At 35.3% G+C, this 128315-nt stretch overlaps 5 protein-coding genes across 13 annotated transcripts; 4 read left to right on the top strand and 1 right to left on the bottom strand.

The window, feature by feature from the left end:
- Window positions 1–27374: 27374 nt before the first annotated feature.
- KIN3 (Protein kinase superfamily protein) lies at window positions 27375–30437 on the top strand. The gene is made up of 7 exons (XM_022048106.2): window positions 27375–27766; window positions 27870–28009; window positions 28379–28710; window positions 28936–29071; window positions 29208–29350; window positions 29466–29589; window positions 29749–30437. Exons 2-7 carry the CDS (start codon window positions 27940–27942, stop codon window positions 30198–30200), a joined length of 1257 nt encoding a protein of 418 aa, XP_021903798.2. The 5' UTR covers window positions 27375–27766; window positions 27870–27939; the 3' UTR covers window positions 30201–30437.
- Window positions 30438–31435: 998 nt separating this feature from the next.
- GAUT3 (galacturonosyltransferase 3) lies at window positions 31436–37744 on the top strand. Of its 6 annotated transcripts, none has more exons than XM_022048007.2 (9): window positions 31436–31637; window positions 32317–32390; window positions 32566–32626; window positions 34233–34265; window positions 34333–34470; window positions 34822–34965; window positions 35049–35383; window positions 35466–36411; window positions 36997–37744. In XM_022048007.2, the coding sequence occupies exons 1-9, from the start codon at window positions 31578–31580 to the stop codon at window positions 37270–37272; spliced, it is 2067 nt and encodes a 688-aa protein (XP_021903699.1). In that variant the 5' UTR covers window positions 31436–31577; the 3' UTR covers window positions 37273–37744. The 6 variants fall into 6 exon arrangements, with proteins under 6 accessions (XP_021903699.1, XP_021903698.1, XP_021903701.1 ...); XM_022048006.2 differs by having other exon boundaries at window positions 34227–34265; XM_022048009.2 differs by having other exon boundaries at window positions 31437–31637; window positions 32338–32390.
- Window positions 37745–38934: 1190 nt separating this feature from the next.
- LOC110818927 (Patched family protein) lies at window positions 38935–110552 on the top strand. Its single transcript, XM_088222020.1, has 39 exons — window positions 38935–39091; window positions 39599–39675; window positions 40248–40347; window positions 40482–40589; window positions 52760–52876; window positions 60185–60335; window positions 60565–60812; window positions 60913–61104; window positions 61795–61874; window positions 61948–62065; window positions 62918–63001; window positions 63858–63953; window positions 64073–64174; window positions 64386–64454; window positions 67103–67198; window positions 67268–67375; window positions 68131–68244; window positions 68406–68489; window positions 69042–69170; window positions 84892–85090; window positions 85188–85331; window positions 85412–85455; window positions 85625–85708; window positions 85847–85915; window positions 85995–86071; window positions 86664–86733; window positions 86941–87090; window positions 87256–87321; window positions 87490–87634; window positions 87762–87826; window positions 87925–87990; window positions 88180–88273; window positions 105391–105427; window positions 106385–106442; window positions 106552–106662; window positions 108615–108682; window positions 109455–109521; window positions 109609–109677; window positions 110353–110552. Exons 1-39 carry the CDS (start codon window positions 39047–39049, stop codon window positions 110440–110442), a joined length of 3891 nt encoding a protein of 1296 aa, XP_088078146.1. The 5' UTR covers window positions 38935–39046; the 3' UTR covers window positions 110443–110552.
- A 1444-nt stretch (window positions 110553–111996) lies between these two features.
- LOC110818983 (Pentatricopeptide repeat (PPR) superfamily protein) lies at window positions 111997–116336 on the top strand. Of its 2 annotated transcripts, XM_022048051.2 has the most exons (4): window positions 111997–114609; window positions 115146–115349; window positions 115710–116015; window positions 116104–116336. In XM_022048051.2, exons 1-2 carry the CDS (start codon window positions 112115–112117, stop codon window positions 115273–115275), a joined length of 2625 nt encoding a protein of 874 aa, XP_021903743.1. In that variant the 5' UTR covers window positions 111997–112114; the 3' UTR covers window positions 115276–115349; window positions 115710–116015; window positions 116104–116336. The 2 variants fall into 2 exon arrangements, with proteins under 2 accessions (XP_021903743.1, XP_021903742.1); XM_022048050.2 differs by having other exon boundaries at window positions 115710–116336.
- Window positions 116337–119845: 3509 nt separating this feature from the next.
- LOC110818957 (Plant regulator RWP-RK family protein) lies at window positions 119846–125754 on the bottom strand. Of its 3 annotated transcripts, none has more exons than XM_088222465.1 (5): window positions 125315–125754; window positions 123709–124795; window positions 123001–123048; window positions 121892–122909; window positions 119846–121104 (listed from the first exon to the last, which is right to left on the bottom strand). In XM_088222465.1, the coding sequence occupies exons 2-5, from the start codon at window positions 124600–124602 to the stop codon at window positions 120215–120217; spliced, it is 2850 nt and encodes a 949-aa protein (XP_088078591.1). In that variant the 5' UTR covers window positions 124603–124795; window positions 125315–125754; the 3' UTR covers window positions 119846–120214. The 3 variants fall into 3 exon arrangements, with proteins under 3 accessions (XP_088078591.1, XP_088078590.1, XP_088078592.1); XM_088222464.1 differs by having other exon boundaries at window positions 123709–124629; XM_088222466.1 differs by lacking the exon at window positions 125315–125754 and adding an exon at window positions 125048–125287.
- Between the last annotated feature and the right edge of the window lie 2561 nt (window positions 125755–128315).

Genomic DNA, 128315 nt, shown 5'->3' with positions numbered 1-128315 from the left:
TGGAGCCATTTTTTTTATTAGGTAAATTCATTTAATTTAAAAACATAAGTTTCATACTCACCTTTTGAGTTTTCAAATTTGACTTGTGAAGGCAATAACTAAAAAAACAATTCATTATATATTCTAAGAAATAATAATAGTCAAAATTTACCTTTTTACCTACTTACTAGTATCTCTAATAGTACATAGAGGTTTTCTCTACACGTAGATCCAATATCCAATTTATTAATTAACTAGTCGTCCCCATACCACGTCCGATAATGGACGCCAAATGTACTACTGCCTTAATACTATGTTCGATACGAAGGTGAACAAATACTTCCCAACCCCTTCCGGTATGGGACTTCTCAGTCCCGTTTAACTGAGGTAATGTTCATAGTAGGGTTTGTCCTATGTACCGAGTCTATACACCCTTTTTCATGATACCTACTATGCCTTTTACATACACGTTCATATCGTCAACCAACCACCAAGTACACAAACCATCTCATTTCATATTTACAAAACAATAGAGTGACAATTAAACAGATAATATAAATTGATACTTAAACAACTAAGAAAAACGTGATCAGGGCATTTGTTCCAAATTAATTAATAGACAGGGATAAAATGGTTATGTAAAGCAATAAATGGAAAAACAATTAAAACCATGAATTAAAATGCATCAAGTACGCAAACAATGACAGTCTAGCAATGTATAAGCAGTATAGATAAAATAAGCAATTCTGTACTGACTAGTTACTGGCAAGTTGTATTTAATTAATTAAGGGTTTCTAATATTCACAAATTGGACCATTGTTATTTATTAAACTTTAATTAATCATAACAGGGGAAAAGGGTGAGAGATTCTTACTCCGGATTGGTGTTCGAAACACTACATTTTCCATTGCACTTCTTGGTAGTTCCTGGATTTCTTGAATTTTTTCTATGAAAAATGAAACATGTGTCACATATATCGAAATACCCAAAAAAAAGCCAAAATAAGGGTTTTGAAATTTTTTAACCGGTTTAAGGTTCCAGCAAGGCAGCGTCGCCATGCTCCTGTGCTGGCTTCACCGTCTACGATGGTGTCTCCTCTCAATCTGGCCAGTTTTTTTGTGTGAAAACCTGTAAAAGACGAGGTTAGGTGGCCTTTGTTGGCTAAAAAAAGAGAAAAATGGAGCCTTTCTAGCGAGGTAGTTTTTTGGTGCGGCGGCTCCGCCGTTCTTCTCTCGCGGCCGAGGATTTTCCTTGTTGGACCTGTACCAGAAAAGGGTTAGGGACACAATGGTCAGAAAATTGAAGGAAATGGGAAGCAGGATCGGGCCCACTGGAGTGATTTTGGGTTGCAAGTACGACGACTCGATCGAGCTCCACTCTTGATTTTTGGCTTCCCTTTTATTTTTTCGGCGCCGATATGGGCTTGGGAGTTCTTAGAAATGAATTTTGAAGCAAAATAGGGAAAAAACTCACATCCCTGGTGTTGGTGGCGATTTTGGTGCGGCGACGATGGTGGTCAACTTTCTTTCCAGCCGCTCTTCTTTTTTTTATCTGGCAGGGTCAGATGTGGCTAGGGTTTGGGTTTTCTAGGAAGTGATGTTTAAATTCCCTCTCTGTGTCAATCTGGGCTATTCGTGCACGAACACGTGATCCATTCCCAACCGTCAGATTGCTCTTATTTGGAGAACAAATTTGGACTGCATGATCGGTTTAAATCTGATCGCTCAATTGTACCCGAGAAGAAAACAGATCTGGGTCGTCTGTGCGTTCGGGAGGATATCTAGGTCTTTAGATTTGTTAGCACGCAGATCGCCTGCGTGACTTCCCGTGTGGACGCATGTCCGTTTGTATGCCACGCGGCACACACCGATCGGCTGCGCTGCTGACATGGCGGTCCATGTGACCAAATTTATGTTATTTTCACTTTTATCCTAGTTTTTCAGATTTTTTTTTTCAAATAGACCATCTCTTATTTCTTCTATATCTCTAATTTTTAAAATATTTTTAAATATACCAAAAACATAATTTTCTTCAAAATTTTAAATAAAAATTGGAAAATAAATTTTTTTTAATTTATTTATTATTAAAATTGATTACCTCGGGTCTAAATTCCGGACCCCAAGGTTTGTTATTGAATATGTAAGATTTAATTTATTTAATATATTAAACTATCTTTATTTTTATTTATTTTTTAAAATCATAGTCTGTATATTTATTTATTTTAAAAAATATAATTTTAAATTTATCTTTATATAATTAACACAGTTAACCTGTATATAACTTTTTAACATAATTAATAATTATTGAAATTGATGTTAAGTAATTAAACCAGGGATATGGTAATTTTTTTTTCATTTGATTAGGAGGATCGCCATGGATCACGATATTTGACGAAATGAGTTTTACTTTTTCAAATTATATTAATTAATTTTAAATAAAGCACTTACTACCTTAATTAAAATTTTAATAATTAACTTATATCTAATTCAATTCTTTCAAATATTACTAGTCAATCTCAACATTATATTTGTATTTTAAACACTTATAATTCTATCTTGATATCATATATATTTTTAATTCACGATTAAACATCATTAAAATTCTAAAATTTGAGTATATAAAAACTTAAAATTTATCTTTATATAATAAATATTTAATTTAAGTCTTACAATTTTAAAGTAGAAATATAGCCAAAAATGTCATAAATATAAAGAACATTAAACAAAACCAACACGTATGTAAGTACTTGAAGAGCGGCATACAAGACAAATATGCAAATTTTAGCTTGAATATATTAAGCATAAGTTAATACACAAACATTTACATGTATTTATATATATATACATATATACTTTAAAAGAATAAACAAAATCTCTCCTCTCAATTTTATCTTCCTTGACCATCACCATCAACATGCGATTCATGTTCGTGACAAACGTGTTGCGTGTCTTGGGTCATGTTTAATGGTACAATGTTCTGCTTTTTGTTTTTTCGTGTGGCAGTTGTATAATTTAGCAAAAGCAAAGAGCAGGCTCAAGAAATTTGATAAAGGACATGAAAAGTTGGAAAATCAACTTTTTCACATGCCCACTTTATTACTTTAAATTCTTGTCAATAAATTTTAAAATCACATAAGAACATATATATTTACCAATTTAATTTGAATTTTGCTCAATATTTTTACAACAATCAAAATTCAAGTATATATTTGTTTCTTTTTTTATGAATGGGAATTAAGCTTCTAATTATAACATTATAATTTATTCGTAATGATCTAAAAAACAGGATTATATATTATCCGTGACAATTGTGTAGGATTTTGTTATTTAACATGTTGGTAAATGTAACGCGCCGTTTTTTTTTTCCAGCAGCGTAATCTCAAATAGATTAGTATATAGATCATTCGTATCTCATTTAAAATCAATCACACACATAAAGGAAAATACCGCAACCAATTGCTCAATTTCTAATAGAAATTCTCAACCGTAATCGCATCAATACAGTAGAGTATGAATTTCATAAATCCTTGTTTTACATGCGATTTACATTACTGCCAATCATGTAAGTATCCAATTATACCAATAGTAAACCCTACCCCGTTTTCTCTATATACTAGATTCAGAAACCGGTAACTCCGATCCAGACTTCAGTCCTATTTCATCTGTAAATAATAGAGAATGAGTATATATAACTCAGTACAGTAAATTTAAATCACTAGTATAGTATAGAAACTCAATTAAAATCTCATTCTTATATGTTTTCTCTTCTCGTTACCTTGGTCATGCTTTCTTCCTAACCACTACCCCTACTACTACTCCTCTAACTCTACGGTACTACCACATCTCCTCAGTAATCAATTGTCAATAATACTAGGTGTGGTCACCCCTTCACATCACCCCTTTGGCCCTGACTCCGCCACTCACACACACTGTTAACCCCATTCGTCACTAGTATCAGCGACCATTCTTTACCTTTCCCCCACTTGACCCCTAGCTGGCCACCCACACACACTATTACTGCCTTCTTCTGTCACCAACATCAGCGACTCAACAAGTTACCAATCTGGAACCCCTTAAGAATCACCACTATCGGCGATCGACTTACCCTTTGTAGGTAACGACAACCAATATCAGCGTCCCCAACTCAACCACCTCTAAGGCAACCTCACCCCGTCCCTACTCAATATGCCCCGTATACTCGCATACCTAACTCATACGTCAGGTATTCCAACATTAATTATTACCAAACCATCAACGTTGTCCTGCAATTCTCAAATTTACAAATATATTTACAGAATATACACCAATACACCTCCATACAACACACATCCGCACACAACACATTTACACAAATACACATCTACACTAAAGACTCACACACACAACCCTTACATGCCCACACTCACTGTTCCCTAACCTTCATAATACTCACACATGCAATTCGTAAATTTACAAACATATTTACAGAATATACACCAATACAGACCCACACAACACACATCCACATACAGTACATTTACAAAAATACACATCTATACCAAATACTCACACACCTAACCCTTACATGCCTACACTCACTGCTTCCTGACCATCATAATACTCATACATAACCCCTACATGCCTACACTCACTGTTTTCAACCATTCCACTCTCCATCCCTCTCTTCCTTTCTCCTTGTTTTTCTCAGCTTCTAGCACTCTTCTTCCTATCATTATCACTCTCTCACAGCCCTTCGCCTCTTATTCTCCCATACTCGTTCTACTTCCAATTGTTCCACTCTCAGTCTCTCTCTTTCTTCCTCTTTGTTTTTCTCGGCTTCCAGAACTCTTCTCCCTATCATTATCAATCCCTCACAGCCCTTCGTTTCTCCCTCTCTCTCTCATTCAGCATTTTGCCTCCCATTCTCCTGTGCTCGTTTTACTTCTCCAGGGTCACTCAAACTCACCTCGCCTCCCCACGGACTCTCTTATGTCTTTTCACTCAGCATTTTCCTTCCTCTAACGGTAACCGAAACTTACCTTCCTCTAACCGTAACTAAAACTTACCTTCACTCTCTCACCCCTCACTTCTTCTACTTCTTTTCTTAATTCCTTCCACTGTCTAGAAACCTCACTGTACCTATCGATCTCTACTCCCATGACTTCCTCTATTTCTTTTCACTCATAACTCCAACCAACTATTCCGCCACTCACAGTCTCTTTTCGCTCTCCTATTCCAAAAATCACTATTTCCTAATTCCATTTCCTTAGCTACTTAGACATTCCTTCAACATTTGTAGCCATAATTCCACATTTCATCATCATCCTACACTAGAAATTTAAATTTACCATACCTCTGGTCTCCATCATTTTTCGTACCTCTGTAGCTCACACCGTCGTCTTCCTCCTTCTCCTACTCTCTCTTCTCGTTCCTTCCCTCTCCGACTTCTCTCTCTTTCTCTAATCTTCTATCACTGGCCTCTTTCTTCCCTTTCTCGTTCTCCCCTTTTTTTTCCTTCTCTGTTTTTCCTTTTTCTTTTCTCTTTTTTTTTCTTCCTCCTATTTATACTCCACCTACTACTCATCCTGGCCGTCCATCCCATCAGACCATCTACACTCATCCTAGTCGTCCATTCCCTCTCACAAACTCCACCTATCCTAGTCGTCCATCTCATTCTCCAAATGACACCGTTCACTCCTCTCCCTCTCCCAAATGTATATATATATATATGTATATATTATTATTGTTATAATTATTACCACATATATATATACAATTTTTTTTCCTCTATCCAAATCTAAGTTATTACAATAAAATATGTACAAAATATTGTTGAGCGAGTTTAGTGAATTCACTCATTTATAATGAATATTTAAATATTTAATTAGGTGTCAAATACACATGATTAATGAGATCGTTTAAATTTTAATCAATTATGCATTATATGTATCAATCTATCAAGCTTCCTTTTGAGAATCATAAGTTAAACTTTCTTACAAAATATGTGAACTAATTATCATTATTATGATTTATAGTCTTAATATATTTTCATATATTTGTTTAAATAAAATATAATATATAATAATTTTGTTGATGTGACTTGAATTTCAGTTTTATTAATATTATGTATATTTTCGTCATATTAAATATTTTGACTATTTTTGTCATATTAAATTAGTTTGGTTTGATTTGGAAAAATCCTAGTATTTTAAGTATATTAAGTTTTTCAACTTAATTGGTGTTTATACTCTTGATTATCATCATAGTGAAAAAATTTATTCTCTATATTACTTGTGAATGTAAACATCTCTATCAAACTATGTAAATCTTGTATTTTTAATTCGTTTGCTTTTTTGCTTTATGTGATTGTGTACATGATTGAGATTTAATTTTCACAACAAAATGGTATCAAAAGCTAGGAAAGGGATAAAAAAGAGTGTTGTTAAAAAAAGGCAAGTGGAGATAGTTTTTCAATTGGCGCCTAGGGTTTCTTTTTCCTTTTTTTTTTTAATTTGGAACTTCCTAACTGACCAAGAGAGAGAAAGAGAAAACAAACCGATTGTGAGGGAAATTCAACCACCACTAATTGGCACTAGGATTTTTTTCGAGTAGTGGTACAACCAAAAAACGGATGTCAGGTGCACAACGAATCGACATAGTATTCTTGCATGCAGGGTGGCCTTGCATTTCAAAGTAAATGCGATGTTGGTTTTTTTCCCTATACACATTGTGGCCATGTGTTTCATAGCAAGTGAGACAGTACTTTTTGCTCATATGCACATGGATGTGGTGTTTGTGCTCGATAGTTTTTTCTTTTCATGTGGTGGTGTTTACAGTTTGTGGTATTCTTGCACACGATGACGGTCCTTGTACGTGATGGTTGCTTCTCTGCACACAATTGTGTTCTTGTGCGCAACAATGGTTTTTGTGCACAACGGTGTTTTTTACACATGATGGTTTTCTCCTTTATTCTAGCTTTACGTACAAACTATAGTTTTTAGATGATATATTTGTCTTCTGTAAAGTATGAAGTAGAAAAGTTTGATGGTAGAATGAGATGCAATATATAGAAGATTGGAATAAAATCATCTATGATTTTACGAGGCTTATAAAAGAGAGTTGAGGAGAAATTTTCAGAGGGTAGGAAAGAGACTGACAAGTCAAACTTGAAAGAGAGAGCTTTGAGTACGATTTTCATAAGTATAACTGATAATGTTCTGCTTAAAATTATTGGAGAACTTTCGACGTATGCAAAATGGAAGAAATTAGTAGAGTTGAGAAAATGTTAAATAATTTCAGAATAAGTGAAAGTACACGTATCAAGTAATAATATAGATATTATGATTAATTATAAGATTTAGACTTTAATTATATTGTCTTTGTTGTTATCCTCTTAGGAGACTTTTATTGATACTTTGTTGTATGAGAATGATAATATTTTATTGGATGATGTTAGTAATACACTAAAATTAAAATAGTTGGAAAAAAAACTTTTAAAAAAATAAAACAAAAGGGAAGAGTTTGGTGAGTAGGGGAAGAACATCTTCCCCTTATTTTTGTTTCTTATTTCTCCATTAAGTGAATTAGAAAGACATAATATAACCATGTAATTATATTTTTCCTAGGCATGAACATTTAGTGAATTTGTTAAAGGTTTAGATAAAGAACCATCAATAGAGCAATTTTTTTTCCACATAGAGCATTAATAATAGCTCTTTCTTAGGTGAGATATTATCTCCACTTAGAGAATTTGAAACAAAATGGCTATTGGATCATAAGAGTATAAAAAAAGGTTTCAACTAGAGTAGGAGTTGAATATTTGAGAGTTATTTCTATTGTTATTGTTGGAAATTTCAGTGAAAGAGTTTCTGTTAGAATTTTTTTTAGCTATGTCAATTAGGTGTCAGTAAAAACATAAAAAATTAAGATTGATACTCTAATACTACATAAAAATTATATCATCTCATCTACTTTATTAATTTGATATAAATATTTACACACAAACTACAAAAAAACACATCAAAGAAATGATGCATTCTTCATACGATTAGTCCTTTCATGGCGCTTTTGGCAAACTTTTGATGCCTTTTCAACATAATTAATCCATGACCAACAAGCTAAAGCAAATTGTCATTTTATTGTTTTTTAAATATATTTTTTGATTTTTATATCTCATTAAACCCACATATAAACAAAAAAGGTAAAAAAAAATATAAAAATTAATTCCTGATAGTTTTTAAATAATAAGTAAAGAAGATTACAAAAATAATCATATTTTACCTATTTTAATAAAAACAACAACTCGGCATATGATTATCAAAGAATCCTATAGATAATAAAGATACATGGTATATGAGCATTTAAATATTAATAACAAAATAAAATAGAGAAAATAAAAAAACATCACCATGAGAATAATATCAAACTTCATTATGCAAAACGAAAAAGAACTAATGCATTTCTTAATCCCACCAACCATCATCATGATACATGTAATAATTGAGCCCAGAAAACGACATGAGATAAATTTTTTATTCTTTAAACATTAATTTAAAATAATTGATTAATTTATTTTATTTTTATTTAAGTAAAATTTTGAGAAAAAATAAATTCAGGACGAAATTGAAAATAATTGTGAAAAAAAGGGTTTGGGTTATTGAGGTATTTTTGAAAGAAAAATTGAAAACATTGGGTCAAAGTACAAATAGAGAAAGTTCGACAATATAAGATCACTCAGTTAGCAGCCTCAATGAACTAGAGCGCGCAGTGTGGCAAGACGCGCTGATGTCGATGCCACGTGGGAGGCCACGCTGGCAATCCGCATGCCCCGATATCAGACGGCCCAGGATCGATCCCGCATACGTGGACGACCTAGATCGATTTCTCCTTTAGATGCAATCGGACGGTTGAGATTAATCGTGATGACTGGTCCAAATTCGTTTCTTCTTTAGGCGCGATCGAATTGACGAGATTGATTGTGATGGACGGCCCTGATCACTGCGGGATGATTATAAATACTTCGCCCCATATTTATAAATATCGTTCTCTTATGCGTGAAAGTAAACAGTGATATATATATGAGTTTTCATAAGTTATCTTTAAAAAAATCGTTATAGTAAGTATTAAATAAATATCTTAAAGTTTTAAATATATTTAAAAAGTAATGGCTCAATTCGTTGTTTTTGTGATTTTTTACAAATCTTCGGTTTTTCGTATCTGTAATTAGTGTGATATTCTTACTGGGCTAGTGTAGCACACCCTTTCATTAACTCCTTCAGATCAAAAGAATAAAGATTTAAATCCCAATCAGCAAGAAGATTGTGAGTAGTACACTATCTAGACTCCCTTCAGGTGCTAGTGAAGGTTGTCCTAGAATGTTTAATTATTTATTTTTTATTCTATTTTTTTAATTTTTGTTTTTCTATTAGAGGGGACATTCCCGTAGCCTTATTGAGCATTCAAAATTATTGCGTAAAAAATGTAAAGCCAAACTCTATTAATTGCTTTCACATTAAATTTATGAATTTATTTTCTTTTAAGTTTAGAACATCTATAATTGGTATCAGAGATGCGTTTCTCGGAACTATTACTTGCATAAAGACTTAAAAAATCCAACTACAAACTATCACTCAACATTTCCTTGTGAAATATAGCTACAAGAAAATAAGGAGAAGATGACCCCCATTAAATCAAGCAGTCCCGGATGACTCACTTCGAGAGCATATTGACTGACTCTTTGAAATGCTGGAGAGACTCATCTCTGCCCAAACGGCCCGAAAGGAAAGAAGAGAGCTGCCTAGCCCTCCTCCGTTGCTACAATTTGAGCAACCCTTACAGCGAGAATATCTAGAGCCACCCCAGTACAACCCTGCTCTTCCACCGTACCATCCGACACCACCACAGTATAATTCGGTGCCTCTACCTCATTATCCGATGTCGCCATAATGCAACCTAGTGCCTTCACCGTATCATCTGGCACCATCACAGGGCCAGCTAGTCCGTCCCCAGCATAATCCAGTTCCTCTTCCACGGGACCCAGTTCCACCCATGATGGACCCAAGCTACATTGAAAGGTACAAAGGATTAAACCCATCTACTTTTACAGGTGCATCCTCTTTTGAAGAGATCGAGTATTGTTTAGTTGAGATAGAGAAGGCTTTGGTGACTTTTGGGTTGGTTCTCGAACAAAAGGTTGTACTTGCCACCTACATGTTTTTGGAAGAGGTGGGCCGCTGGTGGCAGCTTAAGCAGGCCACCTTGCCCGGTCCAGTCACTTGGGAACAATTCCTAATGGCCTTTAATATAGAGTACCTTCTAGAGTACCACTGATATTTGAAAGAGATTGAGTTCGAACACCTAGTCTAGAGTGAGATGACTGTGTCGGAGTATGCCTGAAGGTTCCAAGAGTTGGGTCGATATTCTCCTGAGAGCATGATGGATGAGGATAGGAAGACAAGAAAGTTCAAGTTGGGCCTCTGCCTTGACATCAGACAGCAGCTTTACATATTTGACCTTAGTACTTTCTTAACCGTTCTGGCCAAGGCACAACTAGTGGAGAGGAACCTTTGCATATTTCCTCAAGCAGTGGAGAATCCCATACCTCCGATTTCACACAGTAGCCTAGCAACCACTGCACTGGTTCAGCATAACAAGAGGTCTAGGCCAGTGTCTCAAGCTCTCCCTCAGGTTCCAATTACAGGATACGGTAGGACTTACCAGCATTGTGGTAAAGATCATAGGGACCAACCCTGCTATCGACTCAATAATACATGCTGCATATGTAGGAGTACCCAACACTACGCGAGAGAGTGCCCACAGAATCAGAACCAGGCCAAACCTCCTATCTAGGGAAGAACTTACAAACTCACCCACTAGGATGTTAGAGCTAACTCGAACGTGATATAGGGTAAACCTAAGAAAAAAGTTTTCATTCAAGAGATCTCGGTAGTCCGAGACTTCTCAAATGTGTAACAAACTACCCAAATTTTTGATGGATAGAAAAGTTGAGTTCACCATAGATCTTCAGCTTGACACCGAGCCTATCTCAGTGGTCCCTTACCACATGAGTTCTATTGAGATGGAAGAGCTAAGGAAATAGATTAATGAATTGCAAAATAGTGAGTTCATCCGACATAGCGTACCTCCTTGGGGTGCTGGAGTCACATTTGTTACAAAAGGATATTGGACATTACAATTGTGTATCGATTACAGAGGATTGAACTGGGTTAGGATCAAGAACAAGTACCCTCTCCCCAAAATTAATGACATTTTTAACAAGTTGCAGAGTACCTAGGTCTTCTCTAAAATAGATTTACGTTCGAGTTATCACTAAATAAAGATCAGGGCACAGGACACTCCTAAGATAGCTTTCAGAACTAGGTACAGACCTTATGAGTTCGTAGTCATGCCCTTTAGATTAATCAACACACTAGCTATTTTTATGGACTTGATGAACATGATTTTCAGAAAATTCTTGGATCAGTTCATTATTGTATTTATCGATGATATCCTAATTTATTCAAAGAATAGAGAGGAACACACTCACCACTTAACTCAGGTTTTCCAGGTTCTTAGGGAGATAAAGTTGCATACAAAATTAAACTAGTGTGAGTTCTCACTCGAGTATACTACCTTTTTAGGACACATCATATCAAGGGATGAAGTATCACTGAACACCAAAAAAATTAAAATAGTGCTTAGATGGGAGAAATTGACCTCTGATAAGGATATTCATAACTTTCTGGGAATGACAACTTATTACAGCAAGTTTGTAGAAAGATTTTTTAGCTAAACTGCTCTTTTGACCCAGCTCACAAAGAAAAACATTAAGTTTGAATGGAACGTGGACTGCGAATGGAGCTTTACAGAACTTAAGAAGTGGTTGACTATTGCACCTATATTGACCTTATTGAGTGGGACAAGTGGATATACAGTGTACAGTGATGCTTCCTACCTGGGGTTGGGTTGTATTCTAATACAGCATGGCAAGACCATAACCTATGGGTCCAGACAGTTGAAGAGTCAAGAGAAAAATTACCCCACCAACGACTTGAAACTTATTGCCATTATCCACAACTTGAAGACCTGACGCCACTACTTGTATGAGGAGACTTTTGAGATTTTTACTGATCATAAGAGCTTGAAGTACATATTCACTCAAAAGAATCTAAATATGCGTCAAAGGCATTAGATAAAGCTTCTCAATGATTATGATTATAATATCTTCTATCACCTGGGCAAGGGCAATGTAATAGCTGATGTGCTCAGTAAAAAAAGTGCAGATATATTAGCTCACATTATTATTTCTGAATGCAGTGTAATAGGGGCCGCACAACAAATTCGACTTAAAGACTTAAAAGAGAGTTGCATGCTTGGCTCACTTGGTTGTCCAACCCAAATTGATTTAGAGAATAAGAGAAGCCCAATTAATCGATTTTACCATAGCTGCCCTCAAGAAAGATGCAGAACAGGGAGTACGTCAAGAATTTTGAGTCTCTACCGATAGATTGCTCAGGTTTCAGGATAGGGTGTGTGTCCTAGATGATAGTGAACTAAAAAGGGACATCATGACAGAGGCTCACAGCTTCAAGTTTGCCATACATCCCGAAAGTACTAAAATATATCAAAGTATGTGACCCTAGTTTTAATGCAATGAGATGAAAAAAGTGATAGGCAACTTTATTTTTAAGTGTCTAATATGCCAACAGGTTAAGGCAGAGCATCAATGCCCATGCGGGTTACTTCAACCATTACTGATCCCATAGTGGAAGTAGGAATATATTACGTTGAATTTCGTAACAAGGTTGCCTAAGGCATGCTCAAGATATGATGTCATTTGGATAATTATCGTCTGGCTCACCAAATCTTCTTACTTCTTGGCTATCAAGATTACTGATCCCTTGGACAATGTAGTAAGAATGTATATCCAAAAGATAGTCAGATTACATGGAGTTCTAGTGTCAATGGTATCTGATAGAGATCTCATGTTTACTTCTCGATTTTGGTCTAGTTTTCAACAACTCATGGGAATGAAACTGTCCTTTAGAACCGCATTCTGTTTTCAAACTTATGAACAATTAGAGAGAACAATTCACACACTGAAGGATATGCTCCGAACTTGTATTCTAGACTTCGGGGGCCATTAAGATGATCACCTACCTCTAATAGAGTTCACCTACAATAACAGCTAACAGAAAAGTATCGACATGACTCCGTACGAGACATTATATAGCCGCCCATGCAGATCGTCGATCTGTTGGGGAGAGGTGGGAGATAGAAAATTATTTGGCCCAGATCTTATGGAGGAGACTACAACCAAGATAGTTAAGATCAGGAAGAACATCCAAACAGCTCAAAACAGACAAAAAAATTATGTGGACTTCCAGAGAAGGGATATGTAATTTAAGAAAGGTGACCGAGCATTTCTTAAGGTCACTCACTTTAAAGGGATCAATAGGTTTTGCAAGAGGAAAGAATTAAAATCCTCAGTCAATCGGACCATTTGAGATCTTAGACCGAGTTGATATGACTACATACAGACTAGCATTACCTCCAAAGCGATCTAGAGTTCATAATGTGTTTTCCGTATCTATGCTATGCAAGTATAACTCGGACCCCTCATATATCTTGTCCCACTAATCCCTTTTACTTAAAAGGGATCTATCCTATGAGGAGGTACCAGAGGGTATTATAGACCGGAAATATAGAGTACTCTGCAACCAAAAAATTTTATTCATCAAGGTCCTACAGTAGAACCATATACAGGAAGAGGCCATTTAAGAACTGAAATCAAGCTTCAGGGCCCAGTACCCACAGCTATTTGATTGAGTAAAAGAGTAACCAATTTAAGCGAACAAATTCTCTTAAACAGGGAAGAGCTGTAATACCCGAGCCCAGAAAACGACCCGAGATAAATTTTTTATTCTTTAATTAATACTTAAAAATAATCTATTAATTTAATTTATTTTTATTTAAGTTAAATTTTGAGAAAAATGAATTAGGGATGAAATTTAAAATAATTTTGGGAAAATTTGTGAAAATTTGAGTTTTGGGAGTGTTTTTGAAAGAAAAATTAGAAACAGGGGGTCAAAGTACAAATAGAGAAAGTTCAGCCACGTAAGACCATTCAGTCAGTAGCCTCGAAGAACTAGAGTGCGCCGCGTGGCAAGGCGTGTTGACATCGACGCCACGCGAGAATCGACACTGGCGATCCACATGCCCCTTGATCGGATGGTCAGATTAATTGTGATGAATGGTTAAGATTTATTTCCTTCTTAGGTGTGATCAGATGGATGAGATTAACGTGATGAACGATCCAGATTAATGCAAGACAAATATAAATATTTCGTATCACACTGAACCCAAAACTTAGCCACCAGCCTCCCATCGGAGAAAAAGAACCATTCGGCAGGGAAGGGGGCCGACCGCCGCCGCACTAGAGCCACATTTGATCGATAAAAAAGATAAATATTCTCCTACCTGCTCAGAATTTGATTATGAGCACTCCCATGGCCAAATCAGAGCAAAAGGAATGGCAGGAGAGCTAAAAACAGCATGCAAAGCCTGCGGCGCTACCGCTGGCAAAACTCGCAAGCTTCTCTGACGAGCCCCTTCCTGTTTCCCGTTTCGTGATATTTTTCTACCGTTGTGTTCACTGTTCTATTTTCTACAGGTTGACCGAAGAAAAACATCCAGCCGCGAACATGAGCTGGCGGAGCCACTGCACCGAAAAATCTCACTACCGATAAGTTTTCATTTTTTTTGCTAACCGATGCCCTCTAATGTGTTGTTTTGAAGGGATGGGAATAAAACCACTGAAACTGGCTGAAATTGGCCCAAAAAGGATTCTTAACACCGATTTTAGTTTTTGGGGATTCTTAGGTACATGAATCGTATTTTAATCTCCTCATAAAATTCAAGAAAATTAGAGACCATAAGTAGGCGCAGTAGAAAATTTAGTGTTTCGGACAGCGATTTGGGTAAGAATCTCTCACATTATTCTCTATTATAGATATGGATCTTAATAATTGATAATATGGTATTTATGTAATTTAAAAAATTTTGAGAATAATTACAGGTTACTAATGAAGCTGGAACATGTTAGTTATATTTGTTTGTCCTGTGTAACTGATTGTTTGCTTTTACAGCTTCAAATACATGAAAATATAATAGAATGGTTAAATGATTCAGTTGTGCTTCCTTGATGTATATTTATTGATTTTCTTGTGTGATTTACGGTTAATTTATGAAATTAAAAATTAATATGCAAATGAAAAATTACTTAGTTATGTGAATTAATGAATGACAGTCTTATTCGATATCCTGAGAGATAGTGGACAAACTGGATACATAGGGAAGCCTACCGTAAATATTGCCTCATACAAGACGAGGTATCGAGGAATGGTATTTTTCACGCTCATACCGGACGGGAGTATGGGGATGGTCCGATTCACCCTCATACCGAACAAGGTATTGAGAGATGATATTTTTGGCGCTCATATCGGACGGGGTATGGGGATGACCAGTTAGTTTACAATGTTATATATTAGTTTACGCGTAGTGTGACATCCCTATAAACTCTAAAGGATATCAGTAAGCAAATAAAAAGAGAAAGTTGTTATTCTTACTCACTTGAATATGAGATTACAATATTATTTGAGTTATTGTCTCTATAGGTCGATTTTTGAAATCTCACAACGGTAAATATATGAAATAAATGGTTTTCCTTGTGATAAATGAATTTACTTAAATAAAAAACTCTATTGGTTGTTTTCATCATTTTTATCAATCTTCAGTTTCTGTATCAGTTAGTAGTGTGATATTCTTACTGGGCTAGTGTAGCTCACTTTTTAATTAACTGTTTCAGATCAAGAGTACTAAGACCCAGATCTCGATCAATAAGAGGGTTGTGAATAGTTCACCACTTGAACTCCCATCAAAAGCTAGTGAAAGTCATCCTAAAACGCTTAGTATATTGTCTTTTGTTTAGTTCTTTTATTTTCGTTTATTCTTTTAGAAGGGACATTCCTGCAACTCTACTGGGCATTCTAAATTATTGTGTAAGGAATGTAAACCTTAAACTCTATTATTTTTCTTCCCCATTTAATTTATGACTTTATTTCCTTTTAAGTTCCGGATCTTTACAGTTGGTATCAGAGCCATATTCCTCAGAACCATTTCTTACACAAAGACCTAAGGCAACACCAAAAAAATGAATTATCACTCAACCATTTCTTGTTAAATGCAGGTACAGATAGATGAGGAGAGGAAGACCCCATTAAACCGAGTAGTCTAGGAGGGTTCACTTTGAGAGGATTTTAACCGACTATTTGAAATGCTGGAGAGACTCATCGTTGTCCAGTAGCTCAGGAGGAAATGAGGGCGCTACCTGATCCTCCCCCACTGCCACTATTTGAGCCACTCCTACATCGAGATGATACTGAGTCACCCCGGTACAATCCTGCTCCTCCACAATACCATCCGGCACCACCATAGTATAGTCTGATGCCTCAACTGCATCACCCGGTACAACCACAGTACAATATGGTGCGTCTATTGTATCATCCAGTACCACCATAGGGTCATCTGGTCCCTCCCCAGCACAATCCAAACCTGTTCCACGGGACTTAGTTCCACCCATGATGGACCCAAGCTACATTGAGAGGTATAAAAGACTAAACTCATCGACTTTTATAGGAGTATCCTCTTTTAAAGAGGCTGAGTACTAATTAATTGAGATAGAAAAGGCTTTCATGACTTTTAGAGTGGTTCCCGAACAGAAAGTTATACACATCATCTATATGCTGGTGGGAGAGGCACGTCGCTGGTGGAAACTCAAACAAGCCACTCTACCCATTTCAGTTATTTGGGAACAATTTATGAAAACTTTCAATGTAGAGTACCTCTTAGAGCATCTCCGACATATGAGAAAAATAGAGTTTGCACACCTAGTCCAAGATAATATGACTGTGTCAGAATACGCCCAAAAAATTCTAGAGTTGGGCCGGTATTCCCCTAAGAGCATGATGGATGAAGGCAGAAAGGTAAAGAAGTTCGAGTGGGGCCACCGTCCTGAGATTAGACAGCAGCTGTATGTGTTCGAGCTTAGTATTTACTCAGCTATTCTAGCCAAGGCACAGTTAATAGAGAGGAACATTCACATTTTTCCTCCAACAAGGGGGAACCTCAAGCCTCCGATTTCACACCGCAGACCAGTACCCACTCAATCTGTTCAGCAAAACAAGAGGCCTAGGTCAGTGACTTAGGCTTCTCCTCCAATTCCGACAATAGGATGCGGTAAGACTTGCATGCACTGTAGCAAGGATCATGGGCATCGACCCTACTATCGCCTCAAAAATACTTACCGTATATGTGGGAGTGCCAAGCATTACGCGAGAGAGTGCCCGTGGAACTAGAATCAGGATAGACCTCCTATCTAGGGCAAACCTTACAACCTCACTCAGTAAGATGCAGAAGCCAACCCAGACATGATATAAGGTACGTACATTATCTATAATCATCTTGCATATATTTTGATTAATACTAGTGCCTCACATTTATTTGTCGCACATGGTTTTACACCAAACTTGAATGTATTACCAGAATGACTTGATTCTGTATTGTTTGTGTCTACTCCTAGGAGTAGTATACTACTAGAAGAGGTTATACACAGAGCCTGTATCACAGATATAACATATAAAAAATTGAGTGTAGACCTAACATAAATTAACAAGGGGACTTTAATATAATATTAGGAATGAACTTACTAGCAGTGTATCACGCCACCGTAAATTATTTTCATAATAAATTTTTATTCAACCCTCCTAATGAAGAGTCATTTACAAATTAATAAAATTCTTCAAACATTCTTCCCTCATGGCAATTTTCTATTTCCAAGTGCTTTAACTCGGCTATTTTCTCTAACTAGGTAAACCTAATAAAAAAATTTGTATTCCAGATATTCTGGTAGTATGAGACTTTCCGGATGTGTTTCCTGATGAACTACTCAGACTACCAATGAAAAGAGAAGTTGAATTTACCATAGACCTTTGGTCAAGCACTCAACCTATCTTAGTTGCCCCTTACCGCATGAGTCATGTTGAGATGAAAGAGTTGAGAAAACATATCAATGAATTACAAGATAATGTACTCATCCGACATAGTGTACCCCCTTGGGGTACTGGAGTCACATTTGCAAGTAAGGGTAATAGGAAGTTAAGGTTATGTATTGATTACAGTGAATTAAACAGGGTCACAATTAAGAACAAATACCCCCTCCCTAAGATCGATGACCTTTTTGATCAATTGCAGGGTGCCAAGATCTTTTCTAAAATATACCTGCGTTCGGGTTACCATTAGGTAAAAATCAAGGTCGAAGACATTAGCAAAATAGCTTTTTGACCAGGTACGGACACTAAGAGTTCCTGGTCATGCCTTTTGGACTAATAAACGCACCAGCCATCTTTATGGATTTGATTAACAGGGTTTTCAGACAATTCATATATCAGTTCGTCATTGTATTTAACGATGATATCCTGGTCTATTATAAAAGAAGAGAGGAACTCGCTCACCATCTCACTCAGGTTTTGCAGGTTCTTATAGAAAAAAAGTTGTATGCAAAGTCGAGTAAGTGTGGATTATAACTCGAGTAAATTACCTTCATAGGGTACATCATATTAAGGGATGAAGTGTCAATGAACCCCAAAAAAGTTGAGGCAGTGCTTGGTTGAGAGAAATTGACCTTGGTCAAGGAGATTTGTAGCTTTTTAAGGATGACAAGTTATTACTGCAGGTTTGTGGAAGGATTTTCTAGCCTAACTGCTCCTTTGACTCGGCTCATAAAGAAGAACGTCAAGTTTGAGTGGAATGAGAACTGTAAAAGGAGTTTTTCAGAACTAAAGATGCGATTGACTACTGCACCCGTGTTGGTATTGCCGAGTGGGATATGTGGATATATAGTTTATAGTGCACCTCCTACATGGGTTTGGGTTGTGTTCTGATGTAGCATAGGAATGTCATAGCCTATGGATTTAGGCAGTTGAACAGTTATGTGAAAAACTACGCCACCCACGACTTAAAACTTGTCGCGATTACTCACACCTAGAAGATTTGGCGCCATTACTTGTATAGAGAAACGTTTCAGATCTATACCGACCATAAGAGTGTGAAAGACATATTCACTAAAAAAGATCTCAACATGCATCAGAGACGATGGATTGAACTCTTTAAGGACTACGATTGTAACATTTTGTATCACCCGAGGGCAACAAGGTAGCTAACGCATTCAGTAGAAAAAGTGCAGGTATATTAGTTCACTAAATGGTTTCAGAATGCAGGGTAATAAGGGCCGCACAACATGTATGACTTCAGGACCTGAAGAGAGTTACATGCTTGATCCGCCTGATTGTTCAACCTGAGTTGATTCAGAGAATAAAGAAAGCCCAATCCGCCGATTTCACCTAGTAGCCCTTAGGAAAGATGTAAAACAGGGAGTAAATTCAGAATTTCAAATCTCTGCCGATGGGTTGCTTAAATTTCAAGACAGGGTGTGAGTTCTATGTGACAGTGAGATGAAAAATAACATCATTACAGAGACTCATATATCAAAGTTTGTCATGCATCCCGGAAGCACTAAAATGTATCAAAGTATGCAACCTCGATTTTGGTAAAATGGGATGCAAATAGAGGTAGCCAACTTTGTTTCCAAGTGTCTAGTGTGTTAAGAGATCAAGGCAAAGCATCAGTGCTCAGGTGGCCTACCATTATCGATTCCGGAGTGGAAGTGGGAACACATCACAATGAATTTCGTGACAAGATTATCTAGTGAACGCTCGGGACATAATACCATTTAGGTAATTGTTCACCGGCTCACCAAGTCTTCTCATTTCTTGGCCATCAAGATGACTGACCCCTTGGGAAAACTAGTAAGAATATATATCCGGGAGATAGTTAGGTTACATAGAGTGCTGGTGATAATTGTATCCAATAGGGACCCCAAGTTCACTTCTCGGTTCTGGTCTAGTTTTCAGCAAGTCAAGAGAATGAAACTATCTCTTAGTACTGCGTTCCACCGTCATACCAATAGATAATAAAAAAGGACGATCCGCACACTAGAGAATATACTCCGAACTTGTATTCTTAACTTCGGGGGCCATTGGGGTGCTCATTTACTCTTAATAGAGTTTTCTTACAATAACATCTATTAAGCAAGTATCAACATGGCTGCGTACGAGGCGTTATACGACCACCCGTGCAGATTGCTGATCTGTTAGGAAGAGGTGGGTGATAGAAAATTATTCAACCGAGATCTTGTGGAGGAGACTACGACCAAAATAGTTAAGATAAGGAAGAATATTCAAACGGCTTAGAGCAAGTCAAAGAGTTATGCAGACACCAAGAGGAGGGATTTGGAATTTGAGAAAGGTGATCGAGTGTTCCTTAAGGTCACTCATTTCAAGGGAATCAGTAGGTTTGGCAAAAGAGGCAAACTAAATCCCCGGTTTATTCGGTCATTTGAGATGTTAGACATAACTGGTATTGCCGCCTACAGACTGGCACTACCTCCAGAACTATCCAAAATCTATAATGTATTTCATGTTTCCATGTTACGCAAGTACAACTCGGACCCCTATCAAATTTTGGCCCACGAGCCCCTTTCACTCCATGAAAATTTGTTCTATGAGGAGGCATCGGTGGACATTGTAGACTGAAAGAATAGAGTACTCTGCAACTGAGAAATTCTATTCATTAAGGTCCTATGTCAGAATCACACACAAAGAGAGGACATATGGAAGCTAGAATCAGACTTTAGATTCCAGTATCCCCAACTCTTTGATTGAGTGAGAGGAAAATAAATTTGAGAGATCAAATTTCTTTCAAGCGTGGTAGAGTTGTAGTACCAAGGCTCAGAATTTAGTCTGGGATTAATTTTAACATTAAAAATTTATAAAAATCTATTTTTGAAATTAATAAATTTTAATTTAAGGTGAAATTGTGAAAAAAAATAGGTTGAAATGAAATTAAAAATAATTTTTGAAAAAAATGGGTGAAAATTTAGGTTCGAATAGTATTTTTTTTTAAAAAATCAGAAACTAGGGATAAGAACATAATTAATGAAAATTTTTCCATATAGGACCCCTTAGTCAACAGCCTCGATAAACCAGAGCGTGCCACTAGGCAAGGCACGCTAACTCGGTGCCATGCGGGAGGCCACGCTGGCGATCTGCGTGCCATGCGATCGGACGATCCAGAAGTGTTCACGCTTACATGGACGGTCCGGATCCATTTCTTCCTCAGGCGCGATCGGACGGTCGCGATCAAACGTAACAAACAGCCCAGATTCGTTCCCTCTTTAAGTGCAATTGGATGGTTGAGATCAAATTACGATGAACGGTGCAGATTTATTTTTTCTTCAAACGCAATTGGATGATCAAGATCAAATGCAATGAACGGTCCAGATTAAAGCGAGCTGGGTACAAATATTTCGCATCACACTAAACCCAAACCCTAGTCGTCAACCTCCTGCCGGAGAAGAAGAACCAATTGCTGAAGAAGGGAGCCGATTGTCAACCGTCGTCGCACTAGAGCCACATTCTATTGCCAAAGAATGTAAAGATTCTCCTATCTGCTCAGAATTTAATTTTGAGCACCCCCATGGCCAAATCAGAGAAAAAAAAGCTAGTGAGCCGAAAACTGCGAGTAAAGTCCGGCGGCACCGCCACGGGCAAAATCTGCAACCTCCTCCATGAGCGCCTTTTCGTTTTCCATTTGATGCGATTTTTCCGCCGTTGTGTTCACCATTTTATTTTCTACAAGTTGACTGAAGAAAAACGCTCAGCTGTGGAGGTGAGTCGGCGGAGCCACCGCATCGAAAAATCCCACCACTAGTAGGTTTTCATTTTTTTTTATATTTTTTGGCCAAGAAAGACCCCTTAACGTGTTTTCTCGCAGATGTATGTATAAAATTGGCCAAAACCAGCCAAAACTGGTCGAAAACGGCAAGGTCGAGGCAAATCGCCCCGCGGGTGTCAGCGCTATCGCTGGAGCACAGCGGCGTCGCTGTGTTGGAACCCCGAAATTGGCTGGAAAAGGATTTTTAACACTGATTTATAGTTTTTAAGGTATTTTTAGGTACGTGAAGCGTGTTTTAATCTCCGCAAAAAAATTCAAGAAACTTGGGGATGGCTAGTAGGTGCAGTGGAAAGTTCAGTATTTCGGACACCGATTCAGGTAATAATCCCTCACCTTATTCTCTATTATGGAATTGAAACTTAATAATTGATAATATGGTATTTGTGTAACTTAAAATATTTTGAGAATAATTACAGGTTGCTAATAGAGTCGGAATTGGTTAGTTATTTATTTGTTTGTCCTGTGTAACTGATTATTTGCTTTTACAGGTTCAAATACATGAGAATATACTGGAATGGTTAAAGAATTCAGTTGTGCTTTCTTGATGTATATTTATTGATTGTCTTGCGTAATTTACGGTTAATTTATAAAATTTAAAATTAATATACAAATGAAAAATTACTTGGTTATGTGAATTAATGAATGGTCGTCTTACTGAATATCCTGTGAGATAGTGAACGGACCAGGTACATAAAGAACTCTACCGTGAACGTTGCCTCATAGTGGACGAGGTATCGACGAATGGTATTTTTGGTGCTTATACTTGACGGAATATGAGGACGGCCCGGTTCACCCTCATACCGGACGAAGTATTGAGAGATGGTATTTTCGGCGCAAATACTGGATAGGGTATGAGGACGGTCGGTTAGTTGACAATGTTGGATATTGGTTCACGTATATTGGGACATCCCTATGGACATCCCTATATCTTGTCCGGTTTGCCTTGACTTGGCCGTTTTTTGTTGGTTTTGGCTGGTTTCGGCCGCCTTTATACATATCCCTGCGAAAAAATATGTTAGGGGACTTCAGTTGACCAAAAAAATTAGAAAATGGAAACCTATTGATGGTGGGATTTTTCGAGTGCGGTGGCTCTGCCAACTCACCTTCGGGGCTGAGTTTTTATTTGTCAACTTGTAGAAAATAGAATGGTAAACACAACAGTTTAAAAATTACACAAAATGGATAATGGGAACGAGCTCATTGGAGGAGGTTGCGAGTTTTGTTCGCAGTTTTCGGCTCACCCATCATTTGTTTTTCTCCGATATGGCAACATGGGTGCTCGTAATCGAATTTTGAGTGGGTAGAAGGATTTTTAGCTTTTTTTGGTGTCAGAGGTGGCTTCGATGCAGCAGCGATCAAAGGTGGCTCCAGTGCGGCGGCGGTAAGCTTCCTTCTCTAGCGACTGGTTCTTCTTCTCCGGTGGGAGATTGGCTGCTAGGGTTTAGATTCAGTGTGATGCAAAATATTTATACCATCTCAAGTTGATTTAGGCCGTTCATCACGTTTGATATCGACCGTCCGATCGCGTGTAAGAAGAAAATGAATTTGGTCCATTCATCGCGATTTGATCTCAATCGTCCGATCGCATTTAAAGGGAGAACAAATCCGGACCGTCCATGCGCGATGGATCGATTTCGGACCATTCGATCGCGGGGTACATGGATGGGCCACGTGGCATCCCAGATGGCACTGATGTCAATATGCCTTCCCACGCCGCGTGCTCCCGTTCATCGAGGTTGCTGACTGGGCGGTTCTACGTGACAAAAATTTTCTTATTTGCACTATAACCCGCAATTTCTGATTTTTCTTTCAAAAACACCAATCGAACCCAAATTTTCACCTTTTTTTCTAAAATTATTTTCAATTTCATTCCTAACCTATTTTTTTCCATAAATTCAATCAAAATTAAAATAAATTAATTTAAAAATAAATTTTTTATATATTTAAAATTTTAAAATTAATCCCGGATCAAATTTCGGGTCCGAGTATTATATTTTATATCCTTTTTTTATGCTTGAGTATCAATAATAAACTTTGAATGACTTTTGAAATTGTCATCTCTTCTCTTTATTTTCCTCATTTTATATTTTGTTTTCATTTTTCCTTATCGACTCGAGCTGAATTTGATGGTAAAACTTGCCTCCCATCCATTCGGCTTGTTACCTTCAACATATTTTCTTGTTGCCCCATACATTTGAGGATAAATTTGTTTACGATTCATTCTTGGGTCATATTATCACAACTGATAGAACATTTATGGTAAGATTACTTTTTATTTATAATTATTTTGTACCTCTGCCAAAAAAAAATGAAGTTAGTGACAGTAAGTAAATATTTTGGCTTTAGTTGTTACCAAAAATATTTTTTATTTTATTTGTTTAGTTATAAAAGTGTTTTTGAAATAAAAAAGTCGCTACTAGAACATGTGTAAAACGGTGTAATAGTCCAGAATTTAAAAGGAAATAAAGTCAAGAATTAAATACGGAAGCAAAACAATAGAGTTTAGGGTTTACATTTCTTACACAATAATTTAGAATGCCCAATAAGGTAATGGGAATGACCCTCCTAAAAGAACAAACAAAATTAAAGAAATAAATAAAAGACAATATGCTGAGCATTATAAGACGACATTTACTAGCTTCTGAAGGGAGTTCGGGTGATGAACTATTCACAACCCTCTTGTTGATCAGGATCTGGGTCTTGATCCTCTTGATATGAAATAATTAATGAAAGGGTGAGCTACACTAGCTTAGTAAAAATATCACATTACTCACCGATACAAAAACTAAAGGTTGGTAAAAATTATAAAAATAATTAATGGAGCTCATGATTTAAGTAAATTAATTTATCATATGGAAAAATCATTTATTGCATATATTTAATGTTGTGAGATTTTCAAAATTGACATATAGATATATAATAATTCAAATAACATTCTAATCTCACTTTCAAGTGAGTAATATCAACTATTTTTTCTTTTTATTTGCCTACTGGTATCCCTGGGAGCCCATAGGGATGTCTCACTACACGTGAACTCATATTCAATATTGTCAACTAATCGACTATCCCATACTCCATTCGGTATGAGTGCCAAAAATATTATCCCTCAATACCCCGCCTGGTATGAGAGTGAGGCAAGCCATCCCTATACCCCTTCCGATATGAGCGCAAAAAATGCTATCCCTCAATACCTCGTCCGGTATGAGGGTGAATCGGGTCGTCATCATACCATGTACGGTATGAGTGCTAAAAATATCAATCCTCTATACCTCGTCCGGTATGAGATAACGTTCATAGTAGGGTTCCCTATGTACTCGGTTCGTCCACCATCTCCTAAGATATTTAATAAGGCTATCTTTCATTAATTCACATGACCAATCAATTTTCCGTTTGCATATACTAGTTTCACAAATTAACTGTAAATCACGTAAGACAAGTAATATGCATATCAAGGAAGCACAATTAAATTAATTAATCATTACAGTATATCATCATGTATTTAAAGCTGTAAATTTAACTATCAGTTAAATAGGATAATAAATAAATGACTAACCGGTTTCCAGCTCCATTGGTAATCTGTAATTATTCTCAAAATCTTCTAAATTATACAAAATACCATATTATCGATTATTAAATTTCAATTTTATAACAGGGAATAATGTGAGAGATTCTTACCCAAATCGGTGTTTGAAATACTAAACTTTTAGCTGCGCCTACTGGCGGTCCCCGGGTTTTTTAAATTTTTCTGCAGAGATTAAAACACACTTCATGTACCTCAAAATACCCTAATAAATCTAAAATTGGTGTTAAAAACTCCTTTCAGCCAATTTCAAAATTTTGACACAGCGGCACCACCGTGCTCTGGCAATGGCATTGCCGCCTGCGGCGGCAGTTTGCCTCGACCTAGCCATTTTTGATCAATTTTGGCCGGTTTCGGTCAGTTTTATACCCATCTCTGTGAGAAAAGACGTTAGGGGGTCTCGATTGGCCAAAAAAGTCAAAAAATAGAACGGTGAACACAATGGTGAAAAAATCGTATGAAACAAGAAAGGAGAAATGGCTCATCGGATGCAGTTTTGAGTTTTGCCCGCGACGGCGGTGCCGAGCTTTGCCTACAATTTTCGGCTCATCCATCGTTCATTTTGAGTGAGAAAATCGTACGAAACAAGAAAGGAGAAATGGCTTATCGGATGTAGTTTTGAGTTTTGCCTGCGGCTGCGCCACCGGGCTTTGCCAGCAGTTTTTGGCTCATCCGTCGTTCATTTTGCTTTGATTTAGCCATGGGGGTGTTTAGAATTAAATTCTGAATGGATAAGAGAATTTTTACCTTTTTTGGCAGTCGGAGGTGGCTCCGGCACGGCAACGTGCAATGGTTAACTCCCTTTTCCGGCGACTGATTCTTTTTCTCTGGCGGGAGGCTGGTGGCTGGAGTTTGGGTTCGGTGTGATGTGAGATATTTATACCCGTCTCCCTTAAATCTGGACCGTTCATCGCATTTGATTTCGACCGTCTGATCATGTTTAAAGAGAAAATGAATATGGATCATTCATCGTGATTTGATCTCGACCGTACGATCACGTTTAAAGAAGAAACGAATCCGGACCGTTCATCGTATTTAATCACGACCGTTCGATCACGCATGAGGAGGGAACAGATCTGAGCCGTCTACGCACGTGGGAACGCATCCGAATCGTTCGATCGCAGACACGTGGTTTGCCAGCGTGGCCTCTCGTGTGGGACCGAGTCAGCGTGCCTTACCACGCAGCGTGCTCCGGTTTGTTGGAGCTGCTGACTGGGCAGTCCTACATGACACATTTTTTTTAATTGTGTTTTGATCTCTTAGTTTTCGATTTTTCTTTCAAAAATACTATCCGAACCCAAAATTTTACCACTTTTTTCTAAAATTATTTTCAGTTTCATCATCAACCTATTTTTTTCCTAATTTCACATTAAATAAAAATTTATTAATTTTAAAATTATATTTTTATATTTTTTTAAATTTTAAAATTAATCCCGGTCCAAATTTTAGGTCCGGGTATTACAAACAGACTTTTGTGTTATAAATTAAATTATAATAAAAATATTATAAATTAAATTGTAACAATCAACAAATTTTAAAAATTAATATTATAATTTACCTCAAATATATTATTAAAATTCTAAATAAAATTTTATGTGGACAACTTTTATGCCTAAAAATTTGTATTTTCTTGGATTAAAAAATCCAAAGGTTCTCGAATTTCTAAATTTATTATACATATTAAAACAATAATAGCATTATAAAAAAAGTTTTATGATATTATCCTATAAAAATATATAATATTGAAACCGCATTGTGTCATCATACAAGAAACTGATGTAGCTGGTACCTTAATCAAATAGCGTGGAAATGATGAATTAAATAAATCACTTTTTTTTCTTTTTTCTTAAAAAAACTAAATCATTTGATATCTTTACTTTGACTACAAATAACAATACAACGCGGCCGTTGACTTGGAAAAAGGATTCCGGTCTGAATTTCCCGCGAAGAGCCAGCCCCTTCCCTTCTCTGACTCTATCTCTTCTGTCCCTGTGTTTCTCTGTCTCTCTTTCTTTCTCAATCCTTTTTGGATTTTGCTTCTCACTTTTTTTTTTCTTTTTTTGTTTGGTTATGGTGATTTGCTTGCCCTCTGCCTCTTTGATTTTTACTGCCAACACATTCAACAAATTTGCTTACGTTAAAAAAGTAGTCTTGGGGAGGAAAAATTCAAGCTAACTCATTTTTTAAAAGCACCTCTCTGTTTTATTACTTTTTTTTTCAAGGTTAGTGGAACGAGAAAGATGGGATTCCAATGTAAAAGGAAAGAAAATAAAAATCAATAACAACTCATTTTGGTGGTTTGAATAAACAAGGAGTGAAGGTCAGAAAAAGTAGTCTTGGGTCTTGATTATATTTTCTTCTTCTTCTTATTTTGCTGCTGCTGCTGCAACTAGATCTTTTTTTTTTCTTCAATCATTTTCCAGGAAATCTGGGTGCAAGAAATATACGCTTGCTTTTAGTGGAAAGAGAACAGAGAATCAAAAGGCTGTTCTAATGGGAATTTGCTGGGGTTCTCCAGCTCGTAATCCAATAACCCCTGGCACTACTGGTACTCTCAGTACAGGTACTAGCGCTCTTAATCTCTTACTCTTTTCCTTCTTTCTTCTCATGTGGGTTTGCTTTTTATTTTTGTTTAACGTCCAATTTAAGTTGAAAGTTATTCGAATTAGTTTCATGATTTGGCATGTTCTTTCCCAAAAACCCAGTCTTCTATATGAATTTCATTGTTTCAAATATCATATCGTGTCTTAATCTGTCACTGCTTATTACCATGGTAATATTGTTATATTCTTGATTTCTCATGTGGGTTTTCATGAATTTCTTTGGGGTTAAAATCTTCGAGTTTGGATTCAGTAACGATAGAAATTTGTCTTGGTTTCCTTATCAAAACCTTATATCTTGACTTATAGACTTTAATTCTTCGACCAAACAGGGATATCTCAGACAACAAGCCACACAGCATCTTCAAGAACTTCTAGAGGTAGCAACATCTCTAGGGACAGCCGGTTCTCTGTGAGCAGCAGCGATGAGACCTTTCCGAATGGGCAGATTTTGCCCACTCCCAACTTGAGGATATTCAGTTTTTCAGAACTTAGAGCTGCAACAAAGCATTTTAGGTCTGATACAGTGCTTGGGGAAGGAGGGTTTGGAAAGGTGTTTAAAGGCTGGCTTGATGAGAAGACTCCGGGAAAACATGGGAGTGGGACTGTGATTGCTGTCAAAAAATTGAATTCTGAGAGCTTGCAAGGTTTTGAGGAATGGCAGGTGATTCATCTTTCCTTGAGGCTTACTTAGCTAATTGACCGACTCATTGTCATGTTTCTCGTAGGATATTCATGCATTAAAACTTAGTTTATATGTGGGTTATATTCTTGGCTTTCATTTTTTTATTTTGGGTTGATAAATAGTAGGCAACTCACCCAGAAGCTTAAGCTAATAAGAAATAACACTCGTATAAATTCTCATTTCCTCGTGTATTATTTTTTGCAGTCAGAGATACATTTCTTGGGAAGGCTTTCTCATCCTAACCTCGTAAAGCTACTGGGATACTGCTGGGAGGATAAAGACCTTCTCCTTGTTTATGAATTCATGCAGAAGGGCAGCTTGGAAAACCATCTATTTCGAAGTAAGAAGTTATAAAAGGATCAAATAAATGTTATCAGAGATTATTTTCTTGTGCAATCAGTCTTTTTATTTATTTTTTTTTTGCATAAAATGGGTTCATTTGCTTCATCATTCTCTACTTGTTTTCGCCTGTCCAGAGGGCTCTTTTGCTCAGCCACTCCCATGGGATATCAGGCTCAAGATTGTGATAGGAGCAGCTAAAGGCCTAGCTTTCTTGCACACTTCTGAAAAGCAAGTAATTTACAGGGATTTCAAAGCCTCAAATATCCTACTTGATGGGGTAAATCTTCCCTAAAACTCACAACAATTCTTTGTAGATTTTACTATTTTTTGTTATTTAATCTTGTGATATGAAGATACTTTACAATAGTTCTGGTCACTGGTATTAATTGCAGGACTACAATGCCAAGATTTCAGACTTTGGACTGGCAAAATTAGGTCCTTCAGCTAGTCAGTCACATGTAACAACACGAGTTATGGGCACACATGGTTACGCTGCTCCTGAATATGTAGCCACAGGTAATCAATCACCTGTAGCTTTTCAAAATCTTGAGTTCTTTTTAAGATTATAAATGATTGTCTGCGTTTTGCCTCCTGCATTTGACATTGTTTTGAAGGCAGTTGAATTAAAGCCTTATTGAAATATTTGGATGAAATTGAAAATTGCTCATTGAATAGGACACTTGTATGTGAAGAGCGACGTCTATGGTTTTGGTGTTGTTTTGGTTGAGATATTAACGGGCTTACGAGCACTTGATCAGAATCGTCCTAGTGGGCAACAAAATTTGGTAGAATGGATCAAGCCACATTTAGCTGAGAGGAGAAAGTTAACGAAGATAATGGATTCTCGTTTAGAGGGAAAATATCCCTCAAAATCTGTATTTCGAATAGCTCAACTTGCTCTAAAATGTATTGGACTTGAACCCAAACAACGTCCTTCAATGAAAGAAGTTGTGGAGACACTAGAACGCATTGAAGCTGCCAAGGAAAGACCGATGGAGACAAGAACTCGTTCCAACCACTCTACATCTCACCGACATCGCCAACAATCATTTCAACATCAATCTCCTCATCACCTGAGAAACGACGGGAGTCAAGCTCATCACTCTCCACAAAGAAGACAGCATTGATGCAATTGCTTCCATTGAGTGCAAATGGCTGCATTTGGATTGGTAATCTTTTATTAAACATGTCCCGATTGCTTCATTAATGTGATTTCATTTCATTTCTTTTTCAAGCATACGATGAAGTCAAACTTATGACTTATGGAAGATATATGACTATATAAGTATTATATATGTAAGATTGTAATTACATGTGGTTGTGGTTATTTTAACAGAGTAGTGTTATATACCATATTTCTTTCATTTTATTATAGTAAAAGTTTTGATAATGGAGAAAAACATATTGTGAGCCTTAGATCAAGCACAATTGTAGAACTCTACCTTGTCTTGTGCTAAAATCAACTAATGTAAAGAAGATAATAGTCATAATTTAACTATTAGATCTTTAATTATAATGCTTAATTAATAGAATCAAACTATGCGGATGTTTGTGACAATTAGTACTATGAGTTTTAAATGTTGTTAAAATAATTATTTATTAAAATTTTTTTAGTAATAATTTATTTAATATTTAATATAATAATTATAAAAATATTATTATTTTAAATAAAAAAAATAAAAATATTATGTAAATACATAATTTTTTTTCTTTTATAAAAGATAACCATTTATTTACTTCAAAAAAAATCTTTAAACAACTCTCTCAATATTTTAATATCCAATTTAATTGAAATGAATTAATATCAGTCGTTCATCATTTATGATAAATTATTTTATAACTATTCTTCAACTAAGTAGAGTAGATACGATTCACTTATAAGTATTACAGTGATAAATATAAGTATTACTTAAATTTTTACTGTTTAAAATATGAATTAACTTTTTTATCATATATTATAAATAGTATTATTATAATATATAACATTCTTATTTATTTATAAAAATATCTATTCAAATAATAAAAAATATATATTTGAAATAATTTTGAAGATATATTTTACTATTTTCAGTGTAATTGTTTTAAATACATATCTTAATTTTTATATCATAAAACTTATTCAAAAAATTTCTTAAATGTTCTTTAAAGTTCAATGCAATAGTAATAAACTACAAAGAATGACGGACATGTTGCGTTGATCGTTAGAGCAAAATTTGTTATAATTATAAAATTATAAGATTCAAATCTAAAGGCAAAAAAAAAAAAAAAAAAAAAAAGAAAAAAGAAAAGGAAAACACATGGTTTCCCATCGTTTGTTCTCCTATTTAACGTTTTTATCCCGCGCATCCCTAGCGCATTGTAGAAACGCGTATCAGATTAAATGAATAAATAAATAAATAAAAGAAAACAATGGAAATGGAGAGACTTACGTAAATCGGTTCTTCAAATTCCCGCTGAAACAAATCCATAGAATCGACTTCTCTTCTCTCGTTCTCTTCATTTCCATGGAATTCTATAGAAAGTTATGGAGCTTCGATTCCCTGCTTCTCATCTGTATCTCACTGGTATGCACTCACTGTCTCTTTGACATTTTACTTCAATTTTCTTTCCGATGACTTTACTCGATCGTATTTCTCTGTTGGATCTCAGGGGCTTGGTTCTCTGTTTAGATCAAACAGTAAGAGAAGTGAAACTGTATTGTCAAACAATGCTTTCCATCACTTTTTTCTCTGCTTTATATGATCGTGTTTGGAAAAGTATCAGTAAACTGCTCTCGTATTTTTGTTACTTCCTACTTTTTTGAACTTTTATTACTCTGTTCATTGTTTGGATCTGTGTCTTGTACCCAGTTCTCTGATATTTTTTTTTTTTTATAATTCTGATGTATTTTTTATTAGACAAATTATGATGATGTATGGGTAGTTTTGCTGAATTTTATTTGGAATCATATAGAGCACAGGTTTAATTACTCATCTGATGGATAATGGATATTTAGTCCAGATTCTTAAACCCACTTAATGTCTCAAAGAGTTCTTTTGTGATAAGATTATCATTAATTTTATTAAGAAGTGCCTTGAATGGTTTTTCAATGACTTAATGGTATTAATACCGTGAGTAGATTGGCGTAGTTACAATACCGCTTTTGCCTCGATTATTAAATCAGTTTTTTTTTTTCTTTTTCTTTGGGTACGTTGGATGAGTTTTCTAATTTCATAGTTGTGTGTAAAACATAAAGCCGCTCAGTTTTGGTGGTGGTTTGCACAGGTTATGCTCCATATTGTGCATGTCAACGCGGATATTTCATGGGGTAGAACAATGTAAGATCTCCTGCTTATATTTCTATCGTTGAGAAATTAAATTTAAATTATAATTTTGCTTGTGGGAATTTCCTCTGTACAATTTAGATGCGGAATCTACTTATGGAACTTCTATTTGATTGACGGCCTAATGTTTTGCTTAGGTTTGGTCATGCTTTACGCTTTTTCTTTTCAGAGGAGGAGAACATAGAGCAGACTGGCAACTGTATGATTGTGATGGATGTGGTAACCGAGAGGTAAAATTCTTGAAGTTTCTACTAAGAACTGTTTTCACTCAGCTGATAGCACCCACATGGTTTGAGCCAGAGGGGCAAGATGACCATTTTGCTCACAAGTGTGTGGCCACTATGCAGTGGAGTTTCCTGATTTTTGATGACCTAATATCTGAGTGATATCAACTTAAGTGTTATTTGCTTTGTGCAGCTTGTATGAAGGATGTTTGTTATTTTTAACATTTTGTTTTCTGCTATATCTATTTCTGATGTTTCGTTGGCTAGATATACGTTTATAGGCCTAATTAAGTAATCTGTTGTACTTCTCTGTCCTGGTATACCTGGAAGACTATGCCCTCGTTGTGATTGGAAGACTATTTATTTCTGGTGAGGATGGAAGAGTAACAATGAGTCGTATAACTGGAGGGTGCTTAATTGGAAAGTTAAACGATGATCATATTAAATACTGAAAACCATAATTTCTTGTTTTAACATTAAAAGAGCTCAAGCTAGGTAAATATCTTTTGCTTACCCTTGTAGTAGAGGGAATTCTATTTTCCATTTGTCTTAGTTCTACTTGAGCTGAAAATACAAATATGTTGTAAGGCAAATAATTTAGTCCCTGAACTATATATCATTTTTCATTAGCATTTAGTCCTTAAATTTATAAAATTACTTCGATTCTAAGATTGTTATATAATTTTGATAATTTTGACAGAAAATGACATAATTGTTTTTGTTTTTCTATATTTTGTTTTTAGTAAAGCTTGAATATAATAAATAAAGATTGATCTTAATAGAAGTAATTAATTAATTTATTTAAGCAATGCAGATGATGATAACAAATATTAAGGAAGAAGAGAGACCTGCAATAAAAAACTTTTTAAACTTTTTTTTAAATAATAGTCCTAAAGAAGAATATTATCTTTTTTAAGTCATATTTTTATGTTACTACAAGAAGAATTTTTGCTATTTCAGTAAAAAATCACATTTTGAAATAGTTTTGTAAGTTAAGAGACTAAAATTGTAAGAGAAAATAAATTAGAACTGAATTGTAACATAGTTCATAGTAGATACTAAATTGGTAATTTGTCTTATGTTGTAGGAAGTTAGTTTTATATCCTTGCTAGGAAAAATGACAATACCAACCGAATAGTTTTGCTCATATTTTGGTGATAACTCGAGAGAGATTTTTAAAATATAGGTGCCAGTCTCTAAATAAATTGATGTAGTAAAACACAGAATTTTCAACTTATGGTGCTGATGAGTGGATGAGGAAGTCTTTATCAGTAGAAGTTGGAGAAAACTAGTTTAGCTTGAAATAAAGGAGCAGGTTTTGGAAGCAATAGTTTTGTGCATGTACCGATTGTTACTTTAACCTTGTGATGGCCAAATTCGTTCAGATATTTTATTGTCTCAATGGGGTTTGAGTCTGATAACTTCGACCTCTGATCCCAGCCAGAGTACAAGCGGTGCTTTCTTTGATTCTTAGAAACTCCTCTATTTTTTCTTTTCAAAGTTTCACCTGTAGGCATAATATTTTTATTATAAACAGTTTGTTTTTGTTATTATGATGGAAAATATTTTCATAAATGATCTAATATGGTTAAATACTGACTGCAAGGATCAGGAATCTCGAATCAGATATAATCCAAGTGAAAAGGTAAGGAGTAGAGTTTGTCCACTTTGTTGTTGATATCACTGCTTCTTATATTTACTTTTTACTGCAGGATATTGATATACTTGCAACATATAGTGATCATTCTGGCACTGTTAGAATTGGTAAGGTGAAAATGGGGGACCTTTCTGCTTCATGGATCTTGGAAAACCCTGTCGATGGGAATCGTGACGAGGCTGAAGGTTCCCAGGTATTGTTATTTGCTTTTCAGCAACTGAATGTATGTTGAATGTTTTCACAAAGAATGTGGTCAAAATCTCTTACTGGGAAGCACAATTCTCTTACTTTGTAGCATTGAACATGTAGTTAGGATTCACGTGGTTCCAGTGGCCTAAAATCTTGTAAATAAGCATTAGTAATCACACTGACATATTTATCTAGTAATTTTGTTAGAAGACATGTAGTTTTAACTCCCATATAAAGCCTGTATATATGAACAGTTATGAGAGTTAAGAGACAGAAGAATGCCATTTGTTTTCTTGGCAACAATCTCTATTCTCTTAATGTCAAGTGGCTGAAATGTTGATTTGATCCGTCCCAGGTAGTGATTCTGAAAGACCCATCTCAAGCTGATACTTTGGTGGGACAGAATGGTATTGATTCCATGGATGATCATCAGTCAGGAGAAAGTCAAAATCAGCACCCTCATTTGACGACAATGAGCCCAATCAAGCTTAAGCGCAGGGTAAACTCCCAAGACACTTGTACGTATCTTCAGTTTACATTTTCTGGAGTTGACTTGGATTTGTGACAATTCTAGTCCTTCAGATGTTGCGGCAGAATAGGAGGAAACTACGAACTTCAGAGCTAATTCAACGAGATAAAGACATGGATGAGCAGATGCAAGAAGCAGCAATTGGACGATCTAGAACCCTGGACAACTTGTCCCAAGGGAAGTACAGCATATGGAGGAGAGATTATGAGAGTCCAAATTCTGATTCTACTTTGAAGCTTATGCGTGACCAGATTATCATGGCCAAAGCATATGCAAATATTGCAAAGTCTAATAATGAAAGTACCATTTATGATTCTCTTATGAAGCATTCTAGAGAAAGTCAACATGTTATTGAAGAAGCGAACTCTGATGCTGAGCTTCCACAAAGGTCCACTCCCTGTTTTCTGTTTTTGCTGTTTAGGCATACGTGATTATATCTATTTTGGGTTCATATTCTGTTCCTTTTACAGAGCACTTGACCAAGCAAAGGCAATGGGTCATGTTCTCTCAGTAGCCAAAAACCAGTTATATGACTGCCATACAGTTGGAAGGAAATTTAGAGCCATGCTTCAGTCAACTGAAGATAATGTAAATGCAATGAAGAAAAAGAGTGCATTCTTGATTCAGCTAGCTGCAAAAACAGTTCCAAAACCATTACATTGCTTACCCTTGCAGCTAGCAGCAGATTACTTCTTGCACGGGCTCCAAAACAAAAAGGATGTTAATAAAGAAAAGCTTGAGGATCGTTCGCTGTACCATTATGCCATATTTTCTGATAATGTACTGGCGACATCTGTTGTCATTAATTCCACTGTGCTCAATGCAGAGGAACCTGAGAAACACGTCTTTCATATAGTAACTGATAAACTGAACTTTGCTGCAATGAAAATGTGGTTTCTTGCCAATGCACCTGCAAAAGCAACAGTTGCAGTTGAGAACATAGATGATTTCAAGTGGTTGAACTCATCTTACTGTTCTGTTCTGCGCCAGCTTGAATCTGCCAGACTTAAAGAATATTATTTCAAGGCAAACCACCCTTCTTCCCTCTCTGCTGGATCTGACAATCTAAAATATAGGAATCCAAAATATTTGTCAATGCTGAATCATCTTAGATTTTACCTTCCGGAAGTTTACCCAAAGCTGGACAAGATCCTATTTTTGGATGATGATATTGTAGTTCAGAAGGACTTGACACCTCTTTGGTCCATTGATCTGCAAGGGAATGTGAATGGTGCTGTCGAGACCTGCAAGGAGAGCTTCCATAGATTTGATAAATATCTAAATTTTTCTAATCCAACTATTTCTGAGAATTTTGATCCAAATGCTTGTGGTTGGGCATTTGGCATGAACATTTTCGACTTAAAGGAATGGAGAAAGCGAAATATCACGGGGATATATCACCGCTGGCAAGATATGGTAAGTTCAGTCTCCTCTGTTAACTCATCTTGTCATGAATGTCTTTCTTTCTTTTTTTTTTTCCCAATCCCAGTATGCATGAACTGACTTTCAATCAAACATGCATGCATCCACACATGCACATACTTATCCTCTCAAGGAAGAGATTCTTATACTTTCTTTTGCTTCTTTAATAACTGCCACCCATCAGTCTCTTCTCCCTACAAGCTATTCTCACATTTTCCATGGAGAGTACACTCCTTTGAGGGCTTCCGTTTAAGTTAAGCATTCTCTTAAACAAACACCGTATGTTATCCACCCGAATTTTTTTTTTATTTGTACTCTTCAAGTCAAACTACAGTATAAAGTACCAATTACATCAATAAACTGACATGCATTAACCCACACAAATAATATCTAGTCCCACATTTGGGATGTAGTTTTGCCTCCCGTTTTAAATTCTAATAAGCAACTAACAGTTACGGAATAGTGTATCCAATAATTTCACTTTATTAACCTGAAAAAAAGTATCTATCTGCAAGTCTACCGAGTTATTTAGTATTCTCCTTGCTCAAACTAGCGAGTGACATGGACACTTTTTTGCAGAATGAGGATCGAACTCTTTGGAAGCTGGGCTCCTTGCCACCAGGGCTGATCACTTTTTACAACCTCACTTTCCCGTTGAAAAGAAGCTGGCATGTGCTAGGACTTGGTTATGACCCAGCACTTAACCAGACTGAGATAGAGAACGCAGCCGTAATTCATTATAACGGTAACTACAAGCCATGGTTGGATTTGGCTGTCTCGAAGTACAAGACATATTGGTCTAAGTATGTGATGTTTGACAACCCTTACCTTCAACGCTGCAACATTAACGAATAATAAGGTGAAGATAAGGATGACTTAGAGAGAATATAGCAGAAATCAGTGTGGATAGACTGAGTAGTTAGTAGTATAGTCTAGCAAACACAACTAAGTAGACGAGTGATCCCACAAGAAGACATATTTGTGATTAGTCTTGAGGGCTCTTCTTTTTCTTTTTTCCATAAAAGAAGTTGTGAAATGTCCCTTCTAGAGAGCCTTGTCGTTGGTTTTAAAGATTTTATTAGATTTTTTTAGTAACAAAATTTGCTGGAGTCGTATGTCATTTCACATCGTGTGATAGTTTGCCCTTTACTTTTAACTTTGCTTATTTGGATCTGTAAAGCAATCCAAAAAAACAAAATATCATGCTTCTTCATGTTTTCGCTTCTAACTCTGCATAAGCAACAACCATTTTGGCTTGGGGTCAATGGTAAGAAAGCTGTTGCTATATTTTGACAAATGTTAAATATACATATGGCAAGTTCTTTCACTTTATTGGAAATGCATGTTCCCTGCAATATACCAGGCTCAAAGCTCCTTACATGGAGCCTAATGATCAGGCAGTCTTTATCTGCTGAGAAATGGCGGCAAGTGCTACCCAGCTTCGTGAGATGCACAGAGCTGGGACTCAGCTCAGCAGTCAGCACCCCACGCTATACCCTTCTGTACTCGAACAATGAGGAAAGCTCAGACATGATGACGAATTCCAAACCTCAAAGTCCAAGTAAGTTTCTGGGCATTTTCTTAGCTCAAATCTCTTTATTAAGTCTGTATGCAGTGGTTGACATGAAAGTGTTTGAGGAAATGCTTATCAAAGATGCATATCGTGGTGTGATGATCGGTACCATGTGCAAATTGGGGAAGCTCGGTATAGGTTGAAGTTATTTCCAAGGATGTTAGTTGAGATTGGTGTTAGAATTGACCTTATAACTGTAGGAAGTATTATCAAAATTTGCAAGATATTCATGAGAAGATCATTACGAGGACTTATAATCGGTGGAAGCTTCAAAGATAATAAATCCAGAGCCAATTTGTGCTTGTCATTTAGATTTGAATTTCGTGAAGAAGTAAATTCTGATCCAAATATTATATTAAAAATTTTACAATTTTTCAATGGGACAAGAAATAACGAGAATCCCTTTTAATTTTGTTAAGAATAACTGTTATTGGTAAAAATTAATTTAGTGTAAAAATTGATGTAAAGATAATTTAATGATTAAATTTTTGCAAAATCTGAAATTATGGTAAAATTTTCAAAAAATTTAAAAGCAAGAAATTTGTCGAGAGAGCGTAAGTGTGGGATGTAAAACTGGTTACAGTTGTCAGTAATTTTAAAAGTTCTTAAAATTTGAAACAATGAAGTAAAAAAAATATGAGTTTGTTAAATTGATAAAATAAAATTTTTTAAATTTTAATTTTACCAAGTTTGTCTAAAGATTAACGAACTATTTGTTTTCTTTCTCAATTATTTTTTCAAACTAATAATTCCTAATTGTCTGTATATATTTTTATTGAAATTATAAAAAATGTTAAGAGGAGCCAATTTTGGAAATCGAATTTACAATTAAACAATCTAACGGAGTCAAATAATTACACCTGACGAACTCTTCTGACTAAGTTGTACCCGGGACCGACCCGACTTTGATCTCGGACTTTGGAGTTCCTTCCTAGTCGTAATTCGTAAACTACAAGAAACATACTAAACAAACCGAAAAACTACAAATATCTAAACTACTACTACTAAATTCTTCATTTCTCTCTTCCTTCTCCAATTTTCTTCTCAATATCGAAAATGGTTTCCGCTTCAGAGTTTCTCTCTGCTCTTTCTCTGTTTACGGTACTACTGGACCTTCTTTTCTGTGTTTTTTCTATAAATTTTCTTGCTATTTTCAGGTGGTGATTGATCATAGCTTTGCGAGACTATAAATTGGGAGTTTATGACTTTTAATTTAATTGTTGTAATAGTTAGGGTGGATTCGAGGTTTTGCTTGGTTGCTTGATCGTTGTTGACTAACAACTTTTATTTTCCTTATGTATCATCATCATTGAAGTTTTGCTTGGTTTAGTAATTAGTTGTAGATGGGCAATCAAAGTGCGTGCGGAGTTAAATTGAACTTTTACTAGTTCTAGGTTGGTTTTGAATTAAAATTGCAGATAAACTGAGACGCATTCTGTGCTGAGATCATGATGCATCGTTATTCCGTTGGGGGAAATGTTTTAGTTTCTGTTAAAATTTTTCGAATGCCCCAGATTAATTTATCCTTTTTCACGTAGTGCATAGAATACAGTAGCTGAATATTTTGCATTTTTTTGCTGTTACTGAACTGGGTACTCTTTACTGCAGGTGATATTTTTGGCATCTTTGGTTAGTGCAGGGAAAGCTGATGTACAGGATCTTTTAGATACAGATTCTACGTTTGGGTAAACCACTAAAGACCTTGGCTTAATTTGTGTAAGATGGCTGTATTCTTATGAAGTGGTAATAATATATCGTTCTTTTCTTTAATTTGTTTTGGCATCATAAGGTTCCTCTTAATTGGATAGTTGTGGATATAAAATCTTCTTTCTTGAAAGGGTCAGTTTCTACTATATGCCTTTTCACATATTGTTATTCCTCGGTGTAGTAGTATTATTAGAGTGTTCTATATGTGTTCCCCATATGATGGGTCTTCATCGTCTTGTTGTGACATTAAAAGTGCTGAGTAAGCTCCTTGACATTTGTATTTTCATTTTTCTGGCTGCAACCTTTATCAATTACTTTTTTACCAAATATAGTAAAATTTTAAAAGAGTATAATGCCTTCTCAGTTTCAAAATTTTAAATCATTTTGAATCCTTGATGCTTTTGAGATATCTCCTGTTTTGCCCGGCTGCAGTAGTTGGGTCAAACTACTTGCAAAAATGACTGTTAATTGCATTTACTCCTGAAATTGCTTATGGAGTTTTAAGTTCCTTCTTTCATCTTATCATAGTTCTATCTGGTTCACTGATCAGGAAAAGGCATTCAAAGGGATACTGTGCGATGTATGACATATGTGGAGAACGTAGTGATGGGAAAGTCCTCAATTGCCCTTATAGTTCCCCAGCTGTGAAGGTATAAAATGTCTTGCTAATCCAAATGCTATCTACTAATCTAAGGCTATATGTTTCTGTTGTTTAATTCTCTGATTTGAAGTTTTCAACATTTTTCATGTCATGAAGGGTTGTAACTCTTCTATGCTTTTGTAGCCTGATGATTTGTTCTCTGCTAAAATCCAAAGCTTGTGTCCAACAATAAGTGGAAATGTTTGCTGCACAGAGGGTCAATTTGATACATTGCGAACACAGGTTCAACAGGTAAAGTCCTCCATTTTTGTCCCCATGACAAACTTACACATACAAAATCAAATCAAATCAAATTGTTGGACATTATGTATGCAATTTGTATTACTAATAACTGACTCTTTTTGGACAATTACTACCTTCTTTCTCTATAAAAAATTGAAAAAACCTACTCTACTATGACATCTAATCCTTGTGTGAGGAGTGATGTTACAAAAACTTGGTACTGCAAAGTTAGATATGACATTCTATCTAAAACTGAACTCATTTTAAAGTTTTCTTTTTGTGAAATTTTCATTCTCCTAAAGTAATACTATTAGCATCCCCTCTCTCTCTAAAAATTCTCTCTCTAAAATTCTCTCTACTTTCTCAATCTTTCTTATCCTTCGACTCTCTACCATCTCCTCTCTTGCTACCTTACAAACCCTTCTTAACTCGCTCTTGTCGACCTCCAACCGTGTCCTGGTTGACCGTTTCCTTTTTCTCCCCTCAATGCTCCCCGTAAACAGTAAACGCTTCGTCTTTATCGGGAAAAAATATTTCGACATTGTTTACGAAAACAGAAGAGGAAACAAAATTTCTATCACTCTCAACAAAAAAGAAGTTGAATGGATAATTGAAGACCTAAAGGACTTCTATTGGAACAGAGACAAAGATTCATGGGGCAGAAACATTAAAGGGCAGCATCGTCATCTCTTCCTAGCTTTGGTTTGGAACAGACGGGGCATAAATTTTATATTATTGGAAGAAAGAGAAGGTTCTGTTAAAAGAATTTTTATCCCTGATGGTTTTGAGGCTGGGGGATGGTGGCACACTATGAAAACTATTTTTGAATTCACTGAAACGCCTCTGAAGAACCCATTTCGGGAACACTCAGATCGTATCCCTTATGTCTGCTGCTCTCATCAGGTACAATTTGTATCCTCTCACATACCATTATGCTGCACGAACTGCAAGCGCATCTATCGCTTCATCTTCCAGATGGAAGAGAAGAAATCATACGCAAAAGCTCTGAAACTCCACAACACTAACCCTAAGGTCTTGTTTGGATGATAGTTCAATAATGATGGTATGGTTTTTTCATGGTTTTTAATTGTTTGTTTGCATTTGTAAACACATGGTATAGTTTTTTTGTGGTTGAGTCGTGGTTCTCAAAATCATGATTTTCTTTATTTTTTTAAACCACCGATTCGATAGTTTTATGAAGGTTTGATAATTTTTTTCCTTTAAACTGTTAATATTTTTTATTATTTATAACATTTCCCTTCTCTTTAATTTCTTCTACCCAACACTTCTTCTAATATTCTTCTTCTTCTTTTCAAAATATTGTGTATTTATATATAAGTATGTATTTATATATTCAATTAAATTCATGTATTTATGTTTTTAATTATATATACTGTATATAATATATTTAATTATATCAATTTTATATATACGTATTTAATTATATATATTTTATTACATATATATATAAATTTATATATGTATATATGTGTTTATATATTTAATTATATATAAATACATGTATATAATATATTTAGATATATATATATATATTTTATCATATATATATATTTATGTTTTTACTTATATATTATACATGTATATAATATTTAATTATATATATGTATATAATATATTTAATTGTATATATATCTTTAGTTATATATATGTATATATTTAATTATATATATTTACATATATTTATATTTAATATTGTATATTTTTTTAATTTTTTCTCTTTTTATTTTTCATTTATTACTATATACAATAAAGTAGGGGGAAAATAGAAAATTTGCTTAAATATACAACTATACTATCTTGTTAATCCAAACAAAAATAGCTGCCACTATTAGATATTAATAAACCATCATCTAAATATGGTTAAATTTAAACATTAATAAACCTTATACATACCAGACTGTACCTGATATTAATGAACTCTCGTATAAGTCATCGATACCTTAAGCGGGTGATGATGATTGTACCCGACCCGAATAGAAACCCAAAAAATCTAGTTTTTGAAATCCAAAAATCCGGTTTTTAAAATTCAAAAATTGAAAAGCAAAAGTGGGCAAAAGCCACAAAAGAGGGTCACTCCAATCCAGAAGATGATTCACCATCTTAAGAAGCACAGATTCACTTGGGCTGAAAAGGAGAAATGGATAAATGAGGCAGATCCAATTAAAATGAACAAATTGAAGGCTAGCTCGACCAAAATGCATCAAAAAGTTAAGTGAGCTTGGAGAGAAAAGAAAAAGGATCCGCATTCAAACCCAAAACTAATTTCGATCATTTTATTAGAACCTCAAACGAAAAATGAGAATACGGTCATGCAAAACCTGAGCTCTAAAATTCCCTGTTGAGACATGGCAGCTAATGTCTTTTGCTCAAACTCCTAATTTGGTGCTCAACAAATCTCATGTAACCTAACTGTGAGTCTTGAAGATGAACTACTCTTTGGTACGGGCTATGAATTTGTGGTGTATCAGTTCGATAATGAATGCCTAACTAGCTAGTTCGAAGATTCAGGTAGCAAGAGTTCTGGCTGATGTTATCAAGTCCATCGTTGCTCTTCTGAAAGATAAGCACAGGTATGACCCTTAGCTATTCTCTGATTGGATTACTCAGAATATTTTTTGTATCAACAAACATCTTGGGCTTCTTTTTTCGGCTATGAAATGGAGGCTAAAAGCTTATTCATTGAGTTGGAGAAAAAGCTAGAAATTTGCAAAAAGAAGCCTACACTCTTGCAATTCATAAAAAAGAAACATATGGAGAGCGGATCTAGAGAACTAAAATGTTTTGCGGACGTCAATTAATTATGAGGGTCGTAACAAAAAGTCCAAAGAATCCGAGACCGTTTTCTTTCAACCAAAATGATTGACAAATTATCTCCTGGAACATTAGAGGTATTAATGATCATAAAAATAGGGTTATAATAAGAGGATGTCTAAATAGATGGAAGCCTACCATCATTTGCCTTCAGGAAATAAAACTGGAGGTAATATTTGAAAAAAATATTCACAGTCTATGGAAATGACCGACATTGGTTGGCATTTTCTTCTGTTATAGGCTCTACTGGTGGTATCTTAATTATGTGGAGTACGAATGTAGTTCAATGTCAGAATGTCATTACAAATGAAGTAACTCTTTCTTGTCTGTTTTCTAACAACAATAGCAATTTTTGGTATTGCTTTGCGGTGTATTGCAGGGGTAACTTTTTGGAATGTTTTCTACTTGAAGAGGAATTACTTAATATCAAAAATACCTGGGGGGTCAAGGGTTTAGTTGGCTGTGATTTCAACATGATATTGAGGAGCTCTGAAAGATCTGGCTGCAACTACTCCAATATTGATATCGATGATTTCAGGGCCTTGCTTGACAAACTTAATTTAAACCATTTACCTCTTAAGGGTGGAAGATGGACTTGGAGTAATTAAAGAAGCCAACCATCTTTATCTAGAATAGACAGATTCCTTATATCATTACAGCTGTTTTTGGAATTATCTGGTGTCAGTCAAAATGTTCTCTCAAGATCCACTTCTGATCATTTTTCAATCTCTCTAACCATGGACAGCATTAAATGGGGCCCTGTTCCGTTTAGACTTGACAACAAATGGCTAGGTCTTGAAAGCTTTAAAGATTTAATCACTAACACATGGAAAAACACTCATGTTCAGGGTTCCATTTGTTACAGAATTGCTGTCAAGCTAAAATCCCTAAAGTAGGAAATTAAAAGATGGGCCAGAGACATGGCAGAAACGAAGAAGAAAGCATAACTGATCTTATTTCTGAAATCGATGTCCTGGATAGGAAAGAAAAAAATGGTATTGTGAATTTTCTGGAAAGAGAGGAAATGTCATTTGAAAGCTGATTTAGTCAAGAAACTACAAATGAAAGCTACCTCTTGGAAACCAAAATTAAGAGAAAAGTGGCTCAAACTTAAGAGTGAACTACATTGAAGAACTCAATATTGATAACAAACGCATCAAGGGTAATGAGGCTTTTAGAGAGGGGGCAAAAGAGCATTTTCAGAAACTGTATAAAGAGAGCACCAATTACAGGCCCAAACTTGACAATCTCTTTTTCAACAGTTTTGATGAGGCTCAAAAAATTCTACTGGAGGAGGAATTTTTCGAGGAAGAGATCTGGTCTTGTTTGAAAAATTGTGACGAGGATAAAGCCTCGGGTTCGGAATGATTCAACATCAAATTTTTACGAACTTTTTGGGAGGTCATTAAGCCCGATATTCTTGATTTCTTTAAGGATTTTCATGCTCATGGTAAATTTGTTCTCTCTCTCAATTCAACCTTTCTTGTTATGATCCCAAAAAAAGCTCATCTCAAGAGTTTCAATGATTATTGTCCTATTAGTCTCATTGGTTGCATTTACAAACTGTTATCGGAAGTGTTGACTAATAGACTTACAAGTGTGCTAAAATATATAATCAGTACTTCTCAACACGCATTTGTTAATGGCAGACAGATTACTGATTCCATCTTTATTGCTAACGAGCTTGTGGATGAGACCTTTCGACATAATAAGAAAGGTATCTTATGCAAACTGGACATGAAAAAGGTTTTTGATCGTATTAACTGGAATTTCCTAGATTATTTGCTGCAGAGAATGGATTTTGGCGATAAATGGAGAAATTGGATTAAATCTTGTGTCACTATAAGTAGTCTTGCTGTATTAGTGAACGGTCGACCTTCCTCTTTCTTCACGTCTTTTAGAGGGTTGAGATAAAAGGATCTGTTGTCATTGCTTTTATTTATTATTGTTATGGAGGCTTTGCATCAACTATTAGAGAGAGCTAAAAACATTCAGCTTATTAAGGGGATATCAATGAGAAACAACATAAGACAGATTGAAATTTCCTACATTTTTTTTGCGGATGACACTCTCATATTCTGTCAACCTAACACAAGTCATTTAATATTTCTCAAATGCATTCTGATTTGCTTCCAGGCTGCGTCAGGATTAAAAATTAATCTTCACAAATCAGAATTAATTGACCTGAGCTGTTGCAATACTGGAAATACATTCTGTGATATCCTTGGCTGCAAAAAATCGACATTTCCCATTACCTACCTGGATGTACCTTTGGGAACCAAGAAAAATGACAAAAGGTTCTGGGAACCGGTGATTGAAACATTCAACAACAGATTAGCCTCTTGGAAGAGGAAATTTTTGTCTAAAGGAGATAGATTAACACTCACAAAGAGCACTCTCTCCAATATGCCTATCTATTACCTATCTGTTATCAATATTCTCATAAATGTTGCCAAAAAATTGGAAGCCATCCAATGCAATTTTCTAGGGGGTGACGATGAAAACAATAAGAAATATCATCTGGTTAAGTGGTCGGAAGTTAAAAAACCTTTGAACGAAGGTGGCTTGGGGCTGAGATCCCTGACTAAATTAAACAAGGCTTGCTTGGTAAATGGATTTGGAAATTTTGGAACGACAACAATAGTTTATGGAAATTGGTTATCAACTTCAAATGGTTTAAAGACAATCCTCATGATCTTTCTCACATTCAGAACAACAACTATGGTATTAGCATGTGGAAGAACGTAATTAATATGAATGATGTTGTTTTTCTTTGTTCTAAGTGGTCTATTGGGAATGGTCAAAAAATCCGTTTTTGGGATGATATTTGGTGCGGAACTGAAAAATTCAAAGAAATATTTTCTGATACTTACGCTATCGCTAAGAACAAGCATGCATCTATTTGGGAAGCTGCTGGGTCGGCCGATTGTGAGAAACCTTAACGATTGGGAGCTGGAGGATTATGAATCTATGCTTCTTATTTTGGCCAGCGTTAGTCTCATTAATAGGGATGATAGATTAACTTGGAACCTCAATAAGAATGGACTATTTTTTGTCAACTTGCTATATTGCTTCCTGGATGGTCAAAAACAGATAGTCCAAGAACTTTTCCTTCCAAGATTATTTGGAAATCTGGTGCTCCTCCAAGGATATCATTCTTTGCTTGGGAGGCTGCAAAGGAGAAGATACTCTTGATAATTTGATGAAAAGAGGTCACACAATTGTTAATAGATATTTTTTATACAAGGAAAACTTGTAATTACATCCTTTTAAATTGCCTCACTACCAGGAATCTCTGGAACATGATGCATGGGTTGTTGGGGGTCTCTTAGGTATTCTCTGGGAATGTCAACTCGGAATTGATGGCTTGGGAGGGACTTGATAGCAGCAATAAATTCATCAGACTCATTTGTCTTACTATATTTTGGGTCATCTGGAAGGAAAGAAACAAATGGGCTTTCGATGGTGTCGAATATGATTTTAACATCATCAAGGATTACTGCTTTAGCTATTTTGGCTCTTATATTTTAGGGCATAATCTCGATTGTTTTGACGATTTAGGTATTATTGTAAATATGCTAATCGATATGTAAATTCTGTAAATTGGGGATGCTCCCTTAGCACCTTTTTAATATTAATACTACTCTTACTTTTATTTAAAAAAACTGAACTCATTCTAGTGCTTAATTATATTACTTAGAGCTTGTTTAGCTGGTGCTTGACCTTTGAGTGATTAGAAGAAATAGGAAACTGATTTTTAGTGCTTTTAAGATGAAAGCAATAGAATATTGGTAACTTGTTGTAGGAAGAGCTTTCAATTTAAAATATAATGTTATATTTGATTAATTATGTCCCAAAATTAGTACTAAATGTTTATGATTGAAAAATGCATAGTAATAACGAAAAAACTGTTACAAATAATGTACATAAAATTATGAATTTTTTCTTCAAATTTCTCCCATGATGCGGTTATTTTTAAAGTATTTATTTTAGTTTAAATGGTTTGTTGATTGTTTTCAATATAAATATTAATCTTACTCTATCAATATTTGGTTTTTTAAAAATAAAATTATTTAAATAATTTAAGCTAAATATTAAATTATTGATAATAAATTACAATTATATATATATTTTTTAAATATCAACTTAATAAATCAGTGAAATGTAGGACTAGTAAATGTAGTCATTAAGGTATTATTTATCTTCTACTGTATAAACCATATCCTAGAAGATTCTGTCTTCAGTTTTTGATATCACTTTTATTTGAATTAAAAAATGACTTATGCTTTTTAACTAAACGTGCTTCTGTTTTAGGCATTTGACCAAGTTCTTTCTTTTTCACAACAAAAGCACAAATCAAAAGTTTGACCAAGTTCTTTCTTTTTCACAACAAAAGCACAAATCAAAAGTCTAGCTAAACATATACGAAGTTAGCTGGTATTTTTTTTTAAAAATAATTTTTATGTAGAGCCCTAATTGCTTTTTGCTTATTAGTTTTTACGTAAAGGAATAGGAAAAAAATGTTTTAAGTACCTGTATTTTCCCTCTTCACTTCTTTGGGACGTCATGACCTTTTCGTCATTTCTTTGGGCTAAGGAGCATAGGCATATAGGGTTATCTCTTTAGCTATATTTCATAGAGATTGGCTTATGCTTTTTGCGGAGGAAAGTTGTACTTCTTTTCATGACTAATAACATAAGGTTACACATATATATAGTCACCTAAATACATAACAGGAAACTTAATTATTTTGGAATCCCATGATTTATGGGATATTCTACTGAAATAGACATCTAACTAAATAGGCCTAATTTTAAGGGTATAATTTGATACAGAAAGAGAAAAAATGTATCACCAACTTATTTACTTTTCTTACACCCCCTCAAGCTGGTGAATAGGTGCTTTCCATTCTCAGCTTGACAACAATATTCTGAAACACTAGACAACTCACTGCTTTGGTAAGTACATCAGTAATTGGCCATGTATAGGAATATGAGGTGTACAAAATCAATATGCTCTCAAGTTTTTCTATGATGAAGTGTCTGTCAACTTTCGAGGTACTTTGTTTGATTGTGTTGTAGTGGATTATGGATTATGCTGATTGTAGATTTATTATTACGATTGGATCTTATTTATAACAGATAATTTTTGGATAAATTGCTAAATTAGTTCTTGGAGTTTGACGTGTGTCACAATTTGGTTCTTAATATTTTTTTCGTTACAATTTGATCCATATTGTTTTTCATTTGTTTCAAACACTCAATTTCTTTCTATTTGCAAATAGAAAAAGCTGAAAGTTGTTAAGCATGTTCGGCACTTTAAAAACAATTTGTAAAACGATTTTAACTGATAATTAAATTAATAAATTATTAATTCCATTAAATTTTAATTTATTATTATTAATTTAATTAATTAGTCAAAATTATTCTTTTGAATTGTTATTTGAAATGTCCAAAATGGTTTAGCCAGTTTTAACTTTTCTTCATTAAAAAATAGAATAAAACTGAACATTTTAAATAAATAAAAAATATAGGTGACAAAATTATAACGAAAAAGCTATTAGAGACTAAATTGTACAAATGCTAAATTAGTCTTTGAAAGGACAAGAAATGCGAGAGAGGGTTACACTTTGTAGTCTCTTTGCTGACAGCAATGGGAAGTTCCTGTTCATTATTACTTACGTGAAATTCAGTTTTATCTTACAATGAAGAATTAGAGATTGTTACCTCATTCTTAGTATTCAGGTTAGAATTGGGGAGTTGTACAGATTCCGGAGCTGTAATCAATGCTTTAAATATCCCACTTGAGGAGTAAGTCACAAGAATGGAACTTAGAGGAATTGATAGGAGCCTGCACGAGTGCGGGGCATGTGGTTTAATTTCAATGCAAAGTGAAGAACTCTACTGAAGCTTGACATGCCACGAATCCTCTTGAATTTGAGGAGTGCCTCCGGGGATGCATGATTGTCATCAGCTTGTGCCATAAGGTGTTAGGTTAAGTCCTGCAACAAGCACAACCCTCATGTTTAGTTGCCACTGTTGAGTTAAGAACCCTAAGCAGATTTTCGGTGATAAGCTGGAAGGAGATGATAATGAGTCCTCAACACCTTAACTTTGCTAAATCTTACATTCTCATGGGCACGATATGCTATCTCGTCTTGTGAAGTGTCAGGTACTAGTTCAGGATTTCAGACACGGAGTATGGCTTAGAGGAATAAGGTAAGAACTATTGATTATACACAGGTTGTGCTGGTAAGTTAAATACAAGATTCTTATCTTCACTTACTGAATTCTCATTCCGAAGATAAGGGGAGGGAAGTAGGACTCATACTCATAGAACATGACATCCATCACGATATAGAACCTTTTAAAGGGAGGAAAGTACAAATTATACCTTTTCTAAGTTGATGAGGAACCTACAAAGATACACGGTAATGCACTTGGACAAATGATAGACACCCGAATATCCTGGGGACAAGATGGTTTGTTGTGTATAGGTTAGGGTAGAATGTGGAGAGAATGTCTGTTGGGCTCTTGAATCCCAAAACTCTAAAAGGTAACTAGCTTATGAGGTGTGTGGCTGCAGGTACATTTTTCCGCTAAAATGATTTAGGTACTTTTTTGAAGTAGAAATATTGATCTGGTTTCAAGAAGATGACCATTTTTTCTTTCTGTGATTTCGTTGTATTGTGGAGGTAGACCCAAGAGGACATGTGTTATTCATTCCTTCTTCAAAAATAGGTCTAGGTTTTGATTGAAATAATCTCGAGTATTGTTCTTCCTCGATCTTTTGATTGTGAACCTAAATTAGTTTCTAAACATTGAGTAAGAGTTTGGAAGGAGCTCGGACTTGTATTTGAGCAAAAAAGTCCATGTGATGCGAGTATAGTTGTCAATAAAATGACAAGAACCATCTTGGCCATAGATATCAAGAGTAGTAAAAGGTCCTCAAATATCATTATGAATTAGATAAAAAGCAATAGAACTTCTTCTATTATTAACTGGAAAGGGTACATGTTTATGTTTAAATAGTTTGGGTACTTCGCAGTGAAAATATTCAACATCTAGGACTTTTAGATAAAGAAGGAAACAAACTTTTAAGATTTGTAAATTATAGATGTCCAAGTTGGTCTTTATTGGATGAAAAAGACTCTGAAATAAAGGAATGAAGAAATTTGCCCTTGAGAATACTTGATTGATGTGTGGTTCAAGGTAGTAGAACCCATTCTATTCTCTAGCATGTCCAATCATCTTCCTTACATCCTTTTCTTAGATACAATATAATTGTGATGAAAATACAACATTACAATATAGATCTTGAGTGAGCTTTTAATATAGATAAGGTTTGTGGACAGTAAGAAACATAAATGACATTGTTTGGAGTCAGAGATTAGTTTATTTTGACATCTCCTTTTCCTTTTAGAATGGTTAAAGAGTCATCAGCCATGGCTATTTCTTGTACATGGAGAATAGGTGGAAAGAATATTTGATGACTGGGTCATGTGGTTCGTAGCTTATGAGCCTTTAATCCAAGAGTTTGGCTAAAGTTGTACTGTAGAAATTTAATCAAAGGAGAAATGAAAACTTAGCTTGAATATGCTCAAACTTGAAGGTTTGTACAGCTTGCTAATAAGTAATCTCACTCTCCCAATCTCTTCATTGTTCTATCCTCCTTTCGCTTGTTGTTTTATATCCTCTTGCTGGGTCACAGTAAAATGGGCTTGTCCATTGTTTCTTTGTTGTTCACCCTTCTGTCCCTACTCTCGGCTTGGAGGTTTTCTTGTAGCTTTTCATATCATTCTCAAGTGTGGTGCTTTCTTTCAGGAGATGCACCACAGGCTATCATGATTTTGAATTTTTGTTTGACCAAGTTTTCTATTGTCTTAGATAGGTGGTTTTTCAGTTGCATTCTTGCTGCTGATAGCCACCAGAGTTAAGCTGTCTGTGTTATGGGGTTCAAGCATCATGCCTCTTCCACTTTCCTTGCATTGAATCAGTGCCACCACCTTGTTAAAACACAGGACTTCAGGCTTAACAACAATTTGAATTCTTACTTGGTCAAGTTCTGGATTAAGTCCAACAAGAATGTTATAAACATCGTCTTGTTCGTTGAATTCCTTGAGAACTGTCGGAACATATAATTTCTTTCACCCTATAATGGTCAAGTTCTTGCAATAAGGAGTTCAATTGGTTGGCATATTCTGAAACTATTTTATTTTCATGTTTCACAACCATCATCTTTACTTTAACCTCATATATTTGAGCCACGTCTCTAGCTTTCGAGTAGGTTGGTTGGAGTACGTCCCAAATATCACTTGGAGTAGTCAAGAACATACATGTTGGCACTGATCTCGGGTATCGTAGAGTTCTATAACCATGCTATAATCATAGAGTCTTCTTCGTTCCATGCTTCAAACCGAGGATCTCCTGATTTTGGTCCTGTACATGTGAAAGGGCTGATCTTCCTTTTCCCTTTAACATAGTACAAACAAGTTGGGACCATTTAAAATAGTTCTTTCCAACCAGTCTATATGCTGCCTGGATGTTTTGTTATTCTCCAGGCTGCTGGGATGGAAAAGTCTCTTCCAATTGGAGAATCGTTTGATTATGTAATTTCCTACATCTTGTAAGTCATTTTTGTGAGCTTAAAAGTATGAATGGTGAAGGCTGATCCTGGGTGATGTACCAGAAATCAACAAGGTCCTGCACAGCAGAGCACAGTACAGCAGGTGCGGCTGCAGAAGAAGTGGAATAGCTGGAGCAGAATGGGGCACGGCAGAGCAGACTGCAGAGAGGGAGAGAATGCATGGCAGAGCTGGCTTTGGTCAGAGGCAGATCACAAGTCTGCAGCAGAGGCAGGCGCGCAGCTGTTGCGACTGGAGTGTGGCTGGCAGGTGGCAGGCGGGTCGATTATTGGGAGGGGTATTGACTATGAAGGCTGGTTTTAGGTTCGGATTTTTCTTCTTGTAGTCCTCGAAATAAAGGCTGATTTAGATTTTGTATAGATGGTCGGATTGTTTTCCTATAGCTCTGATATCATATGGAGAGAGAAATTGTATTTCTAATTCATGAATAATTACATAAGCTTACAATATATATATATATATATTAAAAAAGAATGAACTGGAAATAGATAAAATCTGGTTGGTCATGAGAAAATATTAGATGATTTTATGGTTACTAATTGCAGCTTTTAGTAGTCACGTAAAGAGTTGTTACCTTATATATATATTTCTAATAGAGGTTTTTTTTTGGGTTGCTCTCAACCCTTTTGGTTGTGTTAATATTTCGCTTTATTTTTCCTTTCTAATGATGCGGCATTTGCGCTCTTTAACCATGATTTTGCAGGCAATACCTTTCCTCGTAGGTTGTCCAGCATGCTTGAGGAACTTCTTAAATCTTTTCTGTGAGCTGTCATGTTCTCCAGATCAAAGTCTTTTTATCAATGTTACTTCTATCTCTGAGGTTAGCCTCCTAGTTAGTTCTGTTTGGAGATTTTTGCATTTAGTTGAACTACTTCTATGATGAAAATCAATAGCTTTTAAATGAATTACTGGAGATAAATTTAGGTTATAATTTAAGAATGATTCATGCTTATATTACACTATCAAATGTTGGGGATACAAAGCTTTATTTGGATTATTTTATCAGTTTTTGGATCATCTTTGTCCATTATGGTTCTTCCATGTTGCTTAAAGTGCAGAAAGTCTCTGCTTTTTGTTCAAGACTATCTTGAACTTGTCAACTATATAGGATGGGTGCTTCCTTGAGTGTATATATTATAACCATAAAGAACATCCTTCATTAAGTTGGAGGAAATGTAGAATTTTTAGAGCTAACATCTTTTATTAAGTTGGAGGGAAATGTTAAAATCTTTAAGAAAAAGTATCATTCATTTGATGAGATTTGGGAGACCAATGGTGGAGGACTTTTGTTAGAACCCAACTTTAACATGTACTTCACCAGAACCGTGAGGCAGTTATTAAAACAGATGAGAGAAAAAGTTTCGTAGAGAGAGACCGAGAGAAAGAAAGATTAATAGAGAGAGATCAGAAGAGAAAAGTGACAAAGAGAGAGAAATAAAGGGATCAGGAGTGAGAAAGTAATAGAGAGAGAAACCGAGATTTTAGAGAGAGAAAGAGACTGACAAAGGAGAACACTGAGATAGAGAGAGAGGATAGAATATTTGAGATTAATCTTTAACAAAACACTTTGATGATTCAAGCTTACAAATGGAAAACTTAAATACAAAAATAGTGCATGAATATTTCATTCAAATCACCAAACGTTGCCATGGAACGATGCGGAAGCCGTTGGTCAGAAGGGATGCATCTTGTTGGGTTCGCGGCATGGAGAAGGAAGATGAAGGGATGGTTCAGTTCACCAAAGGAAGAAGAAATGGTTCAGTGGTTCAGAAAACAGTTTGGCGCCTGGGGTTTTAAATAGCCCTTCTTCGATTGTGACACGTATCTCTCTAGATCTCCTCAGATGCTGCCACGTGGCCCGAGTTAATTTTGTGCGGGAGACTGTGCTGCAGATCTTTGAAAACCCTTATGGGTTTTGCTTCCCTGCGGATGGTTGCATTTTTTTGTCCTCTACTCACCTGCGGATTCTCTACTTCTCTGCTTATTTTCTTACTTGTTGCAATTGGGTTCTCAACAACATAACTTATCCATGTTACAAAGGAATTGGGTTGCTATCTTATATTTTTTATAGAGAGGAAGTAACTTCTACAGTAGAGGACTAGTTGCCTTTCCAACAAAAACAAAAAGAAAATAGAGAAAATAAAAGAGATAAACAGGCAATACTCAATAAAGAATGGTCCACCAATCTCTGTGCAAAATAGGAAAAGAAAAAATCCTTAAAGTGCGTGTGTGCCTTGACAAAGAGAAGTGCCAAAAGGTCATCTTATCCTAAAGGGAAAGAGAGGCAAGAATGATCCTTAATGATCCTAACATTTCTTTCCAACCCGACTGACCCATAACTTAGTAAATAAAGCCCTTCCCATGATACTTTATCCTCCTTCCTTGTACCAACATCTCACAGAGAATAAGAAACAAACCCTTCAAGATCTAAAGGAGAAAACTTGGAAACACTGAAAGTGTAAAATAAGCGACTCCAAATTCTCCAAGCTATATCACAATGCAGAAGAAAAGGGGACTATGGGACTCAGTAGCTCTGAAGTATATCATGAACCTGTAGGAACAAAGTATTTTTGGGCCTACTAGTTGGAGCATTGATATCTATCATAACTCAAGCGCAAAGAGAGAAAGATGACAGCTGGAGCCGGTTATCCAAGCCCTTTTTGGGCCTCCTAGTTGGGGCACAGATACCTATCACAACCCAAGCGCAAAGAGAGAAAGATGGCAGATGGAGCTGGGTGGCCAAGCCCTTAGTTGTATACAAGCATTGAGCTAGGGTAATATAACATGGTAGGTGGTCAAGGCCTGAGGTTAACAACACTAGAATTTAGTTATTTCATTCCCTTCCTATTACAGCTGTTTTTGTTACAATTCCATTAGGGCTTGTTTAAAAAATTTTGGGTAGTAGCAGACAAAGGAAATTATAACCTGATTCTCAGGTGTGATGAAGGTATTTAGAATTAGATCTATCTTTATTTAGCAATTCCTTGTGTATCTGCTGAATTTCTCTCTTCTATTCTTCTTTATTTTCTAATTCTTCCTTTTGTTCTTCTCTCTTATTTATTCTAACTCATCGCATCTAAGACTTATAATCCTTTCATCTGCCACATTACTGGATACATGTCAAAGGCTCCTAACAATTGATATTAGAACCCTTTGATGCCAACGAACTACTAGCAGATATTGTTACAATCGCTTAGAACAGGGGTAAGGAAATGGTGAACGAGCAATAGAAATTGCATCAATTGGATGGCAATATCAAAGAGGTCGACCAGAAACTCTTCGATTTTATGAGAAAGATGTAAAAAGCTCAGTGCTAGACCAAGGCACACATTAACCAACATTTTAAACAATTGAGATGTTGCAGGTAAAACCAAGACCTGGAGAATGGACTATACGGTAAGTCATTCTACCCTTATCAAACTCATGAGTAGAGTATTCTCGGAACCCTGAAGCCACTTGAAGTGGGGGTAGTAGTAAACAGGTCCCAAGGAATAGTCCTGTGGGTGCCCCCATGCCAAAGTTAGAAATTTCAATCAATCAAAGGCAAAAATCCGTGCACTTAGATTAGATGGTGCTTGAAATATTTTCAAGTATATGGTATAATTGAAGAACTTCAAGTAGAAACCATCATTCTATACCTAGGCGATAAGGCACAAGTGTGGTTTCATGGGTTGACTAATGCCAATGGGCTGATGGAACGGGATATATTTGTGGAAGAGTTATGTAGGAGGTTTGGTGGATTAGCAGGAATCTGTATGGTGGAGAAGTTTAACAAATTAGTGAAAGAGGATCAGATGCTCATATATCAGGAGAAATTTAAAGAAACGAGGTCATTGATGCTTATGGAGAATCCAAGGCTGGCAGGGAGATACTTTATCTCCAGCTACGTTAGTGGGTTGAAGGAGGAGCTACAATCCACACTGAGAATGCACGAGCCCCTCACTCTCAACCACGCCTTCGAACTAGTCTTACAGCCCAAAAGTTCATTATTCACCACTCAGTCCGCACCAGATTAGTCCCAGAAACTCTCCATATCACTAGCAATCTACTCCTCAAAAAACCCACAAACGTAGGACTATCCGAATCTCACACCCAACTCTCCATATCACTAGCAACCTGCTTTGTTTTGCCCCTGGTTCCTCTCCAGCCAACTGCTTCTCACCTCCGTTTTGCCCCTGTTTCTGCTCCAGCCACTGCTACTCTGTTCTGCTTTGGTTTTGGCACCAACTATTCTTTTCTTATCCATTTCTGGCGCCAGCTGCTTTGTTCTGTTCTGTTTCCTTTTCTGCTCTATTTCCTGCTTTGTTGCATGCAATGCTACCTGCTGTGAACCACACTTTTTGCCACTGCCCTGCCAAGCACAGCTGTTGCTAGCTGCACCTCGACGTACCCAGCCCTCTGCCACGTACATCTGGTCAGTTCCAGGCCCTTTTCTGGTTATTACAAAGTTTTGCTTCTAATTTCTTGCATCACCAGCCTTTATAGTCAGCCACCCCCCCTAGCATATAAATTATGGAGTATGGCGTATAGGTTATTGGGCACCAGTTGGACAACGACGGCTAATGTTAGAGAGGAGATATATGCATGGAAGGGTGTTACTGGTAGGAAAAAATATTTGGGTCTTATTCCTCTTAGTATCTTTTGGATGATGTGGAAAAAGAAAGGAATAGAAGAGCTTTTGAAGGGATGAAAGAGGATTTTGATAAGTTTAAAGTTAGATGGTATTAAAACTTGGGTTTTTCTTTATCCTCCTACACTGCTCCTGAACTATTTGTTGCCATGTTGAAAATAATTTCAGTGTCTGTTGAGCAATTTAGTTAGAATGAGATTGAGAGGCTAAAAAATCTCATTGTAACTTTAGAAGAATCCTCAAGTACCAATTCATTGGCACATTTAGGTAAATTTCTTTTCCACAAGATAGTTTCTTCAGATAAAGTAGTAGGATTAGACATGGTGTTTAAGTTCATTAGGGAACTTTTCTGAGATGGTGAATATTTTTCAAAAAGTGCAAAATTTGAGAATGAATATGGTGAGGTTTTAGCATATTCCCTAGTTCTTTTCCGAATTGCAATGGTACGTTAATATCAAATGACGTGAAATTAACCTTCGTTTGAGAATTTGAGCTTGTTACCTCATTTCCAGAACCTGAATCTGCTGCTTGGACTTCTCTTCAGGATCAAGTTTCTTTTTCTAAAAGTACACCTGAGAAAACCTTGGGTCATGTTATGACTTTTGAGGTAATTCAGGCTAGTTTTCTGGAGTTTGAGGTGAGTGAAGAGATATAGTTGTTGGTGATGGAAAAGGTAAGTGTAGATCAAGAAGAAATGAGTCTGTGTCTTTATCTTTTACTTCATGCTCCCTTGAAGTCAAAGATGATTAAAGTAGGACTTAGATTCAACAAATATAACATCGATTGAGAGATAGAAGAACTTTTAGTGGGTGGACGATAACATTTGTATCCATTTTCCACAAAAATACACTTGAAAGTTTTTGGGTCTAGTTTCTCCCTGTGTTGTTGATATATATGAACGAATGAAACACAACTGAATATTCTGAGGACAAGGCTATTCGCGGTACTGACCTCCGGGTAGATTTTGGAAAGGACTTCCTTGGGGCTTGAGAGAAGGTAGGTAGGTAATCCAGCTGCTTTCAAGAAGTATAACTTTTTCCTCACTTTAACATGTCAAATTATTATCCTTGTGTTCTAGTCCTGAAATACACAGTGATAAAGGAAGAAAGTCATTTTAAATAGAAATCATGAGACTGTTTAATTACCGATACAAGATTAGTGCAGAGCCTTGGGACACGAAGTAGATTCATAAAAGTAAAAGTGAGACTAATCTTGACATTACTAACTCCTGATTACAGTTGTTAATGAACCATCTATATTGGTTGTTGCAATGTCGAGCTTTCCTAATTTACTACTAATTAAAACCATATAAAATTGTAAGCTTTCCCTCCAAGATAACATATCTATATCTTATACCCATCTTGCATACAAGTAAATAAAAAAATCTCCCACATAAACCTTTGGAAAACTCATTAGGCACTTGATTTCTTGGTTTTAAATCATCATTGCTCAAATACTAATGGCTAAATTTTCCTTTGCAAAAAAGATCATTCTTAACAGACGTAATGCTATCATGCTGAACTGGATTATTAAGCAATACTAATGACAATTTTGTTGTCACAATATAGGACAAACACATCTCTTGCTTAAGTTTTTCAAGCCATAGGTCTTCACAAGCCCCTTGTACCATTGTTCAGTACTTTGCTTCAGCACTCTTGTAAAGATTCTTTGATTTTTGTTTTCAAGTAACAAGTGTCTGTCAACAAACATACAATATCCTGAAGTAAATTTCCTGTCATTTGGTGATCAGCCCAGTGAATATCCTTTTATCTTAAGATGACCATCGTTGGAGAAAAATAAACCCTTGGGTAGCTTTCAAGTACTGCAGAATAGGAAAACCTACATCTAGATGTGTGTTTTGATCGCTAACTAACCTTGCTACATACTTTTAATATGGGAACGCGTGTGGGAGGCAAAATAAGCCTCCAACTAGTTGCTGCTGTTAAGCAAATAAACTGTTTCTCCAATCTATCTTGTTAGTTTGTGATTGGCCTAAATAGGAGAATCATTAGGTTTACACCTGAACATAATAGTTTCTTCAAGGAAATCAAGTACATGCCAGAAGGATCTACTAGTTAGCCCAAGTCCTTACTAAATGTTTTTAGGTAGAACTTCAAGTTAATCATCTCTTCTTGATTGTATCCTATCACGACTATGTTATCAACATATACAATTAGGATAATGATCTTACCGTTGTGGTGTTTGAGGAACTTGGTGTGATCTACATTGGTTTGCTGGTAACCAAAGGCTGCTATGGTTTTACTGAATCTATTGAACCAAGCTCTGCTTTCTTCAACCAACGAACATTCTGTTTCTAACAAGCAAATTCTGGTGGAATTTCCATAAATCTTTCTCTAATTCTCCGTGTAGGTATACATTTTTGTATAATTCCTAACCAAGATTAGTAGCAAATGATAATAAGACTTGGATAGAGTTTATTTTTGCAATTGATGCAAATGTTCCTTGATAGTCTATTACATAAATTTGAAACAAATCCTTTTTACCAACCAAGCTTTAAGTCTGTCAATGGACCATTGGCCTTATGTTTAATAGTAGACACCTATATATGTCCTACTGGTTTCTTATTATATCAAATGGTGGTAAGCTAAGGTTTCCATTTTGGCTAAGGTTTTCATCTCCTCAACCTTGGCTTTGTCCATTTAGGATCATTAACTGTTTCTTTCCATCTTATGGAGTAGAGAGAAAAGGTTGTGGACAACAAAAAAACTCTATAGGAAGAAGATTGATAATCATATGAAACAAGAAGGTAGATAAGCACAGCCTAACTCCTTTCCTAACATCAGTCGGAAGTGTTAGAAGTCAGGAATGCAAGACAAGGTACCAGACTTATTACATGGTTCCAAAGAAGTTGAGTTCAAGATTGGCACTTGGATGTGTAGTGTTGATGGCTATATCCACCTTTTTGCAATCATATCTCAAAAGATCTGGCTTGTCAAATTTTTTCACTCTCTCATCATCATGCAGATCCTCTGTTCTCCCTAGATTTGATAACATGAAGATTTGTAAATCGGAGTGCTTGCTGAAATTGGTTGTAGGATTTTTTTACACCCCTTAGGCTATATTTATTATAATAACAATAATAATGTTTTACTAAGAAGTACATAAATTGCCCGTGAATAGTCAATCCTGGATACGGTAATTTAGCTCCTAATTATTGCCATATTCTACTGTCCTAATTAGCTGCTAATATAGTGCTATAAAAGGTCTTCTTATATACTAATCCTGTGATGGGTTTAGGGTTTAAATAGAGCATGTGACAATTTCCAATCTCAGATCCCTCCAAAGTTAATCCTGTAACAGTGTTAACTATGTACAATACTATGCAAATAGAGAGTTTGATCAGCATTTTACAGTCAGAATGTTCATCTTAAATGATGATATTATTTTTCATATGTGACCATCTTCGGTTTGATTTGAACCGAGTGCATACACTATTGCTTCTACATCATATGATGAAAAATTTTCTTAATCTTCCAGGTAAATGGAAATCTGACTGTGGATGGTATCGACTTTTATGTAACTGATACTTTTGGAGAATGGCTTTATAACTCCTGTAAAGATGTGAAGTTTGGGACTATGAATACACGGGCTATAGAGTTTATTGGTGCAGGCGCTAAAAATTTCAAAGGTGATTTACAATCATGTTCACAAACTTATTGACATTCCTCGCAAGCAGCTTAACTGGAAAAGAGTATTTAATAAGAAATGTATAGGAGAGTAGCTAGGATTATCAGTTAATAACAATTCTCAGAAGATGTGACTATAGTGTTTGTTGGGCTGATATTCTTATGCTGGTTCCAAGCTTCTTCTTGCATGTGCTAGACTTCTTATGTTTCTGCTTATTACAATTCTTCCAGAGTGGTTTGCATTTATCGGTCAGAAAGCGCCCCTTGGATTTCCTGGTTCACCCTATACCATTGATTTTAAGTTAAGCATTCCCGAGTCATCCAGAATGGAACTTATGAATGTGTCTGTTTATTCATGTGCTGACACTTCACTCGGCTGCTCCTGTGGTGATTGCCCTTCATCACCTGCGTGTTCTAATCCTGAACCACCAACTCCACATAAAAAGGATTATTGCTCAATTAAAATTGGCCATCTTAAGGTAAATTGATCCTCCTTTCTCTGCCCCTCTCCCTTTTCTGCCAGGTGGTTGCTATATAGATGATGCCACACCACTTATGCTGATGAATTGTTCTTTTCAGGTCAAATGCTTTGAATTTATATTAGCAATCGTGTATATTCTGTTGGTTGCTCTACTTGTTGGATGGGCTTTGTTTACTCGAACAGGAGAAATGAAGGAGCAAACATCTAGCATGGAGCCATTGTTGAATTCAGTGGGTGAAGATGGAACTAATTCTGGTCATGTATTAAAGGATAAGAAGCGTGTTCAAAAGGTAGAAGTGTATTGATGTTTTCAATGTTTTGTTTCTTTTTCAGTCTTTAATGCAGTTAGCTTTTGTTTTTTGATAGATAGATTGAAGTTGGCTGCTTTCTTAGGATGTTCACAACTTTTTGGGTCTTGACCTTCTTCTTCTGGACTGAGATAGTTTTCAAATCTCTATATTGCAATCATATTGTATCATCTTTTTACTATTTCCACTATTATTCTGATCCATTCATTTTAACCATCAATTGGCCTTGGTCCTAGTTATTTGGAATTCATTTGAATCATCAATTACCACTTATGCTAAAGCACATGCAAGGCATTTCACATGCGTCCTCTAGAAAATGTTCTTGTGGTGTGTATCATGTTTTTCTTTAAGTTACTCTTCGTTCATAGTCTCAAACCACACAAATCATGAATACTTGGTGCTTCCGTGAAAACTCTTGGACTTAAATACTGGGTGTTTCATAGGTTTTTTGGTTTCTGATCTGTTTGTCTCCTTGCGGATATTAGTGAAGATGGTGCAAGCAGGGAAAGGTCTGTTTGCATTTGTGTATATAGCTGCTGCCATATATTGAGCTACCCTGTTATAATTTTTGAATAAGTTAAATCATTTCAATTGTTTTTTTTTTCTTTTTTGTTTTACTCAAGTTGAAAGTGGATGATTAATTGAGTTCTCTGTCTATTTTGTTACAAATAGCAGGTTCTTCCAATTTTTCACCAAGTGGAAAATGGGGTCCAGCTCTCTGTTGTTCAGGGATACATGTCAAGATTTTACAGGTTAATAGTATATATATGCTCTTAGTAATTGATTATACATATGCTGAATATTCCTAAACATTTTATTTTTCAGAACTTATGGTGCATGGGTTGTAAAACATCCAGCTCTTGTGCTGTGCTCATCAGTTGCAATTGTTCTTGTATTATGCTTGGGTCTAGTTCATTTCAAGGTTGAGACACGACCAGAAAAGGTATCAAATGTTGCTGCTTTATAGTGATTTTTCATGACTTGCCAGAGAATCAAGACAATCAAAAATAATCCTTACCTTCATTGTACAAGCTTGCCATGACAAAACTGTCTCTCAGTAACCGGACACTGATTTCTGGATGTGCATATTTTCTCTTTTGATTTGGTTGTCCTAACTCCTGACAGTAATTCTTTCTGTTTAATTGGCAAAAGCATTTGATTGTTTGTTCATTTTTTTGTTGATTGTTTCCAATTTTACTTGCCAGCTCTTGTTATGCCCCTAATGCTCCTGGTTTTTCAACATGGATTATTTTCTGTATGAAGATAATATTGTATGTGGCTCACAGAAGAGTTCCTTTTCCTTTTACAAAGTTGTTGTATTTTGATGTGCTTTTCCCCCTTCTTCTTAGTAAGTTGGACAACATCTTAAAATTTCTAGATAATGACAATATAAAATTTATATGTCATGATATCATATTGAAGCCAAATTAATGAGCTTGGGATATTTTCATTTCCATCAGTGCCAATATTACTTGTTTGAGAATTCCATCAATGTCTAAGGTTTTGTGATAGTTTGTGATATCAAAGGATACCTCTCATCCTATTCTTTAGCTGCATTTTTGTTTAAAATTGGACTCTTTAGTCATCAAACCTTAATGGAGAATAAGGTCAATTGTATTTTTCCACTTTGAGTCATGATGGATAGAAGAAACTAGGCTTATGTCTAGTTTTTGATACTTTAGTAACTAATTGTCTGTTTGCAGAAGCTGGAGAGAATTGTTCCTTGTTATTTCGTTGCTTTTAAATTGTAAGATATTTGAATACTGATCAAGGCTTGACACCTGTGATTACATAGTTATGGGTAGGTCCAGGGAGTAAGGCTGCGGAAGAGAAACAATTTTTTGATAGTCACCTTGCCCCTTTCTACAGAATTGAACAGGTACTCCGATTTACTAAGTTTCAGTATCTTACTATTTCATCCTGTTTTTAATGAATAATGTTATAAAAGTGTCAGTAAACTCTACTCAATGTTTGCTGCTTACTTAGATACACCTGATCAAGAAGTAAATGCCTATCTTTTTGGGGGGGACATTGAAAAAGATCCCTTAAATTTGATGTTAAACATTTGACCTGTGTTTTTGAAAAATAAAGTAGCCCTTTCCATTGTGGGAATATTCCTTGTTCTGTTTATATTTGATGGAATTAAAACTAATGTGTTAAGTTGGTTTAAATTGAATTAATGTACTAATAAATTAAGTATAAGTTAAAGATTAACTTAAGATGAATGAATTAATTAAAAGACACAATATACTGAAAAACATGGTTAAGTTATGAGATGAAGTTATAAATTAACATATTTAATTTAAATATGTTCTATTAATAGCCCTGTCAGAAGTTAGCTTTGTTTGCTGATGGTGTAGCATGCTTAAATTGATGAATTTTCTCTACGGATGGTTTTGGCTTTAAGGCTGGCTCATGAACCTCTTCATGGCCCTAGCTATCATGTCTGTAAGATGACAAGGAAAAATCACACTTCCTGCTAACCATCAGAGTGATCTGGACATAAATTTGAAGGAACTTTTTTTTTTTGGTTACAGTATGTATAAAACTCAATTGGTTGACATCCAACTACTTCTATGGCCATCTTCCTTAGTAGAGTATCAAAATAACTGTCATATAATTGTTATCTTTCTTCTTATGATCTTCTTGCTCTTGTTTTCATTATGTGGTATGGCATTACCATGGTGTCACTTTATGCAAGCAATTGAATGATATTTGGTATATATTTGTTTTAGCTTATCCTGGCAACCATACCTGATACAAAGCATGGCAAAGCACCCAGCATTGTTACAGAGGAAAACATCCTGTTACTATTTGAAATACAAAAGAAGGTCTTCTTTGTTCCTAATGCTTTATTCCAAATGAATCTTTTTGCTTTTCTTTTTCCTTTTGGTTATTGTATAAATCATATGTAATATATACACTTTCTTATATCCTCAAATGTTGACAGGTTGATGGACTTCGTGCAAATTATTCTGGCTTGACAGTATCTCTGACTGACATTTGCTTGAAGCCTCTTGGAGATGATTGTGCGACTCAGAGTGTTCTGCAGGTTTTCTTTCATTTTCCTGCATTTTTTTTTAGTTTGATTCAGATGTATCTCACCTATGCACGAGTCTAAGGATTTACTTTTGTCAGCCCTTTCTTTCTTCCCTTATTTAAATTTAGAGTGTGGAAATATATTTTCTTATTTCCCTCCAAATCAAGCAAATTCAAGGCCCTTGTACTATATTCTACTCTTAATCCTTCATCTTTCTTGACAGTATTACAAGATGAACCGTGAAAATTTTGATGATTATGGGGGAGTTGAACATGCCCAGTATTGTTTTCAGGTAAAGAACATAATCTTTTTTCGATAAGAGGTAAACAACATAATGTTCTTTATTATTTTCCATTAAAAGAGCTTTTTATTGTGAACTTGTAATTAGATTCAGGTTTTGTGGTATTTATGAACTTAACATTCTCTGAAGGTAGTTGACGTTCTTTTTCAACACTGAAATATTTACTAAAGTGGCTTATGGCTTTTGCTGCACATGAAGCAATAATTTTTTTCCAATGCATTGCCAGAATAAGATATTATAAGGAAAAGAAGCAAAAAAAAGTCTCTTTAAGCTTATTATTTGTAATCATGGAATCGCCTGAGTAACTGTGAAGAGTAACAATGTGTTTTCTACATACTGACCGTACTATCCTCCCGGTGCTTAGGGACATAGCATTGGTTAAGCTCGTAGGACTGTCTTACTAAACCAAGAAATTAGTTTTCCTAATGGTATATTTCCGGCCCGTCCTGTGAGATGGAGGAAATTTCAACACGACTTGCTGGGAAATTCACAACCTTCCACAGAATTATGAGATTACTGAATGATTCCCATCATGTCTCTGTTTCTTTTTAGTGAGAGAGAAAATACATTCCAAGCATCAAGGGGTTGCCAAAGTCCTTATATTGATATTAAGAGGATGACCTTAAACAAAAAGTACAGTCTTCAACAAAATGTCCTTACATCACAATTGGATGAAGCATATTTAATGAAGTTGAGTGTACCCCATTGTAGGAAACCCCCTTCCCCGTTTAGCGAGCCTTCTCTCAAAATAGGTCACCATCTGATCTCATAATACCTGCACAAAACTCTATACCAAGCCCTTCCTGAAAGGAATCAATTCAAACTTAGCCAAATTCATATTTGACCCTTGCATAGCATGGTAATAGAACAGAATATTTATGATGTTAAGTACATACTAAGAGGATGGCCCTTAAACAAAAAATGCAGTCTTCAATGAAAGGTCCTTACGTCAGAACTTTGTAAAGTATATTTAATGAGGTTGAGCATACCCCACTAGAGGAAACCCCCCTTCCTAACCAGTGAGCCTTAACCCCCTTGCTGACCAGCGAGCCTTAAACCCACTTCCTGACTGGAGAGCCTTCTCTTGAATTGGGCTACCATCAGATCCCATAATACCTGCGCAGAACTCTACACCAAACCTTCCCCAAGAGGAACCAATTCAAACTTAGCCAAATTCATCTTTAACCCCAGTGTAGCATGGTAACAAAGAATAGAATACTTATGATACTAAGTATGGCTTTTTCATTAGTTCTTAAAAAAAAAAAGAGTATTGTACAAAAGGTAAGTGAGACATCCCTTGACCTCTTGGCCATCACCAAAAACCAAACCGTAAATCAACAAAAGCCCTTTGTTCCAGGCAAATGGCACGTTAAGGATGTCCATAAGAATAATAAAGAGAAGAGGAAGAGAGAATTCTTTTTTTCTGAGGTCTCCATAGGCTGTAAAGAATTTATAGACCACCATCGACAATGGTTTACGAAAGAGACAGTAGAGATGCAGGTTGCTGTCAGGTACACTATCTTTGCCAAATTTGTTTTTCCTCGGCATATAAAGCAAGAAATGGCGCAGGGTCATAAGTTTTTTTTTCTCAAGATTGAACATTAAATCCTTTAAAATCCCCTCCCCACGCCCCCACCCTGCACCCAATTTACAATTAATGCAAACCGGGAATCTCTCTCCCTTCGCAGGACACACACTACTAGCTTTTCATTTTTGATAGGAGTAGGTTCTGGTTCTGTCGGTGCTTGAAACAATTTTGTCTTCTCCATATTACTATATCTCTAGAGTCAATAATTTTATATGAGGAACTACTGAACTCAATCACTTGCTGCAAACCAGGAATCTCTCTCCCTCCACAGGACACACACTACCAGCTTTTAATTTTTGATTGGAGTAGGTGCTTTCTCTCTACTAAACGAGTCTCCACTGCAGCCCTTATCTTTAATCTTGAGTGAAGTCAAGTCATATCAATGAAGTGAACAGCCCAACCTCTTTTTGAAGCTTTTCTAGGAAGCTTCTACTTGTTGAAGCTTTTCTTTCCCTAATTCCAGAGCATGAGAAAAAGACTTGCAACTATAGTGTAGGACAAAGCTTCTCTTTGATAGCAGTCATTTTGGAGCGCTGGGGAAGCGGGGGACTTACCAAGCCTTTTAGCGAGCATTTTGTATAAGAGAATAGCGATGCAACCCACGAAGCTGACAGGGCTAAAGTTTGTGCACTCTCCACTTTAGGAATTAGCACGAGAAACACATTTGAGGTTGGATATAAAGGTCCGTTTATCGTTAAATAGTTAATTATGCCCTTATACATTGAACATGTACTTGGCAATTTGGCTTCATTACCTTTCACTTTTGAGAACTTTGTTGTTTTTTTTTTTCTCTGAAGGTATTTAGAAAAAAAAGAAAGATAAGAAGAGTTCCTGAAACTTCGGATTTTGTATATGCATTTTTGGAGTAACAAACTATATGTGATCATTGTTTTTTATTTTTTACAGATGGTAGGTTGTGTTTAGTGTCACTAATTGCTTGTTTTGCTCATCTGGGGCCTGTTTAATGGTTATTCTGGTTTTATGATGGTTATCCTCAATGGACTGCGGGATTACAACTAACTTTCTTTACATTATGTCTTCCCATCTTAAGCATTACACTTCTACGGAGACATGTTTGAGCGCTTTTCAGGCCCCTGTTGATCCAAGCACAGCCTTAGGAGGATTTTCTAAGAATAATTTTTCTGAGGTAAAAATTTCATCCCCTGCTTAGAAATATTTCTGTTTCCTGATCTTTTTATGTTGTTTCAACTTTCAGGCTTCTGCATTTGTTGTAACCTACCCAGTTAATAATGCAATTGATGAATCAAGTGATGAGAGTGGGAAGGCTGTAGCTTGGGAGAAGGCTTTCATTCAATTAGTGAAGGTTGAGCCCCTGCATTTTCTGCACAGCTTGCTCATATTTTCTTGAATTTTCTTTTTCTATGTGAGGATAATCCTGATTCTTGTATAATTCAGTAACCTTTTGTTTTCTTTTTCAGTATTCCAGAGACTTAAGGTGTGTTACACAACATTTTCTAAAAGGGTTCCCAAGAAGACAGATAATTAATAACAATCACTTATGGCTATTAGAAAATAGAAAATTCAGTTTTGGAAACAAGTTTTCCAATAAAACAAAATAGAAAACTAAAATATTTGTTTTCTTTTCTTTTTCACTTGACTGAGATTAAGTTACAATTTTATAAGAATTCTCTCTCTCTCTCTCTCTCTCTCTCAGATTTTCTTGTGGTTCCATCTATCTTTTTTCTCTAAATTACTTTTTGCTTTTTGTCTCCTAAATATTTCTATTTTCTCAATTACAATAGTTAAATACATTTTTCTATTTTCTTTTCGACACAACTTTTTTTCCATATCTACTGCCGTTAATAATAGGTTATGCAATCTTGTTGCTGTTGAAGTGTTTCGCAACTTAGAATCCAATTTTTGGAGTTAATGCAGCAATATCTTTGGCATTAGGTTTGTCCTCTTATCTAGGATCGGTATGTTTCTGTTTTAGGAGAGAATTTCTGCACAAATGTTCACAATATAGGGCTAAGTTTTTCAAGCTTGCTGTAATACGTGTCAAATGAAATGGAAAGAGTAATGTTGTAAAATAGCTTTGCTAACCAATTAAATTGACAGGAGGGGCTCTTACCAATTGTACAATCCAGGAATCTTACTCTTTCATTTTCATCTGAAAGCTCAATTGAGGAAGAGCTGAAAAGGGAAAGCACAGCAGATGTTATTACAATAGCAGTGAGTGATGGGAGAATGGTTTTTCTCTTATTAATTATCTTCTTGAAAAAATATTTGTGTAATATGGTTTTGCTCTTGCTACCAAATTTATTAAATTATCATTTGTTCCCTTCTATACATTAATTGAATTGTTTCCACCTTTCTGATGCAACTTGTCCCAGGCAAGCTATCTGGTAATGTTTGCTTATATATCTGTGACATTGGGAGATTCATGTCGGTTATCTACATTTTACATCTCTTCAAAGGTATGGTTAGTGTGTTATATATATATATATACACACTCACATTATATGGTAATTATTTCAGTTGCATTATGTGTTTGTGACTACATAGGGCGCAATTGTATTTGTATTCCTAAATACACACATTAACTGCTGGTACTGATTCTGTCAGCAATGCACTTGAGCCTCATGTCTTTGGGGTGATTTAGGAACTCTTCTGGATAACTCCATTTCTTGTGGCCACCTCCTCTTCCTATTAATAACATTTTTTTTTTGTGATACTTATTTTTTGTTTTTGGGATGGGTTGGGTGTTTATCTTTCAAAATTTTATTCCGTTTCATGTATTTACGAGATGTATGATATAGTTTAGGTGATAAGCTAATGCTTTTCCCCTTTATGAGTCTCACAGAGGACCAGTCCTCTTTTTCTGTAAAGAAACTTTTAATCAATGTTAGTGATATAATAGAACGTTGTTTCATAGAATTAGGACAGGAAGATTGGATGCAGTTGAGTTCCAGATCATTGGAATTATGTCTAATACATGCAAACTTACTCTCCAATCTGTGGTTTCTCAGGTGTTGCTTGGTCTTTCAGGCGTTATGCTTGTCATGCTTTCTGTCCTTGGATCTGTTGGATTTTTCAGTGCTATTGGAGTTAAATCTACCTTAATCATAATGGAAGTCATTCCTTTCCTGGTTCTTGCTGTAAGTTATTCTTCCTTCTGTACTGGTATGTATGACACTTATACATTTAGCAGGTATGACCCATTAAGGAACATGTCTAAATTATATGTATATACTAGCACTTTTACAGGCGTTATGTGCATGGCAAATCGTGTTATTTATTTTCTTATTTTAAAACTAAATATGGTATATGTTTTATATATTGTTTTCATGAAATGTATTCCAAACTTTTATTCCTTTTATAATTTGAATATACTTCAAAACTTTTTGTGGTTGTTTTTATATGATAATAATTTGTTACAGTGCATTATGGTTTTTTCTTTATTAGTAGAAAAGGGATCTTTCTAAAAATTACTTATTACATATTTCAGCATAAAATGTGCATATAAACGTAGATATGTTCTAATTATTTAACTGTTAATTATAATTTTATGGTTTTGGAATTTCTATTGCTCACTTTTGATATTGATTTTATTACAGTATTGAATATTTTGTTTGTTGTAGTAACTCATTTTTTGTGAAAATTTAAAAGATAAAAAGGATTAATTATTGCAATAATTTGTATAAACTTAACAAAATGAAAAATAGAAATTATTTAATAATTTTTAAATTAATATTTAATTTTTTTATTTATAAAATTTATAATATGATTATATGTCAGGGATCCTAAGCACCAAAATAATACCAACAATAATAATGATAGTAATAATAATTCAGAATTAATTATGTGTTTATGGGTGTTTTATTGTTTGTATATTGGCAGAACATATGGGACTAAATTCTAGCAAGTAGTTGTTAAAGTTGACCAAGTCTAGGATGATAAGCTAAGATAGTTTTAGCAGTTATTCATAAGCAGTGCAGCAGTTTTTTATATAAAGTTTTAAACAGTTTCCATGAAAAATTTTGGTAGTTACTGTTTTCTGCCAAGAAAAGACACTCTTCCTGTAATTTCTGTCATATAAATCCATATTTCTAATCTATGAAAGTTATAGAGGAAAATTATTAAGTGTTGAGTACTTACTCAAGAGGTCGTAGGGCTCTGTCCTAATGAGTTCTAGTTTTCTTCAGAATAAGTAAAGGTAGGAAAACACAAAAACACCCAAAAATTTCTGAAGATTTTAATGTTAAATCATCTCATAATTAGATCCATTAGTAGGGCCTCTGCCATTATACTTGGTGATTTTTTTTTATTTGTGTTCATTTAGTATTTATTATTGATATAAATATTTCTTTCGTATTTTATGTGTTATTTTTAAAATTATGATAAATAATAAAAATATAAAACTAATAAGTTAGTTAATGAAATAACATTTGTATTAATCAGCTGTAATGAAATAATAGTAGATTAAATGAATCTCTGACATTAATATTTGAGAAAATTATACTAAAAATATAACCACCATATTATGTACATTAATAAAATATAGAAAAATAATCGAGTTAATCATTAAATTTGATATTAAAGATGCAATTATTGATAGGTGATTGTACCATGGAGTGATCAGTGGATGTAGAATGAAGAATACGATAAGAGAATTGGAGTTTGATAATGCAGTAGTTGAGAGGAGGGTAGAGGCCATAGAACGAGAAATAACTCAACATTTTTGAAAATTATACGCTGAAGAGGTGGAATATAGAGCTTTCCTTAAGAATATTGATTGGGCACCTATTAGTAGGCATTAGGCAAACTGGTTAAAAATACCATTTGGTGAAGAGGAAATTAGCCGGACAGTTTGGGGCTTGGGGATAGTCCATTATGTTTTTTCTATTAGGTTCTTCAAGAGTTGTTGGGAAACAATAAAGACCTACTTAGTGCGTTTGATCAATTCTACTTAAAAGCCACTATTTGCAAGAATATAAATTCTACCTTTATCACTTTAGTTCTTAGAAATGAAAAGTCTATGAAAGTCTCCGAATATCGCCTAATAACTTTAGCGACAGTTTGTACAAGATCATCATTGAGTACTCTCTCTAAGGATTAGTAAGATCTTGGATGACACGATTTCACTAAACCTTCATGCTTTTTATAGGAGGTAGACAAATTCTGGATGCATTTCTACCGGCAAATTGAGTAATGGATTTTATATGTAAGTCAAAGGAAAAATGGTTGATTCTTAGATTGGACTTTGAGAAAGCATGTGATGGAGTTCACTGGATTTCTAGATGGAGTTATGGATCATAAAGGTTTGGGAACTAGATGGAGAAGGTGGACTAGGATTGTTATCATCAGTCCTTGTGGTGATACTTGTTGATGGTAAGACCCAATAGTGGATCCAAGAAATGACATGTTTAAGGCAACAAGATACCATCTTTCCATTTCTCTTTATCCTAGATGTACTAATTAGGATGATGATTAGAGTAACTTAGAGATAAAGGGGGGAAATTCATTCACAAGCACCAAGAAACTGCCAATCCATATACAAAAATATTTACATATCAATCAAAATATTAAAATCTGTCGTTAAATAAAGATGATGACCTATTAACAAAAATCTCAGGGTTTAGAACCATTTACCCTCTTTCCCTATCAAAGTCATCTTTTATCCCCACAACAGCTCTCCTATTTATTTTTTTTTTCACACCACGCAAAAAATAATAAAGGGAATGAGAATAATATGTTTCTTCACTCTACTAACCCCCTTCCACATCCAAATTTCTTCCCTAATCGAAGTGGGCATCATCTAACTGATGCTTAGTAACCTATAAGCCAAAATCCATAATTTATATACAAGCGGGTACCTACATGATTCCTCCTCATTTTTACATAAAAAATGTCCGTTCACCAATATTTTCCCCCTTTTAATTAGATTATTAATAGAAAGGATACACCCTCGACCTACTTCCCATGTGAAGAAAGTAACTAGTGATAGAGCATTAACCTTTCAGATTTTCGGAAAAGGAAAACTAGTGTCCATAACATCATTTTCAATTAGATTACTATACAAAGACTTGACCGAGAAAGACCCCCTAGCATTGAGTCTCCAAATTGGTTGACATTGTTGTTCCTACTGATTTAGTGGTAGAAAGTGGTTGGAGGAAAGTCTCATGGTCATTTACTTCACAATCATTAAGATTTCTCGTAACTTCCACAGGGATAGAGGGAGAGAATTTATGGTTGCGGAGGACAAGTTGGAGTTACTACATCTACTATTTGCTAATGATACAATTTTGTTCTTACATGATGATAATAGGTCAATTAGGAATGTGATTACTCTTATTCAAGTATTTGAGATATTAGGATTGGAGATAAATTTGGGGAAGAGGTCTCATAAGAATTAATGTGGATGATGCAATTGTGTTGAATAAAGCCAATCCAAGGAGCAAATCATATCCATCAAGAACTGAATTTATCTTTATTATTTAAATGTCTTTAGTCCATCAAGAACCGAACTTTTTGTGGTAAAGAGTGATTAGAAGTATCCATGGGAGTGACAAGGACATATGGGATGCCTCATTAGGAAGATTCATATCCCACTAAAGTCCTTGGAAAGTAACTTCCCAAGCACTTCCGTTGTTCGTTCTCCTTGCTGGACTCCAAGTGGGAGATGGATCTAGAGTGAGAATTTGGGAAAATACCTGGGTAAAATAATAAGCTTTAGCCACACAATTTTCCCGACTGTTTAGTTTTTCTTCAATGTACTTAATTGGGTGATGCCTCCTATATTAGAGGGTTTTATTTGCTCTATTATTCACGGGATAGGAGTGAAGAGAGAAGCTTAGCCTCCAAGGCAAATAGCAACATTTTCCAGTCTATGATGTATTTTGCTAGCAAGGAACCGTTGGATTTTCATTGACCAAACGACAACCTTGGATGAGTTATGGGAAAGGATAACTTTCATGGCAACCTTATGGGAAACTCATATGGACATTGTGGAACAATGTGCTTTACACATGTATAAATTAAATTAGGGAAGTCTGAATATAATAATTAGTCTCCCTAGAATTAGATTGATTTGGTTAATTCTTTTTTTTTTGTGGTGTCATATCCACAGATTATGAGGTGGGAATATCCCACAGATTATGGGATGTGAATATCCCACACATTAAATGCTAGAGCTCCTGTGTATAAACCAGTTGTAATTGTAGTACAAAATGTAATTTTTCCTCACAAACTACAACGTGGTATTAGAGCTTTAGGCTCTTTTTTGGGGAACTGAAACGCTACCCTTCATAGTAGGGTTCTGCCTTCATAAAAGGGTTCTTTTTTCATTTTTTTGTTGTTCTGTTATTGAGGAGTTTTCTAAAACTCTACTTCATTATCAAGGTTCCATTGATTCGCCGCTACAATTTTTTTTGACCTACCACTTTGTACGGAATTGTACAAAATTGCAAGCTGCCCCCTATTTCTGCCCTACCGCCACTGCTGCCAGGAAGTTTTTGTAAGAGAGTACCTGAATTGTATCAGTCTTCATCGCTGATATTTTACTTGACTCGAACCGGTCTTAATTGCCTTGGGACTGCTTGGTTCGATTAAGAATGTCGGAAGTGGTAGAAACAACGACTATGATACCATTGGAGGATGTAGAAATCGTTAGACCTCAAGTTGGGAAATTGCAAAACATTCAGGCAGCATATAGGCTGAATGGAAAAAACTATCTTAAATGGTCCCAACTTGTTTGGATTGTGTTGAAAGGAAAAGGAAAAATTAGTCACATCTTAGGGACAGGGCCAAAACCGAAAGATCCACAATTTGAAGTGTGGGATGAGGAGGATTCGATGATCATGGCATGGCTATGGAACTCTATGACTCCAGAGATTAGCAACACATGTATGTTCTTAGCCACTGCCAAGGATGTAGGAGATGTAATTCAAGAAACGTATTTCAAGGCAAAGGATGCTGCCCAAGTCTACGATGTCAAAGTTAAGACGATCGTTGCAAAACAAGAAGATAGGATTGTCACTAAATATGCCAATCAAATGAAGACTCTATGACAAGAACTTGATCATTATAGAGTAATTAAGACCAAGTGTCTCGATGATGCAGCAATTTTGAAGGAATTTATTGAACAAGATAAAGTTTATTATTTTCTAGTTAGACTCAATCCAGAATTTGATTTAGTTAGAATTCAGATTCTTGGCAAACAGGAAGTTCCAAGTTTCAATGAAGTAGTGAGTGACACTCATCTGAGGAGAAGAAAGCAGAAGAGAATTGATGCTTGAAGGAGATTGACAGTTCGGCTCTAATTGCTACTAACAACAATAAGATAGCCATAAGTGCATAAAAAATGCTAGCGGTCGAGAATAGAAGGATCAACCAACTTAAGATTTAAGACTGTGACCACAAAAACACTCTATGGTGTACCTACTGCAAGAAGGCACGTCATACTCGCGAGCTGTGTTGGAAATTGCATGGAAAATCACCAAGCCGCGAGTGGGGACAAAAAGGAGAACAACTAAGGAACAATGGACAAGCCCAGATTGTAGCAGTGCAACTGCTTGAAGGGACATCATAAGAGATGAGAAATCTCAGCCAAGAAGAAATTAAGAGGGTGAGATCACTTATTAGCAATCTTGAAAAACCCTCAGGTACTTGTTCACTGGCGTATTCAGGTAAACTTCCCTTCTCAATTGGATTAAATGTCTCGAATATAATCTTTACCAACTCTTGGATTATTGACTCGGGAGCTACCGACCATATGACCCATTCCTCAAAAAATCTTTCCTCATATACCCCGTGTCAAAGTAATAGGAAAATAATCACAGCCGATGAATCCTTAACTACTGTGGCAGGCATAGGTGATGTCAAGATAAGCTCGTCACTGTTGTTAAAAAATGTTCTTCACGTCCTTAGGCTAACCACAAATCTTGTTTCCATCCAAAAACTCACTAAAGATCTGCATTGTAAAGTGGTGTTTAATCAGAGTTATTGTGTATTTCAGGACAAGGATTTAGGGAGGACGATTGGACATGCTAGAGAATGGGACGGGCTCTCTTATCTCGAAATATTTAATCATTTACCAAGTCAATCCAACACTACCAAGAGCATAAAATCTGATTTTCTTGTCTCACAGTATTTTTCATATAATAAAGGATAAGTCTGGCTTCATCATCGCAGACTTGGACATCCATCATTTAGGATTATTAAATTTTTATTTGCTTCTTTATTTAAGAATCTAGAAGTTGAACATTTTCATTGTGAAGTGTAAGAACTTGCTAAATACAAACGTGTATCTTTTCCAATTAGTAATAAAAGGAGTTCTATTCCTTTTGATTTCATTCACAGTGATATTTGAGGTTCTTCAACTATTTCCAACATAAATGGAGGTAAATGGTTTATGTCGTTCATTGATGATTGTATTTGAGTCACCTAGATTTTTTTACTTAAAACAGAAATCCGATGTTAGTATTGTTCTTCTAAATTTTTGTTATGATAAAGACTAAATTTGGAGTCAATATCAAAAGATTAAATCAGATAATGCTAAAAACTATTTCAATCAAGCCCTAACTCCATTCTTTCAGAAAACAAGAATAGTACATGAGTTCTCTTGTGTGGGCACTTCGCAAAAAATGTAGCAGAATGAAAAAATGGTCATCTTCTCGATTCAACAAGATCCTTCTTGTTTTAGACAAATATGCCTAAATCTTTTTGGGGAGAAGCAGTTCTTACAGCTGCCCATATCCTAAAATCGTTTGCCTTCTAGAGTCCTAAGATTTAAAAGTCCAATGGATGTCCTTTCCAAGTTCCATCCAAACCTACACACCACAAATAATCTTGTTCCTCGTGTATTTGGGTGTGCGGCATTTGTTCATGTTCATAATCAGAACCGGAAAAAATCATATCCAAAGGCATTAACATGCGTGTTTGTAGGATATTCTTCAACTCAAAAGGGGTATAAGTGCTATCACTCTCCATAAAAAATGTTTTATGTCTCAGCTAATGTGACATTCCATGAACAAGAACCCTATTTCACTAGTCCTTATCTTCAGAGGAAAATTTAGGAATGGAAGATAAGGATAAGGCTGATTTCTTGCCTCTTGATCTGCCATCTTCACCACTTCCTGTGTCAAGACAGTCTAGTCCCGTGGAAGTTTGTATCGAGCTTACTGAAAATGTTCCTCCCACCGAGCCCAAAGACAGAGTGTTCTCGAGGAGGAAGAAGGTTGTCCCTAAATCTATGCAAGTCCAAAACTCTAACCTAAATCTTGAGAATGAGGTAGCAATTTCTAATCATTTTTCTCGGTATGAATATGAAATAAACAATAATGACCAAGACCTCCCTATTGCTATTAGGAAAGGAGTTAGAGAATGTATAAACCAACCTCTATATCCTCTAGCACATTTCCTGTCCTTTAAACATTTTTCACCATCTCATAGAGCCTTCCTTGTCAGCTTATATACCATCTCCATCCCTACCAATGTATTCGAGGCTTTAACCAATGAAAAATGGAAGCAAACCATGAATGTGGAGATGGGGGCATTGGAGAAGAACAAAACTTGGGAGTTAGTGAAGTTATCTGAAGGAAAGAAACCCGTAGGGTGTAAATGGGTTTACACAGTAAAACATAGAGTAGATGGATAAATAGAAATATACAAGGCTAAGTTGGTGGTTAAGGGTTATACTCAAACCTATGGGATTGATTATCAAGAAACATTTGTTCTGGTTACAAAGATGACACTGTTAGAGTTTTATTGTCACTAGCAGCTATGATGATTGTGATTTGCAGCAATTTGATGTTAAGAATGCATTTTTGCATGGAGAATTGGATGAGGAAATTTATATGGAAGTTCCACCAAGTTATAATAAAGGGTTGACTATTGGTACAGTATATAGAGTAAAAAAGTCCTTGTATGGATTTAAACAATCACCACGAGCATTGTTTGGGAGGTTTGCTAAAGTAATGACAGCTATGGGATATAGGCAGAGTCAAGGGGATCACACTTTGTTCATTAAACACTCACTTGCAGGTAAAGTTATAGCCCTATTGGTATATGTTGATGACATAATTGTGATCGGGAATAATGATAAGGAGAGACAACTTCTAAGTCAATGTTTAGCTAACGAATTTGAGATCAGCACATTAGGAAGATTGAAGTATTTCCTCAGGATTGAAGTTGTTCATTCTAAGCAGGACATTGTCATCTCTCAACAAAAATATGTTACAAATCTACTCAAAGAAATTGGCAAGACAAGATGCAAACCAGTGAGTACTCTAATAGAATTGAATCTCAAGCTTGGAGAGGTAGAAGAAGATGTTATGGTGGATAGAGAGATGTATCAACGGTTGGTGGGGAAGATAATTTATCTTTCTCACACTCGACTAGATATAGCGTATGTGGTGAGTGTGATCAGTCAGTTCATGCACAATCCAAAGGAAGTCCACCTGCAGATGGCATACAGAATTTTGCAATATCTCAAAGGGACACTAGGTAGAGGTATCCTTTTCAAGAAGAATGGAGGGTTAGTCCTTGAGGCATATACAGATGCTGACTATGCTAGGTCAGTTGTTGACAAAAGATCAAATTCAGGTTATTGCACATTCTTGGTGGAAATTTGGTGACATGGAGGAGTAAGAAACAGAATGTGGTAGCACGGTTTAGTGCTGAGGCAGAATATTGAGTAATGGCTTAGGGAGTGTGTGAATTACTACGGTTGAATATTGTTATAGAGGATCTTAAGATTACATGGGATGACCCTATGAAACTTTATTGTGATAACAAATCTGCAATCAGCAGCTCACAATCCAATGCAGTATGATCAAACGAAGCACATCGAGATTGACAGACACTATATCAAAGAAAAGTTGGATAGTGGACTGATTTGTACACCTTATGTATCTACACATGGCCAACTTGCTGATATACTCACTAAGGGGTTAAGTAGTTCCGTGTTTGAGAGTTTTGTATCCAAGCTGGGAATGGTGAATATCTATTCACCAGCTTGAGGGGGAGTGTGGAAGAATGTGCTTTACACATGTATAAATTAAATTAGGAAAGTATGAATATAATAGTTAGTCTCCCTAGAGTTAGGTTGATTTGGTTAATTCCTTTTTTTTTGTGGTGTCGTATCCCACAGATTATGGGATGTGAATATCCCACAGATTATGGGATGAAAATATCTAACAGATTATGGGATGTGAATATCTCACAGATTATGGGATGTGATTCCCTTTTTAAAGGTTAGAGCTCCTGTATATGAACCAATTGTAATTGTAATACAAAATATAATTTTCTTTCGCAAACTACAACAGACATTATCCTAACATTTGTCTCACTGTGCTCCATTGGAATTAGGGAGCTGTTATATATAGCTAATAGAATGTTATATGTGCTTTATATTTACCGTTTTGTTGAATTTTTTGATCTTTGTGGAGGATATCTGACCTCTAATTTCGTATTCTTTTTCCTTCATTCCTATATTAAATTTCTTCTTTTATCTTTAGAAAAAGATCTCTCTTCAAGATGTAATATCCCGGCCTCTGAATTTATCCAAACGGCAAGGGGAGCATTGCTTGGAGTTTTCATTCACCCGCAACAATCGGATAGGCTTACTACTAATAAGATATTAGAAGTCCGACACTCAACTGCTTGATGTCTCTCGATATCTACTTTATATGCTTTGGAGGAGGAGCACGCTCCGATTTATTTCTCCTGAAGGTATTTGAGAGGAAATATTGCTTCTCATATATTTCCATCGTGAATGATGTGAATTTATACAACCTAAATGCTAACAAATTCTGACAAGATCCTAACAATTTTATGGGGAGAAGGAAATTTGTTTGTGACTCCCTTTGTATACAAAATCTACAGCTAATAAAACAGAAAATATACAACCTGAAAAATACAACTTAATTTCTCTTTATTTTCTACTTAATTATTCTTTATGTTCTATACTCCCCCTCAATCTAGTTTACATATATGTTGAGTAAATGTAGATTGAATAATATGTCATCGAAGGTTCTTTTAGGTAGAACTTTCGTTAGAATGTTTGCAATCTGTTGATCGGTTGAAATGTGCATCAATGTTATAGTTTCATCTTTTAATTTCTCTTTGATAAAATAACGATCGATCTCCACATATTTAGTTCTGTCATGATGTACAGGATTCTTAGCCATACGGATGGTTGATTGATTGTCGCACCACACCTTCATAGGCACGTTGTTAGGAGCCTTTAATTCGACAAGTATTCTCTTTAACTACATACCTTCACATATACCGTGAGTAAGGGCCCTAAATTCAGATTCTGCACTGCTGCGAGATACAACTGACTATTTCTTGTTTCGACAGGTGATCAGGTTCCACCAAACGTAGGTACAATACCCTGATGTAGAACTTTTGTCACTTGTAGAGTCTACCTAATCTGCATCAGTATAAATTTCAACATCCCTTCTATCTGTCTTTTGAAAGAACAACCCTTATCTTGGAGTCTTTTTAAGATAATTTAGAATTCGATACACAGCTCTCATGTATTCCTCAGTTGGCTGATTCATGAACTAACTTACTATATTCACTGCAAAGCTAATGTCAGGTCTTATATGTGCTAGGTAGATAAGCTTTCCAATGAGTCTTTGGTACCTCTTTTTGTCAACTGTTTTATCACTGATTTTGGATCCAAGCTTAATGGTTGAATCCATAGGAGTGTCAACAGGCTTGCTTCCTAGCATCCCAGTATCCTTTAAGAGATTCAAAACGTACTTTCGTTGAGATATTGAAATTCCTTTCTTGTATCCAGCCACTTCCATACTAAGAAAATACTTTAGTATTACCAGGTCTTTAATTTCAAATTGTTGGGATAGGAATTGCTTGAGTTTCTGAATCTTCTTAACGTGATCATCTGTAAGAATGATGTCATAACGTATACAATCAAAATGACTTTCTTACCTGAGGTGCAATGTTTGACAAATAGTGTATGATCGGATTGATATTGTTCATATATTTCATGTTCTACAGTTCTTGTGAATCTATCAAATCATGCCTTTGAAGATTGTTTTAAGTCATAGAGTGATTTCTTCAGTTTGTACACTTTCTGAGGATTGTCTGTTAGTTCAAACCCTGGTGGTATATCCATATATACTTCTTCTAGATCATCATTAAGAAATGCATTCTTCACATCTAGTTGGCAAAATGGCCAATCAAGGTTAGATGCAAGTGAAAAAGTACCCGAATAGTATTGTGTTTGGCTACTGGAGTAAAAGTCTCCTGATAGTTTACTCCATATGACTAAGTGTAGCCTTTGGCTACCAGGCGAGCCTTATACCGATTCACACTCCCATCTGGATCATACTTAGTTGTGAAGACCCATTTGCACCCCACTTAGTGCTTTCTTGGAGGTAGATCAACTAATTCTCATGTCTCATTTTTTTCAAGTGTCTTGATTTTCTCTTGAACAATTATCTTTCATTCAAGTATTTACAAAACTTCATGAATTGTTTTGGGCTCTGATGAATTACTGTCTATCCTGCATATAAAAGTATGATGTTCCGAAGATAGCTTGTCCAAAGGAACATAGTCTTGTATAGGATGTTTAGTGCATGTCCGAGTCCCGTTTCTCAAAGTAATAGGAACATCAATATCAGTATTTAAAGTAGGAGCAGAGATTACATCACCTGGATCAATGGTGGATTCATGGGTTTGGATGATTTAAGTGTTTTTTCTATGTTTTTTATAGTATAGACACATAGCTCATTAGCTGAGGTAATGCGTTCTCTATAACTGGTTTTGGTTCAGGTTCTAGGGAAGGCTTGCTTGGTGAGGAATGACTCTGTGGATATAGAGGAGGTATACACACATCCCATTACTGATATTTCTGAGTAAATGTCTCCCCCTGAATATCAGTTGTGGGGTAAAAAGGTTGGTTTTCAAAAAATGTGACATCCATTGTATTATAGAAGTAACGGGTTTCCAAAACTAGAAATTTGTATCCTTTCTGATGAACAGAGTACCCAATAAAAATGCATTTTATGGCTCTTGGATTAAGTTCCTCACGGAGGTGTTTGTGAATATGAACATAAACTGAACAACCAAAAACTTTGAGTGGTAATGTATTTAAAATATGAGATTCATAAAAGATTTGTGAAAGAATGGCGTAAGGTGATTGAAATTGTAAGATTTGGGAGGGTATCCGATTTATCAGGTAGGAAGCAGAAAGAACTGCCTCTCCCCAAAGGAATTTTGGTACATGAGTGGTGAACATAATTGATCTAGTTACGTGAAGAATATGTCTATTTTTTCTTTCGACTATGCCGTTTTGCTGTGGGGTACGAACACGAGTTTTGATGAATAATTCCATGTTCAATAAAGTATTTTTCAATGGTGACTTCAAAATATTCACAAGTATTGTCAAATTTCAACACTTAGATGGTAGCCTGAAATTGGGTTCAAATCATTATATGTAATTTTTTAAATAGAGGTTCAACTTCTGATTTTTCTTTCATGAGAAACACCCACGTAATTCTTGTATGGTCATCAATGAAGGATGTAAATCATCTAGTTCCGGTGATGTTGGAGACCTTGGAGGGTCTCCATACATCGCTATGAATCAATGTAAATGGTTTTGAAGATTTATATGGTAAACTAGGGAATGAATTTCGAACATGTTTAGAAAATTAGCATATTTCACACTGAAAAGAAACTGGATCTTTTTCTTTAAATAGTAAAGGGAACATCTTTTTCAAATATATAAAATTTGGATGTTCTAGTTTATAGTACCACAACATGATATCATGGTCTTTATTTGCAGAAATAGAAACAGAGTTTGCACATATTGCTTTGTGAGCTTGTCTTCTAGAAGTATTGATTTGAAACAAGTATAATCCTGAGCTCACTGCCAATCGTTCTCTCCGAGTACAAGTCCTGAAATTCACACATATTAGAGACAAATTGTGCAGTACATTTTAAGTCTTCATATAGTTTACTAACTGATAGTAAATTACAATCCAAATTTGGAGTATAGAGAACTGAACACAAAGTTAAATTTGGAAATAAATTTACAGAGTCAATTCAGCCACTTTTGAAATAGAACCATCAGCAATTCTAATTGAAAAAACTTTTTCACACTTGCTGTATTTTTGAAATATTGAGGCATCTCCACTCATATGATCAAATGTTCCAGAGTCTACTACCTGCATCTGTCCTTTTTCTGAAAAAACAAATAAACTAAGGATATTACCTTTGTGTGCCATAGAGGCATTAACCGGGTAGGATTTTTAAACAAAATACAATGGAGGACTTCCAGCTGTTCAGGATTGAAGGGACTGCTCTCCACAACATCAGAGGGCATTTCTTCAGCAATTACGTGGTTGTCCTGATGCTTGCTTGAGGTTTCTGCTTTGGAGGATTTCCACTCACCTGAAGGCTTCCAGTCACTGGGCTTGTATGGAGCTTCCAGCAGCGCTCACGAGTATGCCCTAGCTTTTTACAATGATCACACTAGGGCCTCGTCTTCTTTGTTCGAGCGTTGACAGCTCGGGTTGTGAGCGCTGAAGAGTTCTCGGCCAGGTGGGTCTGCTCAACATCACCCGTCATGACCTTCTTGTGGCTCTCTTCGCGTCAGATTTCAGAGAACACCTCCCGAAGACTCGGCAACGGTTTGGTACTCAACACGCGTCCCCGAATCTCGTGGAGGTTCCTGTTCAAACCCAGCAAGAATTTGAAGACGCGCTTCTCTTTGACGAACGACTTTGAAGTTCTTTGCATCTTCGGGGCAACTCTATGGGCGCTCTTCAAATATATCCATCTGCTGCCAGTTACGAGTTAAGGCGTTATAATACTGAGTAACGCTTAACTCACATTGCCGAAGATATGAAGCGCGGACTCTATCTCGAAATTGGCGGAAGTGTTTACTTTGCTGGAGTAAAATTCCTGAGCTGCTTTTCAGATTTCGTGAGCAGTTTCATAGAGTAGGAAATTCTATCCAATTTCTGGGGTCATTGACGTGATGAGTCATGACATCACCATGCTGTCTTCAATCTCCCATACGCGAGCACTTGAGTCAGTTGCTGGAGGAGATACGACTTCACCAGTAAGATGTCTGTAGCAACCTTCCCCCGGATGAACAATCAGACAGAGGATGACCATTGTAGGTAATTACTGCCGTTGAGTTTATGTTCTGTAGTGCAGGACGAAGACATGTCATTCGCAACGTTGCTAGTTGATGTGTGATGATAGGAACTAGAGGAGACCTGTAGAGAAAACAGAAGCACGCCTGTGGCCATTTGTGATTACGGTTTAGCAAGGATCACTGTTCTTGGATCAGGTAAGGCTCTGATACCATGAAGTTATTTGAGAGGAAATATTGTTTCTCATATATTTCCATCGTGAATGATGTGTATTTATACAACCTAAATGCTAACAAATTCTAACGAGATCCTAACAATTTTATGGGGTGGAGGAAATTTGTTTGTGACTCCCTCTGTATACAGAATCTACAGTTAATAAAACAGAAAATATACAATTTGGAAAATACAACTTAATTTCTCCTTATTTTCTACTTAATTATTTCTTATTTTCTACATCTCCATTGCAAGATTGCTTGGACAATTTTGACTAAATATTGAGTCTCTCTGGTATCAAATACGTTGTATCTCCAACAATTAAGAGCTTTATAGGTGTGTGCATCAAGGATGATGGATTGAGAGAGATATATTTTGAGGCAAGGGGCTATATCTACTGATCTATTGACCATATGGCTTGTACAATGGAAAATTTTTAACAACTGATGTACGTCATTCTATGAGCTTTAAGAGAGAGTGACTTTTTCATCATTGTGGGTCAAGGTGCATGGAAAATTCTCGGATCTAGCTATTTCCAAACTCCATTAGAACTCAGAGATTATTATTTTTGGCCTTAAGATCTCACATCTTATAAGTACTATAATTTTTTTCGTTCACTATAAATTGTAACATCTAGAGGATGTCTCACCCTCCTTCCGTTGTATTTTTCTCTACTTATCTTAATAAATCTTTTTCTTTTATAGAAAAATATAAAGACATAAGTATCTCTTATCATAGAAGAGATTAATAACTCCGTAATAGAAGAATAAATTAATGGTCATGAAATTAATAAGAATGTTTTACTAAGTGAAGGGTGCTATTGACTATGAGTTCAATATTATTAATACAAAAATTGCAGAAATAAAGATAAAACAATTAGATATATAGTTATGTTTTTGTAAAATTTTCTATATTAAACACAAATATGAATATTCTTGCATGATGTTCATTGGCAAGTGATGCAACTCTTTTTGTGAAGAAAAATATTAAATCCAGTTATATTTATATTACTTATATATTATTTAAGATGCCACTTATTGTTGTATTTATGTTTTTAAAAATTTTCACCTGTCACTTTTAGATGCATTTAATGTGGATTTATTAGTTTATATGGTAAATAGAAAAAAAATACTAGAATGATATATTATTAAGGAAATGCGAAATGATATCATTAATGTAAGTAATTATTTAAATATTTAAAATCTAATGAAATAAAATAATTATTTAAATATTTTAGATAGTGATTCACACACTTGTACAGCCAATGGCTTCCCCTCATTTATCTCTGCTGAATCCAGAGAATGAACATACAGTAGTTTATGCCACACCAAATTGTAATCTTAACACCCTTGTTTTTTTTTTGGGTGCTATCTTTGAGTTTTCGGTCCATTTCCTTTGAATCAAAATTTTCTTTCTGCTCTTGTTAATTTATTAGTAATAGTTTTATGTATACTAGTTTAATTATTTTTCTATATGGTGACGAGTATAAAACCATACGTTGTTTCTCTCACTGGTGCTTTTATGATTTAACTAGGTAGGAGTGGATAATATGTGCATATTGGTTCATGCTGTAAAACGACAATCAATAGATTTGCCTTTAGAGGATCGAGTAAGTAATGCACTGGTTGAAGTTGGTCCATCCATTACATTAGCAAGTTTATCGGAGGTTCTGGCATTTGCTGTCGGAAGTTTCATTCCTATGCCAGCATGTCGTGTCTTCTCCATGTTTGCAGGTCCCAGAATCCCAAAGTCCTAATTTATACGAAATTGGAATTCTCATTTCCATTTCATTTTTCCCTTAATTTTTTTTGTAACCCTTTTTTGTTGTAGCTTTGGCTGTTCTGTTGGACTTCCTTCTGCAAGTTACTGCTTTTGTTGCCTTGATAGTTTTTGACTGTTTGAGAGCTGAGGATAACAGGATTGATTGCTTTCCATGTGTAAAAATTCCTTCGTCTTTTGGAGTGTCTGAAGAAGGTATTTTTTGCTGAAGCATTTCTACTTATTGTCTGTTTCTGTCGTATTGGAAGGCTACAAATTGATTTAATGAATCGTAGATATCAGGCAAAGAAGGGATGGACTACTGGCTAGATATATGAAGGTATGCTTTAGAATCTTTACAAACACCAAACCTTTTTCAACATTAGGGTACTTTTGATTTGGTGATAGGATTTATCTTCCTAGGACTCTAATTACTTCTGGAGTTCAGTCTTAGCAATCATATATTTTCTGTCGCTTTTGTTTTGAAATATACTTCATATCTACTTCAGGAAGTTCATGCACCCATTCTTGGACTTTGGGGAGTTAAAATAGTTGTAATTGCCGTCTTTCTTGCCTTTGGTTTGACCAGTATTGTAAGTTGGCATTTTTTTCGTTCTTAATCTTTCCCTTTACAATTATGTTTTGGTAGTGTTTATCATTTATGTGTATTTTACCTTGTACTTTCTTCTATATGATTTATGATTTATCTGCATTTTTAAAATGGCTTGGAGGCCCTATGCAAGAGGATTGAATCTGGTTTAGAGCAAAAGATTGTTCTTCCTCGGGACTCTTATCTTCAGGTTTAAGTCCTCAGATACGATATCAAGTGCTTTTATTTTTCTTTTTCTTTTCTTAGCACCCAATTTTTGTTTGTATCAGGGGTATTTCAACAATGTCTCAGAATATCTCAGAATTGGACCGCCATTATATTTTGTTGTTAAGAATTATAATTACAGGTATCTACTCTCTCAGTCTCTCTTTGCTAACTTCTTTTATTGGATCAAAATTTAGGTTCTCTTTCTGAAAGAGTGCATGTACTCATGTTTGCTGAGAGAGATGGAGAGTGGATTTGAGGAAATAAATGGGAATAATTCTATTGTTCAAAATTTTAGGGAGCAAGCATAAGAAGAAAATGTAAAGTTTTTCTTTTGAAATTGAACTTTCTTAACCCCTTATTTTCTGTTTTTTTCCCATGCCATTTGAAGATGCAAACATGGTTTTTAGAATGGACTTGCTAGAAGGAAATAAGATCAATTTTTTGCAACCAGTCTAATGTAATAATAATTTTAGAAGCGGGGTAAAAGACGAAAGGATTGAAGTAGAAAACATAAATCCTTCAAGAGTCTGAAACAGTAATAAAGCAATGAAAAAGAACATGATTGGAAAGAAAAAATATCTCTGGTGATTTTAATGTTGAAAAAGTATCTCTGGTGATTTTAATGTTTCTTTAAAAATGGTCAATTTTTGTGCTGGTAAAAGAACTCTTAGTTTCAATGTTAAATTTCATCTGTCTGTTTAGTCTGACGGTAAAATTGCTTTCTTTCTCAGCTTGGAGTCAAGACAAACAAACCAGTTATGTTCCATCAGCCAGTGTGATTCTAACTCCCTTTTGAATGAGGTAATAAATTGATTTCATAATCTACTGCTATATTGAAAGTGAATTACATTAGTTTATACAAACGATCTCATATATTTATGCTAAGAAGCTCCTATGAGATGCTAAGTTTTGTGAAATTCCCTGGGAATTTGATATCAAAAGGTTACATACTGAGAAAAATATTGTAAAATGGTTGCTACGTCTTTGTACAATGTTCAAACTAATCAGATATCAAGGGCATCACTAGTTCCAGACTCAAGCTACATTGCTAAACCTGCCGCCTCATGGCTTGACGATTTCCTTGTATGGATATCACCGGAGGCATTTGGTTGCTGTCGGAAATTTACAAATGGTAGCTATTGTCCACCTGATGATCAGGTTGGTGCTTCTGTTGTGTGCTTTTTTTCCTGAATTTGGTCTGAGTTTTGTTCCTTTCTATGGTTTAACATTGTATTCTGTGCAACAGATGTAAACTCTATTTTCAGTTGTCAATTAAGCAATAATATATCATTAGATCACTGAACTGGTATTCTCTTTCTCCAGCCACCCTGCTGTTCATCTGATGAAGGTCCTTGTGGCTACGGTGGAGTCTGCAAAGACTGTACAACAGTAATAGCCTATTCTTTGTCTATGTATCTGTTCTCTTCTATCCCTTCATCTTTGGCTTTCATCCTTTTTATGGGAATGAGAACATACACTGAGACAGCTCTTCTTTAGTGTTTTGTGATGTGATATCAGGGAGAAATTTTCAGACTAATTTTCTGCATTGGGTTTCAGTGCTTCCGTCATTCGGATTTGGTTCATGATCGTCCATCTACCATTCAATTTAGGCAGAAGCTTCCGTGGTTTCTTAACGCTCTGCCATCTGCTGATTGTGCGAAGGGTGGTCATGGGGCTTATACTAACAGTGTCGATCTAAATGGTTCGTGTGATTGAGGTTTTTTCTTTTTTAAAAGAAACCATTTCTTTATAGTTAATATGTATAAGTAGTTGTATAATGGCTGATCCTAAGTAATTCAATTGCATTTTTCACTTTTATCATTTCTCAGGTTATGAGACTGGTGTTATTCGAGCATCAGAGTTTCGTACATATCATACACCACTTAACAAACAAGTATAGAAATATCATTGGTGAAATGATTCTGTTTAAATCTGTTAGCCCGAGTGATGGAAGTTCTAGACTGTCTGTTTGATCTGGCTGTCCTTTCTCAGGGTGACTATGTTGGTTCAATGCGAGCTGCACGGGAGTTCAGCTCAAGAATTTCGGAGTCTTTGAAGGTTTGAATTAGGCCTTGTGTAGATGTACCTTTATCTTAGACTTCAGCAATTTTATCAATAATCTCTGAACATTAACTATTGCCAGAAGAGATTGGAATAGATGCTTACCGTCCCAAGACCTGGAGCATAGTGCTGTTTGATACTGAAATACTTCAGATTTACATGATTCTGACAACTTCTCTGATGCAGATGGATGTCTTTCCATATTCAGTCTTTTACATATTCTTTGAGCAGTACCTGGACATCTGGAGGGTGGCTCTGATCAACATTGCTATCGCACTTGGTTGGTATCTTAAGACATTGTTGTAAAATTTTGCATCTTTGAAGTAGTTCTGTTCGATACAACAGTCTCTTTATCCTTTATGACTGGGATATTTTCTTTTCAACATTCTTATGCCTTATTTATTTTTCTATTCTTGTAGAATGTTGTAACTTAAATAAGAAAATTAAACTATTTTTTTGTTAAGGAAAGGTTAAATTACGTTTGAGGGTATAAGGGTAAAAATACACTTTATGTAATTAATTGTGATCATATTTATTTTTCATTTTAGAAAATCTATATATATAGGATTGTAATATTTAATAAAATATACAAACTATTTTTAACATAATATCAGAGCTCTAGGTTAAAAAATCTTAAACTATTTTACAAACCTTGTTCGGTGTTTATTACCAAAATAAGAAAATTGTGAAAAGAGTTAGCCTTCATTATTGGCCACCACAACCTTAGTTGTTGTCCACCATAGATCAGCCATCTCTCCACAAATAGACATCGTAGCTAGCCATCTCCACCAAGATCAAGATTCATTGCCCCATCCAATTTGCCTAGATGTGCACAGGCTAATCGTGGTTGCTCTCAGTCGTGCGGTTGACTCATACGTGCACAACACAGCCATTGTCGCTCTCAGTAGCACATTTTGCCCAGATGCGCAACCCTAGCTGCCACATTAACGGATGCCTCAACCGCATTGCAGACCAGTCTGCACCTCGCTCTTGACAGGGTTGTAAATCTATCTGGGGACCGCTTCTTAGCGCACTGTTTCTCTATGCAACTGTCCACCCTGTCGGCCTAGCACCCGCCACTCCCTGCACTAGAAACGTACTATGATATGGTGGTCAATCGTTCCTCTAAATCTTTGCTCATTCCTAGCAGCTTCCCTAGCCATGTCTAGCTTGTCTAAGTCTAAATTCACTAATGTCAGAGGGTACATCTCAATCCAAAGACTCAGACTCCCACATGGGAAATATCACCAGCGAATGTCAGCTAATTCAGGTTGCCTAGATGTTCATAGGAAAAGATTTAAGTTGGTCTCAATTAGTTCGGACCACTCTCAAAGGAAAAGATATGTGCAACCATCTCCTCCGTACCAAACTAAAAATCCAGAGACCCCACATTTGATTCATGGGATCAAGAAGATTTTATAATCATGGCATTGATCTAGAGCTCCAAGGCTTCAGAAATAAGGAAAACCATATTATTCCTATGTACGGTAAAAGCAATGTAGGATAGAATTAACAAAATCTACTTGAAAGTTGAGGACATTGCTCAAATTATTGATATGACGTTCAAGACTGATACAACACCGCCACGCAGATTGCATAGAAGATTGGTTCCCAACCCACGGTTTGTAGAAGAAAAATAAGGGAAATGTGAGGAAATTGCAGAACCAAGAAATCTGCACACTATCAACTAGCTGTTAAGCATTTGTTGTTATATCTTCTGTTTAGATTTCGATTGTTAGTGGCTGAATTATGGGACTGCTTTGCCTATAAATTCACCACATCTGCAAATAAATTCGATTCATTAGTAAAAGTAAGAAATTGTGGTTTCCTTTGCATCCGAAGCAAAGAACAAAAATTTCTATTCTTTATTTTGTTTTGATTGGGACCCATCAGTGGTATCAGAGTAGGTTCACCATGTTAACCAATAAGGAGAGAATAGAAAACCTGGAGCACAGCGTTGGCGATATTCAGGACCACCTGAGTCGCATGGAACTAGGCACGACCGACAAGCTCCATAAGTTGGAAGATGTCGTCCGACGGTTGATGGACACCCTCGTGCTCAATTGAGAGAGTTCTAGCAGTCACCAAACGAACCTTCCTTTGTCCACAAGACCCAGCCGAGAGGACCCCACCGAAAGAACTGACAGAAGCTGACCGGCGTTCTACTCATGAATCACGAAGCTCGATTTCTCCACTTATTCGGGCGACGACCCGATGGAATGGCTCAACCGAGTCGAGTAGCTCTTCGAATTTTAGCACACCAACGAGGAGCATAAGGTCTCCTTCGCTTCCTTCCACCTTGAAGGCGAAGCAAATCAATGGCTCTAGTTAAAGAAAGCTTATAGGAAAGAAGGGAGAACAGCGACATGGACTGAATTTGTGGAGGAACTTTGGACCCGTTTCGGGCCGACCAAAGGAGAAGACTTTTATGAGGCCCTCTCCCATATCAGACAGATAGCCCACTGAGAGAATACCAGTAGGAGTTTGAAATGCTCGGGAACCGAGTTCAGAGCTAGATCCAAAAGGCTCTCATTGGGACGTTCATGGGCGGGCTTAAGCCCAAAATAACAGATTGATGTTAAGGCCTAAGTCCTTGAAAGAGGCGATCAACTTGGCTTGCATGAGAGTAGAGTAACTGGGCCGGCAACGTAATCGGATCGGACGCAAATTGGTACCCAACCCAACCGGTAACCTGCCTTCCCAAGTGTCTCAAACCCTAGCCCTCGATACTGGTTGACTGAGACTCCTTGCCTGGGGAGGGATGCAACACTGGCGCGCCTAAGGCCTTTGCTTCCATTGCATCAAGTGGTTCACGGTGGGCTATAAATGCTGCCGCTCCCAGCTCTTGATCTTGGAATTGACCAACGAAGAGGACAAAGACGCAATAGGGGATGGAGCACCAAGAATCTCCCTCCACACCATCACCGGGTGGCCGACCACTCGAACCATGAGGGTCGCTGTTATTATCCAAGGGCACGCAGTGATGATCCTCATCGACAGCAGCTCCACTCACAATTTCATCAGTGAGCGGGTAGCCAATTAGCTTCGCCTACCAATCAAGTCCACTCCGCCCTCCTCGGTCCAAGATGCAGATGATCGTCCTCTCCGATGCCATGGCTGGTGAAAACATGTCGGTCATACTCTTCATCTTGATGATTTACTACTTACCTGGTTAGATTTGGTTTTGAGTGTTCAATGGCTAGAGAAATTGGGGTCGGTCGAGTGTGATTGGAAACAACTCACAATGAGCTTCCAATGGGGCAGTTGCTGTTGGATGTTGCGCGGCTTGGACGCCCCGACCATCCAACTTGCTTCCATCAGAGAGGTGGCCCGAGAGGTAGGCTGAACGGACTCTGTGTGCACCATTTATTGGTTGGTAGGACCATCAAGGGTGAACAGAAAAATAGCCAGGGAGGCCGAGAGCATACTGGACATGCTGAAACTGCAGGCCAAGTATCATGACGTGTTTCGAGTGCCTGACCAACTGCCACCAACAAGGTAGATTGACTATCATATCAACCTCAAAGAAGGAAAGGAACCGGTCAACATAAGGCCTTACCGGTACGCACCATCAAGGGTGAATGGAAAAATAGCTAGGGAGGCCAAGAGCAGACCAGACATGCTGAAACTCCTGGCCAAGTATCATGACGTGTTTCGAGTGCCTGACCAACTGCCACCAGCAAGGGAGATTGACCACCATATCAACCTGAAAGAAGGAAAGGAACCGGTCAACGTAAGACCTTACCGGTACGCACACTTTTAAAAATTTAAAATTGAGAAATAGGTTAATGATATATTTCAGAATGGGCTAATCCGACCGAGTACTAGCCCCTTCTCCTCCCCAGTTTTGTTAGTCTGAAAGAAAGACGACATTTGACGCTTCTACACCGATTACAGATCTTTGAATTCAGTCAGTATCAAAGACCACTTTCCCATTCCAACAATCGACGATATGCTAGATGAATTGTATGGGGTAGCCTATTTCACCAAACTTGATTTGACCGCAGGATACCACCAAGTCAGAGTATACCCCGATGACATTCTTAAAACTGCTATCCGCACCCATATGGTGGCCACTATGAGTACTTGATGATGTCCTTCGGCTTATGCAATGCGCCATCAATCTTCCAAGCCATTATGAACTTTATCTCTCTAGCACACTTCCGTAAGTTTGTACTTGTATTTTTTGATGATATCTTAATCTATAACTCATACTGGACTTCGCATCTTGTTCATGTCAAGCAAGTGTTCAAGATTCTCAAGAAACCCTAGTTCTATGTGAAACGAAAAAAGTGTACATTTGAGGCCCAAAAGCTTGAGTATTTAGGATATATTGTCATCGCTCAAGGAGTCAAGTTAGATCCAACTAAGATACAAGCATTGTTAATTTGGGCACGACCATCCACCATCACAGAACTCTGAGGATTCTTGGGGTTGACAGGATACTACTGAAAGTTCTTTCGAGACTATGACATTAATCGCCTAACCCCTCACCCAGTTACTTAAAAATGGACAAGCTCTAATTTCCACATCAACACTAGCATTGCCAAACTTCAATGATCCCTTTGTGATAGAGACGAACGCATCAGCGAATGGTATAGCTGCAATATTATCGCAACAAGGTCAGTCTATTGCGTATATGAGCTGTTCCTTGGGTGTTGCCAAACAAACATGGTCAACATACGCTAGGGAAATGCTAGCTATAGTGGTGGCAATCAGACTTTGGCAACTGTATTTACTGGGAGAAAAGTTTTTTATGCAGATGGACCAAGTCAGTTTAACATACCTCCTGAATCAGCGAATTACCACCCCGGAATGATAGAAGTGGGTTTCTAAGCTCATGAGATATGATTATGAGATTATCTATAAGCCGGGGAAAACAAATTCAACTGGCGATGCACTCTCCCGGAAAGAAGGCAGCCCTACTATCAATGCTATTTCCATTCCGCAAAGTAGTATTTGGACCCAGATACAAGATGTAGCAACATGTCACACCTATATGCAGAAAATTGGCAGTTTGGCTACAGAGCCTTATGGATGGAGAAATGGATCGATTTATTTCCACAATCGATTCGTAGTTCCTCCCAACTCCTTTGTCATTCCCCCAACTAATAAAGGAGTTTCACGACTCACCAGTAGGTGGCCACTCAGGGAGACTAAGAATTTATAAAAGGATAGCACAACAGTTCTATTGGCTGTCGATGTACAAGGATGTACAGAAATATGTGTCAGCATGTGACATCTGCCAAAAGGCCAAAGCGAACACCTTGGTACCAGTAGAGCTCTTGCAACCATTAATAATACCTTGCCAAGTATGGGATAATATTACAATAGATTTTATCGAAGAACTCCCTTCTTCCAACGAAAGAAACACCTGCGGGTAGTCATTGACTGATTAAGCAAATCAACTCACTTCGTAGCTTTGACACATCCGTACATAGCAAAAGGGGTAGTAAAAAAATTTATCCAGAACATCTTTAAGCTACATGGCATACCGTGCTCCATTGTAAGTGACTGAAACCCTATCTTCATTAGTCATTTTTGGTAAGAATTTTTTAAGCTATTAGGTACTGAACTCAAGATGAGCTTAGATGGACAGTCCATCCAAAGTAGTTAATCTATGTGTCAAACAATATCTCCGATATCTTGTCCATCAGCACTCCCGGAAATGGAGCACCTTACTCCCATAGGCTGAATTTTGGTACAACACCACCTTCCACTCTTCTATTGGCATGATCCCTTTTCAAGCATTGTATGACAAACTGGTCCCTGCCATTCTGCATTACCAGATTGGCTCCACACCAGTCAATGAGGTGGATCAGCAACTCACCAACCAGGACCAACTACTAAAGCAACTTAAGATCAACCTACCGGCTGCCAGAAATAGAATGCAACAGATGACCATTAAAAAAAGGCGAGATGTGGAACTAAATAAAGGCGATTGGGTGTTTCTCAAACTCCAACCTTATCGCCAACAGACCGCCTTCAAGAGAGCATTCCAGAAATTAACTGGCAAATATTATGGACCCAATCAAATCATGCAGCAAGTAGGACTGCAGCTTACAAGCTCAAATTGCCAGAAGGAATCCGTATTCACCTGGTCTTCTGTGTTTCCATGCTCAAACATAAATTGGGGGAGTTGGTAAACCTAAATACAGAATTGCCACCAACTAATGCAAACAGGGATAGCACACTCCAACAAGAAGCTATCATTGACACCTGTTGGCCTAAAAATGCCCTAAGCTTGTTGAAGAAAACTTAGTCAACTTCCCACTGAAGATGCAACATGGGAGAACACTCAAGAATTAAAGACTTAAGTTTTTTGAGCTTAACGTTGAGGACGGGATTCTTATAAAAGGGGAGGATATTGATACAACACCACCACGCAGATCGCGGAAAAGACCAGTTCCCAACCCACAATTTGCAGAAGAAAAATAACGGAAATGTGAGAAAATTGCAGAGCCAAGAAATCTGCACACTATCAACTAGCCGTTAAGCATTTGTTGTTATCTTTTCTGTTTAGATTTTGATTGTAAATGGCTGAATTATAGGACTGTTTGCCTATAAATTCACCACAGCTGCAAATAAATTCGATTCATCAGTAAAATTAAGAAATTGTGGTTTCCTTTGCACCCGAAGCAAAGAACAAAAATTTTCATTCTTTATTTTGTTTTGATTGGGACCCATCAAAGAGATGGTCCACCAAATAAGGGAATAGGTCAGTAGATGAATATTTTAACATGTTAAAATAGTGTAAGGAACTAGACCAGTACTACAGCTTGATCATGGATGGCAGTAAAGATGCAGCCCATCTTAAAATGTTTGTAGAAAAAAGGTTGTGCCTATTAATTTCTAGCATTACTAAATCTTGAATATAAACGACTAAGAATTCATCACTTAATGAGATAATTTTTATTGTGACAATAGGATAGAGTAAGAAAATGATTAAAAACCTTAATCAATAGTTCAGTTCTGATCTCACGAGGTCGCAAACCTCGGCAACAAATAAAGAAGGTAAAACACTATGAGAACTCCACTTCCAGAACAGATAACATGGACAATATACAGTTTAACTTTTGTAAAAAGTCCAGACATACCAAAGAGTAAATGTTGAAAATTGCACAGCAAGATAATACCTTCAACAAACAGTGGGGATATAAAATTAACACAAAGAAGATTCTAAAAAGGATCATATGACCAACCCACAGGAAGAAGAAATATTTGCCAATTTCATAGCTTTCAAAACTAAAATTGAATGATTGCGAAGTCAATTGAAGGACCTTGAAAAACACACAGGTACAAATGTAATAAAATACTTAAGCATCCTTTTTTTCACATGGTTTAAATGTTTGAGATAAACCCTTTAAAAATTCTTCGACTGTAGGCTTAGGAGTCAGAAATCATATAGTTAATAATTCTAAACAATTTTATACATATTTTTCCTATCCAAGTAATTAGAATAATGTCTCTGCAAATGGTTCCTCCAAGATTATTACAGATAAGGAAAACATTAAGTTTAGTCCTACTGTTGGCTTAGAAAATGTGTTAGATGTTCTTAAACTGTGCTTTAATCTTGTATCGAGCAACAAGTTATCATAAGATTTAAACTACAAGTAACATTTGGCTCTTGTTATTGTAATTTTCAAGACTAAAACTCAAGAAAAATGTATGGATGTGTTAAAACCAGAAACAAACTCTACTACTTGGATGTACTTAGGGAATATTTCTCTACTATTACTACCAACCTCACACATAAGATTTGGCTCTACCATAAAAGATTTAAATGTCCATCATTTTTTATTTTGAAGGCTTGTTTCTGTGGAGATATGGGATTATAATTAAATGCCAAGATTAGTGGGATAAAAACTATGAAAATATGGGATTATAATTAAATGTCAAGATTATTAGGATTCAATTAGGATCAGTTTCTGATTTTAGGAAAAGAAAATATTTCTTAATTAGTTGTTGTTTTCTTCTTTAATACCTAGAGATATTGACTACATAATTTGTGACTACAATTTAGGAATTTAATTTGTATATATACCCTCATTCTGCATCCAAAATTTACATAAGAAATAAACAATATTTCTACATGGTATCAGAGCTGTAGATCTAAACCACCGGAACAAAACAAAAAAGGGAAGAAACTTTCTCTCACCCATGGCAAGCAAAACGGAAGGTTCAATCTCAAAGGTAACCTCCAGACCTGAAGCAGTCCATTTCGGTAGTATCAGCATCACAGAAGGCATCATTCTTTTTATAACCGGTCATAAACTCAATGGGCAGAATTTTGTTCAATTGCTACAGTCCGTCCGGTTATTCATCTACGGGAAAGGAAAAGAAGAGTACCTTACAGGAGCCGTTGTTCAATCGAAGGAAGATGATCCAGGACACTGAACCTAAAAACTCGAAAACAATATGGTGATGTCTTGGTTAATTAATTCTATAACCAATAATATAGGAGAAAACTTTATGTATTATGGCACGGCAAAGGTGATATGGGATGCACCTAGAGAAACCTACTCCAACATCGACAATACCTCTGCGATTTTCAAAATCAATAACATTCTCCATGACCTTCGGTAAGGAGATTCAACTGTTACTGAATATTTGAATATCCTTACAAGGTATTGACAACAACTTGATGTTTATGAAGAAGTGATATAGAAGTGTCTCGAAGATCAACTCCTATACAAGAAGGTCGATGAAAAGGAACACATCAAAAAATTCTTATTTGGCCTCAATAAGAATTTGGATGAGGTACGTTGAAAAGTCTTAAGTATTAAGCCGTTATTTAGTGTTAGAGAAATGTTTTCTGAAATTCGTAGAAGAGAAAACAGACAAAAATCATGCTTTGAATATAAAACTCTTTAAAAAATTTTGAGAAGTCAGTTCTGGCTGCACAAGAAACTCAATTCAACAATAATAACAACCAAACAAAGAAGAATCGCTCATGGTGTGACCATTGTAAGAAATCTGGACATATAAAGGAGACTTGCTGGCATCTACACAGTAAACTTGCCGATTGGAAACATTATTGGTCACAGCAAAACCGAGGAGGTCGAGGTTATACCGCTACAACTAAAGAAGACAAACCTAACACGAACTCTAGTGGTACTGCAGCAGGCACAAATTATAGTCCATTTAACAAAGAACAACTGGAGGCACTGCAGAAAATGTTCCAATAGACTCAACGATCCTCTGGACCAACCAGTGGTACTGCATATGTAGCCCAAAAAGGTATTTGTTCTCATGCCCTTAACATTAAACAAAAAAATCACACTATATGGATAGTGGATTCTGGAGTATTAGATCACATGATTTGAAATCTCATAGTTGTTTATGAATATACATCCTGCCATGATAATTCCTAGTTCGAATTGCCTTTGGAACTCTTTTAAGGATAGTTGATATAGGTTCTCTCATTATTTCTAAGGATATTATCCTTCACTCTGTACTCTATGTATCGAAATTGGATTACAACTTATTGTCTATAAGTAGACTAATGTAGGATTTTAATTGTGTTACTAAATTTCTTCCACACATGTGAGAATTTTAGGACTTGAACTCTGCGAAGATGATTGACAATGCTGAAGTGTGTGTTGAACTTTATCTCTTGAGAGCCAAGGAGATTTAAAAACTACCAATGAAAGACTGCTTGTGTAGTTGATAGCCTTAGTATCCAACTAGATAGTGTTGTTATGTTATAGCTCTATCGATTAGGCCACCCAAACTTCTTGTATCTCAAAAAATTATATCTATCATTATTCAACAAAAGGTCCAGAAAATTTCAATGCAAAATATGTCAGTTGTCCAAATACACTCGCAATTCGTATTCTATTTAACCTTACAAATCATCTCATCCATTTTCCTTGGCGCATAGTCATGTTTGCAAGGCCTCCAAAATCAACATTACCGGTTTTAGGTGGTTTGTCACATTTGTTGATGACCATACATGACTGACTTGGGTACTCCTCATGAAAGAGAAATTAGAAGTAAAAGAAATATTTGAAAACTTTAACAAGATGACTCAAACACAATTTCAGACAAAAATTCAAGTCCTTCGAACAGACAATGCTCGAGAATACTATCACTACATACTCAAGCCATATCTGTTGGAAAATGGTATCGTGCATCAAAGCTCGTGTATTGATACTCCACAGCATAATGGAGTTGCTGAAAGGAAAAATAAACATTTAATGAAAGTGGCAAGGTCACTCATGATAGCTTCAAATGTGCCAAAACAATTCTGGGGTAAAGCAGCACTTATAACAACCTAATTGATTAACCGAATGCCTTCTAGAATTCTCAAATTTAAAACCCCATCTCAGTCTTTCTCACTGCAAATCTATCTATTCGAATAATCTCATCTATCTCAGTCAAGGTATTCGAATGTACTGCATTTGTTCACATTTATAAGTTCCAACATAGTAAACTCGATCCAAAAGCTATTAAATGCATCTTTTCAGATTACTCATCAAACCAAAAAGATACAAATGCTACTCTCTTACAACTAAGAAATTTGACACCTCCATAAATGTCATATTTTTTAAAAATCAACCTTTTTATCCCAACAAAGCAATTTAAGTAGAGAACTGATCCATAGATGAATTCTATTTTTGGGAAGCCAAAACCAATACCACCTCTTCTTCGAGTTTATCAATACCTCCACAAATAATTGCTACTCTTCCTATCATTGAAAATCCTAAAAACAATTTTCCTCCCGTCACTCCCAAATCAACTAAACAAGGCAATAAAGAGGTAACAGTCTATTCAAGAAGAAAACATAAAGAAAAAATCGAGAAACCTCCTCAAAAGGAGTAAGAGGAGAGTACACCACTTGAGCAAAACCAAGAATTGGACCGATATTCAAACAATATGGACTCATGACAAGATAACATGATTCATGATCTAGACTCTAATAATGACCTGAATGATTTTAATTAATTTATTGCTTTAAGAAAAGGGATAAGATCTCGTGTTAAGCATCCAATCAGTAACCATGTGCATTCTGGAAAATTTTTACAACATTTTCAGGCATTATTACTTCTGTCGAAGACAATCATATTCCATCCAACATCCAAGAAGCACTTAAACAACCTGAAGGGAAATCTACTGTTCAGGAAGGAATACAAACCTTGGAGAAAAATGAAATATGAGAATTTTCAAAACTGTCAGAGGATAAGAGGCATGTTGGATGCAAATAGATATTCACTGTAAAATATAATCCGGATGCAAGCATAAACAAGCACAAAGCACGACTATTAGCTAAAGGGTTTGCTCAATCATATCAAATTGATGATGAAGAAACATTTGCACCAGTAGTAAAACTCAACTCCATCAGAGTGTTACTATCAGTGGCAGTAAATTTGGATTGGAATTTGCACCAACTTGATATCAAAAATGCATTTCTAAACAGAGAACTAGAAGAGGCAGTTCACATGAAGATTCCGCCAGATATGGAAACACCAAAAAATGCAGGGAAAGTGTGCAAGTTGATAAAGTCTCTATATGGCCTAAAGCAGTCACTTACGGCCTAGTTTGATCAACTAACCAGAGTTCTAAAGAAGCATGGATTCACCCAATGCCAAGCAAAGCACACACTATTTGTAAAGTATTCTAAGGAAGGTAACTTGGCTTTATTCATTATTTATGTTGATGATATTATAATTACAAGAAACGATGAAAAAGGGATAGAAAGTCTCAAGAAACTGCTAGTAAGAGAATTTGAAATTAAAGACCTTGCACAACTTAGATACTTTCTCGACATGGAAGTTGGCCAAACCAAAAAGGGAATTGTGGTCACACAGAAAATATGTCCTTGATCTACTTCAAAAAACTGGAATGCTAGTATATAAACTAATAGACACATTTATGGACCCTATGGGCAAGATTAATGAAGATACTGAAAGTCGTCAAGCTGATAAAGATAGGTAGCAAAGATTAGTGAGAAAGTTGATCTACTTAACTCACACAAGGCTCGATATTGGTTTCTCTGTTAGCATGGTAAGTCACTATATGAACAACTAACTAGGAGACACATGAAGACTATATACAGAATTTTACAGTATCTCAAGAAAAGTTCGGGTAGAGGGCTTTACTTTAAGAAAACCTCAAGTAGGAAAGTTGACATATTCATTGATGCAAATTGGGCAGGATCCTTAACTGATTGAAGATCAACTACTGGTATTGTTCTTATGTGTGGAGGAACTTGATAACTTGGGGAAGCAAAAAGCAATTCGTAAAGGCAAGAACTAATACAGAGGCAGAATTAAGGGCAATAACTCATGTAATATGTGAAGGAATATGGCTCCAACGAATACTCAAAGAATTTAGAATTACATTAAATCTAATTATGACAATTTTATGTGATAATAAGGCTGTCATAAGTACTGCAAAGAATTTTGTTCAACACGATTGATTTGAAGCATGTCGAGATAGACCGCCGATTCATCAAAGAAAAGATTGAAGGAGGAACAGTCAGACTTATGTTTACTCCATCTAACTGCCAAACAGCAAAATATTTTGACAAAGACAATTCCAAAAATCAAGCTGTGGAAATATGAAGAGCAAGTTAGGAATGCTAAACATCTACCACCCAACTTGGAGGGGAGTGTAGAAATGTGGAATTACGATTAAATACTAAAATTAGTGGGATTCAGATTATGAAAATATGATATTACGATTAAATGTCAAGATTAGTCAGATTCAGTTAGAATCAGTTTTTGATTTTAAGGAAAAAAAAATTTCTTAATTAATTGTTGTTTCTTTCTTTAGTACCTAGAGATATTGACTGCATAATTTGCAACTACAATTTAGGAATTCAACTTGTATATATACCCTTATTCTATATCCAGATACGTAAGAAATAAACAATATTTTTACAGTTTATCTTGCTTAAGAATTCAGAATATGAAAATTTATATTGTTATATATGTAAATTTTCAAAACATAAGCATAACATTTCTCATTAGTTATTGTAAAGAGTTAGGAAAAATATTTAAATATTTCTTATTTCGTTCCAATAGAGTTAGGGGTATATATACATACAGATAGATTCATATATGGTAACCAATATAAATTACCCTATTAATTTGCTGCCTAATTATGCTAATATATTTGGGAAGGTAATCATGCTATTATATAGAGAAAATCATGCTATTATATAATAGAACATTCTATATTATTCTAACATTTTCCTCAAACTGAAATATAGATATTAATCATACCCAGTTTATTACGAAGATATTCAATCTGTGTTCCGTTCAAAGACTTTGGAAATATGTCACCTATTTATTCTCATGTCTTCACTTAACTAGTAGATATCAAGTTTTTCTAAATTTTCTCATGGATGAAGTGATAATCAATCTCGATGTATTTGGTTCTCTCATGATACATCGGATTTGAGGTAATGTGAAGGACAGCCTAATTATCGTACCAAAATTTTACGATTTAATTGCTTTTACTAGCTCTTTAATTGTTTTTATAGATTCAACTTTCAAATTCAAGACAGTTAAAGAGGTTTTGAATCACCCTGGTTAGCGTAATGCAATGCTTGAGGAGATAAATATTCTTAATGATAATTATACTTGGGATTTGGTCGATTTACCTAAAAAAAAAATTATTGTGGGGTGCAAATGAGTATTTGCAGTATAAGTGAATTCATATGGCTTTATGGCGAGACTTAAAGGTAGACTCGTAGCGAAAGACTATGTTTAAACTTATGGGATGAATTATTCTAATACGTTTTCTTCAGTGGCCAAACTTACCTTAATCTATTTATTCACCTCTATTGTAGCCTCCCAAGACTAACTCTTACATTAATTGAACATTAAAAATATATTTTTTCATTGTGATTTCTTAAAAGAAGTGTATATGCAGCAATAACCTGGATTTGTTGTTCAGGAAGAGTACAAGAAAATCTGTCATTTAAAGAAATTTTTGTATGGTTTGAAATAGAGTCCCCATGCGTGGTTTGATAAGTTTAGTGAAATAGTTTATGAGTTTGGATTGAAGAAGAGTAAGTGTGATCATTTAGTCTTTTATACACAATCAACAGGTAGTATTACAATTCTTGATGGTTATGTTGATGATTTTGTTATTACAGGAGATAATCATGCATAAATGTCTTCTCTCAAGTCATTCTTGCATACAAAATTTCATTTCAAAGATTTTGGATAATTAAAATACTTCTTGGGGATTAAATTAACAACAAATGACTTCCCTTTAGCCGAAGATCACCACAGATCTGTGATGCACCCAAATCCAAGTAGATCTAAACCACCAGGACAAAACAAAAAAGGGAAGAAATTTTCTCTCACCCATGGCAAGCAAAACGGAAGGTTCAATCTTAGAGGTAACCTCCAGACCTGAAGCAGTCCATTTCGGTAGTATCAGCATCACAGAAGGCATCATTCTTTTTATAACCGGTCATAAACTCAATGGGCAGAATTTTGTTCAATTGCTACAGTCTGTCCGGTTATTCATCTACGGGAAAGGAAAAGAATACCTTACAGAAGCCGCTGTTCAATCGAAGGAAGATGATCCAGGACACTGAACCTAAAAACTCGAAAACAATATGGTGATGTCTTGGTTAATTAATTCTATAACCAATAATATAGGAGAAAACTTTATGTATTATGGCACGGCAAAGGTGATATGGGATGCACCTAGAGAAACCTACTCCAACATCGACAATACCTCTGCGATTTTCGAAATCAATAACATTCTCCATGACCTTCGATAAGGAGATTCAACTGTTACTGAATATTTGAACATCCTTACAAGGTATTGACAACAACTTGATGTTTATGAAGAAGTGATGTAGAAGTGTCTCGAAGATCTACTCCTATACAAGAAGGTCGATGAAAAAGAACACATCTAAAAATTCTTATTTGGCCTCAATAAGAATCTGGATGAGGTACGTTGAAGATATTTACACCAATAGTCAAGACGAACATTGTGCAAATCTTGTTGTCGTTAGTTGTTCATTTTAATTGACAACTATAATATGTGAAAAATGTCTTCCTAATGGAGATTTCATAAGAAGAAATCTACATGAATATTCGAGCAAGTTTAACAAAAAAGTAAGACCAAATAAGGTATGTAAACTGGAGAAGGCACTGTATGAAGTCAACCAATCATCAAGAACATGGTTTAGCTGGTTTACAAGGATGATAATAAACCTAAGATTAAGCAGGCTCAAGGAAACCACATTCTGTTCGTCAAGCACTTAAAGACATGGGGAGTTACAACTCTCCTGGTATATGTTGATGACATTATTGTGATAGGATATGGTGAGAATAAAAAATTAATGCTAAAACAATACCTGATAAGAGAATTTGAAATTATGGAATTGAGTAAGTTGAAATATATTCTTGAAATTGAAGTTATCTCCTCAAAATTCAGGATCTTTATTTCTTATCTAAAATATATTCATAACTTGTTAAGAGATACTAACAAATTAATAGTTAAACCAGCTAATTTTCCTATTGATCCCAATAACAAATTAGGAATAGTAAAAGAAGACAATCAGTAAACAAGAAAATGTATTAGAGTATTTATTTGGAAGATTGATATCTTTGTCCCATATAAGAGCAGACATCGCTTATACAGTGAGTGCTATAAGTCAATTAATGTGCAACCGAAAGAAGTGTACTTATAAGCAGCCTATAGAGTACTAGTTTACTTAAAAATGTCACTTGGAAAACGAATTATTTTTAGGAAGAGTGACAAACTGCTCCTAGAAATTTATACAGTTGCTGATTATACAGGTTCAACTGTAAATAAAAGATCTACCACAGGATGCTATACCTTCATTGGGGACAATGTAGTCACCTAGATAAGTAAGAAATAAAATTTAGTTGTTAGATTAAATGCAAAATCAGAATTCTGAGCAATCACACAAAAGATATGTAAACAATTATAGATGTGAAGAATTTTAGAAGATCTGAGAATTAAGTAAAAACCTCATGTGCTTATACCATGGCGGCAAATCAGCCATAAGCATTGCATACAATTCGGTGTAATATGACCGGACCAAAACTATCAAGATCAATAAACATTTTGTTAAAGAAAAACTTAACGGTGCTCTAATATATATCCTATATATACCTACCAATTATCAATTAGCAGGTTTGTTAACTAAAGGCTTGAGTAATTCAGCATTTCAAGGTTTTATTGATAAGCTTGGAATGGACAACATTATTCCTCAGCTTAAGGATAAGTGTTGAAGAAAAGGGAAATTAGGTTAAATGATATAAAAATAATTAATTAATTGTTTATTTCCTTTTTCATAAAAAAAAAATCTATAAATACATGGTTGTAGTATTCAATCAAATACATATAAAATATTCTTAACACTTTTTTTTATCAACTTAAACTCTTATGCTGTGTTTGCTTCAATTCGTATTCTATTCCCACAAAATTTGCACCACTAATCTGTATATTACTCTTAACATACAGAATAAGAAATGTTTTTTGTGAATCTTATTGTTTAGCCTCACTTTGAATTCCTTGGAGGCGGGAATTCAATTATCACCTTAATTTATAGAAGGTGAATTTCTACGCCAAAGAATTAGAGTGAGGTTGAGGGATGATATGAAGTCACCCTCAGAAAAATTGACCAGTAACTTCCGAACAATTGGCTAGTCACCTAATTACTTCACAGTATCAGAATCTCACCTCTTGTTATTATTCCCCCATTTCTTTCACACAATTGGACATTGGTAGAAAGGATGTTGATTTTTCTTTGGCTTGCATTTGTTTCGATTTGCATTGACATACTAAGATTGGTGTCCCTCTTACACATGAACCTATTAGAATATGCATGATATAATTAGATATTTTTTTTATTAGTTTAAGCTACTCAATAACTGATCATTTAGACTAATTATTTTACACAATGTATCCTTCCTTTACACAGTTTTTACCAAGTCCATTTATTGTTTTGGATCCCTTACTAATGAAGTACTAATGCTGCTTAGTAACATCACTAGCGCAGATTAAAGATCACACAGAAAAGTTTGTGCCCTGGGCTTTTCTTTTGGGGGGCATTTGGCGTCTTACACCAAATCTGGAATACCTCATAAAATATTTCATTGTAAAAATCTTAAAACCAAAAATTAGCATGTTCTATGATGGTTCACCTCTACCACAGTTGAGATAGGTACTGCTATAATCTGCATCATTTCTTGGTCTAGGCTGGTTAATTTATATTGTTCTCTATTTTCTTTACCAAAGAAGAAACTTTTGCATTCTTTTGTTCATTTGTTCTTCATCTGTCTATCATCTTTATTCTTTTTTAACTTGATATCTTCATGAGTAGACTATTACTTTATAGTCAAAGGTGTTTTTGTTCAAGAGTTCACTGGGTACCCTTGTTTGACAATGCTACAGGTGCCATATTTTTTGTTTGTCTGGTTATCACATCCAGGTTTGGATCCTCTTTTCTAGCCTTTTCTTTTCCTTACAGCAGGTTTCCTGCATTAGACTATACACTTATTATGAGGTCAAAATTAAATTTAGTTTAGTCTTATTTCAAAATTTTCAAATTGGTCACTTTGCTACTTTTTGCAATTTTGGCCCTAATACTTTGAAAAAATATCTATATTAGTCTTTAACCTACCAACACCGTCAGTATAAGTACTAAGTGGACCTAGATTAGGTACCTATTGCCTTATGGTTGGAGTATTATATATGTCAGTTATTACGTAATATGTTGATATGTAAAAATAATTTAATTTTTAATTATTCTTAATGAAAAATAAAAAAATAAAAAAAATTAAAACATAATTGAAGAAAAAAAAAAAACCTTTCCTCCTCCTTAGACCATTGACCACCTCAAAACCCATGTTCGCTCACTCTCTTCTCCCCCAACACACCCTCTCCTGTGAGGCCGATGAGCATACTGGCGGCGGGTGCCATTGGCACTCTTGGCTGACAGATCGTGCGGCTAACTCTTGATGATTCACTGGAGAGTGAGTTGGTGGAGAAGAGATTGAGCAAACATGGTTTTAAGGTGGTCGAAGGTCTAAGGAGGAACTTTAAAAAAAAAAAATTAATGTTTTCTTTAATTATTTAATTTTTTATTAAAAATAATTAAAAATTAAATTATTTTTAGATGTAATGCTCAAACCAAAATATGACACATGTATAACCTTGGTCTACATAGAATTTCTACAAACGGTGTTAGTGCGCATTAACGGTTAAGAACTAATGCAAATATTTTTTAAAAGTATAGAAACTAAAATTGTAAAAAAGTAATATACGGACCAAATTGAATATTTTAATTAATATAAGGACCAATTTACTATTTTGGCCCTTTTTATGACCCCTGTACTTTCTGAATTTCGTCACTTCAATTTTCTCTTGAATTGCTTCTAAAATGCAGTTTATGGAGTTCAGCCATCATATTGTTTGTCTTAATGATGATTCTTGTTGATCTCATGGTATGTAATAGTCTTGCGGAAATGGCTTTTACTTATGAGTCCACTCTTCATTACTCCTTTCCTTCACTTCTACTAATTCGGAATGGACTGACTTACTCTAATCATGCAGGGTGTAATGGCAATTCTAGATATTCAACTCAATGCAGTCTCTGTTGTTAACCTGATAATGTCTATCGGGATTGCTGTTGAGTTTTGTGTGCACATATTGCATGCATTCTTGGTGAGTACAGAGTACTAGTCCCTATTGCAGTGCCTTTCTTGAGAGATTTTTCTTTGTTTATGTCTTGTTTTTTTGGTGAAGCTGTGGCCATTGTGAGGCTGGATGATGGTATAAATATAATCCATGGCTGTGGAAATTCCCTGCTTCCACCCTTCTCTGTTATTTTCTATTTTGATTGCTGTGCTCTTTTTTTTTACTGCTTTTTTCAGAAAAAAGAAGTACTATGAGAAAAGAGGGAAGAGAGAAATATAACTAAAGTACGTAAGACATCCTCTAGAAAACCTCCAAAAATAGGAGGCCAACAAAACAAAGGAAAACACTAAATACAAAAAAGACATCAATTTCTTTGTAACAATAAAAAAGATATCTTTAATGCCCCCATGTGTCTTAGTCCACAAAGAATCCAAGAAGGTAAATCTGCCCCAAATATGTCAAAACCCACAAACCAGCAAAAAGAACCCATCTTCAGAGGATCTTAGCACCTTAATCACACAGTAGCCTTTCACAAAATATTAAGAAAAATACTCAAGAAAAAGGGCGGTATGTTCATTAAGCCAAAGGCATTAAAAAGCACAGTCTAAGGTTCCCAAGCTACATAAGGATGTAGAAAAAGGTGGCAACGGGATTCAGCCTTCCGGAAGCACATTAAGTCACGTATGGGGAGAAAGCATGGTTAGTTATGCCTATGAATTTTCAACAAGTCATTTGGTGTTCAAGTTTTTTAAGCATAACAATCCAAGCAAAACCTTTACCTTAAAGAGAATTTTAACCTTCCAAAAAGCACTGGTGAAAATCTCATTTTGGCAACTAGGAATATAAATGAGATAATAAGTGAAGATTCGCAAGTGTAAGCACTTGAGAAGTCTAACCAAATTGTGCTATCAGAAAGAGAAAAACATAACAAGGCTTAAGTAAGTTAAGGTAAGAAAGCATATCAACAAACTCATGATTATTAAGGTTCTTGAAAAACTGCATATTCCAAGAAGCATGTCCCGGAAATGATTAATGAAACTGTAAGTAGAAATAATGTGGCACAAGCAAACGTATAGAGACAAGGAGGTGATCACCAATATGGTTATCTTCCCATAACAAAACACAAGAACCATGGCCCATCCTCCGGCAAGTAAGAGGAATAAAGTTCATAGCTTAAAATGACTCTCCAGGGACTTGTATGAGTTTTGTAACTCCTAGCGTCAGAATTCAGGCCGTCTTTTTGTTTACTATAACTACTCATAATCACCCTATGCCATAGTAAAAAAGTTTCTAGATGAAATCGTCATACCCATTTAGCTAATAAAGAAAAGTTTTTCAACACCAAGTTTCCAACACCAATGCCAACAGCCTTTCTAGGAGAGACAGCACAGATCCCATCTGACTAGATGATCTCTCAAAGCCTTGCCTATCCTGGACCACAGAAAACCCCTCTTTATCCTATAGATGTTCTCTACCACTCCCCTAGACAATACTAAACAAAGGGCTACTCCTCTAGCAATATTAAACGAAGAGAGATAATTGAAAAGGATGCTAGATAAACAGGCTTGAATAAGATTAATACTACCATATAAAGAAAATAGTGCACTCTTACAACAATCAAGTCACCTAGAAATCCGACTGGCCACATGTTGTCATAAGGACCGAGCCCTGCGATTCTGCCCAAAAGAGCATCTAGACAAATGATGTGCTAGGACAACCTGTTACACACAGTTGCCTTAGCAAATGACCTGATCACTACTTTTACTGTTTGCACTCAAACATATTTTTGCATCATTTTCAGTCCCTCTGGCAGCCCCTTCTCTCCCTTACACCTCTGTCAATTCAGGGGCCCCACAGCAAACTTAATATCTATTTCTCTTTGGAGAACCTCTGGTTGTGTTTCCTCTATCATGTTATTTGTATTAAGAGAGCATCATACTTTTCTAATGAATTAAAAGTCCTGTTCGGCTCTCATGCAGGTAAGTGATGGGGATAGGAGTCAACGGGTAAATGAAGCTCTGAGCACCATGGGAGCTTCAGTGTTCAGGTGACTATGTGCTTATAATTGCCCTGATAAGCATGTCTCCCTCCCCTGGTTAATCTTGAACTGATCGTGATCTGTTGGTTATTAAATATTGAGAAATAGACTATAATTGCAAATTATGACCTTTATCCTTTAATGGGACTAGAATATTGTTACTACAATCAGTTTGTAATTTGTTTAGTATCTTTTTTTAGAGATATTGCTTAATGGAAACTCTCTGTGATATGGATATTTGTGTTCAAACTAAATTAAACCGAGAGGAGTTGGAAAGGGATACGGATAGGAAAGTCAAGAGAAAAGATTTTTCTCTCATCCTAACGACTATCTTTTGGGTTACATGGAGGGGAAGAAATAGAAGGGTTTTTGAAAATATTAGCTCTCTTTATTGCAGGATTACATGATTAATTCGAGATTCTATGTACTTTTTTTATTAGGTAACTCTGTACTTTATTTAAGGGTTCATCGGTTACTAATTAATGGAGAGAACTTTTTATTCTGTTGGGGTCATCTGTTACTAATTAATGGAGGGAATTTCTTTTTGATAGAATTAATGGAGGTAGCTTAGGAGATGTTGTGGTTTTCATTTTTGCAAACTGGGTGGCACCCCTTATTGCCTGTGAATTAATTTGTTTTTCTTGAAAAAAGAAAAGATGAAGAAGATGATGACGATCTTTGTGATAGGAACACAGTGAAAATGTCAAATAGTTTTTCTGACTAGCTTTTCTCTTCATAGTTATTGTTGACAACTCAGATGTTCCTTTTCTGTTCTATTTAGTGGAATTACACTCACAAAGCTTGTTGGGGTGATCGTGCTTTGCTTTGCGAGATCAGAGATTTTTGTGGTTCAGTCCCTGCCCTCTCTGCTTTGATTCTTTCTTTTTCTTTTCCTTGTTTGAAGGATTTAATAAGCAGCTTTTATTGCTTTTCAGGTTTATTACTTTCAAATGTACCTGGCATTGGTCATTATTGGTTTCTTGCATGGACTTGTGTTCTTACCTGTAAGTCCAATTGAAGTTCTATGATATCTGTATATGTGCCCTTACTAGTTTCCATTATGACATCATGTAGAGGGAGGATTTCATGATTTGATCTGGACTAGACTGAACTTTGTCTGGTCTGGTTTGGATTCAAATTTTTTTGAAATTTTGATTTTTGGTCTGGAAGGACTGAAAAAGAAATACTCAGATTGATTTATTTTTTTAGTTTTTATTTTTATTGTTAATTTAATTGCTTATTTTGATGATTTTTTAAAAATTTTACACTTAGAAATTAATACAAAGATTATTTATCTTTTTTGCTTTAAAATGTTATTATATGTTAATTTGGAGTTAAAATATGTTCTGAAGAAACACAGACAACAACACGACTTGATTGCTTTTCTCTTATTTTAGTCTTAACTTCAATCCAAAAAATTCCGGTCTTGGGTTTGGTAAGGTACATGGTAGATGAGAGAGATACATATATCTCTGCCGATGAGACTGGGTCAGAGGTTACAATTTTGTGTGTTGCTGTTACATACTGGCCATGGACTTTGTGAGGCAACCATTAAGACGACCCGGCATCAAATGGAGCCGGGTTTTGATTTTTTTGGCTTGTTTCTGCCTCTAAACCAGCCATGTGTGGTATTTGCTTGAATGGGATAATCACATGTTTTTAACTTCATGGTTTTTCAGGTGGTACTGAGCTTGTTTGGTCCACCCTCAAGACGTGTAATGGTTGAGGAACAAGGAGAAGTCGTAGCATCTACTTCAGTCTTGAATTAGATGGTATTCAAATATCAACATACCCTGATAACTTTGTTGTTTATAGCTATGTAACCTCAAATAGAAACTACAGCTACTTTTAACAATTAGTTGATATATTTTTACTCTCAGATTTTCTTTTTAACAAAAAATACAATTTAAATCAAAATTTAAAAAAAAAGGCACAAAAATGTAGTGTTTCAGTAATTATTTAATATATTGACTTCTTTTTCTGGGAATATACTGAAAATTTACTGCTAAAACATCATATACTTTGTTAAAATAAATATGAATAAATAAAAATAAAAACCCTAATGGTAAATGTGTGAGATAATGAAAGTTCCACGACTTCATAGAGGAGTGCTTTTGTAACGAGCACTATGTCTTGTAAATTGTTCGAAAATTTTTATTGACAGATAACAAAATGTAAATCATCATAATATCTTTTTCAAGTCGATTGATGTTAAAACTTTATTTGATTTAATGCCTTTTTGATACTTTAATATTACATTTTAATTTTTGAAATTTCAATGAATTGTAGTATGTCTTTCATGGTAGTTGTATATATGAAGTAATTTTGTCAGATGTATTATGGACGAAAAATATAAACTTCGCCAACGAAAAAGCATATAAAAAGAATAACAAAAATGATTTTATAAGCTAAAACTAAATTATGCCCTCGACATATTCTTCCATCATAATAATTGTAATTAAAGTCCATCTCGGGAGTCGTGTATTAGCCACAATAATAATGCCATATCAAAATTTTCTTTAACTAAGAACAGTATTTTCTTCAAATTAAATTCAAAATTACAGTAGGGCCTGCACTATTTGTACAGAAAATTATAATTTACTCCATTTATCTGTACATGTGTGGATGGAAGATGACAATCTTGAGTTTTTATTTCAACATTTTAAACCATCCAAATAAAAACATTGTCTATTATGACTAACCAAATTTAATTTTAATATGAGAATAAAGATCAATTAAATTAATTAAGGATATACTTGGAACAAAATAATCTTATTTTTCTAAGGTGATTTATTTAAAAAAAAATAACAATAAGTAATATATTAGAAAATTTTAAATCAAATAAAAATAATACATTTTAAATTCTACTAATTTTGATCATTTATCGAAAGTATAACTTATAATTTCACTTAAATTATATATAATTTAAATTCTACTAATTTTATTTTAATAGTACATAAAAAAGTATAACTTTAATTTTACATAATTTATATATAATTTAATTTTTATCATTTTAAGATAAAATTTTATCTTCTCCCCTGCCTAACCCCCTGAAATATATAACCGACCAGAATAAAATGTTTACATTACTACTAACCAAATATCAATATTCGTTAACACTATGTTGCAAGCTAATCGATCTTACTTGTTTGAATTTATCTGAAAAACTATTATTTATTTTACTTGGTATTTTTTTCACAGTAATTAAGATTTACATTGTAAACCATTGAAATGAAATATGAAGCAGTAAATTAAATTTGAAGTATATACTTCATAATTTCTCTCTTAGCTCAATTGAACTCAAAAAATAAATAAATACAGAGCCAAATTGTTTAATCACAGCCGTTCAATGGTTTTCAGTGGGATCCAACAGGTTCCATTTCTCAGTTTCCCGCCACATTGAAAAACCGAAACAAAACCAGACCAAGTAAGAGTACATTCATGGAGCAGACATCCAAACTCAGAAGGACACTGTTAAAGAACACGAACAATCCAAAATTAGCATGGGAAATCTTCAAGCGAATACTTTCCTCCCCATCCAGTCAACCTTTTTCCTTGGTTCCCACCATTACCCGTATCCTCATTCAGGCCAAAATGCTTGACAAAGTCGATAACCTTCACAATCTCCTCCTACTTAAACAACCACAGAACGCATCTCATTCTTCTCTCATCTCCCTTGTCAAGATTTTGGCTAAATTGGGTTTCTATGATGAGGCGTTTTTGCAGTTCAAATCTATCAGAACTCGTTTCCCTGAAAACCCACCCTCCATTAATTCGTATAATATGTTGTTTGAATGTTGCATAAGAGAAGGACGTGAAGATTACGTGTTATGGTTGTACAGGGACATGGTTGTTGCTGGGGTTTCCCCGGAGACTTATACTTTTAACCTTCTAATTCGTGCTTTATGCGATTCTGGTTGTTTGGAGGATGCCAGAGAGCTGTTTGATAAAATGCGTGAGAAAGGTTGTCAACCTAATGAGTTCACTTTTGGGATTTTGATTTGTGGGTATTGTAGGGCTAATCTTGCTGATGAAGGATTGGAGCTTTTGGTTGGGATGAGGAACTTTGGTTTTTCTCCGAATTTGGTTCTGTACAATACTCTTATTTCAAGTTTTTGCAGAGAAGGTAGGACTGATGATGCCGAAAAATTAGTTGATAGGATGCGGGAGGATGGTTTGTTCCCAGATATTGTAACCTTCAATTCTAGGATATCAGCTCTTTGTAAGGCAGGTAAAGTTCTAGAAGCTTCTAGAATTTGCAGAGATATGCAAATAGATGAGGAGGCATTGGGGCTGCCTCAGCCTAATATCATAACTTACAATTTAATGCTGAAGGGATTTTTCCAGCAAGGAATGTTAGAAGAAGCCAAGGCCCTGACTGAGGCCATGAGAAGAAACCACAAACTCACGAATTTGGAGACCTATAATATTTGGTTGCTGGGTTTTCTGAGAAATGCAAAGCTTGTAGACGCTCAAATATTTCTTAAAGAAATGACAGATAAGGGTTTAAAACCAAACAATTATTCATATAATATTTTGATGGAAGGGCTGTGCAAAAATGGAATGCTATCGGATGCAAGAATGGTCATGGGTATAATGATAAGTAGTGGTCTTTCCCCAGATACAGTAACTTTCAGCACTTTACTCCATGGATACTGTAGTAAAGGTAGAGTAAATGAAGCCAATAATGTTCTAAACGAGATGATGAGGAACAATTGCTTCCCAAATACTTATACTTGCAACATACTGCTGCACAGTCTGTGGAAAGAAGGAAAGATATTGGAAGCTGAAGAGTTGCTAAAAAAGATGAATGAGAAAGGTTATGACTTGGATACAGTCACCTGCAATACAGTGATTGATGGTCTATGTAATAATAGGAAATTGGAGAAAGCCATTGAAATTGTGAATGCAATGTGGAGTCATGGAAGTGCTGCTCTTGGGAACCTAGGAAACTCTTATATAGGCCTAGTTGATGATAGAAAAAATAAGAAGAAATGCATGCCTGATTTGATTACGTATTCAACCTTAATTAGAGGTTTATGCAAAGCTGGAAGGGCTGAAGAAGCTAAGAAAAAGTTCATTGAGATGCTGGCAAAAAAAGTTCAACCTGATTCATTTATATATGATACTTTTATAGATACTTATTGCAAGGAAGGAAAGATATCATCTGCATTTCGTGTTCTCAAAGACATGGAGAAGAGAGGCTGTAACAAGAGCCTACAAACATATAACTCGTTGATCTTGGGTTTTGGAAGTAAAAAACAAATATTTGAGATCCATGGACTTATCAATGAAATGAGAGAAAGAGGGATTTCTCCCAATGTTTGCACTTATAACAATATGATTAGATGTCTATGTGAAGGAGGAAAAATACAAGACGCGATGTACATCTTGGATGAAATGCTACGGCAGGGCATATCCCCTAATATTTCATCCTTCAGAATGTTGATTGGAGCTTTGTGCAAAGCATCCAATTTTGAGGTCGCAAAGGAGGCATTTGATACTGCTTTGAGCATATGTGGCCACAAGAAAGCCCTTTATAGTTTAATGTTCAATGCGTTTCTAGCAGGACAAGAGGTTTCAGAAGCTAAAAACTTATTTGAAGCTGCATTAGATAGATCTTTTGATCTGGAGAACTTTCTATACAAAGATCTCATTAACCAACTTTGCAAGGATGAAAAATTAGAGATGGCTAGTGGGATATTATGGAAGATGATAGATAAAGGATATGTGTTTGATCCAGCATCGTTCATGCCAGTGATTGATGGCCTTGGTAAAAAGGGAAATAAACATGAGGCTGATAAACTTGCTGAGAGAATGATGGAAATGGTGTCAGGCGATAGGGTGGAAAATAAAGTCTGCCAAAATGCCAAGGATTTAGACCGAAGAAGACAGAATGAGAACAGTGGGAATGACTGGCGAACCTTAGTGCACAGGTATGGTTAATTTTCTGTTCTTGCTTTATTTCCATTTGATTCTCTTGTTCTATGGCATGGCTGTTGCCTCAGTTCAACCTTGGTGCTTGTTTTCCCTCAGTAGATGCTCACTATTTAACTTCTGATTCAGGTTTTAGCGTTTTCCTAAGTTTGAAGAATTTTCTTCTTTAGAATCAAAATATCTCACAAGATTATGATGATACGAGGTTAAGTTATGCTCTGTGTAGTTAGGATCAGCATATTGACACAGTGATGCTTGGTTTGACTTGTATGATTTGTGATCCTGAGTTAGCACAATGAAGCGCTGATTGCCTTTCCAGACTTTCTATTTATCTACATTGCTCGGTGAATATAAGAGTATGAGAACTTCGCTTGATCGAGTGTAATAGCTTATCTTCATATTCTCAGTTGTGCGTGTCTAAAAACCTTTTAGAACCCTTTTTACTGTTTTCTATTGTTGCTACACCACCTCTTTTTATTTAGTCTGTTTATATTTTATTACGCATTTAACATTCTTATTAATTTTCCTTTTACAGAGATGATGGCAGTGGGATTGCATTCAAAGCCATTAAGCGGGTAGAGAAAGGCTGGGGTCAGAGAAGTATACTACTTTCCCAACACCAGAAAAATGACTTTCTGGAGTACTGGGAAATCAATGGTGGCTAAATCACTTAAAATTTCCTGTATTTGGGATGAATAGCGGGATGCTGAGTCATATAAACCCTTTGTAAATACTTCAGGTACATTTTTACATCTCATTTAACTACAGATTTTCTCAAATCAATTTGGCATAAGTTCCCTGTTTCTATGCATTGGAAAACTAGAGGAGACTTACTGAAGGACTACAAACACAGTTTGCAACAGATACTCTTTATTAAACTTTATGGTTGCAGTCTCTTTCACTGTGGGAATCCACATACAGCATGCCTCAGTTGTAGCACTAAAACAGATTATAATTGATCAAGATAGGAAAATTTATGGGCAAATATAGCTCAGTGTAGCACAAAGTGGGTTAGCCTGTGTTAGTTAACAACTGTGAAACTGTTTTTCAGCCTAGGAAGGCTTAATGACATTAATTGTAACCTCTTCTGTCACTGCAGTTGTGAAGCAATTACAAAAGAAGACTGTTTATAAAAAGGTGGATGAGAAACAGATCAAGTTAAGTCAAAAAGGAAACGCTATAGATGGCTTTATCATCTTCAAAGCAGGGTGATGCATACTCTAATTTGGACGAGCCTAACCCGTGTATATAGAAGGTCTGGAAACAGGTCTGGAAGGTTCACAAATTGCATTTACTGTAATGTTCTCGAGGAACATATTGAGGTTATGGCCCTGGACCAGATGCAATAAAACAAAATACAAAATCTCGAGACCTTGCTTGGGAGCAATCTCAGTTGGGCAGCTAAGTGATGTAGTTAAATAAAATTACGGAATTAGATGCTCATCATAACAGGTTTATTTGTTTGGTAACTTGTGTTTATCCTGTCTTTGCAGGTTCATTTTCTCTTCATATACTATGATATGAGCTTAAAGAAGGGTTTGCTACTTGCAGAAACGTGGTAGTCTAATTTACTACAAGTTTTACCATTCTGTCTGCATAGCAAGTGTAGCCCACATAAATGTCATTAAAGATTCATTAATTCTAGCTTGGAAGATTTTGTAAAGTATGAACGAAGGGGCAGAAGAAGATATATTCTTCCAAGATGAATGCATTAGTATTCAATACACATTATGGCATATTGGTTTCCCGAGTTACAGATATACTTTCTGGCTCATGTATTTCCTAACATATGGATTTGTACTTGCATCAGAGTAATCTAATGCAAAAAGCAAATAATAGTGCCTCAATTGTACTGAAATATTCCAAACAGATGACCACATTTTGTCAGAAAACTTTTGTTCCCGGATTCCAGAAATCATTGAGGTTTACCGAACTAACATAGTGCCTTTTCCAGGTCTTCTGTAATGGTCCTATTTTTAGCCTAGACATTCTGATTTTCAGCAACCTCTAGACTCACTTTGATGATTTTGGTTCCCAGAAATTGAGACCATAATTATTGCTTCTTCCATTGATGCCATTTTTATGGCTAGCTGCATATTGCCAGATAAAACTCATTCAAACCTAAATGTGAGCCCACTGTCAACTCAGTCTATGCTTTTTAGTTTTTTTGTTACTTTTTCTTTTTTTTTTTTTTCTCTATGTTTCATTTTTGGACCAAATTTCAATTATATTGAATTGTCACGAGAATATGGAATAAGTTGAACAAATATTTAAACTAAAATAGTATTTAAATGTAAATTAACTTATATCCAATTTAATTAGATTTTTTTTTTTCAGTTCCTCTTTGTACAAGTGAAAATATAAATATTTTATTATAGAATTAAGAACATAAATAGAGTTGATTTAGTTAAACATGAAATGTGGAATTTATTTCTTAAATCTATGTGTCAAATAATTATGATTTAATAATATATTAAAAGATAATAAAGTTGATCCAAGCAAAATATAAAAATTGCATATTTCACTTTAAAAGATTCTCACGATTTTAAATTAATAAAATCAAACATAAAATTAGATATAATCTAAATAGAAGTTGTAAATCCAATATAGTAGTAGGTTTGGAGTCGATTATGATACCATTTGTAAAATAACAAGCTTATAATATATTTAAACTATCACTCAAAATTATGAATGTTGATACTTTTAAAAATTTTAAATTGTAGGTATATATATATATATATATATATATTATATTTTCTCTCGCAACAGTATTAATGTAATATATAAGGTGTTATATATAATCTTATAAAAATTTAATATTGCGAAATGATAAAAAGTGAATCAAAGAACATGCTTTATATTTTCTAAAATGATTTAATACTTGCTACTAGCTTTAGTGTCTATAATAACATTCATTCTTGTTCCAATTTAAGCAAAACATTAGATGGTGAGAGAAACAAAATGACTCAGTTATTGAAATTGCACGTTGTTTCAAACAGTAAAAATCTAAAATGACAAACACGAAAGAATAAGACTCGAAAAACAAGTTAAACAATGAAAAAAATATACCTTATAACAATCAGCTTCGCTCTACCATAGTCTTTTTGTTAGATAATACATTAACAAAATTTTATGATTACTTTACTTCAGTATACTCCTATAATTTTATGATATATATATATATATATATTAAATTTTCTCTCTCTACATAGAAGTGAAAGAGCATAGAGTACATAAAATTTTGTTGAACCACATTACTATAGATTCTCTCTATTATACTTTTTTCACATAAAATTTTTCTAAAAGTAAAAACCAAATCTAGTAAAATAAAGAAATAACTTGCAAGTTTGCTCGTTCAAGTGATGGGTTAGTGATACGAGTTAGGAGGATAATTCATGGAAATCAAGCTTAAAAAGTCTAATTTTATCTTTTAAAGAGTCTTAAAAGAATTCTCCCTCCCGAAAATCATGTTAAATAAGTATTTGAATTATAATCAACATGTAAAAAATTAAAGGGAAAATATTTATGCTTACAAGCGATTCTCACAAGAAAAATGAGTTTTTTCTTTATCAAATATGGCTGAATTTTATCTTATATTCATCAATTTAGAGTTTTTATAAAAATAAAAGATGAAGAATCCTATTATTACAAGTTTTGGTCGAAATTACACTCTTTTTTATCTTATAATAAAAAATTTTAGATTTTTTTTTAAATTTTCTCCTAAATATTTCTCCTAGATTTTTCATAGAAGAAGAATTATTTTCTACTTCAATTTGAAAGCTTTTGAGACATCTTTAACACAACTCCTTCATCAAAAGTTAATTAATTATAGAAGTCTAAATCAAACAAAGTTAAGAAGAAAAAATTCACTCACAACTAGAAATCTCATTCAAAAGAGAAGAATATTATTCTTTTTTATATTTATGAGACTTTAATTTAATTTGTAATTAGAATCCTAAATAAGATTTGTATTAAAAATTTTCTTGGAATTTAGTTTTTGAATTTTAATGCAATTAGTAAAGTTTATGATTATATAAAGGTTTCATTATTTTAGTTATAAACACATCGAAGTTTAAGATTAATGAAATACAACTTTTAAATTGACAACTTAAGAGGTTTTTCTAACTTTCTTGTTGAATGAGGAATTGATGTTTGCTTCTCAAGATAATTTGTATCGTTTTCATCAATATCTTTTTTTGAGTTGATTTTAACTTACCAATATATTTTTTAAAACGTTATAATCAATTTATTTTTTTCAATTATCTCAATTTACAATAACAAATTAATTGTGGGTTAAGTAGGAATAATTTATTTAAAAATTATATTTTTATATTAAATTGTACATTGAAATTTTTTATCTCATAAGTTGATTTAAGGTTACACATCAGTTAGAGTTAGACTTCGAGCTTAGACAGTCCAAAGCAAAAGCAAAAATTTTTTATCTTTTAGCTCCGCGGTCAAACAACAATGTGCCACCCCAGGTGAACTTTCCATTTGACTGTTAGTATTGAAATTCAATGATAGTTAGAATTTATTAGAAATAATTAGTTAAATTATTTTGATTAAGAAAATTAATTAGAGATTAACCGCGTCTTGTGATTTACTGTTACATTGATTATAGAATTGGAGAATACACAAATAGAAAAAGGAAGGAAATGAAGATTATGAGCATGTATTTTGTAAACGAAAATGCATAAAATTGAATTAGAAATTCCCACTTGATTTCCTCTGAAATTTCTTTCTCTTCTTCCTTTCTGCTATCTGACTCTTCCGTTCTAAATTCTTTCTTCTTAACCTGAAATTCTTGTCCAAATTCCTCTCCTCTGTTTTACTCTATTTTCTCCTTGCCTCGTAACTCTCCTGCAACTTCTCCTCTGATCCTGTTGTTCTCCAAACTCTGTAATTCTGCGTTCCATTTCCAAGGTACATGACATTGTCATCTATAAATATTCACATTCTCATGAGGTAAAAATAATTTGATACACTCCCCACATCTGATTGGCTCACTTTAATTTTGTGTAAGATAGAACATGATGCCATCATACAAAAAAGTTTATGCGATCCAATCAGACACGTATAGTGCAGTGCTCCGGGAGCGCACAACTGTAGACCAACTCTTCATTTCTGATTACCTTTGAGAATCATCTTATAGAACAAGAAAGGAAATACCAGAGTGAGAAAATCCGACCACACAATATAGAGAATCATCTTTGAATGATACATGGCAAGAAAGCAGGTTTAATGTGCATTGCATTTCATACAAAAATCTTTGAAACACACCCACTTCATAGATTGTTAAGTTACATGATTAATGCCAGCATTCGCTAAAAAGATGCTTATTTCCCCTTCCTAATTACTTCTAGTTTCTGACTTCAGCTTTACTCTACAATACCCAGCAATCTATATGATTAAAAGAAAAGGAAAAGGTAAATGAAAAAGCAAAATTCCCAGCTGTTCTGCCAATATGAAACTGAAAGATTTCTGGCATACAAACAAGATCTTTCATCATTTGAAGCCGCTTTGCTCCGCAATATTCCAATCACAATTCACAGAAGTGAGAAGGTTTATGGCTATATGACACGCTTCTGAAAACTGATGATTGTATCAGGATGGCCCAGTGCTACCAAATGAACTTCCTAGTCTTGGTTGAGAGGCTTGGTGAAGAGCAATTTTGATTGTATTGCTTTGAGATGATTTGTGTATGTCAATGCATTCCTCAAGATCAGCATCACATGTCAAGAGAACCCACTCACAATCATCATCCAGATATTTTAGATCGATTTTGTTGACATCGTCAATGTTAAAACGATGGGCAATCTCTTGTTGCAAGTCTGAGAATCCCCAATTTGGTGGTAAGCTAAAACGAATTTTATATTCTCCAAAAGTTGCCTTGATCCTAAAGCCACCTCCAGCCCTCAGATTTCTGCCACCAGTTGTTGGCAAAGGAGGCAAGGTCTCAAGAGTTGGATGTTCACCAAATGTTTTCTGGCTTTGGGACCTTGCAAGACTCTTTGGCTCCTCTTGAAGCAAGGCGTGTAATTCTGCATCACTACGAGCTCTCTTAAGCACCCCACCAGGATCTTCTACCATTAAAGCATTTCCACTACTTGATGCATTCATAATGTTATGCTGTTGCTTTGCTCCAGTGGAACAACAGGTAGTTGAACCAGAGCTATGGCTACACGAAGAGGTCGGAGACTTTGGAGCTGCTTTTCCAAGGCTGAACAAGCCATTCTCAGCTGGAGGGTTTGACTGCTTTGAGTGGTCATTTGTCTTCAGTAATTGAGAAGGGCCACCCCCAGAAACATTAGGAGAGCTCAGTTCTGGGAAGTTTGTATAGAATGACTCGATTTGAATAGAACCTTCAGCCCCTTGGACTGAGTCCATCACAAGCTGGAGTTTCTTTAGCGAGTGGCCAACCTTCTTGATCTTTCTTGATGGCCACCTTGTGATACCATGTTGTCTGCAGATCCTTTTCAATGTAGTGGGGCATACTGAAATCAGAAAAAACTGAATAAGCTATTGATTCGAAAGCTGGCATGGAATATTGAAAGTCAACTGTCAAATGCCAAGAGATCATATGATACTGAGAAAGTTGAGAGACTGTAATTTTGAGAATCCTGAGAACCAATGGAATTGAAAACATAATAGCAATCTATAGGGTGATCTGCCAACAGAATCTCCAAATGATGCAAGGTATAAAGCAGTAAGAAACCAAAGATGTTACCCCAGGGATTTTTTTTTTTTTTTTTTTTTTTTTTGACTTTCAATGTTTGAGATCGTAAGATGATTATGCTCTCAGAAAATAGCTAGAACATCCCTCCAACAAAGATAATTTTTAGGAGTCTCAAGAATGTGCAACCCAAATGAATCTGAATAAGGGATAAGAGAAAAAATCTGAACGGAGAAGAAGAAAGGATCTGTTCTCATTTGGAATTTATGATCCATGGCAATTAATAGAAACCAAAGCATACACAGCTTCCAGGGAAATATATTCTGTTTGATTAAAAAAATGCATACATCCAACTTCAATAAAAGATGCAGTATTTCTTTCTGCTCACAATAACCAACAATAAAATCAAGATAACTGCAGTGATCAAAGAGACTATGAATTGATTAATGATTAGAACTATACCTTATAAACAAATCCAATTATATTCCATTAACAAAAGTTTTTGAGCCCTTAAGTATTAATCTCTCAGTTTGTAATCAGTAAATCATTTCAACATTGACAAAGAAAAAAAAAACAATTTTTAAGTTTTTGCAAAAATATTTTCTTACCACCAATACTCTTAGCTGCATCCTTAAGGCTCCCTGCAAAATATTGCCTCAGAACTTGCAAGCTGATGGTCTTCTCCGATTTGGTCCGCCTCTTCTCACCTGTCTTTCTATTGCCTGATGTTCGACGACCACCAGAAGAAGAGGATCCCCCACCAGCATCAGCACTACTTCTTGGTCCAGAACTTTGTGGAATTTGCTCAAATCCTGAAAATACCTGCTTATGGTATAATTCTACCTGACTATCATCCCAATGGGTTGTCAAGTTGAATCCTTCTTTTGGTTCTTCTTTCTGATACTCCCACGAGAGAGAAACGCCTTTACCCTTCTGTTGGGCCTCCATCATGTGTGCAATCCAGGTTGACTCTTCTGGTGTTGTTTCTTGCAAATGTGAAGATACAAAATTTGAAGAGTCTTCTTTAACTATCGCATCTGGAGCAAGTGTTATCTCTCTAACCGGCAATATGACTTCTTCCTCAAGCTCCTTGTCCATGGTAACATGAATGCTTCGAAAATTCTGTTGTACAACAGCAGACAACAAGTTCAGCATCTGCTTCTTTTCTTCGTCGTCAAGGCAATCCTTTGGAAGGAATAACTCCAGGACAAACTCAACTGATCCAGTATACACACTTCGCAATGGAATTGCTAAAGCAGCATGCAACTTAAGCATCCTAGCATGGTGTGCAAGAGGATAATTTGTCTTGCTAAAGTAGGTTATATTAGTTGCAAAACATTGTTTGCTTGTTTTGAATGCTCTTCCAACAATTCCCTGACCTAGAAGCAGATGGTGCTCAGAGCATGCTTCAAGAAAGCCACGAGTATCTTCGTCAGCGACAATACAAGCTGAATCCAGTGTGGAAACACACTGAGAATAGTTTTCATCAGAATGCCGGCATCCAGGTTTAGATTGTTGGAGGCACGGTGCCCATGTCAGAGCTAAAGGCAATCTGTGTGGTTTGCAGACAGATTCCAAAACCTCGGCTATCTCAGGCAATGCAGCTTGGTATAACTCATTGTACACCTGTGAAGAAGAAAAGAGAGCTGCAGGGTCAGAGATGGGTCATCAATTTCGCATGCTTAAATTTATGGTTTCTAGGATAGAAAGAACTCACCTCGACACTTGGAGGGCTGAAATTATGTGAACTCCTTAGATCAACAGCCTGCAAATAATGATCCTTTATTTAGACAAGAATATGAGAATAGTATTTATTACTGTATCTGAAGGTGACATGATTGAGTCATATTAAAGAATAAAGAAAGACATAACCGTTGGAGCTTTTGAAAGGTTCTTTATATTTTCTATGCCAAAAAAAAAAAAGAATAGAGAGGAAAGTCAATGCCAGGAAATGATTCAAAAGAGTAATCATAATTAAAATGACAAAAATTTAAAGAACATTAAGAACTCTTGGTTGAGAAATAAAGTTCGGTTATAGGATGGGATAAAACACATCACAAGGTGACAACTTTTTTAGACGTATTTCATGTCAATCAAGAAAAAGGATAAGAAATGCTTGTTTGAAGAAGGGAACATCCCAGTAATCCTTTTAATGGTATCTTACTTTTTCAACATCTTTAAACGGTATCTTTAAATGTAAAAGTTATAAATTTAGAATCAAAGTTCATACATCCTAAAAATTCTGTCCCAACAAGAAACCGTAATTGAATGCCAAAACTTGGTTTCTTTCCAACATTCTCCACCAAAAAGGTAAAACCAACAGCTCTTCACAGTTCAAGTATTCAACTTTCTGAAATCTGCAAGAAAGAAGAGAGGAGAGAAAGGAGAATGGGAAATGGAAGAAGAAGAAGAAGAAGAAGAAGACCTCAAGAGCTTTGCAAACATTTTCAAGTTCAGGGCGATAATTGATCTTCTGAGTAGTTGTGACAATCTCAACAACACCCAAGCAAGTCCCACTGCCTCTCTCAAAAACAGGAAGGGCAAGGGACCCACGGACATCACACTGCTGGGCAAATTTAATACGTGGGTATTCATCCTTTCTGAAGAACCGAACATCAGGAGTCCATTCAGGCAACTTCCCCAGGAAAACCCGACCCGGCAACCCAACTGAGTCCTTGGAGTCCTCCTCAGCTGGAAAGCTATAACTTTTGGAAACATCTCTGTATATCTCAAGACTCTTGTATTTTGGATTGAAAGAGAAGGGCTGTTCCTCAGTGGTAAGGACATGTTTACCTCCTCTCTTGACTGGCACCCATATTTGAATGAGAAAGTCCCTTTCTTCCATTAAATCTTTCAGGTATCCAATAGCCTGCATTAATCTGTCTTTCACCGAGGAAGGAGAATTTGGACTTATCCAATATCTTCTGCTAACTTCAGTGCCTTGAACAAGAAAACTCTCAGATTGTGCTGAAAATGTGGCATTTTCAACACCCTTGTCGTTTTGAGATTGAGTTTCAACAAGCTCTTCTATTTTTGGATAAGTAGGAGGAAGACCAAGCCTTCTTTCCTTGTCATCTCTATAGATTTCTCCACGTAGATTCCCACCCAAATCAGCAGTATTGGGCTTTGAGAGGCGCAAAAACTGTGAAGGTTCATTCATGGCGGCAGAAAATGAAGAGCCCGACTGCATAAAATTGCTCCCATCCATAGTCTCTAACCAGCATCCGTCGAACAAGAGTTCATCCATGAAATCCAAATCCATGGCAGTATCCGGAAAAGTCCCGAAAGAAGAATCGGGTGTAAAGCCACCGCCTTCCATACGAGGAGTTTTTGCTTGTAAAAGAGCCTATGAAATCCCAATTTGAAAGACTATCATGATCCGAAACACAAAAGCACAGTAAAGATGAAAAACAAAAAGAGGAACTTCCAGGAAGTATTCCTTTTGCCAGTGTCCAAAAACCCAGTCTGTCCGAGTCGCAGAAACATCGTCAAGAAAAATTTGTTTTTGCCAACTGCAATCAGAAATGTTTTTCAGAGGAAGAGAAAAACCTACCATAGTACTTTTCTTCCAGAGCTCATATATTCAAAAAGACATTAACACATATAGTTTGCTTGCACAATTCAAACAGCTTAAATGTTGGGATTCTCATATGATGCCATCAAACACAATATTAAATACGCAACAAGAGCCAAATTATACTCGAAGCAAAAACAAAAGAAAAAGAAAAGGAAGTTCAAGAACATCTCAAGAAAAGACACACAACCATCATCTTAGCACGGTAGCAAATTGGATTCTTGTAAAAGTAGGTAAAAAGAGCAACAACCAGAAGCCAGAATCAAGTCAAATACGGCAAGAAAGAAGAAGAACCAATTTCTCAAAAACTTGTTTTCCTTCTGGCTTTTCAAGTTTTCAAATTCGGCACTGCAATCACTACCACACAACTGGCCACAAGATGAACAAACCCACACGAAACGAACACAGAAAGGGGATAATGGTTAGTGGAGGAGAAGAGAGAAGGAAAGCGACTCACTTTATGAAGATTGTCGCAAAAATCCCAGATGGGTATGTCTGTCTGTGTACTATTAGCGAACTCTAAATCGAAAGTCACAAGCATTCAGCAAGCCATCACACAGATTTGGTTCTGTTGACTGAAAAAATAAAAAGCATGGTTTTTCTGTTCCTCGCTCGTGATAAAAACACAACCACATATGTCAAAAATAGAAAACAAAGCAGAATTCTCTTCCCACATAGTGATATGACCACCGTTCACGAGTATTAATGCAACTAGCTGAGCTCTCCTCTTGGTTCTGGGTATATTTTCCTATATTATGATCTCAGGGTATGAGCATGAAGAATCTCCTCCAACAAGAGTAGGACCCACAAGCTAACCAATCAGATTTTCTCTTTTCCAAGGCTTCTTTGTACTCCACTACTTCTGTCAGCACTGTAAAGTCAAACCGTACCATACCCAGAATATATACGGGCACATACATATGTATATGTATTATATATAGTTGGATTCAAAGGCAAAAATATCTCAACTTTTTGGGTTCTGGTTATTGTTCTATTTCTACCCCTTTTTGGTTCGTTATCATCAGAGACGGATAGAAGGGAAGTTAAGGAAATTATTGGTTGTTGATAGGTTTTTTTCTGAGGAAAAGAAGTTTTGCCTGGTCGGAATCTTTCCTCTGTAAAGCAAAATAAAAAATTTCTCTTTGTTTTTAATTATAATTTATTTATTATATTTATTACGTCAGCTTGATTTTACAGTTTTCTTAGTATAAAGTAGACTCCGGGAAACAGATTCTTTGTTATTGTGTTGAGTCATTGACCGGAAGATTCCTATTGACACTACCAATTAAGGAAAATTAAATTATTTTTTTGAATTATTAATTGGTAATAATTGATTTTTATTGTGAATTAAAAATGTGTTTATGTATTTACACCCCCATGAAACTAAAATAATTCATTCATCTTTAAATAATATGATTCAAATTTTCTAATTCTCATGCTAACATTAAATTATTTTATTCACTTTTTTTTATTAAAAAAATTAAATTTTTTATAACTATTTATGTGAGCTTAACCCTGGTTTAGTTAGTAGGTCAGGCTGGTTAGGTGTTTCTTTGAAATTGTGAAATGAATATTCTTAGGCCCATGCATCCATGTGCCACAGATTCATTCATATTACGTGGCATGATATGAACACATTTTAATTTAATAATTGTATTTTGGTATTAATGGTAATTTTATATTTGCGAGTGAAAGTACAAATTGCTATTTTAGTATGCTGTAAAAAATGTCAAGGCATGAGATCCCATCAGATTGATAAAATTATGCTTGCTACCACAGAGGTGTTTAGTCATTCAATAATATTATTATATTTTTAAATAGAAAATAAAATTATTGTTGAGAAGATTAATGATTAGTAAACAAATTATTTTTTTATATAAATATAATATTCATTTCGAACGAAAGAATAACTCAGGAAATAGAAATATATGCTTTTGTTATAATGATTGTTCTTCTTCCATACTAAACTACCTTTTAGTCAATATAAACTTAAATTGTTTCTAGTAACCACAGAGGCATAATTTATCCACAATAAAGAATAAAATAAAATAAAAAAGTTATTGGGGTGGTGCAATTCATCACAAAATATTAAGTTATGAATTATGTTGTTCAGTAGTCTAATAGTTATAATTCTTTTGTTTTAAATAAAAGTTACGACTTCAAATCTTGTTAAAAATATATAGTTTATCACTTTATAAATGTATTATTAGTTAATAATAGTTAACTTATAATTTTTGATTTAATAGAACTTGTAATTTATCTTATTAGTATATTGGTATAATTGTAATGACTAATTTAGATTTAGTCTCAATGAGTTTTTTTTTGTCTATAGACGAATAGAATACAGTAAGGTATCTAAGTTCTTTTAGTTGTAATAGTCACAACAGATTAAAACTCGACCTAACATTTTAGCCAAAAAAAAAAATTTGTGTTATTAGCATTCTTATATTTTTGTGTAAAAAGAAAGTTTATAATTTTTGAATCATTTATCAATGAACATGATATAATAAAAATTTCCAAAATTTATTTTCTTTCATTATTATTCTTCTTTTCAATCTATCAATTTTTAAGTTTTAAACTTAAGTAAACTAGGTGTGCCATAAATGCGGAGGTCTGTTGGAAGTTACTATTTACACACTAATATATGACCAATATAGCCAAAATATTTTAAGGTATTTTTTAAGTAAAAAATAAGTCAATTGATGTAAAAAAGTATGGATGAGTGACTTCAAATATTAGTTGCTTTCTTTATGGTTATAAGAGTTTTTTAAAAGAGGTATTAAACAAAGTTTTAGGGTACCATCAAAAATAATAATTTGTTGATAGATTATGTTCGATACTTATCAAGTTACTATTAACATACTTTGAATATCTCTTATGATGTGCATATGGATCTAGTCTATAGGACTATATAAAAGATTTAGTAGAACCTCCTATAAAAGGTGATCAAATCAAAGTCAATATAGATTGGTTTATATTTGGTGACCTAAATAATCTTGGGCCAGAGGATTCATTAAGGACATGATGGACACTTGGTTTAAAAGTTTTATGTACACATTAGTCATGTTACTTTTGTTTATGCAAAATCTAGAGTTGTGATTGAAAGTCTTATGTTAGCTTAATATAAGAGCCTTTATTGTATCCCTTTTGATGTTGATTTTTCAAATTTATTGAATTATTTAAGTAAAAATTATCACTGAAAGACAGAATTGTCATATTACAAAGTTTTTTAAAAAAAAACTCATATCTAGGGATTTGGTGGTTAAATGTTATAATATATTACATGAAAGCAATCATTGTCCAAATTTCTAGCATCTCAAGCCCATAAATAATAATTTGGTAGTTGATCATGTTCTTCATTGCCTTGGATCAAATAGATCAAATATTTCATATACTAAAGCAACGATGGGTATCGTTATCATATTTTAATAACGAATGACAACAGGTTAAGTGTGACA

Source organism: Carica papaya, chromosome 6 (genome assembly GCF_054855325.1).
Source record: "Carica papaya isolate Zhongbai chromosome 6, ASM5485532v1, whole genome shotgun sequence".
Lineage (NCBI taxonomy): Eukaryota > Viridiplantae > Streptophyta > Magnoliopsida > Brassicales > Caricaceae > Carica > Carica papaya.
This window is presented reverse-complemented; position numbering and strand designations above follow the sequence as displayed.

What these genes read in the sequence shown, in the direction of transcription:
- LOC110818957 (XM_088222464.1), bottom strand. Translation starts at nt 125,398, where the DNA reads ATGCTTGTGACTTTCGATTTAGAGTTCGCTAATAGTACACAGACAGAC. An exon ending in TTTGCGACAATCTTCATAAA is followed by an intron (nt 124,630 to 125,314) that starts GTGAGTCGCTTT and finishes GGGATTTCATAG; the next exon opens with GCTCTTTTACAAGCAAAAAC. An exon ending in TGCAGCTAAGAGTATTGGTG is followed by an intron (nt 121,105 to 121,891) that starts GTAAGAAAATAT and finishes TTCTGATTTCAG; the next exon opens with TATGCCCCACTACATTGAAA.
- GAUT3 (XM_022048006.2), top strand. Translation starts at nt 31,578, where the DNA reads ATGGAATTCTATAGAAAGTTATGGAGCTTCGATTCCCTGCTTCTCATC. An exon ending in TTCTCATCTGTATCTCACTG is followed by an intron (nt 31,638 to 32,316) that starts GTATGCACTCAC and finishes AAAGCCGCTCAG; the next exon opens with TTTTGGTGGTGGTTTGCACA. An exon ending in ACGAGGCTGAAGGTTCCCAG is followed by an intron (nt 34,471 to 34,821) that starts GTATTGTTATTT and finishes GATCCGTCCCAG; the next exon opens with GTAGTGATTCTGAAAGACCC.
- KIN3 (XM_022048106.2), top strand. Translation starts at nt 27,940, where the DNA reads ATGGGAATTTGCTGGGGTTCTCCAGCTCGTAATCCAATAACCCCTGGC. An exon ending in TACTGGTACTCTCAGTACAG is followed by an intron (nt 28,010 to 28,378) that starts GTACTAGCGCTC and finishes TCGACCAAACAG; the next exon opens with GGATATCTCAGACAACAAGC. An exon ending in TCCTGAATATGTAGCCACAG is followed by an intron (nt 29,590 to 29,748) that starts GTAATCAATCAC and finishes CTCATTGAATAG; the next exon opens with GACACTTGTATGTGAAGAGC.
- LOC110818983 (XM_022048051.2), top strand. Translation starts at nt 112,115, where the DNA reads ATGGAGCAGACATCCAAACTCAGAAGGACACTGTTAAAGAACACGAAC. An exon ending in TGGCGAACCTTAGTGCACAG is followed by an intron (nt 114,610 to 115,145) that starts GTATGGTTAATT and finishes TTCCTTTTACAG; the next exon opens with AGATGATGGCAGTGGGATTG.
- LOC110818927 (XM_088222020.1), top strand. Translation starts at nt 39,047, where the DNA reads ATGGTTTCCGCTTCAGAGTTTCTCTCTGCTCTTTCTCTGTTTACG. An exon ending in TACATGTCAAGATTTTACAG is followed by an intron (nt 61,875 to 61,947) that starts GTTAATAGTATA and finishes TTTATTTTTCAG; the next exon opens with AACTTATGGTGCATGGGTTG. An exon ending in CTAACTCCCTTTTGAATGAG is followed by an intron (nt 86,734 to 86,940) that starts GTAATAAATTGA and finishes CAAACTAATCAG; the next exon opens with ATATCAAGGGCATCACTAGT.